The sequence below is a fragment of the Sinohyriopsis cumingii genome, chromosome 14 (genome assembly GCF_028554795.1).
Source record: "Sinohyriopsis cumingii isolate HCF-2022 chromosome 14, ASM2855479v2, whole genome shotgun sequence".
Taxonomy (NCBI): Eukaryota; Metazoa; Mollusca; class Bivalvia; order Unionida; family Unionidae; genus Sinohyriopsis; species Sinohyriopsis cumingii.
This window is the reverse complement of record NC_142974.1, coordinates 124,762,150-124,904,001: the sequence shown is the minus strand read 5'-3', so window position 1 is coordinate 124,904,001 and position 141,852 is coordinate 124,762,150. Positions and strand designations below refer to the sequence as shown.

The window sequence follows — 141,852 nt, the reverse complement described above, 5'->3', positions numbered from 1 at the left end:
TCAGCACAACGAGTGGTCGTCACCACTTTAATAGGTTTTAGACAAACCATTATCTCATCTGCCAGGCAAATGTCATCATCTGACAATGTGTTCAAATGTTTCTCTTTTAATTTAGCAAGACTTTTATGACACTCTCTATGCCATAAATTTTCAAAGATTACAGGTATCTTCAGAAAGGAAACACATTATTGAAAATAAGCACATATCAAGATTCAATATACCTATAGCATCAATATTAACAGAATATCAATAGTCCAGGGAAGTCTATGCACTTTTTAAAACCTGACTTTCTATTTCATAAGGTATAATCACTTAATCAATATTTATTAAAAAAAATATCACCTACGCCAAATGTAACTCATCGAATTAACAGAACTTTGGTTATCTGAAATGTTAATGTTTCTTTGACAAGGATTGTTTTACTCAACTACTAAAACACTCTAACATTTAAAAAAGTATGTTAAACTTGTAGAACAAAATAAGGTATTATCACTCGGTAAGACAATATTGCTTGCGCGAAACAACTCACCAATTTAACAGAACTTTGGCTACATACAATGCTAATGGTCCTTTGACTAGAATTGATTTTCTCAATACACGAATGCCTTTGACCCAGCTGATCACAGATATCCCTGTCAAAACTGTTACACCATTATTTTTTTTTAATCTAGTTTGGATCATGCTAACATAACAATCTGAACAAAAACCCATTTTCAATATTAGCTAACAAACCCATACTATTAACTCAAATATCCCTCAAGGCTATGTTTTTGGTCCACTCTCTTTTATATTTATGTAACTGATCTTCCATTAAGTTATAAAGTCAGCAATACATATATGTTATTTATGTAACTGATCAGCCATTAAGCATTAAACTGACATAGTTTAGATTTGTTAGCAAGTGACACAGTTTTACATAATGATTAGTTTTGACATTGACCTAGATCAGTTTAAGCTTGTTACAACAGAATATGATGATACTATTCTAAGACAAAATGTATAAAATAGTACAAATGTTGGCCCTAGAAGGATGGATAGCCATCATCCTGGAAGAAACTGATTTTGAGCAAAGATAAAAGGAAGAATTGAGCTTTTGTGAGGTTATGTATCAAGTGATGGTATCCAGACACACAGGTAGTCTTGGACAGTTATCAAGTGCAAGCAAACTCTGTGATGGAATGGATTGACATATAAACATAATATGGCCAAGATACAAAAATTAAAAACAAGAACAAACTTACAATCCTCCAATCACGTGAATCTAGGTAATCTTCTGAGGAATCCTCTTCATCTAGGGAATCCTCTGCATCTAGGGAACCCTCATCTGCATCTAGGGAGAGCTCTGCATCTAGGGAATCCTCTGCATCTAGGGAATGTTCTGCATAATACTGCGTAGGATTTTCAAGACCAGGGATGTTTCTACCAGGAAAACTTGGCACAGCAATGTGGTCTCCATAATTACCAGACATACTCATCAAGTTCTAAAAATAAAGATGACTTAGTGGAATAGTGACCATTTTGTTCACATAAATTAAAGGATCCTGCATCAGCATCCCAACCCAGCCCAAATGATTGAGACGCTCCTATAATCCAAACAGTACATAACTCATTATACAATATCCTTTGTATATGCACTGGTTAATGTATATATCTTCCATTGCTTTCCGAGATTTTCCGCACTGGTTAAATTGGCTATTTGAAAACGACCTGTATATTTTAAGTATTGTCAAAATACTTTTTAATTCCCTTTTATTGCAGTGTATGATTGATGGCTGTGTTTTGGGTTATAGATTATACAGCTTGGCCTTACCTCAGATGTTAACCTATGAAACAGCTGCTAGCTATGGTTTGTTATTTTCACTTCCTGGACTTCAGAGGTAAACAAGAGATATGATAACTTCTTTTACATTTGGTATATTTTGTCATTCATTCATTGCACTTTTAAAACGTGGCATTGCCTAGTCTGGCAAAATTAATTTTCTCTACTTTAATAACTGCAAAGACTGTGTATGTTAGACTTATTCAGGCTGATTTTAGCACATGTGCAGCAGTCATTTTGCTTACTTGTGTGCTTAGATCTTTTAGAGTTTCCAAAAAGTTCAATATCCAAAGAAATTCCAGCCACAGTGCATGAAAGTAACATTGAGGAATGTCAACATTCTCTCCACTGTGCATGTTGCAAATGCAAACAACTTCACCTCACACTCGTCAGTCTCTAAGAAGTTCATATTATCTGCAGAGTGCCACCCCTCCAAAAGTTAATACTTCCTAAAAAAATGAACATAGAAGAAAAATATTCATGAATATGAGCATCTTTCTACCATGATCATCATATGCATCAAGTTTCATGGCGAGTCAAACAACACTGCAAAATATAAGTTGCAAACAAAGGTACCTTTTACACTGAATTCATAGGCAAGTCAAAATAAAAGTAATTATTCTGAATGCATTATTATTCATTGCTCTGGATGGCAATCATAAGCATATCAGTATCATTTAGAATGAAGAAAATTGATATTACAAAACCATGAGCTGCATGATTAATTGACACAATGAGTCAGTTTCAATAAACAAAATATCTCCTGTTATGTGCTATAGTATGGTATTTCTCGGGAATATTGCTGATTTAGATCATAACAATGTAATTAAATCAATAGCACAAGTAAAGTATGCGACAAACTAAAAGTGATATTTTGTACAAGGACAAAAGGCGTAAAGTCAAATTGGTTGGACAGAAATAATTAACTTATCCGAAATGTACCAATTCTGTGATGTACAATGATGGATGAATGTAGATACATAAGTATGGATGGACCAAGACATGGGTAACACCTCAGGAACTATCAAAAGAACATATCCAAGATACAAAAATAAAAGTGAGAACAAACTTACCATTTGTGCTTGAACATCATACTGGATAGGACTTATTAGACTAGGTCTGTTATCCACAGGAACACTAGGCATAACAGTGTGATCTCCATTATTACCATATAAAGCCATCTGATTCTAAAAACAAAAAGTAGTTGAATGGTGAGCAATGCATTCATATAATTATATCCGTCCTCACCGCACCCCTATACTAACCCTAAGACGATACAAGTCACTGTATAGTTAAAAGATTTACATGGGGTATCTAAACATCATGAGACCTCTACTGTAGGTAGTATAATGGATGTAATTTTACTTACATGAGAAAATGACATTTCGCAAATGAAGGAAGGCAAGTTGTTGGTAAAATGGAAAATCATGAATATAAGAATGGTCAGAGAAGAGGAGAAATGGCACATCTGACAGAATGAATGTCACAGTACAGCACCAGCTAAAAATAACTTTTAGAAAATACATCTTTATGATGAACATGACAGATGTATGCGCTCATGTGTCTAAACATTGGCAAAACCACAGAACCAATTCATAAAGCATAGCCAAGATGCAAAAATAAAAGTGAGAACAAACTTACCATCTGAGACTGCTGATCATACTGGATGGGATTTATCAGCCCAGAGATGTTATCAACCGTATCACCAGGCATCCAAATGTGGCCTCCATAATCACCAACCATATTCATCTGTAGAAATGACATAGTGGAATGATGAGCAAATTCCTTTATATAAATATATCTTACCTGTCCAGCATCTCGTCACATATTGTAACATGGAGATATGTGTGTGTGATTTGGATTTTTAACGTAGCTTTAACAATTTTTCAGTCATATCGCTAGGATGTCTGCAGTGTGGCAGTTTATAGTGATGTCTAGCACTGGGACATCATGCCACAGACATGTAGCATGATGTCACACCCAGTCACATTATCGTGACACCAGGCCAACCAGTCCTAACAGTAACCTCTTAATGCTGAGCGTCAAGCAAAGCAGCTGTTAGTACCATTTTTGCAAGTCTTTGGTATGACTTGGCTATGGATCGAACCCTCGACATCCTGCATCCGAGGTGGATGCTCTAACCACTAGGCCACCGTTGTGGTGTAAACATGGAGATAAGTTTACAGACAAAACATTCAATCACTGTACTGTACCATCAACTTAGTACAATGATTGGTAGACATGTATATCCTCTGATGAACATAACATTCACTATTTTTCACATCCATCCACTAAACATATATGACATGGGTACCTTATCTGATAATAATAATAATAATAATGACACTTATTGTGAATTGTTCTTGCTCTTATGTTGTTGCTGCAACTATTATTATTATTACCGTTCTATCAAGTTCTTGTTGATTTTGTTGTACAATCTGGAAACCTGAAGATGAATTGACTGACTTGAAAACTACTATGTATCTTTACACCAAGCCCCACAAGTCATCTACGTTTATGTAAAGAAAGAATTTTAAGATTTTCAAGGATGTGCCAATTTAGTGATACACTCTCACATCATAGTGAAGACATCAACAAATATTGATACAAGTACTGGACAAAAAAATGTTGCTAACTTCAACATTACGCCTTTTAAGTGTCATTGCTGATTCACACATTCTATGACACAATACATGCCATTCTAATTTGTAATAAAACACAATGTCAAGAACAACAGCTGATTAATAATTATTTAATTGGGTTGATACCAATTATTTTGGTCAGTGAGAAATGACCCATTGGAAAAGCACATATTGGCATCACTTAGAACAAGTCAACCAAAATCCCTGGTAGTCATCTTCAATTTCCATGAAATTCATTCAAGGTGTAAATCTATATAAATGATGGCTTTTTGCATGCAAAATAATAGTACAAATATTCAAATTATTTGAGAAGTTATGTCTGATTGAAGTGAATAGGAGTAGCACAGATTTTTCATTTGAAAATCTATCAGACTACAATGGAGAGATTTAAATGCTTGCAACCTTTTGATTAATATATTGTTATGAGACTGAAATTTACTATACTACATATTTGTGACAAGGAAAACCTGAACGTGAGCTCAGATTTGCAATATCTCAGACATTGGTTTGAATATACACCCCTACAGTTAGCCTTTTGTTCATTATGGGCTTTTACATATGACATTATGGTATCATTCCTATCTATTAATCAATCAGAAACACCAAATATGATTTTGTTTGAAAACTATACCTTCAAGTAGGAAGCACAATCACATTATCACATCTGTGAGAAAGAATGTGACTGACGCTGGCAATGACAACATGATGGAAGTGACTGACCTTGTCATTATATTAGAAAATAAAGGATTAAAGGATGAATGAAACTGGTATCATGCCTTATTAATTTCTCTCATAGATTACTGAATGTAACTGAAAGGGTACCAGCCAAAATGCAGCCAATCCTGTGACAATCTAAACACCCCTGCAAGCATCATAAATACAAACTGCCAGCATTGCATTAAGTCATTCCAAAAGGTGCAAATTGTTAGATTTTCTCAGTTTAGAAGAAATAGTAAACACAATTTGACTAAACAAAATAAAGTAATTCCTTTTGAATAGCTGTTTAAAAACATGATGTCAGAACGATTTAAAGTAACATTGTTACCTATACATTCTAAAACAGTGAGAAAATGATATGAGTGAACAAAGGTAGCTCCAACCAGATGTTTAGACCCAGATTTTACTGTCAAGGTGGTTTTGTATCAAGTCTCATGACAACTGTCATCATTATTTTCAATAAAATTGATCTAACTTTTATCACACTGATTGTATAAGATGTCTGTGATTTCTAAGTAAAAATATTAGTTTATTTGTTAGTGATTACTAAAATGTGATCCTTTTTCTGGAAAGACTACATCTCTCATGAGGCCACAGTCTTACTGCAGAAAGGGCATTATATGACTGGTCCACTGAGGATGACAAAACAAAAAACAAGAAACTTGTGTGCAACTCTATGTTAAACTTTGTATACAGTTGTATGTGAATCTTTGTACACAGGCACTCATCAAATCTTTGTACACAGGCACTCATCAAATCTTTGTACACAGGCACTCATCAAATATGGTTGCAAATGAGGTAGTCTTCAACAGTTATCCAGCAGAAGCAAACTTAAAGATGTACTGAACAGATGGAGTGATCTAACATATTTACACATCTATGGACTTCAGGATCTATTCATAAACTAGGATAGAAAATACAAGTGAAAAGACATAGTTTTGACCTGTGGATGATACTGGAATATATGTCAAAGGACACTTACCATTTGGATCTGTGGATTATACTGGAACAGCAAATACAAGTGAAAAGATACTTACAATTCTGACCTGTTGATCAAAATGAAATAGAAAGTACAAATGAAAGGACACTTACCGTTTGGACCAGTGGATCATACTGGAATGGGTTTCTTACAACAGCATTGTCATCTCCAGAAACACCAGGTATAGCTTTGGTAGCTCCATAATTACCAAACATACCCATCTGGTTCTAAAAATAAAAATAAGTGGTTAAATGATGAGCACTTTATTCACAAAACAATACCAGCCTTACATACAGTCCACCCCATTCCCTATGAAGGAGATGAGTCAATAGTCAAACTGTGGATAACTCTTCCAAACATGTTGCTAGCATGTTACCTGGTCAACAGGTATGCATAACTTCTTGTGATGAACAAAATATGAATGAACAGTAGTCAACTAGAAACAGTCAAGAACAGTTATTACATTTTAAAAAATATTGATATACATCAGAAATTCTGTTACACAATTAGATGATTGTCCCTGTACCCAAAAAAAGTAAATACATTGGTATTTGTTATCGACAATCTGTAAGATGGGCTTAAGACTTTAAAATTAACTATCTCAACATCAAAGTCTGTCAGAAGCTGATATATCCTTTTCATGTCGCTATGTTGTGCCTTTTCTCTCTGTGATGCACCTTACTTTGGTTTGCCCCAGGACTTGCCCTTTTTAGTATAATTCTGGTCAGTTGTGGCCAAACTGCACAATACCTAAAGATTAGTCTTAAGTAAACAAGCAGGAAAGCTAGTGTGACTAATTAACAATTAATCCATATTTTTGCAATTATCTTGTGAAAAGGACTGTCCCTCTGACATAATTCAAGGTAACCATGTTATACTGTGCATGCTATGTAAGCACCAGCAACTGATTGGCAAATAAACTATGCCCTGTTTTGTTGTAACTAGCGGTACCTAAATAAGCAGTCTGAAGTTACCGTACATGTGGCAGCTAGTTTTCCTACGTTTTATATCGCACTTTATTTCCTTATTCAATTGAAAGGCATTTAACATTGTTTACTAAATAATATATTTATTGTAAATTATTTGTTGTGGGCAAAATAAGCTGCATAGTATGTTTCTTCATTCCTTCTTTTATGTTCATGGTGGTAACAAACATTTGTATATATGTTACAGTAATGCCAGGTGTTTACTCATGTAAGTTTCTTTGGTGGGAATGTAGATGCTACAGCAACACAGTGGCCATTCTTGGGACTGAAACTAATTACTGACAATTCTTTTGTTGTGGTTTATTTTCTGATTTTACTAGGATAAAACATGAATAAATTGTCATGAAAAAAATAATCAACCAAAAAATAATTTGTGTGATAGTAAATAATTATTTCATCATAACAATAATCACAGGTGATAAAATTGAACATGGCTTTTGTGGATTGCAAAAGGTATATCTACTGATCTAGGATTTTATTTAGGGGAAATGAAAATCGAGAGACAAAATGTAATAATCAGGAGTTCTCTACAAAAATTGGGCAACATTATGAAATCACGAGGTAGACGTCGAATGACCCCAAAAATCAGGAGTTTTTTTCTCTCAGTGGGAGAATTAACAGGCATGCATTTATGTTGGCTTGTGGGGTCATAGCCAATTGGCTACTGAAAGGTTGGAATTAACCAGCATCTGAATAAAGCCATACTCACAAATCATATAGAATGTGTCAGTGACGTTTTTGTTTGTATAACGTAACTACTGCATTGGCATGTACTCTCTGTTGGAGATCATATGAAGGTACCATTTTCATGCATGGATAACATGTCTATTACATCAACCTGCCACATACTGAACATAAGATATGTATACAGCTGTATGTGAAACTTTGTATACAGCTGTATGCGAAACTTTGTATACAGCTGTATGTGAAAATTTTATACACATGCACTCATCAAATTTGGTTTCAACAGATTTAGACTTCAACAGTTATCAATTGAGAGCAAGCTTAAAGATGTACTGAAAAGAGGAGAGGTCTATGGACATGGGTAGTACTTCAGGATCTATTCATAAACTATGATAGAAAAAGCAAGTGAAAAGACTCTTACAGTTTAGAGCTGTAGATGAAACTGACATTGAAAATACAAAATGACACCATTTAGACCTGTGGATGATACTGGAGTAGAAAATACAAGAGAAAGGACACTTACCATTTGGACATGTGGATCATACTGGAATGGGCTTCTTACATCAGGGATGTCATCTCCAGAAACAACAGGTATAGCATTGTTACCTCCATAATAACTGAACATTCCCATCTGGTTCTAAAAATAAAAATAAGTGGTGAAATTATGAGCTCTTTATTCCAAAAACAATACCCACCTCAAACATAGTCCATCCCTTACCCTATGAAGGAGACGATTCAATAGTCAAAATAGTGCATAACTCTTCTGAAGGTGTTGTTAGTACAATGTTTGGTCAACATTTATGCATAACTTATTGTGATGAACCAATACGGATGGAAATTAACAGTAGTCAACTAGAAACAGCCAAGAACAGTTATCACACTTTAAAAGGTCTGTTATATATGAGAAGTTCTGTTACACCGACAGATGATAGTTTTTGCCAAAAACTTTGTCCCTGCACTGGCAAAAAATATGTATGTCCATATTTGTGTATCGACAATCTGTAAGTTATGTTTAAGACTTGAAAGTTACATGTCTCAACATCAAAGTCTGTCAGAAGCTTATGTATTATTTACATGCAACTGCAGTCCTATATATAGGTCGACTGTGATCAGTGACTGACAATAACGTCATAGCACCTGAATAAGACTTTGCCACCTTTGTGTGTATGGAAAACAGCAAGTCATGTGATCAACAGACCATGCTGAAACTGAAGACTTTCACACGAACAACACAATTAAACTTTGTATGTGGTGCAAATAAACACCTTACCTATTTAATTTATTACTTAACTCTGAACCAACTGCGCTGATTAAGTAGAACAGAATTATAAAGTATAGGATTCATCTGACTATTCCCACCCCATTTTAGATATTTTGACATTTATGTTGGCTTGTGGGATCAAAGCCAATTGGCTATTGAAAGGTTAGAATTAGACTGCACCTGAAGAAAGCCATATTCCTGAAGCATAGAGCATGTATTAGTGACGTTTTTGTTTGTACAATGTGACTACCGCACATACACATGCTCTCTTCTGGAGGTCACGTATGAAGGTACCACTTTCAGGCATGACTAATGTTTATTACTTCAAGCTGCCACAAACTGAACCTCAGATCAGCACCATTTTAACTTTGGATCAACCAAACATTAGAGGAACTATTTTAATGAAAATCTTTGCTGAAATGACAATTTATTCCCCGTGGCAGCCATATTAGCCATCAGATTAGCACCCTTTTCATTTAGGACTACCAAGACATTATATGAAGTCTATGGGTCAAATCCCCTAGTCAATAAACATTATATGAAGTCTATGGGTCAAATCCCCTTGTCAATATACATTATATTTAGTCTATGGGTCAAATCCCTTTGTCAATATACATTATATGAAGTCTATGGGTAAAATCCCCTTGTCAGTAGACATTATATGAAGTCTATGGGTCAAATCCCCTTTTCAGTAGACATTATATGAAGTCTATGTGTCAAATCCCCTTGTCAATATACATTATATGAAGTCTATGGGTCAAATCCCCATGTCAATATACATTATATGAAGTCTATGGGTAAAATCCCCTTGAATGGCTGTCAGAATAAAAAAGGAATTGCTTGCTTGTCCTTTTCAAGGGAATTTTAAACCCTGTACACACAATATCAAGTTTAATAATAAGAAGCACAAGAAGTTGTAAAGTGAATCATGTTGTACTAGTTAATGTACTAGTAACGATACTACATGGTTAATTCCCAAACATATGCATTAACAATGCCCTATTTCCCACCACTGATTTTGTGATCTCTAAAACCTGATGTAGCAACAATACTACATAGATCTCCACCAAACCCATGTAGTAACAATAACCTATGTCTAGGCATTGATTTTTCTTCAAAATCTTATGTAGTAACAATACTACATAGCCTTCCCTCAAACACATGTAGTAACAATACCCCATTTCTAGGGCACTGGTTTTGTGATTTCCAAGCCTGATGTAGTAACAATGCTACTTAGCTCTCCACCAAACCCATGTAGTAACAATACCCTATTTCTAGGCACTGATTTGTTTTCTTCAAAATTTGATGTAGTAACAATACTACATAGCCTTCCCCCAAACCCATGTAGTAACAATACCCTATTTCTAGGGCACTGATTTTGTGATTTCCAAGCCTGATGTAGTAACAATACTACTTAGCTCTCCACCAAACCCATGTAGTAACAATACCCTATTTCTAGGCACTGATTTGTTTTCTTCAAAATCTGATGTAGTAACAATACTACATAGCCTTCCCCCAAACACGTGTAGTAACAATACCCTATTTCTAGGCACTGATTTGTTTTCTTCAAAATCTGATATAGTAACAATACTACATAGCCTTCCCCCAAACCCATGTAGTAACAATACCCTATTTCTAGGGCACTGGTTTTGTGATTTCCAAGCCAGATGTAGTAACAATACTATATAGCTCCCCCCCCCCCCCCCGAAACACATAGGGCACTGATTTTGTGATTTCCAAACCTGATGTAGTAACAATACTACATAGCTCTTCAGCAAACCCATGTAGTAACAATACCCTATTTTTAGGGCACTGGTTTTGTGATTTCCAAACCTGATGTAGTAACAATACTACATTGCTCTCTGATGACATAATATTACTTGCAAATGTAGCATTTCTACATTGTTATACTTGAAATCCTTTTGTAAAAATGTTGTTTTCTAGGAGACTGTATTGTTCTAAAGCTGTCATCAACAAGCCTGGTTTAATAGTATGGCCAGTAATAATACCGTCTAGTTTAGATTGTTGAAGGTGCTATTTATAGAACTTAGAAGATATTCAGTATATTGAAGTACTTGTACACAACATTTTAATCATCATGAAATATAGATATTTTCAACAGTAATGTAATGCACAATTTCTTTTTCATGTAATATAATTAAAATGTCACTAGCATCTCATGCTGTTATTTCTGGTAGTTCTTCCATATAAGGCAGATATTTAGGTAATTCTTTCCTTAGGAGGCTGTTAGTTTCATATAAATTCTGTTCTGCTCTTCCATCGATCTCTTTTCAACATATAGCCTATGCATAGAGTCATTGTCTCCACTAATACAGAATTTTGCCCTCATCAATTTTCTGAAAAGATAAAATAGTTTATTTGAAAACAATGCAGACACTAGCATGGAAATTTTGTTAATGCTATTTTGATCCACCATGCACATAGCATACAATATGACCTTTAAAACAATATATGGTTATAGGGTGCTCTCAACAGCTTCCAGGAGCTTACCCAAGGGCATCACTGGAGAATGGGAAGACCCAAGTGTGTAGTTATGAAGCCTATTACGTATGCCATCTTTCAGATCTCCACCTGCATTTCTTAAGAACCTACATTATGTATGTATGTATCAGCATACATATAGATGGATGGACAGGCTGGATCGTAAATGTCTGTGTTTGATTTGGATTTTTAAAGTAGCTTTAACCATTTTTCAGTCATATGGCTACAATGCCCACAGTGTGGCAGTTTATATAGATGTTGGGGCATGATGTCCCACCCAGTCACATTATCCTGAAACCAGATCAAGCAGTCTTAACACTAACCTCTTAATGTCTTGGCAGGATCATATAACATCTGCCTTTACAAAAAGCAGAATAATACATTGATTATGAAAACTGAATATAAACTTCTAAAATATTTTGTAATATTTAGTAGTGAGAATATTTTCAAGATGACCTTGATCAATTTAATATTAAATTATTTGATTTTACCCAGTTTACATTCAGTATCTGTTAGACCAGAAGTTGAAAGATTGTGTCAAGTTCCTGATTAAACTGCATGCAATTGCAAAACAACACTTGATATTAAGGCCAATATGCTTCAGATTTCACATGGACAGTAATGTCCATACTCTCATGATGAACATTATATGTGAGAGTTAGAGTCATTGCAGTGATGATTTATCACATAATCTGCATATGAACTATGGCAATTATACAACAAGTCAAGTTAATTAAATCATGGTCTAAGAAAATTTCCTAACCTGTTTTAACTTCAGGTGATGAAAACTTTGATTCCACATGTCCAAAAATGGTGACCGACTAACTGCATGGATCATTTGTTTTTCATGCAGATTCTGCTCGTATATTGTTAATTTGTTAGATTTGCAAGGCAGCATCATATCACCATTAACTATCATTCTGTCAGCATGGTGGTATGCATAATCCTGAAGCCAAGATGTTGCATGTTCTCTTCCTTGTCCTTTACCACTCTCTTTTCTGTATCCAGCTGAAATTGTGCCACCCTTAGATTTCTTTATGTATTTGTAATAGAAATGTTTGTCAATCCTATACAAACATCTGGTGGTCTAGTGGTTAGAGCATCTGCCTCGTATACGGGAGGTCGTGGGTTCGATCCCCGGTCGAGTCATACAAAAGACTTACAAATATGGTACAGTACTAACATCTGCCTTGCTTGGCGATCAGCATAAAGATGTCAGTGTTGCGACTGGTCGGCCTGCATGCCAGGTTACTGTGACTGGGTGGGGACATTATGCAACATGTCTGCGGCATGATGCCCCAGTGCTAAACATCACTATAAACTGTCACTCTCCAGACATCATAGCGATATGACTGAAAAAGTATTAAAGCTATCTTAAAAATCCAAATCACACATACATACACACACACACGTTTTCCACCATCAGTAAAATAAGAAACATTCCTTTTTGTCCTTCCCATCAGCTATTTTGTCAAACAAAGCACTCAACTCTGCTTCCAAAACAATTGTTCGGTATCAATATCTTGCTTGTTTGATATCAGTTTCTGTTATCATTTTTAGACAGTAATTCACACATTGTTTTGCTTTCTGTAAGCATGTTACATTTTGCATAGCTTTTCCCAGCAGCTTGGAGTTACTGTAAGTTCTTAATTGTTTGCTCTTATTCGATTTGCATGTATCATCAAAGGTGTAATTGTATATGCTTAAATCATAGATTTATATGCTTAAATCATAGGCTTTATAGTTAAATTGTTTTATAAAATGTATAAGTTTAAATTTGTTTTTTATTCTTTTATTTTACTTCATATTTTGGTACAAGAACATAAACATCAGTAAAAACACACTTTATAGCTATAATGATTCAACAATGAACATTTTATCTTCAAAATACAAGAAAATCAGAATTGTTTCGGCTTTTTTAAATGACACTAAAACCCTGAGCATCACCACATGCCCTATCTTCCAGCTGCAAATAATGTCATAACTAATTAACAAACATATTTCTTGCTAAAATGCAATTCTGGATAAAGTGCATACATTTGTTGTTGGGTTTAATGCCATTTTTTCAGCACATGAAAGGCTATACATGGTGGCCAGTATTAATGGTGGAGGAAGAACCCGGAAAAACCCCGGTAAGAACCACCGACCCACAAGAAGCTACTGGCAAGCTTTCACACATACCCACATTAGCCGAATCCAAGACTTGAACCCACACAGACAGGGGTGAGATGGCAGTGATCCATAACGGAGAGCTCTTACAACCACTCGGCAACTTGCATACATTTGATGTCACATGAAAACTAAGGATAACTAAGATCACGAACATCTTTATATGACGAAGTGAACATTTAAGTGGGATAAGTGCATTCATTTGTGTCACTCTCCCCGTTTTGAGGCTTAAATTGCATGCTAGAATTGGAAGCTACATCAACAAACTAACATTTATTTCTGTATTGCTGTGATGTGCTTATATTAATGGCACAAAAAGAACTGTAAAAATTCTACACATACCTACATCTACAAAACGTATTGTTCCACACCACCTGGTTAAATAATAAATTATACTAAATTTTAATCAGAAGTAGGATATTGAAGAATCATATAAAATAATGTAACTGCTAACTGCTACATCTGAAGTAAAAAAATGGTAGATATTACAATTAATTACAAGCAGAACAGATAAAATCCTCAAATACATTGCATTTATTTTAAGGTTTATAAATATTTTGTGGTATAACATTTAAGATGCTACATACCTTGATACCTTCAGTAATGATGGGTTTTCCATCTGGATATCTATGAAGCAACTTCTTGAATATGCTGGTTTTGTAGAAGTTATTGATGATCCAAATCCATCAACATGATCTTTCTTAGTCATGTTGTCATCTTGAAAAGTGTTGTGTTCCTCTGCAACTGATGTATCTGAAGCATCATGACTTTTTGACAGATCTTCTTGCAAAGAACTTCCCAATTTGTCAATAAGTGCTGTACCCAGAACTTCAATACTTCTGGATATAGCATTATCCTGCCTCACATAATTTTCCATTAATGAGGTTCCTAAAGCATTATTACTTTCAGTTTCATAACTGTTTTCCATGGAATTGCCTACTTCATCAAAGTCCAAGTCTGTTTCACTGACCGTTTCAGTGTTATATGGCAATACATTCAAGGATTTACTTCAGGCAGCTTATAATACTAACCCATTTAATAAGCCATATGTTTACATTTACTGCTAGATATTAGCAGTTAAAATACAAAGCATTGGGCATTGCATGAATCACATATAGCATAGCTAATGTGAGTAATTGGATTTTATCCAGTCCTTACCCTTCTGAATTGTTTTACAACTAGTGAGCCAATTGGGATCCCATTCATTACCCAACAGGTGCTGACATTTAGTTTGATACTCCCATCATCAGTTCTCAGACGCTAGTTAATTGTACAAATATAGTCCAACATAACCCACATGTGTCTTGCTATGTCAGGGAAAAGAACTGCTCTGCCATTCTCTGTAACTGCTATCTCAACAGCTGTAAACTTTGATCTTTTCACACAAGGGATTTGTCTCTCCATTTGAAGTATTTATAAAATAACTTTACCAAACCTGAGTTTTCTCCATAATACAAGTGGGAGGGGGATATGCTTTCCTTTATTCTTGAAACACCTCAATTTCCTTGCATGCACTCTGATTAGAAGTATATTTAAGATGGAATAATTTTTACAACAGATGTAGACAGAAATGGGGTTGCATTTCTGTCCTACAGAATAATGATTACATCATATGGACAAGAACTTTGAGTATGTATGTATGTTTGTATGTATGTATGTATGCATGGCACATCTGCCAGTAGCTTCTCGTGGGTCGAATAATTAATTAATTAAATGATTAATACCGGCCGCCATGTATAGCTTATCATGTGCTGAAAAATGGCGTTAAACCCTAAACAACAAAAATAGCAACAATGGCACATCTGCACTATCATAGCCACCACACAGAGCCAGGTTAATTAGGTAGTAATATTTGTTAAGTTTAATTTGCTGATAATTGTAACTGATGAGATAACCCACTCTCAGATTTGAACAAATTCATGTGGGTGATCTTAGGACTGATTGAATGTATATTTAAATTGTATTTGAAACAACTTCCAAACTCAGTATCAAGCCCTAATAGTCAGGGTTGGTTCATCATGCTAAAACTATTATACACAAAGGTAGACCATCTCCAATCATATCCTAAACTTCAAAGCCTAGAGACAAGAAAAGTTTGGAGGACATGTGCAATATTATTAATAAATCAACTCATCCATATACCCAGGATTGCATAATCCCTAAACTTTCATCAAAATACTCAAGGTAACTAGTAGATTTACTTTGTGTTTTTGTTTTGGAAAACAGTAACTTTTCCAAGTCTGGACATACACTTGTTCATTCAGAAAGTGCTCTTGTTCTTACATCTTAACGAATCTCTCTCTCTCTCTCTGTCATTAAGAATATATTTCAACTCTAGTGGTTTTTCACACACTTCTGCTGGAACTAAGGCCAGCAAAGCAACAAATTTATTAAAAAATATATGATTTGTTTAAAATAAATTTTAATCTTTTTCAAATAATCTAGCTAAAATATTTTTCTTATAAAATATATATTGAAAAGGTAAATGTGGAAAATAAAACATCGAACAAATATTCTCATGAAGGCAGTCACAGTCTCTAGGCTGAAATTTTGTTTTGAAATCAATTTCATTACTTCTTTTTAACTGCTGAATGTGGTAACCATCTCTGATATTCTTCAACAATAACACCATCTTCAATTTAACTGCTATGGTGGACATATTGGAATCCATATTGGCATTATTATTATTTAGGACCAACAAGACATCATAAGAAGTCTTTTGGTGGAAATCCCATGTTATATTACTTTCTGTTTTGGAGGAGAACACTCTGATGTATGCTCTTCATGTTAATCTTTAAATAATCCCAGCCCTTTTTTCTAAACATATGGATAACAAATTGGTTCACTATATGAATTTGTGGAAAGCATTATCATATTAATGTCTACCATTTTTTCTTTAAATCAGAAAATAATTTATTCTCATCATACTAAAAATATTTACAACTCACTCTCTCTCTCTGTCTAAATTATCTGATTGGTCAGATATTTAATATAAAGGCCTCATTGGCTGTTAACACCTGCTGTGCATCCAACTGTGTTTTGCTAACATCATCAGCATGCTAAACAATTATGAGCTCACAGTTAGCAAATTCCTCAGTAAGGAGAGTGCATGGATCAGATGTTTACAGTGATAGCATGTTTGAGCCCAAAAATCTTCTTTATACCCATAAAAGAACTAAGTTTTATATGGAGACTTCATTTATAATGCTATGGAAAGTAGAAGAAAGCTGTTCCAGCATTTGCTGGTAAAGAGTTGGAGGTGTCACACTGTTGTTCGTTTCTAAAGGTCATGGTTTGTAATTTATGTATTCCCCGTTCTCCCAATTTTGAATTTCATGTATGCATTTTTTTCCTTCATGTCAGGTTGTTCTTTGTTTTATTTTGTCATATTTTTTGAGTTGTCCCTGCATGCTGCATGTGAGATCTACTCCATTACCACCCGGTACGTAGGTCAGTTTCCATTATCAGGTCAAGACTTGCAAACACTAGTGCTTGTGAGTGTTTTCTTGCCTTGAACCTTACATGCATAAAGGGGCCGTGAGTGGCCGAGTGGTCTAAAGCGCTCTCTGTTACATATCAATGCCATCTGACCTCTGTTAGCATGGGTTCAAGTCTCAGATTCGGCCAATGTGGGTATGTGAGAAAGCTTGCCAGTAGCTTCTTGTGAGCTGGTGGTTCTTTCCGGGTTTTGTCTCGGGTTCTTCCTCCACCATTAATACTGGCCGCCATGTAAAGCCTATCGTGTGCTTAAAAATGACATAAAACACTACAACAACAACAACAACATGCATGAAACTTAGGATCGAACTCCTTTTTCCTTTGCAGAAGTCCAGGGTTAAAGTTTCTGCTCCCATCCCCATTTTGTTATCGTTATTATTTTGAAGTGAACTGTCATAGTCATTAAAGTCCAGTGTGGTGCTGTTTGTGTGTGTGTTGTGATGTAACAGTATACTTAAAAAAAGATCATTAGAAACTAATTTAGACACATAGTGCCTCTAACACAATGTGCAGGAGAAAGTGGGCCGAAATCCCGCCAGCTGATGACAGATGGAAGACAGCAGGCGGTGAAGTCAAAATCAAATTACCAAACAAGACTGATAAGTGCACCCACATAAACACGCAACCTAATGATGAATGATAAGCACAGAAGGATCTAACATTAGGACATATACGAGTGAGTCATGCAAAATACCACAAGGGAGAATTAACAGAAAATAACCAAGAAATAGAGCACTAATTACAAACTAATTCTTAAACACAGGGCGAAATAAGAACAAATGAAACTTTTGAAACCAAAATTTTCTTTACCTTGCCTACAATAAAATAATGTATACCCACGACAACAAAAACAACATAGTATATCTCCCTGGAAAAGCCATCTCAGGATGTGCTGGTTGAGAGGACATCAGACCGCCTTCAAGCAAAAAATTGCATAAGAAAAATCATCTTGTCTATGGAAAGCCTTCAAAAGTGGTTAGTAAAATTACACCAGAAACTCTTCTGATTAGCATATTTTCCATCACGCCAGCATGTTGGAAAATTTCAAATGTATATAATTTTAATCATTCTTAGTTGAACAAATTTTTGCCATCACACTAAAGTGGATTTGGAATGGGCATACTGATATGCAGATATAAGGACAGAAATTTCCTGAAGGACACAAGCAAAATAAAAAGGCACAACGAAGACTTTTAAGGGCTCGAACTATGTGATTAAGGAAGATATAATGAAGGCAACATATGATTTCACGGTAAAAGTAAAACATGAATCTTTGTAAACTGTCATTTGTTTAATGGAAGAATAATGGGAACATGAATAATGATAAAAACTCAGATTCTAGATGAGAGAAAACCTGTCAAAACTAAAGGACCACATTCCCATGTAAAATCTTACAGCATAGTGCAATCTGACCAAGTATGTAAGTAAACTTATAAATTAGTATCATATAACTTTTTAAAATTTAATATATGGAAGTGTTCCTTTCCTACAATATTCGTCTTATGTTTGATACTAAATTAAATTGTTTGTAAAATAGCTTTTTTACCTATTTAACCACTAGTTGTTAGAGCATCTGCCTCGAATGAGGGAGGTCGCAGGTTTGAACCCTGGACGAGTCATACCAAACACTTCTAAAAATGGTACTGACAGCTGCCTTGCTAGGCACTCAGCATTAACAGGTTAGTGTTAGGACTGGTTGGCCTTAAGTGTCCGGATAATGTGACTGGGTGAGACATCAAGCTTCATGTCTACTGTATGATGCTCCAGTGATATACATCCCTATTAAATGCCACACTGCAGACATCATAGTGATATTACTGATTTTTTTAAAAAGCTATGTTAAAAATCCAAATCACACACACTCACACATTTAGCCTTCTTTCTATCTTGACAAGGAAGATACCTGTTGTTAACCATGCAAAACTGTAATGGATGTCCCCAAATTACTTATTTTTTGCAATCATTATTTAGTATAATTGGAGTTCTAGCTTGTGTACTTACAAGCAGAGTTAGAAAACCAGTCTGCTTTTGTTTCTACAAATCGTCTAAAGGCTTACTGTCAGACTGGAGAGCAATTAAAATCCACTTCTTTGATGCTGATCATGTATTACGAAAACTGGTCATGGGTGCAAAGGACAGTTTTTATGATAAAATTTAATGTTGCATAAACCTGCCAAATAAATTTTTTAAATTAAAAAATACATCAGTGAGGTCAAAGAGGGCCATAATTTTGGATAGGCATAATAAAGCAAAACATAAGAATATCACTCACTTGGCCCGATAAGTCAATGGAAATTCACAGAATAAAATGTTTTTGCACTGTATCCCCAAATTTTTACATGCATATTTCATGTTCGAAGGCCTGCCATTTTTGAGAGCAATGTTTTGTAATGCTCACAGTGCAAACACCAGCCCTTTCCCTGGTTAATAATTCTGAAGAACATTGCCTACTTAACAGCTAGATGCAAGTCAAAATATTTTGTCATCCAAGCAGTTTTTGAGATATTCTACTTGCCTTGAACCAACATGTCTACTGCTATAACTGGCTAGCTCTGCTTCCTAGATGACTATGGGTATTTCATTGGCTACTTACTGTGCAGTGATTATATGAGGTGTACATGCCTCACATCAGTTTTTTTTAAAAAAAACACAAATCTAAAAGACATAATTAACAAATATATCCATATCTTTAATTATTAAACAATAATATTTTTTTTAAAAAGTCACACCACAGCCTTAGTTAAGAAATTTGCCATGTCCACTGCATCTTTAATACCTTGAGGGTGGGATTGGGGGGGGGGGCAACCATTGGTAAGCCAAAAGCAAGATTTGTCTCTAATACTAAATCAACAGCAATGAAGCAGACTACACAGGTTGCATCATTTGGATTGCTGAGATATTTTAGATAAAAAGATATTAAAAAAAGCAAAGTTAAAAAATAAGTGACAAACAAGTCATAAATACTCTTATCAAATTACTGGGCATTGGTTTTATCATTTTAAAAACATTTAGATAGTTCACTTAACAGCATGGACAATTTGTGTTTTAGGTATCACCTGTAACTTTGTTTACTTCTTGTCTTTCCTCTTTTCTCAGTATCTTACTGACAGTATGAAACTTTGTTTTATATGTAACCAAAGAAGAACAAATAAAATGTTCACTATTGCAGTTTTGGAGAAGACTGTCTATGCAAATACAGAAATAAAGTACTCAGCAATGTCAAATATCATTAATTTTAAGAGAGGGACAATGGATGAGTTATTGAGAATTGCCTCCATGGGTTTGGGAAGCCCAGTCAAAAAAGGATGTTTTAAAAACCTGAAAAAGAATGCAATACTTAATATATCTATTGCAAGATTTACATATTATAAAATGATGGGAGACATATTAGATCATGTTTGGTTTATGAATGTATCTTCAATTCCTTTGCATCCAACTCAAGGGGAATACATTTTTTTTTTACTAAACAATAACTTTCAGTTTTCCATACACAGAGTAAAAGCAGATGTAAATGGCAACAAGATAGTTTTAGATATTTCAGCTAACAATCACAGGTATACACTTATAAACAAAGAATATATAGTTTCACAGTATGCAGATGACACCACTCTCACCCTGGATGACTTTTCAAAGTCCCTTAAGTCAACTCTGTATGTTATCTACTAATATTGTAAATTTTCTGGATTCTGTATAAATAGTGGGAAAAATAAATAAATGTGTATTTATATTAAAGTACAATAAGGTATTGTGAAGAATATCATTTAGATTGGAATACATCTTATTTTAGGTATGTAGGTACATGTATTACATTCTCTATAGAGTTAGATGATATGGTCAAGCTTAATTATCAAAGCAAATTCAGAGAAGTTAAATATTTACTTTTACAGTTGTCGGTATGGCCTTGTTTATTTGATGCTTTTGTTGTTGTTGTTGTTGTTTTTGTAGGGTTTAAAGAAATTTTTCAACACATGGTAGGCTATAGATGGTGGCCAGGATTAATGGTGGAGGAAGAACCAGGAAAAACCCTGGAAAGAACCACCGACCCATGAGAAGCTATTGGCAAGCTTTCTCACATACCCACATTAGCTGAATCCGAGACTCGAACCCATGCAAAAAGAGGTGAGATGGCAGTGATCCATAAGGGAGAGCACTTTAGACCGGGGCCCCGAGTGGCCGAGTGGTCTAAATCGCTCACCGTTACGGATCACTGCCATCTCACCTCTGTCTGCGTGAGTTCTCGTCTCAGGCTTGGGTACGTGAGAAAGCCTGCCAGTAGCTTCTCGTGGGTTGGTGGTTCTTCCCGGGGTTTTCCAGGGTTCTTCCTCCACCAATTATACTGGCCGCCATGTATAGCCTATCTTGTGCTGAAAAATGGCGTTAAACCATACAACAACAACAACAACAACAACTTTAGACCATTCAGCCACTCACGGCCCCTAATGCTTTTGTTGAAAGGAAAAAAAACATTTAGCAGTTGTATATACACATCAGTAAAGTAGAGTAATTTCAAAGGTAATAATGCAGTAAATTGTTAAAGTGCTCTTTGTCTCATATGAGATTAGTAATAAGGGAAAATAATTATTTAAAATAGTAACAGAATGCAAATATTGTCAACTTTATAAAGCTTGTAATAACAAGCAAATGTTTAGTCTAGTGATAACATGCATGACCATGTAAGTATATATGTGTATATTGTCTAAGTGTTTGTGTTGATATATGTTTGTATGCTAAATATGTGTACATGTAGAAAATGCTTATAATAAACATTTGCTCTTTTTGTCACTCTCACTCTATTCTTTTTGTTTTGCACTCTCTGTCCTTAAGACACTGACATATTTGTCTCCCTCTTTCTTTTTCCTTCTGTACATTAGCCAATATTAAGTTCTGTATTGGGCTTAGAATATAATGCTATATAGTAGTGTTAACCAATACTCCCTGTAAAGTAATGCGCCACAATGAATTATGATGTAGTCCGTCAGATGGTTCCCTGAACAACTGTAGTCTATGTTCAGGGAAATATAAAAACAAATGACCCTTTCTTTTATGGCAGTGGTGTTTTCCCAAATTGTTCTGTTAGAATTGTTGGCATAAGATTGTATGACATTTGTGCAAATCAACTTTCACAGATGCATACAACAGTTTTCAAATTTTGTAATGCAAGATTTTAGCTTGGATACTACATGTATTCGGATCCCTATCTTAGGACAATATTTACAATCCTGTTATTATTATTCTTATTAATTATTTAATATATTTTAAAATTATATAATGTGATCAGCACATTGTAATGCCAAATGTTACCTATCATGTGTTTGGTTATTTGATCTGATGCACATAAACTTATTTTTACATAGGTCATTCTTTACCAGTAATGTTTCTTTTTATTGTCGTAGTAATGTAATTCTTACTAGGATCTTACTTTTGTTGAAATTGATATAACCTAAGCCCAGTTTGCAAACATGTTGAAATTATTGTAATATTATGTACTGTAATGTACACCATCAATGATGTAACATAGATTTGATTCAGAGAGAGAGCTTAGTTTGCAGGTTGGATACCGGCCTATGCCACTTTGGGTAAGCATGATATAGACAATAATGTCTGAGGCCCAAAAAGTATATTTAATATTGCACTATTACATATATATATATATATATATATATATATATATATATATATATATATATATATATATATATATATTTGGGATTTTAAAAAAATACTCCAGGGGGTAAAAGTGATAGGGGTCAGCAACAAAAAACAGAGATGGTCAGCCAGCCAGAAACACACATATTTACTTTTTCTTGCCTAATGTAGTGATTTTTGCTGAGATGTGGCTTAAGCATATTATTTAAATGATGAAATACAGAAGGAAAGGTTACACTTGAGTGTGATGCAAGCATTAAAACAAACAACATTCAGACTGTTCTACAGTGTGACTTGGACATTTCTGACCTTGAATGTACATGGTTAGAACTAAATAATACAGGGAAGAAGGTAGTAGCTGCATGAATATGATGATCACCTAATTATAACATAGCTGCTTGGGAGGAACTTGAATTTAGTATAGAGACAGCCCAATCCACTAAACTTAATCATTTCATTTCAGTAGATTTTAACTGAAAAAGTCTCTCCTTCCTGAATAAAAGAAATCACTGTTTTGAAACTTAAACTCAGTTAATGTGTAAGGATATAGGAATGGTCCCAAATTTGGTTGGCTACATTTAATTCAAAGAAGACTGAATTAAATCTAATACAGTATCACAAAAGGTACTCAAACTATCCAAATATGTATACATGGCTGAAACAAACATGCAAGAAATTACTTAATGTATACATATGGGTTTTATCTTTGTTAGTGATTCCTCATTGTACACACATACTCAGTATATTCCTGATAAAACCTGCAAGGAAGTTTAAAACTTGAGAAAGTTTCAAATACAAACCAGATTGATTCTCCTTGGAAAAATGTACACAATGGTTATATTTTATCAAGTTTTGGATGAACTGTAGTCTCATTTTGTTGAACCTAGGACTAATAATGACTTAATGGACACAATGATTTTTGTGTTAACATACATATATACAGATCTAGTTAAAGCATAATAAAGATGGTATTCCTTAGTAGATATGAATGTAATAGTGCCACTGATGTTCTTGTTTCAGTTTTTGTTTTTGTTTTTATTGACCTTAAAGAATGCAACACAGAGCATACATGCTATGAATTCTGTAATTTTCATAAGTAAATGATAGCTATTTTAAGTAAATGTATGACCAGGTATGTGTATCTGCCAAAAGAGACAGTCTCATTGCACCAAGAGTGACAGTCACATTGCAGTAAAGAGTGACAGTCACATTGCAGTAAAGAGTGACAGTCACATTTCAACAAGAATGACAGTCACACTATAGTAAAGAGTGACACTCACATTTCACCAAGAGTGAGTCACACTGCAGTAAAGAGTGATATATTTCACCAAAAGTGACAGTCACATTGCAGTAAAGATTGACAGTCACACTAAAGTAAAGAGTGACAGTCACATTACAGCTTAGGGGTGACAGTTACATTGCACCAAGGGTGTATGTCACATTGCTGTAAAGAGTGATAGTCACATTGCACCAAGAGTGGGTCACACTGCAGTAAAAAGTGACAGTCACATTGCACCAGAAGTGACAGTCACACTTATTAAAAAGTGATGGTCAAACTGCAGTAAAGAGCAAGTCTCCTTGAAGTAAAGAGTGACAGTCACATTGGAGTAAAGAGTGAAAGTCACATTGCACTAAAGTGTGTGTGTGTGTGTGTCATTTGGATTTTTAATGTAGCTTTAACAATTTTCCAGTCATGCCGCTATGATGTCTGTATTGTAGCAGTTTATAGTGATGTCTAGCACTGGGGCATCATGTCACATTATCCTGACACCAGGCCAACTAGTCCTATCACTAACCTCTTAATGCTGAGAGCCAAGTGAGGCAGCTGTTAGAACCATTTTTGTAAGTCTTTGGTTTGACTCGGCTGGAGATTGAACCCACGACCTCCCGCATCCAAGACGGATGCTCTTACCACTAGGCCATCAGAGCAGTGTGCAGTAAAGAGTGAGTCACATTGTACTAAGAGTAACAGTCAGCTTGCAGTAAATTACTTAAGTGGAAGTCCATAATTCATTAGAAAACAATAAATGGTTAATTGCAATCTACAAAACATGTACAGACTGTGAAATGGTGAGAATTACAGCAAATTCAATTTCTAAAATCAAGTGAAACATATATGTTACTCCTGCTGACACAAATGTAGTATACTCTTGTGTTTGCATGAAGTTCAGGCATGTATAATACCTTTAATTAGTTCACCATTGTATCCACCATTGCATTCAATAATCAGTAACAATGATACCATGATTTTCAGAATCACTGCAAAGTTATAACACTTGTGCATGTCTAGTTTTAAAATCACTAGTAGACACACAAACCTTAAGATATCATATTACTACATACTACTGCATACAGTATGAGCAAATATATTATTAATATTATTAATATTACTCTGTATCATACCTAAGAATTAGTTTGCTGTCTTATCCACCATTGCATGCAATAATAAGTAACAATGATACTGTGATTTTCAGAATCACTGCAAAGTTTTAAAAGTTGTGCCTGTCTAGTTTTAAAATGACTAGTAGACACACAAACCATAAGATATCATGTTACCACTTCATACAGTATGAGCAAAGATAGTATTAATATTAATCTGTATTATATCTAAGAATAGCAGACAATGGGACATGTAATGCATTTGGCTTTATCCATGGCAGATATATTAGTTAGACTGCTTCAGTTCATATATAAAGCTTGCTTTTGAAGAAATCCAGACTGTGAGTGAGACATTTTATGTAAAATTTTCAATCTGTATGTACAGTTTGTACAGCTAGCTAAATATGCTTAGTGTTATGAAGTAAGGTTGATGGGTAACTCACTGTTACCAATTTTTTATATGATTAGCAATAATACCTGAATGATCAGCAGTCATTCCAGGTAATCAATACAGTACTAATACATATGACATAAAATAGCCATCAAAAAACCCAAAACATTTAGAATTGAATGTTATTTGGGTTCAAGATAGAGAGATTAGAGGAAATTGAGATTAGATTTCGGTTCAAACCTTTAAATGCATCAGAAAAAACACTTTTTTAAAACATAGTTATAAGCTATCTTGAGACTGACCTTCTTGGATATATTTTCATATAATTTTTACATTTGGATAGAGAAGTGATCTATGATTTGTTTGCAAAACTGACAAGACACAACCTTAAACCTATTTGTTAGGATAGTTTATGACATCAGCACTGTTTAGAGGAAAAGATACTGTTTGCTACATGTAATTGCATTAAATAAACTGAACCAATCAAAATGACTATATTGTTACTATACATAATCATTTATTGTAGCAAGATGTTGTCTGCAAGCATGTTTGCTAGAAGCACACTGATGCAGAAAATGTCATACAGTTTGAAAAAATAACAGCTACAGCATTATAAATTTGAGTATAATGCTTATTTTGTTTATACTGGAGCATAAATCAATGAGAGAGAGAGAGAGAGGAATGGGTACACAAAACTTGTGAGGGCTGAGTGTTTTTTGGCTTAAAATTCATTTTGGTATGACAATCATATTAGACTAGACATGGTTCTGTATGTAAGTGGTTATGCCTGACATACTTGCTTGAAAATAATTCAATATGGTTCTGATAGCTTTTACTTGAATGCCTTTACTAAACAGCAAGTTCCAATCTGTTATTTATTGTACACTTTTACACAGGTGTAGGGGAGTCATGCACATGAAATTGTTGATTATGTTTAGATCTTTATCGTCATCTTCTCTAAACAAAGGCTGACTGGGAACTACAAGCACTGATACTTTGAAAACCATTCAACTAAGGCAGGTGCTCTGATAATTAACAGAGATTGATGTATGATTGGACAATCAGGACCAGCAAATATATTTAGTAACACAGATTAGAGATAACTGTGGTTGATACTTGTACTAACAGCTGAAATAATTTTCAGCCTAACACCCTGTGTGTCAAGGATATCTTCATTAACTAATTCCCATGGGTCAATGTTGAACAGAGTCAGTGTTTGAACCATTCTGCCTCTAATGTTAACCCTCTCCATTTGAAAAGAGCATCACTCTGAATATAGAATGAAGATGATCAGTTTTCTATGCAGTTTATTAATTACAATGAATTGAATAAAGGTATGGTATATCACTCAGCTGACAACTTATGCTGGTGTGACAAATTATGTGTGTGTGTGTGATTTGAATTTTTAACGTAGCTTTAACAATTTTTCAGTCATATCGCTATGATGTATGATGTTTGCAGTGTGGCAGTTTATAGTGATGTCTAGCACTGCAGCACCATGATGCAGACATGTAGCATGATGTCCCACCCAGTCACATTATCCTGACACCAGGTCAACCAGCCCTAACCCTAGCCTCTTAATGCTGAGTGCCAAGCGAGGCAGCTGTTAGTACCAATTTTGTAAGTCTTTGGTATGACTTGGCCAGGGATCAAACCCATGACCTCCCGCATCCAAGGCAGATGCTCTAACCACTAGGCCATGAGAGCGGTCTTGGACAATGTAACCATTTGTAACTTTACATGAGCCAGAGAATAATCAATATAACTACCATTGCAAATCTTTTAGAAAAGTAATCTCTAGATGCAATTGGGAACAAGAATTATGAAGTAGAAAAATTCATATACAAGTTATCTTGACAATGAAATGATGTTCACAGTGATAAGACAGGGCATGGCATACAATAACTTTCTTTTATATGATATCAAGGTAGGTACTATAATGAGTTGATAAAAACCCAGAGGTTAGGTTAATTTTGTTTTCCTTGTTAATGTAAGTATTTGTTCTTGGAGTCTGCTTCATTAGTTATTATATTGTTGACCCACAGAGCCAGATTTTTTTTGTTTTGCTTTTGCTGGTTTTGTCAGCACCATTATAACCAAATACTTTTCCCAAGGACACACTAAAGCAGTTAGCCCAATGCTGGCTTGAGTAGAATGTCAAAGCTTGAATGCTAGGATTATGAGTCTGATTCCCTATGAAATGAGCCATCACAGGTTGTTTTACTAGGTGCAATTACACACACACACACACACACACACATACATACATACACACACAAATACATACATATATACATCCATTCTTCCGTCCATCCATCCATCCATACATACACAAATACATACATCCATCCATTCTTCCATTCATCTATCCATCCATACATACATACACACACATCCATCCATCCATACACACACACACACACACACACACACACACACACACACACACATGCATACATACATACATACATACACACACGCATACATACATACATACATACACAAATACATATATACATCCATTCTTCCATCCATCCATCCATCCATCCATCCATCCATACATACACAAATACATACATCCATCCATTCTTCCATTCATCTATCCATCTATACATACATACACACACATCCATCCATCCATCCACACACACACACACACACACACATGCATACATACATACATACATACACACACGCATACATACATACATACATACATACATACACACACAAATACATATATACATCCATTCTTCCATCCATCCATCCATCCATCCATCCATACATACATACACAAATACATCCATCCATCCATCCATCCATCCATCCATTCTTCCATTCATCTATCCATCCATACATACATACACACACATCCATCCATCCACACACACACACACACATGCATACATACATACATACATACATACATACATACATACATAACATACATACATACATATAGTCTTTCCCATGCACAGTTACAACACATTTACATAAATACATACATAGCCAATAATGATATAGGCAGAATATGTGAATTTCTTGTACTTGGAATTGTTGTAAGACAGCATGTTCAAGAACAAAGTGTTACAAAGTGTGGAAAGTATAAAATACAATGAAGTTATAATGTCCTGAACATCTAATTGGGTCAATTATATATATATATATATATATATATATATATATATATATATATATATATATATATATATATATATATATATATATATATATATATATATATATATATATATATATATATATATATATATATATATATATATATATATATATCTGTCTTCCCCAATCGTTTTTGCTTAATTGTGCTAAAATGTTTTTATTTTCAAAATCTAATTCTGAAAACTCCCTATTCAGTGACCCTGCACAGCTACAGGGGAACAGCTGCAGAATCACATATCAACAGGTTTCTCATTGTAGCAATTACAGTCAATTGCATTCCAACAAACTGACCTTGATAGTCTGAAATATGATAGCCTTCATGTCCTCCAGTCCAGTAACTGGGTTTCTCATAAAAGGCAAACTGATATCATTTTCCCTGGTCATTTCTGAAACTCCATCCTTAGTGAAGTGACATAGGGGGCCCCTTCTTTGATACAAGTCTGAGAGGGATCACACCAATAAACAGCAGAGCCAAATGTCACAGAAAGATAAGTGGGGGATAAAAGACAATATTTTTGTTTTGAAAGATGTATTGATGACAGAAAAGAAGATACTTCAAATATATGCAACAGCAGTCAGACAACATGCAAAGGTATGTTTTCAATGTCATGATATTTGACAACTGATTTAATATTTTCTTTTAATTTGATAGTTGTATTTTCAGTTGACTTTTTTAATCTTATATAATGTAATTTCCGTAAACAAAATGACATCAAACTAGTTAATTCTAAGCTAGTAAATTACTTTCTTTTAAAGATGGATGAATATTTTATATGAGATTTTCCAAGTCATACTTTTTGTTTTCAATTTATACAGTAGATGTAATTAGCTATATCAGTTATGTATGTAAAATGTGTTGGCTTTAACTGAGTTGCAGATTGAGTTTAAGCTTAAGAATGGCCTTATAGATATCAGTAAATATTCTTTCAAGGTATTTTATATAAGAATTTGATGTATTGTGACTACTACCACAATAATAACCCAAGCAGACCTTTAGTCTAAAAGACAATAACATCATTAGGCTGGGTGATAAGAGTTGGAAGATATTCTCCATTTGGTCATTATGAAAGATACACAGTTGCAAGTCTGGTAATGTTAAATACTTCGACCATATATTTATTCATATTTGAAGCATTTGAAGCATTAAGTAAAAAAGAACCTCTTCAGTATATGCTATGAATATTGGACACTGGTAGGAAGAATACAAAAGACACAATTTATATATATTGGATAACTGATTATAAAAGTACTTCATAGCGAGGTCCACAAACATAGACCACACTTTAAGCAGGATGTGAGTTACCAAGAAAACTCCAAAAATTGAGGAAAAAAATCCCTTTGATAGCAAGAAAACTGGGGGGGGGGGAGCAGTGTTATGGAATTGTGCTGTTTATTGACCAATTCCTCATTTTACAATCATGCCAATATTAATTTTTAATAACATGCTTTTTCTAATGAAGTTGTTCGTTATTCTGTTTAAATAACATTTATTTTCAAAATGTCCAACATATGAAAGATTGTTCCAACTGGTTTCAACAACCTATCACGTGTTACGAATTAATTAATTGGAATTAATAATATGCAGGTTTGCAAGTTATAAGGGCATGAGTTATTGAGGGAGCGGTGTACTTTGTTAGCTTAATTCCAAATGCACACATTATTAGGCTTAGATTTTTGCAAATAAATGTTAGTGATTTTTTGGCATGATTCTGACTAACTTTATTAAATTCCATTGTACAATTCAATACAAATCAATAAGGCCTAACATTTATCCCAATGATATGTATCTTTATGCCGATGTAAAGTTTACAGAGGTTTACTCATTCATGTAGTGGGTCTATGAGCCTTTTGTCTTTAGGACATTTGTGACCAAAAATTCAACATTTATATGCTTTAAAGTGTATGTTTCTCAAGATTATATCCTTAATTATTTCATCTTCACAGATTTTATGCAGTTGTTTTTTAGATTAGAAGTAACAAATCATTTTTTTTCTATCTTTAATTGCAGGAAGGAAAAGGATCAGAAAGCGCAGACCAAGAGTTAGCTCTTGTTGAATACACCCACAAATTTTTGTATCTGGCCATTTTTTTCAGATGAAAACACTTTATATTTTGTAAAGAACCAATAGCAAAAGTGCAAAAAGAGAAATTGGCATACAGCAAAATGTCAATGAAGCTTGATAAAAAAAGGCAAACATATTATATATACAGCTTATCTAGCATGTAAATTGTTTGGACATGTCATCAAAGATATAATTTCAATGAAAAATATTAACAAGAAATGGCTGGAAACTAGAACAAAAAATTATTTAAAATAAGTTTAACAATCTTGTCACTGTGGCACAAAACTGCAAAATTGATATTAATCATATGACAAAAGTAAATTGCTGTACGATCTGTGTGATTTATTTTCCTTTTGAGACCAATTTGATTCTTTCAAGACATCACTGTTTTGAGCAAAACTTACAAACTTTTTCAATCTTTATTGCTAAAATATTAAACTTATGACAATCTCTATAGGAAGTATTTTGCACTATTTTGTGAAGACAGTATATGCACACTTGTTACTGTTTGCTTCTTTACCAAGATATGATTGCGCTATTATAACCATTAGGGCTGTTCCATTTAAACATACATGGTACCCAGGGAAGGCAGTTTTTAAAAAATATATGCCATGGTACTTTGATTTCAACGAGTTCATATTAAAATTATAAGAAATTTCTAAATAGCATCTATGGGTGAGTACCCCACTTTAAAAGTGCCTTCCTTTTCTCCCATGTATGTTTTAATGGAACAGTCCTTATTATTGAGTTTAAAGTGACACACTTGTCAGGTATATATCTGTGCACCAATCATAGAAGGAAGGCTTAGCATGATCTTCAGGATGACAAACTTGATGTAGGGGTGACATCTTTCTTTGTATCCAGATATTATTCTACAATAAAATCTATAACTAGTCACATTTAACATTAGCACCTCTTGGTATAAGCAAATATCAAATGATATGTAAATGTATTCAGGAATCACCTTAAGTTTAATTAGGTATATGGTATGTTTGGCAATATAGTGATATTATCACATTCATATACACATTTACTGGGAGCACACAAAATATCAAATATGTCTTCATTTGCATCATCACCTGAACATATTTTCCCAGTAGTAAAAACAAGCATTTTAAGCTGAAAAAGCTGCTGTTGTAATCGTTGTTTTGTTTATAAAATATACATTCTTATTGTATCTTTTCTGAAGGGTAAATCAATTATATCTCAAAGCTGAATGAGAACTATATCATTATTTTTGTCCATCTTGATTAATCTTATCAATAAAAGTGGACTTACTTTTGTGACCTCTTCATATGTGTATCATTTAACTACTGTGTTTGTGTTCTTTGAAAGCTAAAAGGAACATCACTGAAAGGTTCCACTGAATAGTTCAGTGTAAACCTAACTTTTTAAGCTCTATCATTAGGTAATGAAAGTTTCAAAGTTGCTGCAATATTAACAGTATGCCTTTTTGACATGGACTCCCATTTTGATTAAAATGTGTCAGAATATAATAATCATTGTGCTTTGATCTGGGATAGAAATTTTCCCCTTGGGATTACAGATCTGCATCAAACACTCAGTACAACCTTGTGTACCACTTTAAATTCTGAGCCAAGGATGGAATTTTCATAATTTACACATAGACACATGATGGATTCTATTATTACTACCATGGGCAGTCTCCATTTGGGAGGGTAGTACATTTGATAATCAGTAGAGTAGTATAATAATATAATAAGAATTTACAACTAATATTAAACATAAAGTTCAAGTCATATAGGAATAACAACACATCCATTTTTTTATATTCTGGAGGCAGTGTGAGGCATAGATCTAGTAATCTTACATCAGATATTTTAAACAACCAAATGAATGGTATACTGTTACCATGCAAATAGGGTAATGTTGCTATTTGTGCTTTGGAATTAACGATGTAGTATTTTTACTACACCAGGTTTTGCAAATCAAATAAGTTAGTGTTACACTGTTAAATGGAAATAGGGTAATACAACTAAATGAACAATGTAGTATTATCTCTACATCATGTTTTGGAAATAAAGACAATCAGTTTTACAATGTGACCTAGAAATAAAGTAATCTTACTATACAAATTTGGTGATTGACAATGTAGCATGTTACTACATCATATTTTGGAGATCACAGACTCTGCTTTACAATGTCACATGGAAACAGGGTAATATTACTAGATGGGTTTGGTGGAGAGCTATGCAGTATTGTTACTACATCAGGCTTTGGGATCACAAAATCAGTGCCTAGAAATAGGGTATTGTTACTACATGTGTTTGGGGGATAGCCATGTAGTATTGTTACTACATCAGGCTTTGGAGATCACAAAATCAGTGCCTAGAAGTAGGGTATTGTTACTACATGGGTTTGGGGGATAGCCATGTAGTATTGTTACTACATCAGGCTTTGGAGATCACAAAATCAGTGCCTAGAAGTAGGGTATTGTTACTACATGGGTTTGGGGGATAGCCATGTAGTATTGTTACTACATCAGGCTTTGGAGATCACAAAATCAGTGCCTAGAAAGAGGGTATTGTTACTACATGGGTTTGGTGGAGAGCCATGTAGTATTGTCACTACATCAGAATTTGAAGAAAACAAATCAATGCCTAGAAATAGGGTATTGTTACTACATGGGTTTGGTGGAAGGCTATGTAGTATTGTTACTACATCAGATTTTGAAGAAAACAAATCAATGCCTAGAAATAGGGTATTGTTACTACATGGGTTTGGTGGAGAGCTATGTAGTATTGTTGCTACATCAGGTTTTAGAGATCACAAAATCAGTGGTGGGAAATAGGGTATTGTTAATGCATATCTTTGGGAATTAACCATGTAGTATTGTTACTAGTACGTTTACTAGTACAACATGATTCACTTTACAACTTCTTGTGCTTCTTCTTATTAAACTTGATATTGTGTGTACAGGGTTTAAAATTCCTTTAAAAAGGACAAGCAAGCAATTCCTTTTTTATTCTGACAGCCATTCTTGTCAGTAGACATTATATGAAGTCTATGGGTCAAATCCCCTTTTCAGTAGACATTATATGAAGTCTATGGGTCAAATCCCCTTGTCAATATATATTATATGAAGTCTATGGGTCAAATCCCCATGTCAATATACATTATATGAAGTTTATGGGTCAAATCCCTTTGTCAACAGACATTATATGAAGTCTATGGGTCAAATCCCTTTGTCAATAATACGTTCAATTCAAAAGAATAGTGATCACAAGGTATTTAAGGTGGCAGCCGTGGTGCCCATATGGGACATCAGATAGGCAACATTTCATTTAAGACCAATTAGACATGACAACAAGTCTTTCTGTGAATACCCCAGGCTAATAGGACCTTCCATTCAGAAGGAATAGTGATAATAAGATTTTCAAAATCCACAATGGATGTCAGATAGACAATATCTTCATCCAAGGCCAACTAGACATCAAACAAGGTATTTCTGTAAAAATCTCATGATACAACTTTGTGTTCAGGAGGAGTTCTGATACCAAGATTCTCAACATGACCACTGTATTGCAGCCATATTAGACATCAGATCAGATCCATTTTCATTTAAAGACAACATTATATCATAATAAGTCTTTTAGCGAAAACCCCACATCAGTGCAACTTTCTGTGTAGTAGTAGTTGCAATAACAATATTCTAAATACAGCTTCAGTGACAGCAATACTGGACTTCATATAAATAGCACTTTCATTTACAAACAACTATACATCATAGGAAGTATTTCAGTGTAAACCCCTGCTGATATGACCATCCAATCAGGAGAAGCAGACACCAAACATTTTCAAGATGACCACTGTGGGGACCATAATGGATGTCTAGGTAGCATTATGTGTAGAAAGTTACCTGGCAATCCTCCATGTAGTTTAGGAGGAGTAATGACAACAAACTTGTGCTAATGGACAGATGAGTTATATATAGGAATGACAATACCTAGTAATCAGCTGTAAAGGCAATTCACATCTGGGATGTCAATACCAACTCATCAGCTACAAAGACAATTCACATCTGGGATGACAATACCAAGTCTTCAGCTGTAAAGACAAATCAAATCTGGGATTTCAATACCTAGTCATCAGCAGTAAAGATAATTCACATCTGGGATGACAATACCTAGTCATCAGCTGTAAAGACAATTCACATCTGGGATGACAATACCAAGTCTTCAGCTGTAAAGACAAATCAAATCTGGGATGACAATATCTAGTCATAAGCAGTAAAGATAATTCACATCTGGGATGACAATACATAGGCATCAGCTACAAAGACAATTCACATCTGGGATGACAATACCCAGTCATCAGCTACAAAGACAATTCACATCTGGGATGTCAATACCTAGTCATCAAAGTAAAGACAATTCACATCTGGGATGACAATACGAAGTTATCAGCTGTAAAGATAATTCACATCTGGGATGTAATTACCTAGTCATCAGCTATAAAGACAATTTACATCTGGGATGTCAATACCAAGTTATCAACAGCAAAGACAATTCACATCTGGCATATCAATACCAAGTTATCAGCTATAAAGACAATTCAAATATGGGATGACAATACACAGTCATCAGCTGCAAAGACAATTCACATCTCGGATGTCAATATATATTCATCAGCATTAAAGACAATTCACATCTGGGATGACAATATCCAGTCATTAGCTACAAAGGCAATTCATATTGGGGATGTCAATACCTAGACATCAGAAGTAAAGACAATTCACATCTGGGATGACAATACCAAGTCATCAGCCACAAAGACAACTCACATCTTGGATGAAAATACTGAGTCATCAGCTACAAAGACAACTCACATCTTGGATGACAATACCTAGTCATCAGTTATAAAGACAATTCACATCTGGGATGACAATACCAAGTCATCAGCTACAAACAAAAATCACAAATGAGATGTCAATACCTAGTCATCAGCAGTAAAGACAATTCATATCTGGGATGTCAATACCTAGTCATCAGCTAAAAGGACAATTTACATCTGGGATGAAAATGCCTACTCATCAGCTGTAAAAACAATTCTCATCTGGGATGTCAATACCTAGTCATCAGCAGTAAAGACAATTCACATCTGGGATGAAAATACCCAGTCATCAGCTACAAAGGCAATTCACATTTCGTGTGACAATACACAGTTATCAGCTACACAAAGATAATTCACATCTGGGATGACAATACCTAGTCATCAGGTGTAAAAACAATTTACATCTGGGATGAAAATACGAAGTCATCAGCAGTACAGAAAATTCAAAACTTAAATGATAATCCCTTGAATCATATCTATTGTGTCAAAATGTTGGAATGTCATCTGGTGTAAGGACAATTTACATATGGGATGATAATACCAAGTCATCAGCTACAAAGACAATTCAAATCTGGGATGACAATACCTAGACATCAGAAGTAAAGAAAATTTACATCTGGGATGACAATACCAAGTCATCAGCTACAAAGACAACACATCTTGGATGACAATAACCAGTCATCAGCTAAAAGGACAATTGACATCTGGGATGACAATACCTAGTCATCAGCTGTAAAGACCTTTCACATCTGGGATGTCAATACCTAGTCATCAGTTACAAAGACAATTCACATCTTGGATGACAATACCCAGTCATCAGTTACAAAGACAATTCACATCTGGGATGACAATACCTTGTCATCAGATATAAAGACAATTTACATCTGGGATGACAATACATAGCCGTCAGGTGTAAAGACAATTTACATCTGGGATGACAATACCAAGTCATCAGCTGTAAAGACAATTTACATCTGGGATGATAATACCTAGTCATCAGCTACAAAGACAATTCACATATGGGATGTCAATACCTAGTCATGAGCTTCAAAGACAATTTACATCTGGGATGACAATACCTAGTCATCAGCTGTAAAGACAATTTACATCTGGGGTGTCAATACCTAGTCATCAGCAGTAAGGACCATTCAGATCTGGGATGTCAAAACCTAGACATCAGAAGTAAAGACAATTCACATCTGGGATGTAAATACCTACTCGTCAGCTGTAAAGACAATTCACATCTGTGATGACAATACCTAGTCATCAGCTAAAAGACAATTTACATCTGGGATGACAATACCAAGTCATCAGCAGTACAGACAATTCAAATCTGAAATGATAATCCCTTGAATCATATCTACTTGTGTCAAAATGTTGGAATGGAAGTACATATACTTTGTTCATATATAATTAGGTTACTTCACAATGATCCCATTACAAAAACTCTAAGATGAACAATAATATGCATTAGCTTTCACATCTATAAATGAATTCACTAAATTCTGCAAAATCCAGCTTTAAGATAGTAAATGCAGTAAATTGAAAAATCATGAAAAAATGTTTTTCAGACAATGACCATGATACAGTATATACCATTTTTCCCAGTGACCAATAAAAACTGCAAGATAAGTATAAACAACAGTTACAGTTCTGTGATTTAAATCCTATATAATCCTAAATGTCTGGTCACAAGAAAAACAGTATTGAATGCTCCAAATGAATTGCAATAGTCCTGAATCTTTTGGTGTGCCACAATAATGTAATCCTGAAGTCTCAGTATGTCACAATGATGTAATCCTGAAGTCTTGGTGTACCAGTGACATAATCCTGAATGTCTTTGAATGAGTTCTCAATAATTCCAAAGGAGTAAATTAGTCCAAAAGGTCAACAACACTCTCTAATTCCAATAAACAATTTAAATAAATGATTCCTCTCAAATTGTATCTAAACATGCAAATGATTCCAAAGAATTATCTTATAACTGGACTGACGACTTTGTTTACAAAGCTTCTGCTCATGTAAAAACTGTCACCTGACCTACGGCACAAATGAATGGCCCTGGAATTCCCTATTTCAAATAGAAAACTCCATTAAAGTTTCAACAAGTTTGCTTCCAGAACTGTCATAACATGATGAAGGCATACCTGATACAACGTATGTCATGTTAGATCAAATTTGCTTAATCCCACTTCACAACATGGACATATTCATAGAACAATGCTATATTGCAAGTTTTAGTATGCACAAAGTGTAATATCTCCATCTCCAGCTAAAAGCTCATGTAACACTAACCTTGGGAATTCATACAGGCAATTGTCAAAGAGACAATTAAAAGATTAGGTAGTCAGATATAAACAAACCAACATTCACATATTAAGTAACAGAATGATCATAACTATGGTAATGTCTTAAGTCCTTTGAAGACTGCTGTACAAGAGTCAATTTGGATAATTTACATAGGTAAATTTCACAAAATGGACCAACCCAATCAAAAAATGGACCAACAGTACTTGCTCAATGAAACTGTGTTGAATAATAAAAGTTATTACACATCACAGCCTTAATTGAGAATGCTTTTTAGCCATGAAATGGACTGACTGAAAGACATTATGCATATACTCATGTTTACACAGTTAATTTGTGTTGATGAAGTGACTGTGTTAACACCTGTATTGGAAAAAGGAACTTGATACTGCTGTATTATCCATGTGACCCTAGTTTGAAAATACTGTTCTTCTCCCCACTCCCCCAATAAAATTGCCAGTAGGGAAGTTTGACAGTACTAACCATCCTCTAATGAGTGCAAAGATGCACTCAAATAACATTTGCATCACCATAAAACCCGGCTACTGAACTACTACTGAGAACAGTAAAGACTGCATCTAATTATTCCTATAGTTTTCTTTCCAATGGATTTTAAGGACAGACACTTGGTGTATATTTTTATTTAATGTCAGTGTTGTTGTGATTATGTGAATGTTTGCATGTTTATGTATGTCTGTAGTAATGATACCTGATGATGCTAAATCTATGTTTTCTTTGTAAGTGTATTACATGCTTTAAAGAAAACATACATTATCTGCTTGTATTCATATTTGAATTTCTCCAACCATCTTCTATAGGCTTACATGAAAGACAAATTATTCTTAACTGAACATTGTCATTTATTTTTACATAACATGCACTAACCCATGTGTCCCCAGAGAACACATTTTGAGTCTCAAATAATCCCAACAAGGTCTGGGAAAATGGCTGGTACCTGAAGGGTGTATCCAGTCCCTGTTGTCATTCACTAAAATCTGCTACATGCTAAACTTATTATTTAAAAACAAAATCCATATAAATATCTACATGGAAATGCACCAGAGTATCTTCAGGACTTATTCAGGAATTTTTCAACACAATACCAATTGAGATCAATATCACATGGAAACCTAGCACCAAAACCAAGAACAGAGAAACTTAAAAAGAGTTTCGAATACTCTGGTACATTTCTGTGGAACAAACTTCCACTACATGTAAAATCTGCTGAAAATATTAGAGTCTTTAAGAAGATATATCACTAGCATGTATGTGTTCTAATAGATAATGGAATTTAGTATTTTAATACAAAACATGTTAAAATAAACAGTAATTATTGCTATCTTCATATAATGTGCATTGTTATACTCTCCTTCAGAGGGCCTCAAGGGAGAACAGTCTTTGACTAATGAGTCACACTCAATAAATAAAGCATTATTGTTATTATTATTATTATTATCAAAATGAATACTGCAATACTCCTGACAAAATTGCATACCATGATTCACAACTGTACACAAATATGACACAGAAACTATGCTAAAGGCAAACCCAAAGTGCTTACACAAGATTGATGGTTATGCATCATAAATCCAAAGGCCGTAATTGCTTTGCTATCCAAAAAAACAAGGAAAAAACTACACTAATATGAGTTCATATATACTTTTTTTCCTCATATGCACACCAAATTTGGATTCAGTTGAGTTGGTCTTTAATGTCTATGATGAGGCAACAGAGTTTTCTAGTCATTACGGTAATTGATGAAAGTTTGTGAAAAACTATAATCAATGACATGTATGATCACCACAAATAATACAATACACAACTGATTGTTGTTTTTCAGCATGTATACTTTTCAAATAGTAAAAAAAATAGTTACAGTTAAAAATATAACGGTTGCTGGAACTATCCGCTAATTATGGTACATTCAATTTATACATGCATGTCTGACATACTAAAACATTTCGAAGGAGGCATTTGCGAATTTGATGTGATAAGGAGAAGTTCTTTAGATTGGAGGCAATTGCGGAGATCATATTTGATTACCAGAGATGATATTTAATAGATTTCATCGATCCTTATAGAAAATACTGGGCTTCGTTTGATCCATCACTGAGTGTAGCCTTTATAGGTCATTGCCATCGCTGTTTATAGCTCAATGAGCATGTGCAAGATAGGTCTAGTACAGTATACCCGTATGAAGGGCAATATGAGTTACCAAACTGCAGTTCAGCAATGGATTTTGGATCAATTCTCAATAAAGTATCTTCCCTTGATGATAATTTCAAGAAATATGCCTTTTACAAGGCCTCCCTCAGAAATATTTTCTTCTTCGCGCCATGAAATTCGCCAAATGTAAAAATTTGGAGTCACTTTTCAGCCATTTTATGCAATGATACAGGGACTTAAAGATAAGCATAATATTATATTGGCCCTATTTTTAATCATAATAAATGTGACAATAAAACAGCTTTTACAGGTTTTAATTACATTTCAAAACACAAGAATAATTATCAATAAAAGTAACAATACCATTATATACACATGAAGTTCAAGCATATGAAAAGCAAGAATGAATAAGAATGTTTCTTTATAACTGATAAAACAAAACACTGCTTAGTCTTTACGAACAATGTTGAAGACACTTCATCAATATCCACCTCATTTTTTCCCCAGACCATTTCTTAAATGCCTTCCTGAAATGAACACTGGACCCGTCAATGGTAATTCTCATTAAATTTTTCAGAGTAGATATACCCATAGAATTTTGTAAGTTTGTTTTGATCCGATTCTGGCAACTGATCCCTTCTCAGTCTGCAGTAGAAATAGGGGCAACAAGTAACCTGGCAGCTGCCTCAGATGCAGCTGGATATAAATCATTGTTTTTTAGAGCTAGATCAGCCATATACTTTGTGTCTGATACAGGCTTTTTGTATCAAATATATTTTTAATTTTTCATTGATATAAGAAACTCGGACCCTTTACAGTCAACAAATGGCATCCTTTAAGTGGCATCCTGTTTTACTCAGTTAGGTTCAGGCCACAAAAACGTGTTATCTAAGTAAATAATCCCTAAAACACTATGCAGTCACAAGTATGTCTCACACTCACAGTTTGCAATAAACATAAATTAACAACAAGTGCAAATGACACTGAACCTTTAAGTTGACATGTTCAACAATGGATTATATCCCCCGGTCATTCCTTATTTCCTACTAATCACATTTAAATTCTTCTCAAAACCGACTGACAGCTTACAATTAGCTGCAATCATGTTCAAATAACATTTTATTCATCCACTGACTGCCGCAGACATTGAAAACAGATATTAAGTGGCCTGAGTCAAGTATATGAATGAAAAATTTAAAATTTATAAAAATTTGTCGCCAGAAAATTTTGCCAATCAGTAAAAAATAGTGACACTTTCAAACTTCTTTGCATTTTGCAACAAATGCGAAGCCTAGTGGAGGCCCTGCTCTCTTTATTGGAAATAATAATCTTTGCATAGAGTTATAGTCTCAAGACAAGTTATGATTTTCCAAAACTTTTTCAACTTCTCCAACATCTAACACTTTTCCTACAGTCTTCTAACTTTCAACAGTTTTCCGGCAAATTTCCAAATATATGGTATTTAAGTCCCGTGAAAGTTCGAATCGGTAGCCAGAAAGCCAGTGCATGAGCAAGGAGGCAACAGAGCATCTGAAGCCTAAATTCGATTTCTTGTGTACACCAGCACATAGCAGCCAGGTTTAAGAGTCAATATAGACAGACAAGGATGTCTACTCGCTTTTGAGATTTTAGTTACTTCTTTAATTTATTTAATATTTATTTTTGCAATCATTTTTATCACATTAACAATTTCGTTACTTAAATAATTTTAAGATACAGATAGCTAATGCTGTAATTTCAGTATTTCAAGTAGAACTTCAATTTCTCATTATTTTCAAATAACCATTTATTCATTTCAAATGTTTCATCCAGTATCCATTTTCATGCATTTGATATATTTATAAATATGACATTTGGTTTCTGTTCTTTGAGAAAAATTGTTAGCAAATCCCAGCTGTATAAATGTAAAAGAGTTTGCCTTGATGTCGGTGTATAGTGCGGTGATAAAACTTCATTTGGGTAATCATTGCTGACTTCTTATCACATATCGTCCTTTTCTTATTAATCATGTGTAGTCACTGAATGAGTCCAATTTCTCTTTACAAACCACACTTTTGCTATTATGAATTGTGTGTGGTCATTGAATGAGCCAATTTTCTCTTCACATATTATGCTTTTACTTATACAGATTGTGTGATCATTGGATGAAAATAATTATCTCCTCAAATCACACCTATTCAACTTGATAAATATATATGTTATCATTGAATGGATATAGTTATCTTCAAATATCATACTTTATTGGGCTGAAACTCTCAATCTGATGAACTAATTTGCATTTGTTGGGTGAACATAATCTTCCTCCCAATACCACATCCTACTTCATGTACTTATCGGCTAGGATGCCGTCCAAGGGACACAGCTCTTTTCTATGCCTAAAATAATCACAGGACAAGTAGTCTCCCTTGATCTACTGCAGTCCTATTAACTACAGGCAACATTATCTACAAGAATTCTAAGTGAGAAAGTCTTGTTCTGCCCAAGATTGTATATTATATAAATAGTCTTCTTAATAGTACCCACCCCCACTTTCCATACTCAGTAAGCAATAATAAACTCAGTAGAAGTCAAGTCATACAGATGCAGAACGTTCGCGATATTTTCCCCTGCACATCAGTGACTGCAAGCAGGGATATAAATCAACCATACAAGAAAAATAACCAAACGTCAGACTTGATGTCAAGTTAGCATCTCCACCACCACCGTGACATATTTCCGTGAATCTAAGTGATTGCTGAATATTCAATTTATTGCTGTTTGTTTGAATCTTGCACCTTGAAAATATGTGTATAGTATGCATACAAAAGTCTGACTCTGTCATTCTTTTAATCCAGTTTATTGCATAAAGTGCCTGTAACAAATAAATCTCATTATGGGTTTATTGTGTCAAAAAGTGAAAAAGAAATAAAGCACCTAACAGTCAAAAAATGTTACAAAACTTATTTTTTCCCATGGTTCCAAATAAGTTGCTACTGTTGTTGTTGTTGTTATTATTATTATTATTATTATTATCATCATCATTGTATAATTCAGATGTCTACTAGACGATAGTTGACTTGTACAGTTTGGTCCTTTATTCCAACTACTTGGGAAAACTAAATAAAACGTTGTGCTATAAAACAACAAAGTAACTCAAGCCAGAGATAGAGTGTCACCCCTTTATAACACCATACATGGTAGTTGGGAGCCATAGAACCTGACCGCATTACACACCGAACCATGTTATAAGCAACCAGGTAAATTAGCTGAAGAAAATGATGCATGTACCCAAAACAATTGCGGGGAGGGGGTGTATGTAATAAATGCAGGCAGTAAAATACATGCTTCATCGGCACAGTTACCGTCTTAAATTGATACGTATTAAATGAGAAATACACCTGTAGTGAAAACACAGAAGACATATATAATAGTTTACTTTATTTAGAGAACCACGAATTGGTACATATACGTGAATACTGTTTATATATAGATGTCTAATGTATAGCATGAATAGTATCCACACCGTGTACTTACCCGAGAACCTGATCATATACATTGAATCCATGATACAAGTGATTCCACTGAAAATATGCACACACACAAAGCTTTAAAATATTCAATAATTTTGTCACAGGTCATATTGCTCTGAATTCAGTGGAAAAATATAGCACAATCATGTAACGAATGGCGAAGAACATTTACTTTTCAGTACGTCTCAAGTCGGTAAAAGTTAGTTTGCATTTTAAGCTGCTGTGTGTAGCATTCGTAAGCATAAACTTTTTACCTACAAAAATAAAACTTTCACGGCACATCTAACGTGTTCCAGTCACATTGGAAAATACAAAAATCCATCAGATTCCATCACTTTTTTAAGTTTGGTACTGACTTCCTTTGATGAAAAGTTCTTTGTTTTTATTGAAAGATTGTAGTTGGCTTTCTTTGATGAAGGGTGCATGCGTTACTGAAGTCACCGCTAAAGGACAGCCTTGGAGAACCAAAGAAATGCCCATTTCTTATTGCGGCGGCAACATCAAATAATTGTACTGCATGACTGAGACTGATTTTTTTTCCATTTGCTGAGTACTTTTTCATAGCAATCGGTGCTTCAAAGGTAAACTGTTTCCTTTGAAATTTCAGCAAACTATTTCATCTGGGTACATTTTTAAAAGGAATTGGCCTTCATTTGGACTATTCTAGTTACTGTCCCTCCATGCCTATTGAATAAATCAATATGTAAGATGTATTTTTTTTACATTTGTGGTGACACTGTGATGCTGCCTTCCACGCATGTATCTGAAAATTAACAAAGGGTCAACGGACGATAGGGACGCAGGTGTTCTGGTTTGATGACAGGGATTTTTACAGAAAATGTGAGTGTTCTGAATGATTTAATTCTGAGTGAAAAGAAGAGGAATTTTCCTTTCCATCCACATATAAATGTCAGTCTTTGGAAATATATTAATTACTAGCAAGTGGCTGAAAATCCGATGAAAGATAGATGAAGAGAAAATACCTCGTCCGGTTGATCTCCATTACCAGAAATGTCAACAACAAAAAGCGGATATTTCACAACGTACAGTACTCATGCTAGATGTCATGATAAGCGGATTATAATATAACAATGCACTGTTTAGATGGTTTGACAATATGGACAAAGAATTTGTTTATGTAACAATATATAAATTTCAGTGCATTTTATATCCAGTTTGTGGCTTCCTTTCATGGGGCCTCTGAATTTCTGCACTCCAAACCAATGGTTGTATATAAAAGTTTAAACAGCCAACAACATCGCCAATAAGAAAAAAATCACCATATGGTATGTTTTGCCACCAATAAGGAAAGTTCATCCAAGTTTGCAACATTAGCGAAGACCTACGTGATCCCAGAATAAACTTTTTATGCGTTATTTCTCATACTTTTAAGAAGAAAAAACTACTTTTCCATGTACAAGAAAAATACATACAAAATTTAAGGAGCCACGCCAGGATCATCTTGTATTATTCATACATGATCTCTTCTCCAAAATGATAATAATGTTTTTACGTTTTTTCATACTTTTAAGAAAGAATTTTTTTTGTGTACAAGGAAAATACAGGCATATGACATTTTGGGAGCCACACCATGACCGTGTTATATCCGAATTTGTGTTATAACGGAGCACGCTATAGCGGGTTCACACGGTACATTGCAAGTGTCAAATCCTTGATGGGGTGATTCTCCGTACTAATTTTCTTCCTTTTCCTTCTGCATCTCCTTAGTAAAAGACACAAGCTGCAGTGTTACTTGGAAAGGAATACTGCAGACTATGATCATGTAAAATACATAAATAACTTCTTTTGTGCAATGACATTTTGCAAATGAAAAAGTCAATCTGTTAGCACGGAAAGGACTGGCACAAAAATTAAAAATGATCAGGCAAGCATAAATTAGCATGGCACAAGGAAAGTGTGTTACAGCAATTTCCCAGCCTGAATGACTTGTAGAAAACACAAGTTTGTGATATACAATACAAATGTCTGTGCTTATATATGTGTGGACAAAGATATTCACTTAGGTCACACTCATAGAATATGGCCAAGGTACAAAGATAAAAGCGACAACAAACATACCATTTGCACACCATACTGCATGAGATTTCTTACATCAGGATTGTTAGCAACAAGAGCACCGGGCATCACAGTGTGGCCTCCATAATTACCCAACACATTCATCTGGTTGTAAAAATATAAAGACCAAATGGAGTGGTGAGCAATTTGATCATATAAATATACATCTCCAGCATTCTACCACATACCCTATGCTGACAATATGTCTATAATCAATACATTATTACTCATCTGAAATAGTGTTAATACATTGGCTTGTCAACATGTATATCTGATGATGATGACCATAATATTCACAAAGTTTTGCATCTGTCCATTAACCAGCATTTATCAGGAATTCAGACCATTCTGTCAGATACTACATCCAGCTTAAGTCAGAAAATGCATTAAGTCCTCTAAAGTCATGGACCAAAAAGATTAAACACTTTTCTGCAATTTTAAATCATGACCATGATACATAACAATTTTCACATTTACTGATAAAAACTGTAAAATAATGGTAATCTTCAAAATACTCCCTCGCATGCTACAGACAGAAAAGAGCAATAACTAGATAACTCTAATAAAAATCACTGGAGCAAGGTGATGTGTTGAAAAATGCACATTCAGCTAATGACCATGTAACCCATTTCATAGTGATCCATGACAAATTATGAGACTAGCTATACTAGTGAGAATGATAAGACATTACATTTTTAGCTGCAATATGAATGGTACAACAACTGTAACAAGAGACCCAAGAAGGTCTTATATTGCTCACTTAGCTTACATAACACGACAGCTGATCACGTCAATATGCAGACTTATCAGCTATTGTCAGGACGCAATAATAGTATAGGCTTCTTTACCAAGGTGGAGTAAAATCAAACTAGAATTTGGTTTCCAAAATGGTAACCAGCTCAGCCAAAGTGTTTACATGATTACCACTTTAATGTGTTCATAACTTGGATCAACATATAACGCTTCCAAGATCTTGATAATGAACGATACAACAACTGTAACAAGAGACCCAAGAAGGTCTTAAATTGCTAACCTGACTTACTTAACATGACAGCTGATGATGTCAATATGCAGACTTATTTGCTATTGTCAGGACACAAAATATAAACTATCTCTCAAACTTTGCATCAGTTTGATTTTACACAATGTACTAATATATCTACACCTTCACTACAAAAAACTCATTTACCACCTTTGGGTAAGCAGGATCGGGAATTTCCATAGACAGAGAATGGTAACTAGCCCAGCCATTCAGATGCCATGTATCTCACTAATATGCACATACTTCACTTGTTATAGGATCTATCATGAACAATACTAATATAGGCTTCTTAATCAAACTCAAACTCCATGACCTTGATAATAAGAGTTTACATGATTACTGCTTTAATATGTTCATATCTTGGATCAACATAAAACAGTTACAAGAGCTTCATAATACAGAATTATTCACAATCATACTCAATCAAGATCTTGGTCACATAAGCCTATTTTCTAAGTTTGGTCAAAATCATATAAAAAAATACAAAGTCTTGCATGGTATAAATCTCAACTGATCTGGTTCTGGATTGGGTTAAAGTTGGTTTAAAATAAGCTAAATAGTGTCTTAACTGGTAACAAGCCAATAAAAAGCAAAATTATCTTTATTAACATGTGCAGATCTTACCCATTATTAATTTTATTCATTATCCAGAATTGATAAATTTTATCAAAGTTCATCCTGCATTATGACTGTCAGTGTGGTAACAAGGTGAGGCAATCAAATGAAATATAAACTCATTAAAACTTGTTATTTTCACTATTTATTTAAATTAAGCTCTTGATGATATAAGCACATATTCCAGAACTGATTATAACTGACTTAATGGCAATAAGCTCAGCCAATCAGATGTAAGAATACCTCATTACTAAGGATGTCTTATTCATTAGTGAACTCATCCAAGCTCTTGTTGATACAAACCTAATTATCAAAGCAGATCAAAAGTGATCATAAATACGGTTTCCTTGGTGTTAACATAATCAGGAAATTATTCAAAATGTCTTCATTAATATGCCTGCTTCCGGCTTATTATCAAACATGAGTAAGATATAAGCATGTATTTAAAGAAGCCTGAAACCAAATTCAAAGCAAACATATGTTTTCCAGCAGTTATAAAGTCAGCCATTTCAATGCAAAGTAACTCTATTATCATGGAACTGAATTTCACTGGTTTCCAAAACCCATTTAAAACTTGATCACACAAGTCAAACTTAAAGTCTAGTCAAGATTATGTCATTTAAGAAAGAGCATTCCAGAGGTTAGTCAATGAGACACAATATTACAACATTATTAAGTGTGAATCTCATTACTGAACTCTTTCTCAGATTTCAATATATTGTAAGTTTCATTAAAATCAGATTAGACTATTGTATGGTTCCCAGAACAGTAACAAGCTCAGCCAATCAGTTACTAATCTTGCAACTACCTTAATAGTATGGATACCGTTTGGTCATTATTAAACACGTCCAAATTTTTAATGTATAAGCATATATTCCAAGTCTGATAAAATCCAATCATACATTTGGTCTCCGGCGCAGTGACACTGTTAGCCAATGAGATAACCTTATTAATATATGAGGTTCATGTTCATTATCAAATTGACTGCTCCAGTGGCCTAGATGGTTACAGTGTCAGCCTTGGATGCGGGATATCATCATATTAAAAGCCATATAATTTCTCTCTCAAACTGAGAACCCCTGCCATTTTTCATCTTGATCAGCAACATCCACAGGCCAAATGATCTCAGTTGATTACAAGATTTCATTATGTCACCATTTTAAGCATAGGAAGCCCACACCATGCTATACACTAGCTTGGTAGCTGATTCTTATGTGATAAGCTATCCTCATTTTGCATCTGCTATGATGCTGTACTTGGCCTAACATTGATGACTATTTTTCTTAAAAGGCATAACTAATATACATTAATTTTTAAATGTCCATGCCCTATTCTTACCAATTAATATAGGAATCTGCGACAGATGTGTCTGTCTTCAACCCAAAGCTCACTCTTCAAAGTATTCCAGCGATCCAACTGATCACCAATATTCAACGAGTCCTATTTTTATCTAACATATACTTTATTCTCAAACCTGCTTAAAAAAGCCTGCCTGCCTCTCTTCATTCACACTCAGATCAATTTGCATACCAACTGTGTGAATGCTGTTATTAGACTAATCACTAACAAAATTTGTTGAATTTATAACATCACTACTTTGGAAGTACAGTCCGAAAAAGAATGGAATTATGAACAACTTAATTGACTGAGCTAAGGGGTGGCAACTCTTAATCCTAAATATTTTAACGTCATTTAAACCTAACATCATGATTATTTCAAACAACTCTTTGTTAGATAACAACATTCTAATAACAGGTACGTCAAAGTTAAACATACCTCCACCCCTCTACTACCCAATATCACCTGTCCTAACCAAACCGCTAGGAACTGTCTTAAACATTCTAGTAACATGCACACCTGCATTAGTCATACCCACTACCCCTCAACCACCCAGTGTCAACTGTCAATCCAACAGAAAGCATATCAACATTCAAAAAACAAGCACATCCAAGTTATTCATAACCACTCCCCTTCCACTAATAAATATAAACCGGTCTTTCCATCAGAAGGTGTATTAAGATTCAAATGACAAACACGTCTAAGTTATTCATGCAACTCCTTCCCCATTACTCTATGTCAACTGTCCTTCCCTAGGAAGTGTATCAACATTTTAATAACATGTACATCCAAGTTTTTTATAACCACTCCCCATCCACCACCCACCATCAACTATTTCTTCAGGGGCCCAGGGTGGCCGAGTGCACTAAAGCACTTGCCTTTATATAGCACTGACATCTCAACACTGTTGGTTTGGGTTTGGAGTCTCAGGTGCAGCATGTATGGTCATGTGAAACAGCTTGCCAGAAGCTTCCAGTAGGATAGTAGTTCTGCCCTAACAATGAACCTGAATTCAAAACAACACCAGCTAGTTCTTCTCCTTGGAAGTGTATCAACATTCCAATAACATGCACATCCAATTTATTCATATCCACAACCCCTCCACATAATAATTCCAAGACAAACACTGGATCTCTAGAATGTAAAAAAAACAGTGGATTGTCAGAGGCTATTGCACTATGTGTGCTCTGCAGAGCAATAAAGTTAAAAACTGGTGACACCTGGTGGGGTCAAGTGGAGGTAAAGGGCAAGAGTTACTGCCCTTTTTCTCTTTCAAAATAGACAAGACGTTTTTCATCTTTTAGTAGGGCTGGATCCACGACGTAACTGGCTAATATTCGTAATTTAATGTGATTGGGGAATTTATTTGAAGGGGAAACTATATTCAAGATTATATTTGGAAGCAAATCCAAAATCATTCCATATAATATCACAATGAGTCCATTATTAATAAGAATGATAAATTATGCAATGTCCATAATGCCGTAATACCAGCAAGTAGCTAATGATACCTTGATTCTCACAATATAAACATTTTTCTCTCAACAACATTCTAATAACAGAACTCTAACTTATTCTTACCAACTCCCCCATACTGTCTTTTCCTTGTAAGTGTATCAACATTCTACCAGTAGTACATCCAAGTTATTCATAGTCACTCCCCTTCCACTAATCAAAATCAACTATTACTACCCCTTGGTAAAATATCAACACTTTAATAACTTGCACATCCAAGTTATTCATACACAATCCATATCACATTAATAAGAAAGATAAGTCAATTAATGTCCATAGTGCCAGCAAGTAGCTAATAATACCTTGATCCTCACAACATAAACATCTTACATTCAACAACAGGGAAACACTGCAGAGTCAAAGAAGACAATGTTCCTAATTCTAAATGTCTATATCTTGTTCCATAAAGTTACATATTTAAGTTAAAATATATACATCTGTATAACATGGGGAATAGCAACATTACAATGTTTTCTAAAACAAACCTTGGTGTCATTTTCATCAAACTCCATCTTTTCCACAGTTTGCCTCTGACCTTTCACTTTGAGGCCTGACAAGTCTGAAAAATACAATATAATTAGGCATTAACAAAGCGTTTGTTAGAATAATACTAATAATAACTTTAAAACTTTCTTTAAAGAGATTTACTCACATAGTCAAAGTACATTCTTCCTAAAAGCTTGAGAATGTGAAACATATTACATCATACAAAGTAAAAATAATTATATTTTAGTTTGTATTATTTCATTATCATGGATACTAAATTCTATTATATGTATGATCACTTAAGAATGCCTTTTCCTTAAATACATAGTTTTCTTTATTGAGGTGGGGAATGGTGGCTGCTGTGTAAGACTGATTTTAATAATGTAATACTCACCTGTCACTGCTGAATTGCTTACCTGTTTTAGGACACATGTCCCAAAGTCAAGTCCATATTTCATACCTTCTGTTACATGCAACATACTAAAACATATTACAGTTTGATCTCCACATTGTAGGTTCATGAAGGATACTCCTCATGAATCTGAATTGTACCCACTATAAGGTCAGACCATTAAAGTGAGCTGTTAGCGGGGAATTTTATAATAATGGCTGGCAAATGCTATATAATTAAAATTACTTTTACCATCCACCCCCAGAAAACTAAATTTTATTAACAGCATTAAAATTCATGCAAGGATCCTTATAATAATGAAGATGGATGCCATACGTGCACACTTCAGAACTTGAGGAGTGAAAGGTTCCAAACCTTCGTGTGACTATGGGGGACATTCTTAAGTTTCACTGATCTCAAAGTGCAACTGTACCATCTGAAGAAGAGCCAATACATGGCATTAAGGTTTATATGGGAGAAGAAGGGTGTTTCATCATCTGTTTATAAGTCTGCTGACTCATGGCCACATCTCAAACAGAGTTTGTCTATAACTTCAAAATAGACTCTTCATATCCACTTGGTACAAGACAAACATGTGGGATGAGTATTTTGTGCAACATTTCGAGCCCAATGTTCCCCCAGTCCTATATAATTATTAGAATCCAACAATTATAATCAAACTGGCAAAGCACCTGTTTATTACTTATTCAGTTTCCACAACTGATACACCAGAAGGGTGGTGGGTGGTGGAAATTATGACTGAACAATGGGACTTAATGTTCAAAAAGATGCAAGCAAGGCAAACGAGGCTGATCATGAATTGCTATTAAAATAAATTTCCTGCAGATTGTATATGCAATGGAACCACTCTGGTGGCTTAAGTCATTGAAGTGTCTGCCTTGGATGTGGGAGGCCGTGGGTTCAAACCCCAGCCGAGTCACACCAAAGACTTCTATAAATGGTACTAACAGGTGCCTCGCTTGGCACTCAGGATTAAGAGGTTAGTGTTAGGACTGTGGTCAGGATAATGTGACTGGGTGAAACATGATCCTACATGTCTGTGGCATGATGTTCCAGTGTTTTCCAGTGCTAGGCATAACTGTAAACTGCCACACTGCAGATAGCATAGCGATATGACTGAAGAATTGATAAAGCTATGTTAAAAATCCCAATCATACACACAAGCATGCAATGGAAGAATATTTCATAGAACTGTATCAGAGAAACTGCAATGTATTAAGCTACACTGTTCTTTGTTTTTAATAGTGTAAGTCCTAAGAAACATTTCTACCATGGATGATCAGAAGAAACAGTTAAAAATGTTTACCTAATGGTTGCTATAGAAGCTATGCCACTAATGATAGTGCCACAGCATACACTATTGCACCAAAGCATCTACTGTGATACATTCCCTGCAAGTTTTAATCAAACTTAGCTTAGTTATTAAGGGAAGTTTAAAATAGCATTTCTAAGTGATTCACGTGGAAATGACACCACAGACACTAGAGATGCTACACATACAATCTTGACAGAGAATGTCCAAAGAATAATCTGGACTATTATCACAAATGTCTCAACCATTCTTGAGAAGAAGTTGAGAAGATATATTTTTTATATAACTACCTGGACCAGTGAGATTAATAGTCAGAAAAGCTACCTGGACCAGTGAGACTTGTACAAAAAGTTGCATATGAAATTCTTCTTTGATGGGACCATCCACTGAGGAGTAGTGATAACAAGATTTGTGAGAAGGCCACTGAGGTAGCCATACTGGATCTTCCGGCAAAGATGAATTTTTTTTAAGACCAACTAGACTTGTTATTTTAAGCTGAAATTTGCATATATAGAGGATCTCAAATGGGTAACAATTTAATATTGAATTTATTAAACGAGTTGAATAATGTCTAGCTTTTGCAAGCCTTGGCGAGCAAAAGCTAGACATTATTCAATGAGTTCATAAATTTAATATTAAATCATTACCCATTTGAGATTCTTTTTATCACATAGTTTTTATTTCAGTGGAAATTATTTAGATAGAAAGAAGAATGAATAATTTCATTCATTCTGACAGACAGTGCACCTTTCATGTTGTTGTGCATCAAATATAGTCCCAAACAAAGTTGAACTAGTAAAAGTAGATTGTACATTTTTTACAAACTATAAATCAAAGAAAAAGCTTCAGGTCATTTTATAACTACAAGACCATTATCTAAACAGAATGATTAATGTGATGTGATGCCACATTGATATGGTAAACAGTAGGCCTAGAGTACATGTTTACCCTAAAATGTCACTTGCAGAACTAAACCTTACATTGTTGCAATTTTTGTGTGAAATAGGATTACTGGATGCAGAAATTCCCACATTTACTGCAATACACTTGTGACTGGATATTTATTTGACTGGAACAATAGACTGTACAGAAAATGTAAGCAAATTTCTTTTTGAATGCATCCCATATATACTGCGTAAATATGCTGTGGTTGGATAAAGTTATGTCAGTTAGGAGACCCATATATGTACTAATTCTTCTGTGAAAAGAGGTGAGTTTATTTACTTCTGTAAGTTAACATTTAAACCACGCTTGTATATACAGTTTATTCAACATCTATGTTACAGATATACCGATCCCTCTCCCCACCCCGCCATCAAATAAGCAACACCATTAGTGTTATTTCTTATTGTTGTTCTTGTCTTGTAGTTTTATGCCATGTTTCTCATTATGATATTGTTATACATGACATAACAAACCCCTGTTGGGGTAACATATCCATACTCTGACAGCGGAGGTAATTTTTCCTCAATTTCCTTTCGCGAGTTGAGTTCAAAAATGGCTGCCAAAAATGTTCATTCAAAACCAGACATTCAAGAAGGTGGGATTAAAAACGTTTTCCCACAATCCCAACCAATCAGTAAAGAGGATACTGCACAATAATTTCATGGCCTTATTTCGACCAATCAGAATCACATAAAGTGATATTTTAACATTTGAGAAAACTATAATTACTATGCGACAAGAATCAGCAAGGCCAACCAGGCCTTTGCAATGCTGAAGCCCATCTGGAGGACAACAAACCTCAGCACCCACATGAAGACCCATATCTTCAAGAGCAACGTGCTGAGCGTCCTTTCGTATGGGTCAGAGTGTTGGAAGACCACTGCTAACATAGAACGCAGGCTCAAAGTCTTCCAGACCAAGTGCCTACGATGGATCATGAGGATCTTCTGGCCAAACATGATCTCGAACGAGGAACTCCGGCACAGAGCGGGTGCAAGCACCATCACTGAGACCATTGCAACTCGCCAATGGAGATGGCTCGGCCATGTCTGTAGAATGCCCCCTGACTCACTGCCAAGGGTGCCACTGAGATGGACTCCACAGTGAAAAAGGAACCGTGGCAGACCCAAAGAGACCTGGCGCCAAACCGTGGAGCGAGAACTCAAGACCAGAGGCCTCACCCTGCAGACCGCCCCCATAACAGCAGCTGACAGACCAAAATGGTGCTCCCTTGCTGTCGCCTCAAGCACCCGACGGTGCAGAGAAGACTGATTGATTTTCTGATTGAATTCTTGCATTTGGTAATATAGAAATGTTGTTAACATTCAGCTTTAATAAGCCTTTCTGCACCTTGTTTAAGTGACCTCTCACAATCATTGCTTTCATAAAATAACATAATGACAAGTCACACACAAGTTGAAATTATATCTTACTCTTAAAACAGAGCATAATCATTACAATATTCTTGTACATATATGTGTTGATCTGAAATCACAATTTAGTAAACAGAAATTGATACTCTTGGTTTTATATCTTTAAAATTAATGACAAAAAATAAGCAAACAGAAAAATTATTTACACTGAATACTCCCACAATTCTACAAAGCATGTCAGTCAAATGGACAATATTCTAGAAAAATTCCTCATTCACTCTTTTATACTGTTCAGGTTTTCCACTAATGTATTATTACAGTAAATCTGCATTTACATGGTTTAAATTGCGAATGTTACAACATAAAACTTTGGATGTCAATATTTTTTTCTTTCTTAATAATTATGATCAATTTTGAGCAATACCATACAGTTCATGAAGTAGTATTAAATTGTGAAATCAGAGAGTGCAAGAGAAGGAACTGGCACTGTATTCTTATGAAATATTTATTATTATTTTGTTTATAAAATAAGTGATATGTACAGATCGAGTGTTTGTTCTTTATAATATTAATATTCAGAATAGATCGATATTCACAATAAATGCCATGAATTGGTTTTATTTCTTCAAAATAATTAAAATTGTATCTTTTTCTGCCTATGCTAAACATGAAAATTTTAAATTAAATAAGCCCACCAATGCCTCTAGATATCATCCTTCATTTGTAAACAAGTCCTATTCAAACCTCGAAAATACATTACACACAAAAAACTGTACCAAATTCTTTTAATACATTTAGTATATAAAATAAAAACACATGTGTATCATATGATTCCTTGGTATAAATGTTCACTTTGTCATAAAATGGGTTTTTGTGTGTTTCTGAACTCAGTTTATGCCGTATTGTTGCGATTATTTACATTTTTACGGACACACATGCCAGAGTTACTGTTCAGTCTATTGTGCTGATGTGCCCATATTTGCTGAATCACAGTGTCTTTAGATGAAATCACAGTATTTCCAAAACAGCTACTAAATCCTAAAGTCTGAGCATGTTGTAATGCAAAGAATAATAGAAATAAATAAACTAGGTCCTGTCATCTGAATTGAACACAATTATTTGTCACCACAACGACCAATGTTTATTCTAGGAACAAATAATTTTCAGTTAAACATCCCTTTAATGAAAAACTAAGATGCAATTTCAGAACCAGAACGAGGGTCAAATAGTCATTCTGAAATCACTCTTTGTCAACAAGGTCAAGTACTTTAGCAGCTAGCCAGTCAGAAGTAAGGTTAGTTTTCTGTAAAAAAATCAAAACTGCTAATTGTATCTCATCAACATGTTAACTTCTATGCATAAACTAAGCAATGTGTTTGCCTATAATGACCACTTCGTAAAGTAAGAACTCACAAACATAAAGAAAGTTAGTATTTAATGTTATTTACTAAATGAACCTACACTCTATAATCATGAAAATTAACTAATGTAATGTGTGTGTGTGTGTGTGTGTGTGTGTGTACACACACACACACACACTGGCATATCAATATATTTTCTTATTAATAAACTTACCTATTGGTTCTAGTGACTGATAATGGTGTTCCCAGACATGTCCAAGGAGAATTGGATCTCCCTGAAAATTATCCTGGCCAACAACCCATGCAATAATGTCATCACTGCCTGAGGAAGGCGAGCTTGTCACGATCATAATATCTCTCTGTAATGTTCTAGCCATTGCAACCACCACCACGTGGTCTGCCCATTCACCATTCTTGGCCATTCTTGCACAGTACTCCTCAAAACTCTCATTGTACATGAATTCAGCAAAGTTTATGTTGCCAGCAGACACCTGTGTAGTTAAAAAAAGATTTCTTAGTCTGATCAGTTAGTTCAATGATATTGATATCCACATTCTTAATAACTCTAGAAGTTATACCATCCAACAATGATTTGTGTCTGGTATTTTCCTTTAATCTTATCAGTTCATTCCAAGCTACTGATGTCCATATTCATAATAAACATATAGAAGTTAAAACATACAACATTGACTTGTATCTGGTATTTTCATTAGTCAGATGAAAACTTGATACCCTGTCAGTTGGAAACAAATACCAGGTCAGTGTAATGTCAGGATTAATGTGATATTGTTATTAGTCATTAGTCAGACGTAAACCTGATACCTGGTCAGTTGCAAACAAATACCAGGTCAGTGTAATGTCAGAATTAATGTGATATTGTCATTAGTCAGATGAAAACCTGATACCTGGGGTCAGTTGCAAACAAATACCAGGTCAGTGTGATGTCAGGATTAATGTAATATTGTTATTAGTCAGAAGAAAACCTGATACCTGGTCAGTTGCAAACAAATACCAGGTCAGTGTGATGTCAGGATTAATGTAATATTGTTATTAATCAGATGAAAACCTGATACCTGGTCAGTTGCAAACAAATACCAGGTCAGTGCGATGTCAGGATTAATGTGATATTGTCATTAGTCAGAAGAAAACCTGATACCTGGTCAGTTGCAAACAAATACCAGGTCAGTGCAATTTCAGGATTAATGTAATATTGTCATGAAGCTGCTCAGTATGTCCTGAATTTGACTCCACATGAAAATTGTACAAAACTAATATTAAAAGAGAATGCTCAGAACTTGATGTGACATATTTATTGCATGGTATTTTTTGTGCTTGATGCAAACATCTGAGTCAGCAAGTTTCTTATCAACACATTATAATTCCATCGTGGGGTCACAAACAAAATATGTAATTCAAAATACCCCAACTCAGACTAGAGATTAATACCAGGTTTTTGTTATGTGATGCATAAATGAAATTACTTTGGGATTAAGTCGTTGAATATTTATTTCCCATGCTTTCTATGTGAATTTTATATGAAAAAGGAATACTGTGGTATGTTTTATTTTTGTAAGTCTCAGTTTTGATGGTTTTGTAAAGTAACACATTTTGATGGAACTTAAATTCATGGTTTTGCCTCCAAGAACTTAAATTTTGTGATTTTGCCTATTAAAGTTTGCATATTTATAGGCAATAAATTTTTTGGATTAACCTCTAAAAGTTCCAAAAAAAATAGTACAAAGAATAAAACTATGTTGACAAGAAACAGTGGTTGTTTAATGATTAAAACAAAGCTACCACAATATGAACACCTGTCAAGATCAATTCCTTACATTCAAAATCAAAGGGAGACAATGCAGCAACATGCTAATCAGTTGGTAACACACCTGTGCATGGTCGCTTTTTTTAAAACACCATATATAAAGGTGCACCATCAATTAATTTCTGATGACCATGGCATTATCATACTAGTTCAAGAATGGTAAAACTCAACTCAAATTCCAGTTTGCATGGATGTCATCATTCCATATCTGAACCAAATGCAAGACCGTCTGTCCCTTGCACCATAGAGTTAGAACATCTGATATACTCTGAGCTCATGATAAGACCTGACTGTATGTGGCTCTAAGAATGTTGAACTTGTTTTTCTTGTTCAGGGACTTTAGAATTATTTACATAACAAACATGTGTGAATTAGGAGATTTTGAATCACATGTTCAGTCTTAAACAAACAGCATTTATTATTCTTATACTAATAACATTATTCTTTTTTCTTTCATTTTTAGTAATACTATTGTTAGAATACCTTGCGGTTTTCTTGTTTCCCTATATTTTTACTTATGCCATCACATCCTGATTTAAGGCTCTCTAGGAATCAAACGCAGCCAGAAATTGGTGGGCAGGTGCTTCTTTATCATGTGTGGCTAATTTTTATCAGTGTCTTTAATTTCATAGCACAGGAAATCTGCTTATTCTAGAGAGATTTTCCCTTGAAGAAAACAAGAAGACAATTTGGTTTTTGGAGTTTTAGTACAACAAATATATACAGCATATGAAGCTCATAGTGTAATGATAAAGATTTGCGTAATGATAAAGATTTGTGAATTTCATTCTTTGGTACAAAAAAATCAAAACTCCAATCAAGCTTTTATGCTTTTCAAGTTAAGAAAAATTCAACATTGACTGCACCCATCTGGTCAAGTATCCTACTAGTTCAGTATCAAAAGGAAACAGCAGACATAGGGAATGAAGTCCGAACACACACACATGTATATGTGTGTGTGTGTGTGTGTGTGTGTGTTTTGTCTGACCTGCCAACCCTGACAAGATCGTCTTAGTAAGGCAGCTGGGGTTTTTTGTCTACAAGTTTTATCAGTTTTCAGTAAGGTGCAGCAAAATATCATAAACTTCTAAAAGCTTAAAAGTATGGTATTCGAAACCTGTAGTGACAGTAAACATTATGTTAAACTGAAAAGTATGTATATCACACGCAAACCTTATTTTTACCACTAGCACAGCTGCACAAACTTCAGTTCCATACCCTATACAGCTCAATGGCTTATTGCTATCTCTCAACTTCACGTAATTCTTAGAATGTTCTTTTTTTCCATTTCACAAGACGACCGCAATCATATCTCCCTTCAAGAGACATACTCAAATTGACACATGATGTCCAATAAACAAAACTATGTCCCTTGCTGCTTTCTTCATAAGAATCTCAATATTCCTTTTTATACTTCTGTGCTTATTAACACTTTTTAAGAGGCTTATTTTCCCCTCGTCTTCAGGACACATGGTAATAATTATATGGAAAATGGGAATCAGCCTGGAAATGGGTGAACATAAAATAGAGTATATATGGTTTTGGCTGTCCAGGATTGGTAAATAATGTAAGTTATGTTGTAGGAAAAAGAATCTTTTGAAAGCTTAACCTAGTTGTAAGTGAAAAAAAAAACTAGAGACAGTTTTATTGATGGAAATTCAGTCCTTTAACAGTCTTGAGTTTGGAACACTCATTACAGTACTAAAATTAGCACCTGACTCTTTGGTGTGGAATTGAAAGCACATGTTTCAAACACATGCAGGTCCAGAAAATGCTGAGGCTCATATCCTTGCCTCTACACAGAAACTGACATCCAGGTTTCATCAACACTGATAAATATAGGTTTGATCATGAGCACTCAGAAATATTAAGTTATTGAATTTTTAATATGGTGTTTGAATAGGTTTACTAAGGGAACTGAACTAGTACCACGAGTCCTTCAACATTCGTCACTTGCTGGACACCATTTTTAAAATAGTCTATTATCAACAGTTTGATCATGTAGATGCTTTGTATGAAAAGTATATGCAGTTTATAGCATCCGAGGTACGGTTGTATAGTTAGTCTGGTTCCCTGACTAATTCCACTAATTCCACTAATCTGGATCCATATCAAACACAGATGAACCAATTATGCTTATTTTTCAGCAACAACCAGTTTTCCATCGTTTCTGCTTTTCTTACACAAGTCCGTATTTAAGGGCCATTTTAGTAACACTTATGGCAAAATCGTTAGGGTATATATATATATCCTTACACCTAGTTATATTTTCTAATTTAATTTAGATACTAATTTACATACGGAAATGATTTTTAGAAAATAATGACTTTCATATTCCAGCTTCATGGTATGGGCAGTATAGAATCGTTCTTACCTGCAGTACTCGATTAGCTTTCAAGAAGGCAACAGCGTTCTGGCGTAATTGTTGTGGAGATATTTGTACTGGACAGTTTAGTCGCTGAAGCTGACTGGACACAGCCTCAAAGAAGCAGTTCCCATTACCAGGAGTTTCTCTATGAAATTGCAGACCCACAGTTTGACAGTTTCTTTCCAAAATAGATCGGCTAGAAAGGGCACCTTGTGTCGATTTGTGTAGAACCTGGTACAACAATTTAGGATCTGCACAAGTCACTCCTGCAAACAGAAAATGCTTGCATTCTTACTGCTGACTATAAATAAATCCATACACAGACTCAAACATCTTTGCACGTTTTCTAAACTTTACTAATTGATTGGGTAACTATGTCCATGCAGTAATTAACATCTAGCCAAATTATGTTAGTCTAAAACTGGATATATGTCTTACTGTACTAATTAACAGCATATCAAAATCAGTGAAGCACACTACCAACCCCAGTCAGCAGTTAACATTTAATGTATAAAGCAACTAACTCAGGTGTAGTAGTGAGAACAAGATTTTCAAAATGTCCATAAATTCAGCCCTTCTGAATGTCAGATTGGCACCGTTTTCATTTAGGGCCAACTAGACATCATAAAAAGTGTATAAGTAAAATTCCTACATTAAGACCATTGTCCTTTATGCAGGTGACTTAACATTTTAAATATGGGTGCTATTGTAACCATATTTTTAAAATGGCCACCATACTGTCTGAGAACTCCACCACTTTCATTTACAACCAACTAGACATCCTAAGACCTTTTCTAAGTGAAACCCCAATATTGGTATGACTGTTATTTTAGGGGCATGAACAATAAGAAAGTTAACAAAAAATAACTACTGTGGTAGCCATGATGGATGTCCAAGTAGCTCAATCATTTTCACAGGGCCCCAAGTGGCCAATTGGTCAAAAGCGCTCACCATTACAGATCGCTGCCATCTCACCTCTGTCTGCGTGGATTCGAGTCTCGGATTCAGCCAATATGGGTATGTGAGAAAGTTTTCCAGTAACTTCTCATGGCTCGGTGGTTATTTCCAGGGTATTCCCGGGTTCTTCCTCCACCATTTATACTGGCTGCCATGTATAGCCTATCTTGTGCTGAAAAATGGCATTAAACCCTATAACAACATAACAACCATCATTTTCACTGAAAACTCACTAGACCGTGCATGCACAGGGTACAGGCAATATAAGCGATGTTTTTAAAGCCACACCATATGATGTAAATTAAAAGGTAACATCAGTTCATGCCCACAGGCCACATTTTGCCCACCCTGAACCAGACAATGGCATGAATGTATCTGTACAACTTGGATACAATCCATTCAGTAGTTTAAGAGTAGTAATAACAAACTTGTTCTAATACAAAATGGAGTCTGGATTAAAAACCAATGCATAATCTTTTCTGGTTGATGACAAATGGAGCTAAAAATGAAGGCTCTCCAATGACAACAAAATTTCTATAGAGGAATGGTTAATATGACGCTCAACATGAATTTAAAACCCAATACAACTGGCAAGGCTTACAACAACATCTGTGTGATCTGTGAATTGTGAGCTCCTTGTTTCTTTGGTTTATTCTGTACAAGAGAAATTAGAAAATAGAAACACATAGAAATGCATAGAAAATAACTAAAAAAAAATTTTAAAAAATCAGACTTATTAGTTTGTAACAATTTATTGGCATGGTAAATGAACAAGAATAGGTAAAGCAATAATGTGACCTGATTTTTAAGTGTTACCAATTACAATTCATAATCCCGATACAAGCATTACTTAAGACAATTCTGCATAATCCATATACAGGTCAATTCAGTAAAATTTATTGTCTTATAGGTTGTAAAATAGGGTATCTTGAATCAATCACTAGTGAGCCTTTTGCACACTTTGCTAGTTTCCTCATCAACCTAAATAGGTATGTCCTGAGTAGATATCTTTATTATAGACAGGAAACTTATATCTTTTTATAAATGCTACTGCCTGACTATACAATGACTGAGTCAAAGTCTGATATTTCATGTAATGGGATTTTACGTAATGTATGGTCACAAATTATGATTAAAACACAAAAATTGTTCTCCAATTTCTAATTTATAAACAAAGACTAAAAAAGTAGTGATCTACTGGTTATACTGCAGGGTTTGCAACTCAACTGGTTATAAGGTAGGGTTTGAAACTCAAGTGGTTATACTGCAGGGTTTGAAACTCAACTGGTTATACTGCAGGGTTTGAAACTCAACTGGTTATAGTGTAAGGCTCTCTATATCACTTTCCCCGTGTCTTTCAATCAAACCATGTCACTCAATTACTCTACCTAAAAATAAAGTTCACCATCATTGCCTTCACATCTATCAGTGACACACACACACACTCTTGTTCTCTCCCTATATTACCACATTTATGAAACCGAAGTTTTCTGCCACTGTCTCTAACATCCATCAGCCTGGGACACACAACAACACATCTTGATTACCCGTTTCATACAAGTATGCAATTCTTTACCACTCCCTCCATCAGTCTATGACTCTCTCTCTCTCTCTCTCTCTCTCTCTCGTATTACTTGATTTTTGTGCCAGATAAATATGTGATAGCTTTTTGACTGTCAAAATAGTTCTGGTGGATTTGCAGCAAGATTAACTCTGCACAATCAACTGCCTAGTAATTCTCAAAGTAACTAACTGTTTACAGGAAGCTCCTCTAATGGTCCACTACACAATAGAATTTTTACTTTTCTGTTGTTTTTTTTTTTTTTTGTTGATAGGACGAGGTTTGTTTGATTAGCCGTTACAACTGTTTGTATGATTTTGTTTGAGATTGATTTATAATGGGGCTTAAGATATATACTATTCCCGACTAACTACTGGAGGGTAGACGGAAGTAAATGTGCGAGATAACCACTGAAAATGTTTGTCATGGAAGTATTTTACATGGTTTGTCAGTCCTTCAGTCCTCTCATGATCATAAACATGTATACATGTAGCTGATTGCAGGTATCAGGATTTTACCTGACATGATGCACACAGCACATGGAATGTGCCCGATATTATTTAGCATGAACTGAATGCTGAGGGAAGGGGGTGGCTAGGAGCTGTAAATGTAATGTACATGACTTGTAATGTCCACTTAAGAGAATGGGATGTTTTATTCATATGCACTGATCTGTAATGGGGATGAAAATATGCAGTTGTACTGATTATCGGTTACTGTTGGAGAGTGGGTGGGTATGAAAATAAATGGGAGAAATAATCGCAGGAAATAGTTATGATTTGTACTGTCTACCCAGACATTTCATCTTCATACGAACATAACATATATATGTGTTGTTGGCTCCATTATGACATATTGCAATGAATGGATTTTTGTCGTAATGCATGCAGCCAATAGAACTTGCCCAATTCTATTTTAGTGCTACTATAATCCTCTAGAGTACGTGCTTTGAAAATTGGATGGTGCAGATGGTGTTGTTTTAGAATCCGAGTTTAAAACCAGCAAAAAATTCAAGAAAACCGTGGCTGCAAAGCACTAACGCTTTTGCACAGAGTTTGGAGGTGAAATATTTTAAGAAAACCGTGGCTGCAAAGCACTAACGCTTTTGCACAGAGTTTGGAGGTGAAATATTTTTTAAATTACTGTTTCTTATAAACTGTTATTTCTAGTATAGGACATGGTACAATAACAATTCACTGAGCATGGTTCCAGTTTCGAAGTGGCAGTTGCATAAGTTACTTGTAACTTTGATATCGGACAATTCCTTGTAAAAGAATCATTAAATGATTCTTTTTAATTTTCTGAGAATTTCTTGTAGAAAGGGTTTGTGACCATAATGGTTAAATAAAGGTTAATTTGCAAGACTGGATTCATGTGATATCTTTCCGAGAGTTATGCATTAGTACGTTACTGTCTTTTGAATGGAGATGTGAAGTTTTTCAGTCTTTTTGTGATTCTGAAGTGATAAAAGACGCGTGAGAAAAGATGAAATGAGCGGATAGTTGGGGTCATGCTTGCCTCCTTGTGTTCATATATAGTACCAATAATGTGATTTTGTGTTCTCTGAGATTTCATCTTACTTTATTGATAAAATGTCAGACACCTGTGCTTTAAGCTTGCTTTCACATGTTTCTTGCTCAGTCTTGAGACTGGTGCATATTAAATATAAATTTCAACCACCTTCCTCTCTGCTGTGCTGTTCTTACTGTCTTTGCCAATACAGTTGAACCAGTTTAATATATAGTAGATTCATCATCTTAAAGTGATATAATCAAATAATCCTTACAGTTTGTATCCCATCATAAATGTGAATGCCAAATATGAGAGGGTTTTCTTTTCAAGGTGTGGGTAGCCTCTCTATTGTGCTACTCACTGATATCTCCCACATATTCAAACTTTTAAACAAAATTCTGGAACAGAAATATTTCATATTATTACCTAACCTTCCTTCCAAAGTAATCTATTTACTGTACATTAAAGACCTCCTTTAACATGTTACATGAACTGGATTAGCAATCACAGCTGTTATTACATGTTACAGTGCAAGTGGGATTTGCAGTACAAGTTTTCATTTGCATCAGACACATTATGAAGGCATGATTGTGATGTACAACAATTTATATTGAACATGGCATCATGGAAAAGGGAAGCATTAGAAGATTATACTATCACTGACTTCTCTGTGCAGGTAAATCCTTGGCCACCCAAACTCTGTGACACGTTACCAAACTCAGTTAATGCATTGATCATTGACCCAGCTGGACCCTTGAAAACTCAACTGTTGCTAAATCTGATTAAGAGACGGTTAATCAAGGATCAGTGAATTTGATAGTACCATCCACTGAAGAACAACCAAGTTATGATGTACTCAAGGACTTCACTTAAGCTGTTGCAATGTCAAAGACATCTATGTCATTCACAATTTGATTCTTTTCTTTAATCAATGAAGCCCCCTCCAGTGATGGCCTTGATCTAGGTGCAAGTAATCTTGTTGCGTATAATGATGTGATTCTTACACACCAAGACATCCCTATATGAATATTTTTTTTTCTGCAGTCGACGCAAAAATTAATATGGGATCTATTTGTCACAATGATAACTACAGGCATGTAAAGTGATCAGACACAACTGCAACATATCGATGACATTTCATGGTGTTCACATGCATGATATTGCAAACAGCCATGGGACTCGGTCTGTGGCTGACTTCTAAATGACCAATGAGTTTTAGAATATGTCTTCATGGGAAGCTTAGGACTCATAGAGTTTCCTCACAGCTGACTTAACCAGAACTTCCAGTTTCATCAGGAAAACATATTATGTTGCCTTTGGATGGAGCAATTTAACCATTATAATTAATATATATAGATATATACTAATAAAATCCACAAGTGATGCTATAACAGAGGCTGCTGATTGATGCCACAATGCTGCTTGTGATCCACTGGAACTTCTTCACACATGTAAACGTATCAAATACATGTTACAGTCGCAGAATACCACATAGGTAGACCTCACCATGGACATCAAAATGAATGCCTGCAAAACTGACCAAACCAACAAAAGAGACTGTAGCCAAAACTGTGTAAACCACAGATAAAGTGAAGCAACCTGCAAAAGCTATCAAAGCAATAATGATTGCAACAGAAAGAGAAAGTTTTGTCCAAATCACATGCAAGTGGAATGGTTTTCATGATTGTTGAGCTATATAGATGTTTTACAAAGAATCATTGCTGTCATGCGCATTGCCTCAATGACTGATTAATGTTGAAATTTTATGGTTTAACACCATTTGTCTGTGCCAGATAGGCTATTTACGGTGATCAGTAAACAAAAAAAACAAAAAAACAAAACAAAGAGAAACCCTGGTAAGAACTCCAACCCATGAGAAGCTACATGCAGCTTCCTAACATACCCACTTTGGCCTAATCTGGGGATTTGAATCCACTGAGACAGAGGTAAGATGGCATTGGTCAGCAAAGGCAAGAAAATTAGACCACTTGGCTACTAGGGGCCCCTGCTGAATGACTGAATCCTCACCACAATTTTTGATGTGACTTTCTCTATAATAATCACCATGCAGGAATCCCACACACTTAAGATCTCTCAAACAATTCATCTGTGTTTTTGGTGACTGAGGGTGTAAAATTTGACTGTCGTAAATGACATGGAATGAGGAGATTTAATGAACAATTTTATTAATGATTGGTATAAACTCTAGAACAAATGCCCACTTCAAGTTGTGTCATTTCAGTTAAATCTGCACTATATATGACTGACATCACATGGCCAAGATTTAGAAAAATTCCCACTGACCTGATTATATTAATACAAGTCCTGTGAACTAGCAAGTCTTACACACAGAACCTTGAGGGTCTTGATAATATATTGTGCCTGACATTGTCAGGGCCACCTCAATGATTCATATTAATCTGTCTTGTGATGACATCAGTCACCATCACAAAGTGGAAATTCTGCAAGCATAACCTCTCGGGGTCTTATATTGTTCAGGTTTTTCACAAATGTGGAGCCAGATGATCTGCTGGCAATTACACCCATGGCGCCTCTGCATTTTCCATTAAAATGCTGGACCAGGAATGGTATGTGTTGGTATATGCAGGCCGACCCAGATGACAGAAATGTATATTACAGACTGACCTGATATTTAAATACAGAACGGCTCACACTATTTTTAGGAACCACAAGCATTGTGGTGGGTTGGATTGAGAGTGAAAAGGGTGAAGAAAAACAAACCTCCACCATCAATCTACACATTCTGAAGGAGTTGCTGAAGTGGCTTGCAGAGAATTGCTCTGCACACCACACTTTCTTGTTGAGTCATCGCAGATGACTACCATGGAGTGAACGTGGTCTCTATCACGTCGGAGTGGTTTACTGTGTATGCCTCCTGCAAGAATGCTCTTTAGAGGTCCACAGGGAGACAGACATAGAGAGATAGTGACAGTGACAGAAAGAGACAGAGAGAGAGAGAGGGAGGGAAGGGGAAAGAGAAATAGCAATAGTCACCAATTTATCTACACCATTATACCGGGTATGACGATTATGCACATTTCCTAGTTTAATTAAGATAATGTAATAGATATCATGCCAAATCAAATTTTAGTTAATATTAACACAGCCACAATGCACAGAAAACTGGACTAATACTATTGTGTGGTTTTTCATTCAGAAAAGGCAGTTCAATGCTTTTACTTTGTTCAAAGAAATCTGAACAAACTTGTGCATTGTGTTGATGAGGCCTTGTTGAGGTGAACATTTATCCTAATTTAAACATGAAAAGTAATCCCCTGAGGTACAGACTATTAAATTCCAGATAACTGCCACTTCAATTTATAAAAAAGAAAGCAACAAAACAGATAACACTGAAATTACACACAAATGTGAACCACATATTTAGTCCTTAAACAGTAATGATCCAGTCATGAGGCTGAATATACGTGACACAAAGCTATGAACAGTTCATGGACTTGTCATGGTTCCAACGCTTTTTTCAAAAATAATTCCAGGTCTTTTCCATGTTTATTCCAGGAAAGAAATTCATTTTTCAAGGTTCATGTATGACCATTGATGGAATCAAAGAACCTTTTAGCTTAGATAATGTGCATTTTTCAAATAAAAAATTTCATGTCTCCCACAACATCTGATACAGACATATGAAATAAACCGACTGTTTTAATACAAAATTGTATTTCTATAAGCTGAAAATACCCGGTCACATTATCCATACACCAGGCCGACCAATGGATAAAAACGTACTGGCTTTTATTGTTCATTATTCAATAATAATAAGATTAACCGCTCCAGTGGCGTAGTGGTTAGAGCATCCACCTCAGATGCAGGAAGTCGTGGATTCGATCCCTGGCAAAGACATACCAAAGACATAAAAATGGTACTAACAGCTGCCTCACTTGGCGCTCAGCATTAAGAGGGTAGTGTTAGGACTAGTCGGCCTGGTGTGAGGATAATGTGACTAAGTGGAACATCATGCTACATGTCTGCGACATGATGCCCCAGTGCTAGACATCACTATAAACTGCTACACTGCAGACATCATAGTGATAAGACTGAAAAATTGTCAAAGCTACCTTAAAAATCCAAATCACACACACACATACAAATCAGATTTTTAATGAGCTGACTGCATTCAAAACTAAGCTTAGATGAAAGGTTTGTGATCAACTACTAACACATTTGAAATGAATATTAACAAAATGTACAAACTCTGAACATTTGTTCATATCATGAAAGATGAAATCATAAGACAGTTTTTGTTTTCCAAGAATGCGTCACATCTTACAAAATTATTAAATAAAGCTCATGTTTATTTTGGCACAAAACTTGCTTCTTCAAGAAAATGCTTGATTGTTTAATCTCAAGAACCATGCTATGATCATGTTATATCTGATTTCAAACACTGTCTCTTCCAAAGATGATAATTCACTTTTACACATTGGTGTTCATACCTGGGAAAAAGAACATTTATTTTTTGATGAATGAACAATATACAATTTTTGGCAACCATGCCTCAATCATGTTATATCTGAATTTGTTCTATAGCAAATTATGCTAAATTGGGGTTACGTTATAAAACACAAAGGACTACACATCTTCCATTTCCCCAGTGACCTGTGTAGAAACTGACACTGGCATTTCAAGCTACATGTTACACAACATAATAATTTAGCACCAATGTTCTGCTCCAGGATTCGACATTTAACGTGCATACAATTTCACTTATTACTCTATCTGTAAGAAATGGTAACACTTGTCTAGTCATAGTTTACTCTGACCCGTCCCATCCCATTTTTAATATTTGGACATTAATGTTGTGGTGAGGGGTCCGATTCAAAGCCATCCCCGTGTTGTGGTGACCTAGGGTAGTGAGAATCATGTGACTAGCAATGGAAATGGTGAGTACATGGTTAATTAGTATCATTGCTGTAGTTTAGTCACATCTGACAGCAGTTATAATATTCACAATTTCTCATAAAACGGACCTTTTTCCTTTTGATTTCAAGCAGGTATGACTCAATGTGACCTCATTTAAGTTTGCTAGGCCCACTGGTAAACTGGTACCATATGCCACCATGCATGGCGGCAGCAAATTCCAACTTTGCAATAGGCAATTGACAATGACTACACACCCCAACATAAATGTCCATATACCAAAAGTGGCTGGGAAGTGTCATAGGAAACTCAGATTTCCCATCTTCCAATCCTACTGCCAAAGGTTGCCATGATCAGACTACCGTAACATAAATCTGATCAACTGAGTGTTTTCAAAAATGACACCGCTTCTGGCAGGTGGAAATATCTGCACCTGCGGTTGCATTGCTTTTATTGTCAATATTACCTTTGTCACAGCACAAAAAACTTTTTTAATTCATTTATGCTAGAGTCAGAATATATTTATTGCCCAAATTTTAGTCACACCACACACAAAAATAATACTCACATGAGGGTAAAGCTTCATAAAATCATGGGATATAGCAGGCTTTAACCAAAATAAACAATTAAAATCTAAAACACTTAATGTCATACTACTGTTTGCAAACAGATTTTACTGACAAGCTGTTTTTTTGTACCAAGATTGATGGCTATATAGGAATGTTAGTTTTATCACATTTGATTCCACAATATTTGCATCTTTAGTAAACTAACATATGAAATATTTAATCACGCATGCCTTTCATGCCTCAAATGTAATTATTACACCACTTTATAAGGCTACTTTCCTGTTGTTGATGGGGTGACCCTACAAAAGGGGAACAACTGTACTTCTCTTGCAGATACATGGGGGTATATAGGGTGTTCATGGAGGGGTAGTACCTCTGGTTGGGGTGAAGCAGTCATCTTTCTTCGGGGCCCTAATAGGAAAGGAACTCGCCAGACACAACGTGGACATTGCTGCCTTGAGCAAGACCCAGCTTGCAAGAGAAGGCTAACTCTGTAAAAGGGGCCCCTGATACACTTTCTTTTCGAGCAGCCGAGGAGTGTAAACAGCACCATAAGGCTGGTGTCTGCTTTGCAGAGAAGACAGCACTAATTGGCAAATTGGTGGACCTCCCAAAGGAGTAAACGACAGCCTCATGACCATGAAACTCCCCCTCTTGTCTGGAAGAAAAACCTTACCATCATCAGTTGCTACACTCCAACCATGACCAACCTGGATGGAGTGGAAGTCAAGTTCTATGAGGATCTTCACTCAATCATTGCTGACATTCCAATGGCATATAAGCTTGTAATTCTTGGCAACTTCAATGCAAAAGTAGGCTGTGATCACCTTGCCTGGGATGGAGTGCTAGGAAAGCATGGAGTGGGTCATTGTAACAGCAATGGTCTCCTTTTGCTCCAGACTTGCACCGAGTATGAACTACTGATCACCAATACAGTCTTCCACCTCCCTACCTGTAACCGGACATCATGGTTGCACCCTCACTCTAAGCACTGGCATCTCACCAACTACATCACTGTCATCAAAAGGGACAGGCAGGATTGTGTGTGTCCAAGTCCTTGTGTGGTGCCAACTGCTGGATATACCACCGCTACATCATCACCAAGCTCAACATCCGTATTCAGCCCAAAAGACACCCACAGGGAAAGAAGGCTCCTAAATGACAAAACATCACGAAGCTGAAATGCATCAGTACCAAACAGTCTCTCGTGAATGCCCTGGGAAAAAAACAGAAAGACCAAGACTGGTTTGATGAGAACTGCGACGAGATCAAGCAGTTGCTGGATGAGAAATGTTGCCTCCATCAAACCTACCTCAAAAACCCAATGTACACCTCCAGGAGAGATGTGTACAACAATATACACAGAACTGAACAGCAGAAACTCCATAAGATGTGAGTCACATGGCTGAGAAACAAAGCTGATGAGATCAAGTACTATGGAGACAAGCATGACATGAAGAACTTCTACAATGCCCTGAAAGAGGTGCATGGATCATCTGGATCATTCCCCCCTTCTCAGCGCAGACGGGAACACACTAGTTACTGACAAAGAGAAGATTCTTCAATGATGGGGTGAACACTTTGACAGCATCCTGAATCGCCTTTCATCCATCAATTGTCTCCCCCAATTACCCATTTTTGAAGACTGGATGACCCTGCAACCTTGCTCAAGACAGATAAAGTGATATGTCTGCTCTCAAGTGGCAAAGACCCTGGATCAGGCTCCATCCCAGCTGAAGTCTACAAGGAAGGGGGGCACAGCTCTGATAGAAAGGCTCCACCAACTGTTTCTGCTGATGTGTCTATAAGAGACGATCCCCCAGGAATTCAAAGATGCTTCCATAAACCAGCTGTATAAGAGGAAAGGAAACCGCCAGTGCTGCGACAACCACCGGGGTATATCCTTGCTCTCAACTGCAGGAAAGATACTCGCCAGAATCCTACTGAAATGCCTCACTATACACTTTGACCATGGACTCCTGCCAGAAAGCCAGTGTGGATTCCGGAAAGAAAATGGGACCATCAGCATGGTGTTTGCTGCGAGGAAGACACAAGAAAAATGTCAAGAGCAAAATGCTGACCTTTTCTCCATCTATGTCATTTTGACAAAGGCCTTTGATGCTATCAGCAGAGAAGGCTTGTGGAAGGTAATGGCCAAGTATGGATGACCGAGAAAATTTATATCCATGGTGCAACATTTCCACGATGGCATGCAGGCACGAGTCCAGGACAATGGAGAGACATATGAGCCAATCCCAGTAACCAATGGCATCAAGCAGGGTTGTGTTCTGGCACCGACACTGTTCAATCTATTGTTCTCCACCATGCTAATGCTTTCAGAGACGGAGATGTTGGAGTCAGCATCAGGTACTGTAAAGATGGAAAAGTGTTCAACCACAGGAGGCTTCAAGTGAAAACCAAGGTTATGACAGACACCATCAGGGAATTCTTATTTGCTGATGACTGCACCTTCAACGCTGGCTCAGAAGACGACCTGCAATGTAGCACTGACAAGTTTTCCAGCTCCTGCACAAGCTTCGGTCTCACCATCAGCACCAAGAAGAATTAATTTCAGCATCAGCCAGCCCCTGGAAAGCCCTATGTTGAGCCCAACATAACCGTCAATGGCCAAAAACTCAATGTAGTGAACCACTTCACCTACCTTGGTAGCACACTGTCAAAGAGTGTGACTAATGACAATGAGGTGAACCTCCGCATTGCCAAAGCCAGTGCAACTTTTGGCAGACTCTATGCCAATGTCTGGAATAAAAGAGGCATCAGCATCCAGACCAAACTAAAGGTCTATAGGGCAGTTGTGCTCCCCATACTTCTTTACACATGCAAAACGTGGATGGTGTACCAATGCCAGGCCAGGAAACTGACCCACTTTCACACCACAAGTCTCAGGAAAATCCTCAACATTAAGTGGCAGGACAAGGTTCCAGACACTGAAGTACTCGCCCAAGCAGGTCTCCCCAGCATCCACTCCATCCTGATGCAGTCCCAGCTATGCAAGACGGGACATGCTGTATGCGTGCCAGCAATCCCAAGGAGGTCAAAAGAAATGCTTTAAAGACAATCTGAAAGCTACATTGAAAACGTTCAATATAAACCCTGATTCTTGGTAGCAAACAGCAAGTGATCGAGTCACTTGGTATTCCTTCTTGCACAAAGGCTCCAAGTTGTGCGAATCTAGCAGGCCAGCAGCAGCAGAGCTGAATAGGCAAGCAAGAAAAGCATGTGCCATCAACCTTCCTGGAGAGGTCCCACTCATCCCTTGTCCCTTATGCAATCGAATATTCCATGCAAGGATTGAGACCTTCACATACCTCGGGTCCACCATCTCCAGCTCACTCTCCATTGATTCTGGGGTGAATGGCATGATTGCCAAGGCAGCTGCAGTGATGACCAGACTGAACCAGAGGGTCTGGAACAATCCCAACCTCATGGAGAAGACCAAACTGCATGTTTACCAGGCCTGCATGCTCAGCACACACCTCTATAGCAGCGAAACATGGTCCACTTATGCAAAACACAAGAGAAAACTCAACAGCTTCCACCTGAGATGCCTGCAGTGCATTCTGCACATCAAGTGGCAGGACACCCAATAAAGAGGTTCTGGGATGCACCAACATGAACAGCATGTTCTCCATTCTCAGAGAGAGGTGCCTTCGCTGGCTCGGCCATGTTAAGGGAATGGACCCAGGCCACATTAAGAAGGACCTGTTATACAGGGAGTTAGCAGAAGGCGCATGACCGACTGGATGGCCATGTCTGCGCTACAAAGATGTTTGCAAGAAGGACATGAAGACAGCCAACATCAATGTCAATGACTGGAATAGCTGTGCTAATGACCGTTCCACCTGGCACCTAGCTGTCAGACAGGGCATTTAAAAAGCCAAGGAAGACAGAAACATAAAGCATGCTAAAAAGAGAGCCAGAAAGAAGGCGAAACATCAACTTACTCTGGAGCTACACCATCGTCTCCACAGATGAACACATGCCAAGAAGAATTTAGGATGAGATGGAGTTATAGCCAAATGGATAGCGAAAATATATTTCGCTGATTAGTCTATCCATGTTCACAATGTTATCACCAGTGTACCTGACGTAATATGCAAAGTAGTCTACCCATGGTGCAAGTTCACAATAATGATATCACCAGTATACCTGTCTAAATATGCAAACTAGTCTATCCATGGTGTATGCTCACAATGTTGTTACCACTGTACCTGTCCTACACTAATTAGTCGACTCATGACACATTCTGACCAGCATATTATCACAAGTATACCAGTGTTATGTCAAGTTGTCTACCGGTAACACATGTTCAAAATGATGTCAAAATCCTATGCCAGTTAGTCCAGTCATTGCACAAGTATGTTATCACCAGTGCATCCATCTTATTCTAAGTAATCTACCCACATATACCAATCTGTCCATCCACTATACATGACAATAATATTATCAGTAGTGTACTCACCTTATCCCAATTATAGCACCTATGGCACATACTGACAATGACGTTATCACCAGTGTACCTGTCTGATGATACATTTAAAACTATTATGCATACCTTTCTGAATGGAACTGGAGAAAACCTGGTCTGTTGCTCTTCTTTTTCTTTGTAACCTTTCAGTAGATGTTTGAAAAGACTCTTGGCTGATGGACAATGTTGGCTGTTGTCCAGAATGGGCAGGTTTTGATGCAGTGGTTGCAGTGACCATTCCTGCTTGCATTATAAGGGGGTGTTTATATTCCTCACTGCACCTAATGGCTGATTGTCTCTGATACAAAATATTACCATATTTAGTAACTGATATTCCATGACAAGAAATTCAATAATCATAATTTAGATAATTGCTGAATGAAACACAAACAATGGGATGGTCCAAATATCAATTGTCACATCTTTGTTAAATGATGATACAGACTAAACACTGCAAACTCTAATTCATCAACATCACATTGCATAGTTGCTTATCAAGCGAGTTAAAACACAGAAAGGCTGCTACAAGGCCTACAAAGGAATTAAGGCACAGAAAGAAATGTTGGCGGGACAATAAAAGCTATGCAATTTATTTGAAATTCATCATAATTAAGGGAATGCAAAGAAGCTGGTCTGTCACTCAAAGGCTGTAAGACTGCTGAAAACTGTGGAACATTGTTTTCATTTTCTGCCAAGGTCACAGAGAAGTCAAGCTGCATACCAGATTTTGTACTGTACAGAAAAGGGCCTAAAGAAAATTGAACAGTGACCTTAACTTTGATAACAAGAGTCCCTCAAATGGAATGACAGTGTACTGGACAAAAGGAATGACTATGTACAAATTCAAGACAAGACTATTTCCTATATTTCACCACTTAGTGTTGAAATCATCTCTGAAAATCTTCATCGATGACAAGATTTTGTGTTAGCTGATATGGTACACAAATTAGATGTCAGCTTGGCACCAGTTTTATTTGCTACAAAGTAGTCTTTATTAACAATCTTTTGGTGCAAATGTCATGTCATAATAAACATCCATTAACTGGGAGCAGTGACATAACGATTTTTAAGGTAGTCAAAGTGGAAGCCATATTCTATGTACAACAGTCACCTTTTCATGTAGGACCCTCAAGGAAACATAAAAAGTATATTACTGAAAACCCTGTGTTGATATAGCAAACTATTTTGAGGGGAGTAGACACATAAAATGCTTGCCAGTAGCTTTCCATGATTTGGTGGTTCTTCCTCCACAAATTATACTGGCCACCGTGTATATACCATTATACTAGCCACCATATATAACCAATCATGCACTAGAAAATGGCACTAAACCTTAAACAACAACAAGAGCCACAATTAAAGCAGCACTAACAAGATTTACAAGAACACAGCTGTGGTAGCCATACTGGACATCAGATAAGCACCATTTTACTTTGAGACTAACTAGATCAACCAAGAAGTCTTGCAACGAACACCACATGCTAGCATCAGTTTCTAGTAAAGCAGAGTTGTGATAACAAGATTTTTATGATGGCTACCATGGCAGCCATATTGGATATTAGATCAGCACTATTTGTTTAGGATCATCTATCTATCATAATAAGTCTTTTAATAAAACCATATGGTGATAAGACCATCCATTCAGTATGAGCAGTGTATCCCCCAGGGGTGTAAAATTGAGGGTACAAGAAACCCCTTGGTGTCAAAACTGGGGGTCAAATAAAAAATGTGTGGGTCAAAAAAATACTGACAAATTTTCATATGACTCGTACTTTTTCAGCTTGAAATAGGATATTGCAACTTGCACAACATACTCTCTCTCTCTCTCTCTAAACATACAAATATACCAACATGCACAATTAACAAACAAATGCATTGTCCATTTAATGAATAATTGTATTAGTTCATTTTTCTTTTAAAGTCGTACTTTTAACAGTCTCCTCAAGCAATATTATAGCCCAACACATTACATATAAGCCAATACAGAAAGCCAAATAAATCTTTTAATGAAATGGGAGTTAATTTACTGCCTTTCATAAAATGTATACTATCTTAGGTTTCATTGTACTTCTTCCTACAACACATTTATTCAAATATCCAGGAGGATAATGATTCATCTTCTTTAAAGTTACACTTGAACTTTAAGATCTTTCTTTTATGGCAGCAAAAGTTAAAAACAAACAAAATCTGCAATGACCCACTGACTTCGTAATCCAAAAAACGCATTTGTCTCTGCAAGTTTACTGATTTCATTGTTGTGAAATAATGTCTTAGGTTATAATGTGTTCTCCAGATATCTTATGGCGAACGAGGGCAGATTTTTGAAAATTCTAAAATCCTGTCACTAAAAGATTATTCACTTTTGCAGTCTTTGCAATCACGCAATCAGAAGTCGCACCGGTAATCATAATGAATGTGCCGTATTCCAGTCAAGGGAATTATTTTCTCCATGTTTCATTAAAGTTAGTTCCACAGTTACTCTTTTGTGTTCTGCTTCTTTCACTTTCTTTCTTCGCTAATGCATTTTAGTGCATGACGTTTTAATCTGGTGATCACTTTCTAGTGCAACAAGCCTTGAGATTAAACATCTAGATGACAGCTTGCTCGATGGAAATCGCGAGAAGCTTGCGAGATTAGGGGAAGCTACTCCATCATAACATTGCCTATGCTATACTGGTTCATTGTTTTATATGTTCCCTGCGTTGCACTTTGCTATACGAATAGAGGAGCGCAAGGCAGGGAGCAAACAAAGCAGGGAACAAGTCAATGCCTATACTCACAGTATATACAATGCCATACATCATCCAATGGGTATTAAATAAATCCTGATAATATTATGAAAATCCTTTGCGTCAAAAAAACGCATGGCAACAAAATGTTTGTGTCAATTTTCTCCAGCGTGCATCCCTGACGCACAACTGTGCGTAAAGGGAAACACTGCAGTATGAGTAACGATACTAAGATTTTCACAATGGCTGCTATTGAGGCCAAATTGGACATCAGACTAGCACCATTTTCATGTGGTGCCAACTAGACATCCTAAGAAATCTTCTAGTAAAACCCACATTGATCTTACCATCCCATTTAAAAATAGTGAAAAAAGTCCTTAGGTTGGCATAGTTTCGCCATGGACCAACCAGAAATCATAAATAGTCTTTAAGTGAAAACCCAATGCTGACATGACCATCCCATCCATTACAAAATAGCAATAACAACATATTTATGACAGGTGATGTCATGGCTGTATTGGAAACTGATTGGTGCCAATTTTATTCAGGGCCAACAAGACTTTATGTAATGTCCTTATGTAAACACCCCATGCTATGACCATCCACTCAGATATAATAGTAATAGCAACACTTTCAGGATGGTTATTATGGTAGCCATATTGGATATCTGAGTGGCATCTTTTTGATCTAGCTCCATCTAGAGCATAAGATGAGCATGTATGTGAAGTTTCAAGGCAATTCTCCCAAGTAGTTCAGAGGGAAAATGTATGTGGGTTTGCATTGAGAAGCCAATGATATTACTCTAGTTACATAGGAGCTCTGTCAAAGTGTGCAGTCATGGGTCTTATTAGTGCATGTGTAGATATCCATATTTGTTCATCTACTATTCAACTTTGAAACCTTGCATGGATTTAGCCTATGGCTTTAATAAAGAAACATCAATATTTATTCTTCTACTTGATTACTTCAAAAACTTGCATGGATTCAAATTAAACAAACAGAACAATTTTGCAAGCTTCCTCTAATTATAGCTGCAGGTTTTAAGGACTTGTGAGAATCACTATCCATGGGAATGAAATGATTGTCACATTCCTGACTCTCATAAAATTACAGTTTCTAACAATCAGTAGTGATGTGTTATTGACCAAATTAAATACCTGTGAAATTTGATCAACATGTGTCCCCACTAAAATCACTGGTGGTGGGATGACTGTATAAGATGTTGTAGGGAACTGTGCAGAATTCATGTTTTCTGTATCAGGTGGTGCACAGGAATGTACGGAATTCATCCAGATCTCAACTAGCTCTAAAAAAGTCAAGAAACAAAATATATCATAAACATTCTAAGCACTGACAGAATAATGTACATGTACTTGCTGACAAAATATTTACTAAAACAATACTTAGTTTTTGACAGATTTAATTGAATGTGTATCAGAAAGAAATGACTTAAAAACCAAAGAACCTGAAGTTTCTGCTTTTGCCAGACATTTCCAGTAGATCAAAGAATGTGACCTACAAACTCTGCTCAATCGGATATCAACCATGAGAGTTTTGAAATATCTCATATATCAATTAGTCTTTGATTTGTCCAATTAACTGCCAAATAAACATCTTAATGAAGTAAAATGCAAAAGTCACTAAGTCAAGTTTACAAATTATTTCTTTCGCAGGCAATCAATATAGGTGTTGCCAACTAAGCTTACCTAAGATTCAAATGTATGCATTGTTTTCTGTTTGTCAGGCAATCAATGGAGGTGTCGCTGTCTAAGCTTGTCTGGTCATTATGTTTTCCCAGTTTATTTAAAGGCTCTATAGCCACAAAATGCAAGACAAATAAAGGTCTTACTGCTTATCTCCCGACCATATCAAAATCCATATAGTTCAGTGACTGCTCTAGGTCCTGTACTATAGACGTTATATCAGTCCCTCACACCATGTTGTTTGTGTTCCTGCATGTCAGCTCAGTTTAAAATAAATTATGAGAAGCCTAAACTCAGATTAAGGAAAGACAGGTACTTGCATGAATAACTGACTTTACAGGAAATGACTGTTAATTAGGTGTTACATATTTTTAAGTAGTAAGTCAGCTGATTGTTAGCAGTTACAACTGAAAAACAGTAGAGTGACATAAAAATACTATTGCTGGGAAAAATCCTGAAGTCCTTATTTCTGAATGAAAATAATATGAAGAAATAATTAATTCATGAGAAAATTGGTTAATCGTAATAGGATATTACTGTCATTAAAGCAGCATCAAATCTGGAACCAAAAATGACACATTTTGTGGTGCAATTAATAATTCATTCTATCAATCATGTCTTTCTTGGCATGTCATGTTTTATCTCCTTTAAATGCTTTTATGCTGCAACTGACAAATATCTGGTTATTATATTAATTTTTCAAGACCAGCCGTATGGAATCAATCCTTTAGTCGTCTCAATATTCTCTTCTGAATACAACCGAGTTCTTACAATCTTAACCAAGAAATGTTTACAGTTGTACAAACAAATGTGATTATTTTTTGTATATTGAAAACTATCTTTTATCTGTGTCAAATCCAAGATAAGTGAATTTACAAATGAGATGAAGCCCAGCACGTACCATGAACTTTGCATTTCACTTTCCCCTCAGTGTCAAAGTAACACTCATCTTCTACAAAATCAGTAATTTGTCCACTGACATCTGAAACTAACAGGTAAATGGCACGTCTTGTCAGGAACATCTGGTGTGTTGTGTAAAAGGCGTACTGCCCTGCAAAGTCCCACATTGTTAAACGTGCATACTTTCTTACATCCTGCTTTGTTTTGTCTGGATTTTCTTTCAACAATTTTAACATTTCCCTCAATGGATCTGTCTTATGACTTTCAGTGGCATTACTTTCTTGAGGCTCTCTTCTGGACATCATGTTATTTTCAGACTGGGTGAGATTACTCTGACCTACAGTGGAAGGTGATTCTTCTTGAAGACTAGCCGTAGATGAAAGATTCTGACCAATATTCTGTTGAAGCGCCCGGTGATATATCACCTCTGTATCAGTGTCATCATCAGCAACAATGGGAGTTGGACTGTGGTCAGCTCCCTCCTGTTGAGGAGAGCTTGCAACCTGTTCCTGATCTGCAGTGCTCTCACTTGTTTTGTAATTCTCATTCAGAACTTTAACAAGGCGCTGTAGTTTATAACCCTGTTCTGAATCTGAAATCAGAATGAAAAGATAGTACAGTTGAATACTGCCTGGCAACAAAAAAATCAATCTTGAAATGAAAAATGAAAATAAAACTTCAATGATCTTTTGTTTCTCCACTACATGTGGTGGGCCAGATAAGCCACCCCATGCTACTCCAAGTTTAAATACTGTGGTGGTGGTGGTGGTGGGGTAGATACCAAGCAACTCAACACCAACACTCTTTTGGTGCATGTGGACCACCACCACACAGGGGTTGAGAGGGAGTGACTGACAGTAAAACAATCAATGCAAGAAGGCTACCATTGCTATGTATGTATGTATGTATGTGTGTGTTTGTGTGTGTGTGCATGCATGCATGCATGTATGTGTGTGCATGCATGCATGTGTGTGCATGTATGTATGTATGTATGTATGTATGTATGTGTGTGTGTCTGTGTATGTGTGTGTGTGTATGCATGTGTGTATGCATGTATGTATGTATGTATGTATGTAATGTAATGTAATGTAATGTAAACAGCATCTTAGCACAATACCAGCTACATGGCACCAATACAAAGCAAAATTAAAAAATGTAAAAATGAGGATTGTACAAGAACTTGGAAAAAATAAATCTTTTCAAACAAATGTAAACACTGCTAGAAAATAGAATCTAAAAATGATGCTCTAATTTTATAAAATGCATACACAGAAACTTGTAAACAATAACTGCTCTTGAAAAGACTATGAAGTCAGCGATTAGTAATCATATAGCAAACGACACTTCATCATTAAGCTGATTACAAGTTTACCAAAGCAAATATAATTTCAACATGAATTAAGCATTAAATGCATGTTTGTTTTGAAAACATTGCCTAATTAATGCCTTTTCCTATTCACCCCATCTTTAGATTGTGCATCACTTCTGCTGTATGATACACACTTCCTTATACTTTGCAATTTATATGCTGTAGTAGCCTTCAAATAAAAAAATGGACATGACAAGGCAAAACGTTGAAAAGGCACAGCCAAAAAATGCAAGAATGCCACTTGTTTCTTTCTTCTACAGTACACACATCCATAGCACATATTTGTGTTGGTCTATTAATTTCATATGCAGCTAAAGCAGTGGATCTTGGCTAATAAAGCCTTATTTCCCATACAGCAGAGCTATTGATCTTGACTGGTTTAATGCAACATGATAATGGCATTGCTGTACCAAGCAGCATTAATCTATATAAAAGGCTTATATTAGAAAAATATGACTACATTCATTTGGAAAAGGGACTCAGCTGTTAGGATTATTATTTTTGGTTAAGAATGCAATGTATATGTACCAATATGAAACAAAATCACCATAATCCATGGGATGTTTTACTGAAAGCATCTGTTCATGTTTGGGATATCAAATAGACAGTCATGTTGATTTCTACTCATCAACTTGTAACTAGGTATTTTTACTTGATGTTTATTTGTCAATCTGTTTCCTGCTTTCATGATGATTAAATCGTTTCCAAAATAATCTGATAAATACTGTAGTGATTTTGCAATGTCACATTTAATAATCAGCTCTAGCCTCAGTTTTGGTACCTGTAAAAATGTTCAATAATCACAAAGCTTTCAGTGGTAAATCAGAGTGGATGGTAGTACTAATATTAGCACCCCTACTTCACGGATGTACCACATGGCGCACCAGAGGTGGGTGGGTGTTGTCAACATTTTTGGTCATATTAATTTATTTGTTAATAGATATATTTATCCAATACCAAGAATTGGTTGATATGATTCTTGAGTATATTCCATACTTGAATATAAAATGAACATAAATTATCATTTAAACTCTTTAAATCAATGATGTTATGAGGTGAAATAGATGAATGCTTATCATAGGTACAATCACCCTAATTTCCAGGTTTGGCACATTTGGAACACCACTGTCATTACCTTGTTTCAAAGGTCCCTTATGATATCACTCATTTATAGAGCTAATTTTTTATCGTATTACACATTTTGACCATTTAGACACATGTTCATTTTCCGAACTCTTTGCTGATATAGTAAGTCATGTAGATTTTCAATCACAATTATTAATTACTGTTAAGGTGTAGTTTTGTTGTTATTAATAGCATTTTTTATGTTTGCCATGCAATCTTTGCTTGAAGATTATTTTATAGGTAGCTGTTACCCAGAAAACAATAGAATTTTCCCCGCCAGGTGCAGACTTCAACAGAATTCCTTGGGGAGTATAAATAGGCTTGTCAGCATTTGTGCTAGGACCAGGTCATATTTCTGATGTCCTGTTAAGAGTTCTGGTTATTTAGACCCTGCGTGAGAAAGTTGTTTTACTATTTTACTGCATAGCTGGTTTCCCTAAACACAGTAATTTTCAGGAATGTACTGTAATATACAGTAATGGAGATGAAAATATGGCAATGTAAAAGAAATTTTAAAAATGTAGTAAATTAACAATGCATATCTTGGTATGGTTTGTTGTTATCCATTGACATTAATATTAACATGGATGGTGCTTATGTTGTTGTCATTGTTGAAGGGTTTAATGCCATTTTTCAGCACATGATAGGCTATACATGGCGGCCAGTATTAATGGTGGAGGAAGAATCTGGGCAAACCCCGGAAAGAACCACCGACCCACGAGAAGCTGCTGGCAAGCTTTCTCACATATCCACATTAACTGAATCCAAGACTCGAACCCACGCAGACAGGTGAGACGGCAGTGACCTGTAACGGAGAGCGCTTTAGACCACTCGGCCACTCAGGGCCCTGGTGTTTATATAAAGTAACAGATTTCAAACTTGTATATATAGTAAGGTTTACTATACTATGATAAATACATAATACAACTAGATTTTGAACTAAGCATAATAATATTTATTTGTTTATTTGTCCAGTTTGGTGAGAACTTATTCTTTTTATGTTCTATGTTTTGTTATCGAATATTTAGTTACTGTAATGCAGAGGAAATGCAGTAATAGACACACAATTCACATTAATTGCAAAGATAATCCAATTAGTAGAACAGGCAGTGTCATGTATGACCAAACATAATTATCCTTTAATGGCATACTTCTAGATGCAACTTTCATTCTTCATGTAAATAACTGGACTCGAGGTGAAAAGAACGAGTTAGCTCATATATATACATACAGGGTTAAAATGGTGTAGGGGTCAATGATTACAGGCACAACAATGGGTGCAGTTTACCAGCAAACTTGGGTTCAAATCTTATGTAGAGAGCGAAATAAAATTCTGTAACCTGTATGGTGAAGTTATTTATTCATATTTATAGAAATTTGCTAGCATTATGAAGCATTCTGCTGTAGAAACCTGGGATAGAACTTTCCATTCTGTATGGTACATTGATGAATTTTATATTCAGTGTCCATTACTTAATTTCTTTCGAATTACAGTGTTTTATCAAATTACTGAAAATAACTAAGTTTAATCATAGGAAATCATGGATAATAATAATAATAATAATAAGTACAAGCTTGATTAGGACGCCATTGAATGTTTCTCAAGATTCTACTCATACATTTTTTATATTGTAATGATATTGTAATGGGCAGGATATCTAGCCTCTAAAAATTTTATACGTTTCAAATTAAGTTCATTAATCGTAAAACTCTCGGTGCTACAGTATGGTGAATGGTAGTACCAAAACTACTAGACCTAGTACCTCTACTTCGCTGACCGGGTTCGCCATCGTACCTAGGTGGGTGGGTGGGTGTTGTCAACATTGACAGTCATCATTAATTTATCAGTTAATACCTACCGCTTTTCAATACTAAAATGATGATCGGCATGATTCTGGGGTGTATTTCCTATTCGCATATACACTGATCATAAATCATTCCTTGAATTCTTTCATTCCATTGTGTTGTTATGTGTCACTAGCCGAAATATTGGTCTCGTTTCCAGATTTGGCACATTTGGAACACTTCTGTTGTTTATATAGCTTTGGTGGCGCTCTACAATTTCGTATTTTCCATAGGTTAGGATTTTAAAGAAAAAGAATTTCCCTGGCTTTGCTCACTGGTTATACTGGCTATTTAAAAAAGACCTTGTATATCTTAAGTATAATGCAAAGAACCTTTAATTCCCTTTATTTTGGTGTATGATTGATGGGTGTACTATGGGTTATAGAGTATACAGCTTGGCCTTACTTCAGATGTGCATCTTTCAAAAAAGTGCTAGCTTTACTTGGTCATTTTCACTTCCTGAACTTCAGAGGTAAATTCTATAAAAAAAAAGAGCTGATAACATTTTTTGCATTTTATATATTTGGTAATTCATTCAATGCACTTTCAGAAGCTGGTATTGTCTAGTCTGACAAAATTCATTTTCCCTATTTTAATAGCCGCTATGTATAGTGTACTTTAGAGTAATTCAGGCTGATTTTTTAACACAAGGGAGCAGCCATTTTAGTTAGCAGTGTGCTTAAATCATGCAAAATTTCCAAGTACAATATCCAAAAGAAATATCATCCACATTACATTAATGTAGCATAGAGGTATGCCAACATTCTCTCCAGTGTGCATGTTTTAAATGCGAACTACTTCGCCTTACATACGTCACTTTCTCGAAAGTACATATTATCTGGTGAGCGCCCCCTTAATGGTTAGTTGTCGCTTACGGCATCAACTATTTTAAATTAAACGTTTTTGTATCGAAAATTTGACCATTCAAAAGTATATTTGTTGTGTGCACACATAGCTAATACTCTGTGTTATATAGGATTCTAATTACATTTATTAATTGGTGTGTAGTTCTTCTGCTATCAGTAACAAAGTTTGGTTGCCCCTGAAAGCAAGCGCTCGCAGATTTTTTACCTGCAGTTGCTACCCAGCGAACGTTAAAAGTTTATGTGCCAAATGCAGAATCCTGCAGAATTCCACAGGAGGTATAAAAGGTTTGTAACCATCTGTGTTGGACTTCATTGGTTTTTCGAGGGTCGTGTTATCAGCTCAAAACTTTTAGAACGTGCGTAGGAAAATATTTTACAATTTTTTTGTACTATAAAGGTCATATAAGGCAGTTCGCAAAGAAAAGATAACTCTTTTGTTGATTATTTTCCGCGAATGAGAATTCATAGTTATTTCACAACTTCTACATAAATAAATGCAAAAATAAAGTTTTTATAGTACATTTGGAACAGGACTAAGACTAAATTTTGAGATCTGCTTCTATATGACTAAAATCCTTTCATAATATTTATTTGTTCAATTTTTTATTTTTTTTTAAATAACCAGCTTTAGCTTACATATCTGCTTAATCTGTTAAATTGAAATCAGACAGTAATTGTCATGATCCTGTCAGGCCAAATCAAGTGTTTCTTGCCGACCTTGTTCAAATAATGTTTATTACAATTTAATAGAAATGCAACATCAAATAATAATAATAATGATAATAATAATAAGTGCAAGTTTGAGTATAGAGCAGATGAGTGTTTCCCAATGTTCTTCCAATAGTTATTTGTTAATATTGTAAAGCTGTTGAGTGTTTCTCAAGGTTTTGTATAGATGCTGTTAGTTGTTATTGTTATAGCCATTGGGTGTTTATCTAGGCACTATTTGAAGTTAACCCATATGAATGTAATGAAATGTTAGCCAATCTTTCTAGTCCATCAAAAAAAACAATAATTTTAATATAAACTCTGAACATTATACTTTGATATTTGTAATTGTTTATATCAACTTTTGTCATAAAAACTGTTGCTTATACATTAAAGGTTATGGACTCCCAACTTGTTTGGGATGGCAGTCTATATTTTATGTCGGTGTTAATATCTATTAAAGAAAAAAAAAATGTCTTTGTCTTCATGCTTGCCATAGCCTTAGAATTTAACACTTCGGAAAATGAAAAGTTGGAGAAATGTATTTGTCTTGCTGAATCTTCACAAGTTCTTTCCACAAACAATGTTGGATGCATATCAATATTAACTAGGAATTCAACCATTGAAATTTTGAAATGCAATAGCACAAGAAATTTCACTGGCCTTGGGTAAGTGGACTACTGTTATATATGAGCCATCATTAAGATGATAAATCAAATGCACACATGTACACATGCAAATAAAACTGTGCAAGCCTTCTAACCTAAACCCCCAGGTGGCCTGGTTAATGGCTTATTTGGTGTTATTATATATACCACTCACCATGTAGCTATGTTACAAAGCAGGTTAGCATGCAACAGAGGGTGACTAAAAGCCAAAGGGTGCATAAAGGGTGCAAGCAGCATATACACTTGTGTAAATACATAGAGAAGGAAAAAGAACTTTAAAAATATGATACACATAACGATATATACTGTGTTAACATATTACATACTTGTAGTCAAAGGTTAACATGATGGCTTAAAAATTCATCCTTGTCTGCACATATTTAGAACATGTGGTTAAAGAATAACATGTCACTTCTAGTTGCTCTTTCAACCTGGTGAGCAGCATTTTAAGCAAATTCAGTATTACCGGTATGTCCTTTCTAAAATGCGTAAAATTGATTCATGACAAGGAAAATTTCCAAACTACTTGCATACAATAGCTGACTGAAAGCATTAGGTCAAAGTTCAATAAGAACATTACTGTTCTTATCACCAATTTGTTCTGATGTACAATTTAAAGGTCTGAAAGGATTATATTCTTTGTGCATGGACATAAATCTGTTCACTGTTCATCCAGCACCTGTCCAATGGTCATCCAGAATCTAAACTTTCTATCCGTTCTTGTACCCGAAAATGTTTATGCCTGTATTATATTTGCCTGCCACATTTGTTTTAAAAGTGACAGGTGGGAAATAACAAATCTCTCTACAATTTAGTTAAAATAATTTTGTAATCAACCTCAACATCATTGAAAATATAGAAAACCTTATTGTCATGTGTATTACATATCAGCCAATGTGGGTATGAAAACACTTGCTATTATCTTCACTGGGTCAGTAGCTACTCATGATATTTTACAGTTTCTTCCTCAACCAGATAAGCAGACTGTTATGCACTCTTATGTTACCTGTTTAGGCTCGAATAAAAAGTAACAAAAGAAAGAGTGAAAACAACAACCTTTGAAAAATGTAACAAATAATTTATTTCCCTGGAAAAAAACACTGTAACAATTGAAGAAAATAACATATGGTTTTAAGAATCAAATCCAAAAATAATCCAAGAATAATCCACGAATTAAATTTTAGAAGTCCTAATAATGAAATGTTTTACTGAATTCAAGTTTGAGTCCCAACGAAGAATCCAAAATGGAAGGTGATGACGTATACTGTAGTCAGTATGGTGCTGTATCGTCTACAGTTCTTTTTTATCCCACATTCAATAATATTCTGGTGTTTGAATTTCAGAATAAAATTTAAATAAATGTCTTTGTCCAAGAATTCTGCATGAGCACTCAAATATTTCCAGGAAAAGAATTAATCTTTAAGAATCCAAATAATTTGAATAAAAATAATAACTCCAAACTGACACAACAGACACTTTCCAGTGTAAAGAAAAAGCCCCAACTGAGAAATATCTCTATAAACAAAGATTATAATAGGATTAAATGATCATGGTTGGGTATTTATCGATGTGTAAATTTTACCTAATCACTCACAAAGTAAATAAAATCCTTATAATTCCAGTTTCATCCTTTCTACTATCAAATCAACTTATTCCATCAATAATGCATTCCAATTTAAGTAGCGCATACTTTCCTTTCATTCGCTGCTTCACATCGACCCATAATATATAGCCTGTACAGAATCACAGGAACATATTGACTACTGTCAAAGTTACATTTATTCAGAAAATCCATACTTTACATTGTAAGCAATGGCTACCAGTGGTTTCCACACATTTCGTTTATTTACAACATTCTTGTTCAATTTTAGTCAGTCCCATCTGGTACGTCAGATGACCATGACCTTACACAATAACAGCTGATACGGACTGAACAAGTGTGCTAAATTAAATTTCCAATCTAACATGAAAATTGAAATTATTATGGAATTAGTCAATGAACAATGTGAATGCTATCCCTTACTAAAATAAAGGTAAAAATGTAATAAATTTTATACAGGAATAACATTTTATGTCATTCTAAACAGTGTTAATACTTAACAAGATCCATGTCGTGATCTAATGTGAAATGAAATGTGACTACTGTCTTAGTTATGTTTATTCAGAAACTCCATGCTTTACATATGAAGCAATGGCTACCAGTGGTTTCAACACATTTCGTTTATTTACAACATTCTTGTTTAATTTTAGCCAGTCCTATCTGCTATGTCAGATGACAACGACCTTTCATGATAACAACTGATAGGGATAGAACAAGTGTGCTAAATGAAATTTCCAAACAAGCCATAAATCATTATTAATTTTATCAATGAACAACATAGAAATATGAACAAGATGATATTATTCCTTACCAAAATAAAGGTAATAATTAAATAAATTTTACACAGGAGTAACATTTTATATCATTTTCAAGAGCGTTAATACTTGACAAGACCCTTTCATTTATTTAATGTGAAATTAAATGTGCAGTTGTTAAATGTAGAGTTGCTCGCAAAACCAGCCTATATTTTGTTTGGTTGCATAGTTGAGTGTTGGAGTGCTGGAAGGACTGAGCGCTTAGAGTGTTCAAAATTCTAACTGGAGACTTTATTGATGGTTGCTGACTTTGATCTGAAGTGAATGTTGGGTTCATGTTTGGGTCTGATACAGACAGAGCTTGATCACCATTAGGTATATTTTCCAAAACTGAACTAATTAATGTTTTTGTTCAGTGCTAGGTCTTCGACTGTAAGTTTTTAGAGACTCTTCATGTTTGTGGTCTGTCATAAACAAAATATTTCTGGTTGCAAACCCAGCATCACTCATAGCCTGAATTGCTGTTGCACGGAGTGAGTGACCAGTATAGAGTTGCACTCCTGCATTCTTGCAGATGTCTGGCATGAATGAGGAGAATTGCTTTGGTTTGACCGGTTCACAAGTATACCATTTGTCAGTGAATTCAGGAGATCTTAGTGATTCTTTACTGCATTGTGTAAATAATGCCTTTGCTGCTTTGTCACATTTCTGAAGGAAAATTTTTACAGATTTCACTGGACAAGTGTTTGTGCCAGTTGCATACATTCTTTTGTCTGATATTTCTTCAAGCTTTGCATCAACACCACCTTGGTGGGTTTTTTTTAAGTGTTTCATGATTTAGAGTCATGTACTCCATTCCAGATTCATCCTTTTCAAATTTTAAGGAAGTTGGGGTCAGTTGATGGTGAAATTCTATACCTCTAGTCAGAAAATGAATAGCCAGCAGATACCAACTTTTGAATCAAAGGGCAACAGGGTCAAATTTTTGAATATACGCATTGATTTTTCCTATTTCTTCCAGTGAAATTACTTGGTAATGCTGGGTTGGCCTTGAAATACCTGATTTTAAATTCAATTTCAGTTTTGCATTTAACATTGAATTAGCATTTTTGAATTCTTTGTCTTTGACAATGTCAATATCTTTTCCACTGTCCTTCAAGTATCTGTTTATGGCTGCATGAACATTTTTCAAGGAATTCTTGTGATATTCTTGCGCCTTATTGGCTGGCATTTTTGTGACCCTGGATGATAAAAAGTTTGGTTGGGCCTCAGCACAGAACCTTCTTAAGTGGCCACTCAGTTCGTCTGGTCTGATTGTGTTGAAGTCAAGTTTGTATCCATTAATTTCAATACACCAAGCTGTAAGTAAATAGAAAAATATTCGTAGCAATACAATTCTTACACTTGGCAAATACACATAAAAACAACATGTCCTGCAATTTGTGCATAATTTGTCAACTTTTGGTTGGGATTTATGTATGTAATATGGTGACATTATTAATTTTATCCTTCAACATTAAAGTCTTTCAAATTTATACAGAAGATTTATTTCTTGAGAAAAAGAATAGCAACGCAAAAAGTTATGTAATTTCTTTTTCATCGAAATTAATGACTACACATCCAAAATTATTTAACTTAGCAAAACAATCACTTTATGAATTATAATACACATTTTTCAATGGTAGTTAGTCACATTGTTGGAGATATCATGCAAACATTTTCATCTCAACAAACTATGCGATATGTTATTATATATGTTCAAAATCTATCCATCAAAGATATTTCATGTAAATAATCTGATTATTTTATTCTTGTAATATTAACATTTATAAACTTTATCCAGTCTTTTGAATAATGGTCTCATAAATATTTGTTTTTATTTTTGTATAAGTGGTCATATTCACACCATGCCACCAACACCCACACACGTTTGAAAATAAGCAAACAAAAATATACAGAAAGTTAAAAAATGTACCATTAAAAATGCCAATGCCCCATTTTATGTTTCGTTTAGTAGCCTCTGAGTATTGATTTATTTCAATAGCTTTTAAGTCCTCCTCAGATAATTTCTTGAATCTTGGTGTATCTCAATCAGCAGCCTCAAAATCGACTGTCCCAGTTCCCACACTATTAGTGTTGTTGTTATGTATGGCTAGGGTGACGGCGGTCATGGGGTGCTCTGTGAGGGAATTTGTCAATCTCTGTTCGATTTTATCTTCAGCACTTGTACCATCCATCACAATATCATCAAATCCATCTTCATCTGCTTCAATCGCTGCTATTATTTCTTTTAATTCCTTGTCATCTAATTGTTCAAAAAACTCCGTAGAAAATTGCAGTGAAAAATCACCTTAGTCGGCCATTTTGCTCGGCTATGTAGCAGACAAATGCTAAATTGTATAGTCAACTATGAATATCAAAGAATATTGGAAAATGTATAAAAAAGGGTAGAAGTTATATTTATTTGCCGAATTAAAAATTTAAAAGACGAAACAATTGTTTCACAGTGACGTGTCTGCAATGTTTATTTATATTGCAAACTGAAAGTAGTCCCAGAATTTATCGAAGTGTAAAAAATTCCAGATCAGTATCACGTGACCATTTACATCCAATCATATTGCAGAAAATCCGTTACATTCATAACAATTGGAATTATAGTAACTTGAAACTCAAAACATTCCCGGATAATTTTTTTTAGAAGTATTTATGTCTAAAAGCACGTAGTCCCATTATGACCTTGACAAAAACCAATCATTTTACTCAAAGAATAAGATAAAAATAAAAAGTTGTTTACTTGTCACAGTGATTTCTGAATCAAGGTCGGGAACTAGGTCAGCATAAGATACATAGTTCAATGTTTACGATTAACTCTAAGGTGAAACTAATTTCTGGAAAATATAAAATTCCTAGTAAAAAAATATTACATTATTTTGACATATAATGAAATTTAAAATAATTTTTTTTTAAAAATTACAATTAAATCAGATATAAATTAAATAAAATATACATAACAGCATAGTATATCATACACTGAAACATGACGCTAAACCACAAACAACAACCAGTTAATATTAATTACTTTCATACTCATTAAACTAGAACAGAGAAATAAATTGTCTTTACAAATTACATAAATTGCAGCAGTTGATTCAATAAAAATTGTTACACTGACCAGCAAGGTCTTCTCACAAATATATCCATCAGCCCTGCAGAAAATCTCTTTTGGGAGAAGTAATATATGTTTAAGAGGACTGTTTCAACTGTCATAAAGCTGCAGTTTTTACTTCACGATATCCCTTGTAGCAAGTTTAAGCTGATGTTCTGAACAGCCTTCTCCAAAATGTCATGGGCAACATAACCTTCCAAGTTATATTTTGACAACTCATGATTTGTGCCCTAGCATGACACAGCTTACCATCATCTATTGTTTTTTTTTCTTTTTTTTGTATACCTGAACGAAATTATCTACACCATTTAAATAGAGAAATGCAGATCATTCCTTCAAGAGTGGTAGTGACTTACATAAGACAATAAGAAATATGTTTCAGGTTGGCCGACCATCCCTATCTTTCATTCCTGACCCTAGTACCACCACCACCACCCAGTAAAAAAAAATTATGTATTATTTTAGTTTTGGAAATTGAAAATTCATAGCAAATAAGAAAATAACAGCCGGGGAGGGGGAGGCTCTGAAACAATATCAAATAATTTGGCCAAAGGTAACCATTTCATGGAAAGCTGTCAAAAACACAGATGAACAATTAGGATGAAATCAAAGGATGTTTCATGAAAAGTTAGATTACCATGTCAGAGATGAAAAGTTATCTGATAGTTTCTATAACAATTCATAGTCCCAAATGGAATAGTCTCATTAATGATATTTGCATTTTTATGTGAAAAATTATGTAACCCCCTCCCCCTGCAGCCTCTGGCAATGGAAATTTGAAGATCTGCCTTTACATATGCAAAAACAGTTACACCTGCAAACAAAAATGTTAATTCCAAGGTGGTATGTAACTGCTCTTTATAGACATGAACAAAATGAGACTAGGATTATTGTGCCCATTTTCACAAAGAGAACCAAGTTAACATCACAGAAGGAGAAATCAGAGAACCTGAAATAACAGAAGGATCATAAATTGTATATTATTTGCTTGCCAGGTTGTAAATACTATTAAAATCTCTAGATATAAGCCTTTTACATTAGTCTCATATATTATATGTCTGCCAGGTGGTAAAAATTATCATAATCTTCAGATGTAAAGCACTCATACACAAGATGGATACAGCTTAAACATATTCAATTTGAAATCAATATACGTCTTCCTCTTCTTATAAAAGAAAAATTGTCTTCTATATCACAAGACATACATTCCCTATGGTCAACATCTTTGATATAAAAAGTCAAAATACTATTTTTGGTTCTATTGGACCTATATCAGATGTCTTAATAGGATGGCATGTTGTCCTTTATTCATCCATCCATTAACACAAGCTTCTCATCACAATTTGCTTGAACTACTTGGAAAATGGACATGAAACTTTAAGCATGCCTTCACCCTATGACTGACTTGGTTCTGAATAAAAATCTTGTGCTGCTACCTTGAAATTCATATCGCTGTTCCTGAATGGTTGGCCATATCACCATAGGTTTTTCACTAAGGTGCTTGATAATGACTAGTTGGTCCTAAATGAAAATGATACTGATCAGATCTCTAGTATGCATAGCTGCCAACCCTCCTGGCAATTACTGAAAATAGGGATACAAATTAGTGAATTTTGACATGAATTCATGAAGCGATCTTCGAGAACGGGAATGTTTGTCGGAACAAATGTTTAGCATGGTCTCCAGCTGATAAAGGTAGATTGTGTTCAACAAGAAAACTCAACAATGCTTCAGCGTTGGTAGCTTGTAGGTCTTCCATCGAGAGCTGAAATCTTCTGCGTGTTTTTTGTGCTTTTTGCTACCAATGTGCTTCCTCGCATCGTCTCTGCCACCATGCCCAATGCTAAACTTTGTGGCACACTGCGTGCAAAAATGCATGATGTATATCAGTCTTTGATGTCTGAATGCACAGCCAATTTTTGGTATATTTCAAACTAAACTTCACTTTTTGTATAATACCTTTCTTTTTCCTTGTTGGTGGATATATTTTCAAGATGTGTTTTCAAGATGTGGTGACAAATGGTAATTCAAATCAGTGTTTGCAGCACATGTGCAGAGCAAAATTCTGGTTAGGCCCCAGTTTCTCTCAAAAGAATTTGTAAAACTACACTTATAAATCCAGATTAAAATCCGCTAAAATGCTTGCTACCGGGCCAACTGTATCAATTAGCCATAGTTCCACTAATACCGCAGTACCAGACCGTTTCGGCAACTGCTGATATCATGACTAGCGCTTAACGGGAAATTGGTTATTTTATTAAAGATTTAAAATAATTGAGAATTGGGGAATTCATGATTTTTTTGCATGTGGCGTGAATTCGTGAATCACTGGAAAAGTCATGAAATTCACGCCAAAATCCTGAGGGTTGGCAGCTATGAGTATGGGACTTTTGATAACACTTAGTTAGTCCTAAATGAAAATGGTACAGATCAGATCTCTAGTATAGTCATCGTGGTGACCATCTTGAAAATCTGTCATTGCTAATTGTGTAGGAAATTCCCTTCTTTTAGTCGCTGTAACCTTCAACTCTAGACTCTGATGCTACATCTTTTTCATCCTGAAATTAAAACATGTAGGTTACTGTGCCAAAACAAAACAGAGATGAATGGACAGATGTCAGCACAGCACAATACATTTCACCTCCTGGTATGTGAATAAATAGAGAAATGTATATATTTTATATTTGTATGCCCACATACCTTTTTCTCGCCTCATCCATTCACAGGTCGATAAAGAAACATCACAGCAGTTGACATAGACATCTATGCCCTCTGTACTACATCTCTCAGAAATGTTCACTTCCTCTCCAAGAAGACGTTTGACCAGGGTTGTCTTCCCTACACCCATGTGTCCGACAACCATAAGTCTTATGCTGTATATAGTTTCCTTTCCATCTTTTAGAGCATCTTCAAAAAGTTGGATGGATCTCTCATCCATGTTCTGAATTTCTACTGGAACACCTGTGCATGTAATGGATTATTTTTACTGTTAACATTGAGGCAAATTGAAAAATAATGACTACCCAAAACATCAGACAGTCTATCCTCTAGAGGTGCAAGACTGAGTCAAAAATCATCTTGGTGTCAAAACTGGGGGTCAGACTGAGTAAAAAACAAACTTTGGTACCAAAAATGGGGGTGAAATAAAAAATTTGGGGGTCTCTAAAGCACAAATGAGTGTAAAGGGAAACACTGATCAGAGTGTAATTTCAATGTACGCCATCAAAGTTATTCATGTTAATACACTGGAGACTTGTGCAACATTCACAAATCTATTGTCATAAAAGCTCACCACAGTTTATTGGTGTTCAATTTAGTAAACATATAAAAAAAAATTAATCCAAACATTTAAATCTACAATCTGATTAAAACTGTGATATATTTATAAAACATAAACCTGGCAGCACTAGTAAGAGTCTGCTCTACAATTAAGTGCTTCTAAAAAAAGTAACTGGTACGTGTGAACATGTTTGCATTTGCAACATGTATAATGTAGAGCATGCTGGCATGCATTCGTGTACTGTAACTCTGTTTACATGCTATAATTATGGAAATCAAGCATCATATAAAGCAACAGCTGAACAAAATGACTGATTCATTTCCTGCAAAAAAAGGCTTAAATTAATTCAAAGTGACCTAACTTAAGCACTTTTAAAATTGATCGGTGAATATTGCCAGAGTAGGGAATACCAGGATATAAACATGTATTTAAAAAATTATAAAATATAAAACAATTATATAAAGAATACAAGTTGTCAGCATGTTTTTGTGTTTGTTTTTTGTGTTTTGTTTGGTCTTGTTTTAACTTTTAAAATCATGGAATTTCCAAGCGGAAGTGAAAATAACCAAGAGTGATCAGTTTTCCAAACCAAATTACACTCATCAATCGGACATTAAATTGAAGGAGTTCGTTTAATTATTCCTACATCATCCGGAATATGAATGCGCCATTCATATTCGGCTTCGGCATGACAAGATGGAGATTTCTATAAATAATCGTTTGAGGAACAGTAGATATCTGATACGTCTTCTATTGGTCAATAAGTTTCTTATTTATTTTCACAAAAAGAAAACATTATTAAAAGAATTTGTTAGAAACGAAAAGCAGATTGTGCAAGTGTCTATGTAAAACGGAAATATCCAACACCGCGAGATTATGCAACCTGCGAGAACATGAGAAACGCGGAATTTTAGACGCTGTAACCCAAGAGTGCTTTCCGGTGTAACCCGGATTGACCGTCGCGTGCAAATGGCTTCTCAACGAAAGCGCCCCCTACTGGACAAAAAAAAAACCGTGTATTGCCCCGCACTGGTAATGCTGAACGCTAGCTAGCCAGCCGCCATTGCGACAGTCCATAGAGAATTAAATTTTTTATATGAAATTGGATAGTAAGAACTAAAGTGCAGATAGCTTAGCAATCATGAATGAATTGAATTTGGTACAACTATATTGGTATTAAATTTTAAAACAACAACTATTATTATATTTTCAGTCAAAATCAATAAAAATGATGATGTTTGACGAACGTCACTTCGAGTTTACACACTGGAGAATAAAAAAAATATATATATTACACTTTAATTTCATTTTACATATTTTAAACTGTTTGTCTTTACAATTAGGTTCTAATTGTAATATGTATAACTTAAGATTTACTATCCAAATGTGAATTAGGAATTGTAAATAAATAAAATATTTAGTTTTCGTTGTCGTGTGATATAAAATAAAATGGAATTACCTGTCTGATGTGAATATTCCAGTCTGTAGAGAGTAATCACATTACTGTAATAGCTTGTGGTGTAAAGTACTCCATGCTGGTCATCATAGAATATTTCATTGGGATCTAATGTCACTGTGTGTATGGTCACTAGTTGACCGCTGTCTGTCAGCTGATGAATTCTGTTAGAGTCCCTGTCACACACGTACACATAATCCCTGTCAGCCATTATCGACCACGGTATTTCTATTTCCTGGTGTTGATACAGAAACTTGTGTGTGTGTGGATTAAAAATATCATATGCATACACACCTCTAGTAGTGTCGTCATTAGTGTCACACGAGATGTAGACTGTGTTGTGTTTAATGGACAAGTGAGTATCACCATCCCCTTTACAGACCTTGTGAGTTGAGTCTACACTTCCATCTGTAAGGTTTACAACACACCAGTACAACATGTCGTCCCATTTCCTACCGCTGACAACGAGTTTGTCTGAATTCAATTTTGCCACTGAATGACATTCATAAATTCCTGTCCTTACATTTAATGTTTTGACCCGTTTTACGTCATCTACAGATTTCAATGACAGGATTACAATCTCACTGTTCCACAGACACACAGCAACTTCAGTCTTGCTAATAAGACAGACACCCATGGGATAGGACTCCAGTTTGTGTGATGTACACAGTTTACCGTCATGTCGATTGTAAATCTGGAGATTCCACGCATTCTTGTCTATGACCAGCAACGTGTCTTCTGTCACCACAACGCCATTGTAGTAGGGTTCACGGCCGCCTGTGGATAAAAGAGAGACACATATCAGCATACGAAATAAACAAAATACAGACATATATACTTTTAGTAAACAATGCAAAAATAAACATGTACACATTGGTATATCTATTTCTGACCTAAAAGAATGGCCCAGTGTCGTAAATTTAGTCACCACCACCATTATCGTAATAGTCGTATTATTTCTATTATTACTATATTATACTAATTGCACAATCCCGTTTGTTTTTATCACCTGGCAATATTTTGAAAAGGAGCATGAAAGATAAATCATGCTCAGAAAAGTAATTGTTTTCGTATTTTAGCCACCACCATCATTGTTGCAACAGTTGTATTATTTGTATTATTATTATCACTATTAGTTTAGTTGCTAAATTGTAATGTTCTGCAACTACAACTAATGCTATTGAAGCCATGATATGCGTTAACATAAATGCCGAGATATCAAATATATAGAGGGAAGGGTCACAAGAAACTCGGATTACTGTAGCCATTACGTTTTAGCATAAAAATAAAAATACCCTGCCCCGAGTATGGTAGGGCTAAAGGGGTAGAGGTGATTTTACATAAATTTCAAGTAACTCCTGAAAATTGCCGTATGTGATCAATCAGTAGAAACCACTTGAGAAGATAACACGGAGTCAGTCTATCCCCACCCTCAAGAAAACGTATCCCCTTGGTCAATATAATAGAAACTATTGCGATTTCTTTGGCGACGCCCATAATGCACACTTACTCGGCATTAAATATAAATTTACACATCAGTTTGCACGGAAGATCAATACCTACCTTTGTATCACAATTTTAAAACTGTTGAGGCTAGCACCATACAACCATGTGTACAAGAGTTGGGGATGAAAATTATGATTAATGCATGCAACTTATTTTGACCACAGAAGCCAGCCTACTCTTATGAAATGTTTGACCCTGCACCATAACTTGAAAACTAATGAGATCCCCACCATATAACCATATATACGCCTACAGTACATGAAAAGACAAATTAATATATGAAACCGAAATAAGCCCTGGTGTTCATTTTTAGCTTGATTTAGCCCATGGGCTATATATTGCAAATGATCGAAGTCCCCATCTTATAACAACGCATACCTGATATACTTGCTGGATGGATATGAAAAGACAAATTTACGGACACATGATATTTGCCTCAAAGCCAAACCTTATCAAAAGACCTGCCCTAATTATGATTCAAGCACTCAGTCAAAATCGGAAGACACGGAGATACGTGTTTCACATACACAGAATTCAAGCTGTAGTTGTTGTCAGGTAAAATAATTAAACCAAATCATGTGCAGGTAAAACAGTAAATTTAAATTCGACTTTATTTTTTAAGGACGAACCTATTTTGTGTAAAAAGAGAAGAAAAACAATAACCCTCTTGTCAGCATTTTCTTTTAAAAATATAAAGTATTTAAAAAGATATATTAACGTTCCGACTGAAACGACACAAACGGGGAGGGGGGGGGAAGAAAAAAGCATATATGATCTGAATTCGGTACAGGCACTCGTTTCTCTCAGCAAAATTGGAAGTTAATGATAACACCAACTCCTCTTCTACAAATTAGTGGGAGTGGGTGTTTTCAATAGTTTTAAAGTTTACGACGGAAACAAGCATTCCTACAGTACCTATGGCATTTAAAGCAATATTTTTAGAAAATAAGATTAAATGATAATGAAATATCTTATTTTCAGAAATTTGCACCTGCTACTTAACATTACATGTATATACTACCCTGACTATTTCAATAAAAGTTCCTGCCTCCATGAAAACTTCTGCACTCTCCAATTCTTGTCGTCTGCTCCTGAGCCAACAAAATTCGGCTCACATTCCTCATTCGGAATACAGTACAGCAGCTTCGCGCATTAATACATATCCACGTTCTTTGCATGCAACATCCGATACCCCTGTTCTATAAGATATATATCCAAGAACCAGACTATTTGGCGGCTTAGCATGGTTCCCGGTTCTTTTCAATATAATTAAATTTCAATGGCAGAGAACCAGTATAATATGGCTGTCTTCAGTACTGTGAAAAGTGTTTTGAGCACAAGTTTGTGCATTTTATTAAGAATAAAATGTAAACTGCCTAATTTCAAATTAAGAATTATGAAATGTACGCATAAATTTCATACACAGAATGCATATAATGGACTAACAGTGTAAAGTGGACAGAAACTTACGTGACAAGATTGCATCATTTACCATCGATTTCAGGTTTTCTTACTGTGTAGAAAGGGTTAGATTTATATAACCTTTGAATTTGTTTTGCATGTATTAAATGCCTTTAGCAGTTTAGTGACTAGGTTGAGCGCACCTACTGCAATGTCTTTAAAAGCCACGTTTTTTAGACAATTACAGCAGCCACTGCCGCGAAATGGTATCTACACCCTTACTACAAATACTGTACTGTGAATTCGTTAGGTTTAGTTCCAGGAAGCTATCCACTCTTGCCTGAATGAAAGCATTTAAAGTGGGTTTTTTTTTTAAATGCTTAAGTGCAGAGTTTTAAGTTGTAATCATTGCCAACTTATGGACAGCACTTGATTGCCACTTTTCCCCACCCACTTGAACTGATTTGTGAAATCGTTTAACATTCAACCTTATTTTTCCAGTTGCCCGTATTCAACACATTTATGCCCAATTCATTTTTTTAAATCACACCAATCAACTACTTATTTCATACCTATGACATTAACCTTTACTTAATGACATGTTGGATGGCATCACATTATATTCAAAATAAACCTCTATATGACCTCTCAGTACTTTGAGATCGCAATGTATTCTATTCAATACAGTCATGCCAGGTGATACTTAGTAAAACTTCTGTTATGTTTCATCCGATATATGCATGCTGTGATCAGCTTGCGCAAGTGGGCAGCACCATCATTAGGCATTGCAAATTTGTGCCTTTGATTTTCAGATATAGATTCAAACCAATTAAAGTGATATTTCCATAAGAAAGTTCCTTGCATTTTGCTGATTCTCATGTACAGATTGATAATGTATGATAGAAAAGTATGTGTCAGTAACACTTGAAATGATAGAAGAGTAGGTGTTGGTAACACCTTAAAAGATGGAAAAGTAGGTGCTGGTAACACTTTAAAAGATGGAAAAGTAGGTGTCAGTAACACTTGAAATGATAGAAGAGTAAGTGTTGGTAACACTTTAAAAGATGGAAAAGTAGGTGCCTGTAACACATTAAATGATAGAAAAGTATGTGTCTGTAACACTTTAAATGATATTAATACTTCTACTGTTGCATGTTATAATTTTGAATTACTTGTATGTGTTGTGATGACAAGGCCTACATTAACTAAACATGATTATCTCAGATTGATCTTAAGAAAAATCATTTCTCATTATTTCTTTCATTACCAGTATGATGAATTATGTTCAGATTTTGCACATGAGCCATACATTGTATCATTTTAAAACATCGTAATCATTTTGTACCCTAATTTCCATCTAGCCTTGTAGTGGACCAGTCAATGCAATGCTGTCTCACAGAGGGAGGGGCCAATGTGGCTGAAGTGGTCTAAGCACTTGCTATTATCAATCACTGCCATCTCATCTCTCTCCACAAGGGTTCAAGTCTCAGTCTTGACCAATGTGGATCTGTGAGAAAGCATGCTAATAGCTTCCCGTAAGTCAGTGATTCCTAACGGAGCTTTCCTGGGTTCTTTCCTCTCCAGTTATAATGGCCACTATGTAAAGCTTATTATGTATTGAAAAATGACATTAAACTCATGATATCTTAATGGAGGAAATTTAAGGATCTGTCATTTTATTTATGCATTGTACTAAATTTCCACAAATTTTAGCTTTAAAGGAGAACACCTTCTAAGGAACTCCCACCCCACCCCACCCAATCTGCAATCCATACTGTTCTTAAAACACCTAAAAGTTCCAGCTCTTAATACAATCTGATTGACAGCTATGATCTTTTTCACTTTTTTATTCTTGAACAAGAGAATAGAATGTTTTTTCCACTTATGTTAATCCAAACAAAGGTTTTTTCACCATATTATAATTTACCATCACCACCCTCCCATTCCAGGTAATTATAATCAAAGAGAGATAACTATTTGGGGGGCCCCGAGTGGCCGAGTGGTCTAAAGCGCTCTCTGTTACGGATCACTGCCATCTCACCTCTGTCTGCATGGGTTCAAGTCTCGGATTCGGCCAATGTGGGTATGTGAGAAAGCTTGCCAGTAACTTCTCGAGGGTCGGTGGTTCTTTCTGGGGATTTCCCGGGTTCTTCCTCCACCATTAATACTGGCTGCCATGTATATCCTATCGTGTGCTGAAAAATGGTGTTAAACCATACAACAACAACAACAACAACTACAACTATTTCAGATTTGTATATGTTGACATTCTGGAACTGTGTATTTACATTTTGACAATATTGTATTTTCCCTAACATGAATGCATAATTTCATTCTGAATCAGCTCAGTAATATGGTAGCCCTTTTAATAAAAGTTATCTTAACAGTTAACACTTGTGGAGACCATTTGGTCTGTGAAAGAACTTTAATCTTACAAAATCATTAATTACCATATTAGACAATAGCATATCATTCATATGTGAATAAAGAATTTTTTTTTACCATATATGGTATTAATTGTAGTCAGTGCTTAGCAGTAAGAAAAGAAAGATGAGTGGACCATCTTAGGACATTTTATAAGTGGGACATACATTTTTTACTTGAAGTAAAAACAGGAGCCTCACAGTTCTTTGCCCCATGAAAATCAATTTATGTCAAGTAACAGTGTACATTTTTAATATGGCCATCTGCAAGGAAATTGGTTGGGGTATTTGGACCACATCTTTCATTCTGTTCACATACTTCATTCACAGTTACTCAGTCAGATTTTATCTCTCCCATTCTAGCTGAAGCCGTACTCAGTTTCTCATACAGCAAGATCATCAAGAGTAGTTGATTTTAAGGTTGAAATGTTTGTTGCAATATAATATATACCTAACCATTGCATATATTGCACTCATATTTAGGTCTCTACCAAAGGAAAGATAGATCAATTGTCAGCTGTCCATTCATCACTCGTCCCCTCATATATAGGTCTTGACCCAAAGAGATATATTGGTTTTTGGCTGTCCATTCATCTGTCTGTCTGTCTGTCTGTCTGTCTGTCACTCATTTAAATAAGACAACACCAGAGTTGAGTTTAAACACCAGACTGGACATTTGTATGAGTGAGTTTAAACACCAGACTGGACATTTATATGAGTGAGTTTAAACACCAGACTGGATATTTATATGAGTGAGCTTAAACATCAGACTGGATATTTATATGAGTGAGTTTAAACACCAGACTGGATATTTATATTGTGGGTAATTGCAAATACCAGAATTGATACTTATATATCATGAGTCGGTTCAATGACCAGATTGGATACTTTTATATCATGAGTCGGTTCAAACAACAGACTGGATGTGTATATATCAAGGATTCAGACTCCAGACTGGATGTGTATATATCTTGGATTCAAACAACAGACTGGATATTTATATCATGGGTGGTTGCAAAGACCAGAATGAATACTTGTATATCATGAGTGGGTTCAATAACTGGATTGGATATATCTATATTATGAATGGGTTCAAACACCAGACTGGATGTGTATATATCATGGATTCAAACACCTGACTGGATATTTATATCATGGATGGTTGCAAAGACCAGACTGGATATTTATATGAGTGAGTTTAAACACCAGACTGGGTATTTATATCATGGGTGGTAGCAAAGACAAGAATGAATACTTATATATCATGAGTGGGTTCAATGGCCAGATTGGATGTGTATATATCATGGATTCAAACACGTGACTGGATATTTATATCATGGATGGTTGCAAAGACCAGACTGGATATTTATATGAGTGAGTTTAAACACCAGACTGGGTATTTATATCATGGGTGGTAGCAAAGACAAGAATGAATACTTATATATCATGAGTGGGTTCAATGGCCAGATTGGATGTGTATATAGCATGGATTCAAACACCAGATTGGATATTAATATCTCGTGGGTTCAGATACCAGACTAGACACATATACCAGGAGTAGGTTCAAAGACCAGATTGGATATTTATGTTGTGAGTTAGTTAAAACACCAGATTGGATTTTCAGATACCATGAGTGCATTCAAAGACCTAGTTTGGTTCTGGTAGCTGACATTATATCATAATTGTTTGTACACCTTATTTACTTTTTTGTTTAACATTTTTACAAAAGCCTTGTATGCAACTTTAGCAAAAACCACTTCAGCTTGGCAAATAGAATTTGAAAGGCATAGTTAAATTCTATTGAAATAAGCTGATTAGACTTTCATGCCCTTTTGCAATTTATCATCTTTTTGCACATTTGTACACATTTGAGATATGCAATTCTTTTTACTTAAACTTTATAATGATCATCATACTGCAATCACTCGAAGTTGACTGGTGTTATTTATTAGCCATATCTGTAATATAAAGATGATTTAATTTTCAGGCCATTATAGTGGCTTGTTCATGTTTTAGCTTCATTGTGTTAGCTCAGTTGGGAAAATACAAAACAGCCTGGTACAATATTGATATGCATATTCAGATTACTTCATTAGGTTGTAGGTTATTATAGCAGAATTTCATATATGAAGTATCATTATAAGAAAAAGACGTTATCATAGTGGGAAGGGTGGAGATGTTTGTCTTTCAAAATCAGATCCCATCAGTTACCAGAGTGCAAGTACTATGATATCATTATGCCCTGCCACATTAATGTATTCCGAAACATTCCATTCTAAGGTGTGGTTCATTTAAAAATCTTGGATTTACATATATAGATTTTTCTCTATCCAGCTGGCTTGTGCATGCATGTGCTTCCACTCAAAGAAATACATTTATCCAGTAGTTTAAGTAGGTCACAGTAACCCCAGTTTATAAGCTTTCGATTATGTCTAAATATTTTGGTGGGAAACTCTTATACAAGACCATATTTTCAAACCTTGGCTTTGGTTTTGACTTTTCATGCCCATGTGACTATGATTATTTGGAATAGATTGCTTTGACTTTTCATGCCCATGTGACTATGCATATTTGGAATAGATTGCTTTGACTTTTCATGTCCATGTGACAATGCATATTTGGAATAGATTTGTTTGACTTTTCGTGCCCATGTGACTATGATTATTTGGAACAGATTGCTTTGACTTTTCATGCCCATGTGACTATGCATATTTGGAATATATTGCTGATTTACTGTGCTCCACTTTTTTAGGGAATATAACTGTACCATTATTAAGGGATAGATTTTATATGCAACAAGCTTGTCTATAGTTTGGTGTTAGCTGCATGTGATTGATGAATTTCAATGTATGTTTACAGTCGGATACATCTATAAAAACCAATTAATCACTTGGACTGCCTTTTCCCAATTTGTGATTATTCAAAGCTTCTATTTTTTGATAAGTTTAATTTTCAGATGATTTCTCTATTGGGGTATGAAATAAAATGTTAGACGACTTACATTGTTTGACTAGGCCCTTCGTATAAATTGATGCCTATTTGTTTTGCTTACAGATTGGGTAGGAGTGATCATGGATGCATACAACAAATTAAAAATTAATGTCACGTAAAATAAGGTGTGTGCTACAATAAAGAGTAGCAGCAATAAAGCACTTAAATGTGTGAACAAGGTATTGTCAGGCGATGTATAAAAAAAAAAACTATATTTACTTTATCCCGAACGCCACTTTTTCCAAAACTGCCTTTCCCTTTTAGCACATTTCCTGAGTAAAACGACTTAAATATAAAACGACGAGCTAAAGTTTCACTTATCATTTTCTACAACAAATTTATTTGATTTATATCAGGATAAATAAAAATTTTGGAATCATCCGCATATCGGCCTTTACGTTCAAGTGCTGGTGACCATTTTATTCAAGAAAAGGTCAAGGCTGAAGAATGCTAGTAATTTTATGTTCAAGTACGACAAGAAGCCAGTCTACTTCTTGGCTCAGGGTCTCTTCATTGTGACGTCACAATGCATAGTGACGTGTGTAGCGTTCAGCCTTTTCACATCGCCAGAACTGTGTTCCATCGCCGCAAGGAAAGAATCCCTGCCCTATTTCACCCAAGTATTTCGAAAACTCTTCCCGTTCTGCAATAAATCTACGTTAGGCACCAAATGCGATCTAAATAGAGTGTGCTGCATTATTAAAGGGTGTGATTTTTCCATTGGCATTTTACTGTCTGATTTACAGTACTGTGTTGTGCAGGGCCATGGGGTTATCAAGTGTAACGTACATTGTTTAGTCATCGGTTGGATTCTAAACTTTAGCAAGAAAAAAATAATTGGAACTTTAAATTTTAGAGTGGGTATCTAAATAATGGCAGAGGAACCTTTTAAATAAATATTATCATCATCGCTGGTATTATGGTCATGTTCGATGCTCGTATTGCTATTATTTTCGTGTTGTTGTGATGATGATGATAATGATGAAGATTATTCCTATTGTTTTACTTGCTGATGGTTTTACTGTTATTGCTGTTGTTAATCATATCCTTTATGTTGTTTCTGGTTGTTTTTTTTTTTTTGTTTTTTTTTTTTTTTTTTTTTTCGGCTAGGGTTTGTTGCAGGGGTGGGGTGGGTTTTTTCTGTTAACTTAAACTTTATTATGGAGTTGGAAAGTGTTTTCAGTGATGTTTTATGATGAGAGTGTGTGATGTTTATTCTCTCCATTTTTTGAAACATCATACATATGTGTGAAAAACAATGTCTTTTTTTTCTATTTTTCTTCTTTATTATGTTAATCATATTTGTTAGTCACACAAAATATGTTTTGGTTTGATTTGGTGTTGTAAGGTACAGCAAATGCAAGTAGGTCATTTAGTGCTTTAACAATTGCGGTAAAGTGTCATCCCTAAGAACAAACCAGCAGATATTGTGATTGGTCTTCTTTTCCATCTGTCCGTCATTCGTTTGTTCTTGTAACCTGACTTGCTACACAGATTAAGAGAGGATTATCATACCGGGTATCACGTATCAAGAGGAGGAGTAGATGACAGGGAAGGTCATGGATCCTGCATGCCGAGAATGGGGAGACTGTATTGTGGAAGTGCTTGTAGTAAACCTGAATTCCATCTACACCGACTGAGTGAGGTTTTTTAATACGGAGACAGCTGGTGTAAAGTGTCTTGCACACTTTTATCAGATAAATGTGGTTGAAGGTGGTGGGGTAATCTGAATTCTAGAATGAACTGTTCCGTCCATATATTAATCTCCAGAGAAAATAGCAGCATACCAACATTTTATTTCTTAGACGTAAACAATCTTTTAAAGTGATATTTTTGTTCAACGCGAAAGAATTTCGTACGCATAAAACTTTTAAAAGTTTTATGCGTAAAACTGCGTTGCCTTGTGATATGGAGCAAGATGACCGAATTTATGTTGCAACAGAACTCATTAGGTTATACACATAGACCGCTCCGGTGACCTAGTGGTTAGAGCGTCCGCGTCGGATGCGGAAGGTCGCGGGTTCGAACCCCGGTTGAGTCTTTACCAAAGACATACAAATGGTACTATGAGCTGCCTCGCTTGACGTTCATCATTAAGAGGTTACTGTTAGATCTGGTTGGCATGGTGTCAGGATAAAATGACTGGGTGGGACATGATGCCACATGTCTGCGGCATAATGACCAAATCACACACACACGCAAGTTATACACTGGGATATTGCACATATCAAGTTTCCATAACTGACCATTTTGGTCCTGAATGTTTATTATTTTGTCATTTTATATTCTTTCTTAACAGAACGTAAATTTTCATTCCTTATTTCTTTTTACTTCAGAAACCAAAAATTTTTTGCTCCATAATCCTTAAAATATCGTATATAGATAGATCTAGAATGACGTCATCAGCAGCCATATTTGTGGTATGCTGGCAGATTGTATATAGTGTTTGGAAGTTGAAATAAATTAACTGAGTCTCCAGAAACTCTTACAAAACATATTCACATAAACCGAATGCACATCAGGCTTTCGGTTGTATCCATATTTGTAATTTGTAAGTTTATTTTGTCTCAGAGCACCATGTTCAAAATGGCCAATTTTGGAAGTTGCATATAGGAGAAACTATCAGGTTTCCCATCGTCCAGGTAAAATGGGCAGAAAATCGTCTGCTAGTGTGATCTTATCGGGAAACATCTATACTTGATCTGGTTTAATTATGTTTTGAATATTGATCGAGTCATTCCCTTGTGCAAGTTACAGTTTCTCTACCATTTTATTTAAACTTACCATTTATCTCGTATAATTGACTTTTTTTATGGCAACTGCTTTAGCACTCCATGCCTATGTATATAAGAATTATTGATGTATGCATAGTCTGTATAAATCTATAAATAAATAAATAAATATGCTATAGGTTCTCCTTATTTTCGTATCCGGCACGATCGTTAGAAAAATTATTTTATGATAATAATAATTAGGATGACTACTCCTGTTCATTGTCTTGCATATGTTTATATCGTTTTTGTTATTGTTGTTATCATCCTCGTGGTTAATCTTATCCTTCCCAGTTTTGGGGGATGGATGGGTCCTTTGACAGAACTTTGATTTATTATGTATTTGTAAAATGACCCGCAGCGATGTTTTGTAATTGATCTTCATTTCCGCCTGTCCGGCGGTCGTTTGTTCTTGCAACCTGGATTGTTATACAGATTAAGAGAGGATTATCAAACTGCGTATCATTTTTCAAGAGGATACGTCGGTGAATCGTGGATGACAGAGAATGCTGAAGGTGGGGTGTTGGGGTGGGATGTGAACGCCATTTTTAAGCGCGTAATAGTCCATACATGGCGACCAATATAACTAGTGGAGAAAGAAGCCATGAAAATCGCGACTAACAACCACCAACCCACAGGAAGCTCCTGGCAAGCTATCTCAATATACCTAAATTCGAGGCTTAAATAAAATTTACAACAATTTCGTGCGTGAACTTTACTTGATTTGTAAATTAGAAGATGGCCTAAGATGGGGTTTTCAGTGTGGTCATACTTTACATGTATCAGAATTTCTTAATTGGGGGTAGGTGTATTTTTCATCTCATATAATTGACATTTTTATTACAGTTGCTTTGCATTCCATGTCAGTATTTTAGGCCTGTAAATAATAGTTGGTATATGCATAGTACAATAAATAAAGAAATAAATAAATAAAGATAGAATTTAAAAATTGAACAATATCTGCTAATAAGTAAAATAAAATTGGTCCAACTACGCTGAAGCGGTCATTGGGTTTACTTTTCCTTATTTGCTGATATCATATTTTTATATGTACTTATTTTATGACATCAGTAATTCCAATTTATACGTAATTTTTAATATCGAGAATTAATGTATACTATATTTTGGAATTCATAATATCACAAATTAAAAACATTTATAATACCACAAATTTGAATAGATATTTTTTGTAAATAATTTAATGATATCAACATTTGTATATATAATATCTTATTTTGTAAATACTGTATTATAAATTCATCAGCATTATTTTCTATCAACTATTGTATTTAATATTGATAACTACACCTAACTGGGAAATAATAGGTACGCATATTTAATCTCTAAAGTATGTAACTATAGATGTGTCATATATAGAGGACACCAATCACATTAAAGATGGCGAGAGACCTCATTTGCATTCTGATATTCAATGGATGGAACCTTTATACTCTGTAGAGATTGCAGTTCCCAAAATATATTCATCCAACTCCTTTGTCCTCACCCAGCACCCCACAGGATATTAAGCATGGAGTAGGAATGAATAGACATGAAAATGCCTGTCCGTAATCGTTTAAGATTTTGAAATAATACGTATTATTGGATGGGACTTTTAATCCATAGGAAAATTTAAAATGCATCGAGAAATGTCTAGAAATTCTCTACTCAAAGTACACTTGAATCCTGAAGCACTCATTTTTAAAAGTTGTTGTTGTTGTGGGGTTTAACGCCATTTTTCAGCACGATAGGCTATACATGGCGGCCAGTATTAATGGTGGAGGAAGAACCCGGAAAACCCCGGAAAGAACCACCGACCCACGAGAAGCTACTGGCAAGCTTTCTCACATGCCCATATTGGCTGAATCTTAGACTCGAACCGCCGCAGACAGTGGTGAGATGGCAGTGATCCGTAACGAAGATCGCTTTAGACCACTCGGCCACTGGGGGCCTCTCATTTTTAAAAGAAACGACTCGAGTCCTTGTCTTAATATGTTTAAAGCAAATGTAGAACCACTTCCTTCCTTTCAGATCATTTCCGAATCACTCATATATTTATTTTTTATTTTAAAAAATCAGTATCATGCCCTTAACCCTAGCGGTATTCTAGGCATGGATCGCTCTTTTTTCCAAAAGTCCTTAACCCTAGCGGTATTCTAGGTATGGATCGCTCTTTTTTCAAAAGTCCTTAACCCTAGCGGTATTCTAGGTATGGATCGCTCTTTTTTCAAAAGATGCACTTTATTTCCTAGACTCAAATAATATTCTAGGTATGGATCGCTCTTTTTCAAAAGATGCACTTTATTTTCTAGACTCAAATATTAATCTTCATTCTGCATTTAGTAGCGCGAAAATTAATGGGAAAAATCATGCACATTATAATAATAACTTACAACTATACCATGATCAATTCAGATATTTTTTTGAGAGTTGATGTAAATATTGTACAAGTTTAATATGAAAACAACAGTCTATGTATTAAGAGATAATGTGTATTTGTTTATAAGTTTTGATGGGGAAAGGGTGTGGGCATAGATCTGTTACGTTATAACATTCAGAAGAATACAAATATTTATCTGTTAATTCTAAACCAAAACTATATCATGTAATATTTTAGAAAAGATGAAGATTTATATATTACGCTTGGAGATTATAACATTGATAGAAAGACTGATAACCTTGAAATTAGCAGCGTCAACCCTGATAGAAATATTGTTAACCTTGAAATAAGTAGCGTCAATCCTGATAGAAAGACTGTTAACCTTGAAATAAGCAGCGTCAATCCTGATAGAAAAACTGTTAACCTTGAAATAAGTAGCGTCAACCGTGATAGAAAGGATGTTAACCTTGAAATAAGCAGCGTCAACCCTGATAGAAAGATTGTTAGCCTTAAAATAAGCAGCGTCAATTCTGACAACACAATTATTAACATTATGGAAATGAATAAATTATGTTTTTGATGCAGATACATTTGCATTCATCAAAATTTACAGTATGATATCAAATTCTCATAAACTCTATAAATATATAGGTAACAATCAGAAATCTTTTTCAAAGTAATGCTTTTCTAAGCTGTAACAGATGTAAATACCAATTGAAGTCAAAACATGCACGTCAGGCAAATTTGTATTGATCTCAATGTTATACAGAAAAAAGAAAGTAAATAAAAAATCCCGATTATCTCAGTTGAACAGAACATTGGTACACACCAGAATCACATAATTTGGCTAGTAGATCGACTATCAGCTAATGAAAACTTTATAGGTTTAACACTTTTCTTCATAACATCATAGGCTGTACATGACGTCCAGAACATGTGATAGAGGAAGAGTCAGAGAAGACCTCCCGGAAGAAAGACGGACCTGTAAAGGCAAGATCTTAGACAGCTTGGTCTAAATTAGTACTAGTAGCGATCAAATATTTTCAACATGGCTACAAAGGATGCCATTCTGTACTTGCAAGCGGAACCATTTTGATTTAGGACCAACACGGCACAACAATAAATCATTTGGTGAAACCTTATGGGAACATTTCTTCTAATTCACCAGGAGCAGCAATAACAAGACTTTCAAGATGGTCACTTTGGCAGCCATATCGAACATCAGATGGGCACCAGTTTCATACGGTACCGTACTAGAATCAGATAAAACCTCTATTAATATGACCATCCATTTAGGAGTAGTATGTTTAAACAACTAATTGTGCATCTACATTGGACATCAAATCGCCATTATTTTCATATGGGACCAAAGAGACACCAATACCATAATAGGGGCCCCGAGTGGCCGAGTGGTCTAAAGTGCTCTCCGTTACGGATCACTGCCATCTCACTTCCGTCTGCGTGGGTTCGAGTCTCGAATTCAGCCAATGTGGGTATATGAGAAAGCTTGCTAGTAGCTTCTCGTGGGTCGGTGGTTCTTTCCGGGGTTTTCCAGGGTTCTTCCTCCACCATTAATACTGGCCGCCATGTATAGCCTATCGTGTGCTGAAAATGGCGTTAAACCCTACGACAACAACAACAACAAGACACCATAATATGTTTTCTAGTGAAAACTCATTACTCATATGACATCCATTTAGTATGAGTAGCGACAGTAAGACTTTTTTTTTTTTTTACAGATGACCACTGTGGGGTTATGCTGGTGCTAACAAACTAATAATAAAGAACGGCCGGCAGGGAGATGACGTTCAACAGACTAGCTTTTAATTTATCGTTGTCTGTAATAATTAGAGTTAAACAGAAAAATATTTACCACACGCCACACTTTAGTTACCCCTCCTCCAACAAAGAAATGAAAATAAAATAAGAACAGCAAGGAATATATTATTTTAAAGTGTCCGATCAAGTTGGCAATATATATGAGAGGATTGTTTGGTAATGCAACAGGGACCTGGCATATGAATTATTTAATGGCGCTTGTATTTAATTTTGTGTGTGTGTGTAGGTTTACGTCGAAGATATATAACTATTTTAAATTTAACTAGTGGCCTCTTACCCTCACATATTAACATATTCGCAAAGCATAATCTCGAAAATAGGTCCATGTACACAACTGAATACAGAAGTACCTTATATGGACTGAGATACGTGACGAAAAGATAATAATATGGCATAAGTTTAGGGTTACAGATGGGTACTGCGAGATTTAAAACTGAGTTAAAATTGTGAAAACTCGGAAGTCAGCGTGACTGAAAATGGCGATGGTATCATGAAATTGAATTTAGACATAACAATGATATTTACGCAGTATTTTGATCGTCGGTGTAATGCTGATATCGTAATTCTGTAGTGTGTGTGTGTGTGTGTGTGTGTGTGTGATTTGGGTTTAAAATGTAATTTTAACAATTTGTCAGTTATATCGCTATGATGTCTGCAGTGGTGCAGTTTATAGTGTTGTCTAGCACGGGCGCATTATGCCACGGACATGTAGCATCATGTTCCACCTGGTCACATTATCCTGACACCAGGCCGAACAGTCCTAACCTCTTAATTCTGAGCGTCAAGCGAGTACCATTTGTATAAGTCTTAGGTATGACTCTGCCGGGGTTCGAACCCGCGACCTCCCGCATCCAAGGCGGACGCTCTAACCACTTGGGCCATCAAAGTGTTTAACTATGTATAGTACACCAGGGTGTGTGTGTGTGTGTGTGTGAAACATTGTGATACTATCAACTTAAGTTACGTTGAATTTTAAATATTTGTTTATACTTAATAATAATAATAATAATAATAATAATAATGAATCATGTTATATGTGTCTAGCCACCAGAGTGGACCATTTTATCTGTTGGTAGCCATCATGATGTATCTTGTTAACTGTGCCTAACCAATATGGTTGATGATGTTTACTGTGTTGTTTCACTAGAGTGGATCTTGCCATCTGTGTCTAGCCATCTGTGTTACTGACCATTAGGGTGGACCATGTTATTTGTGTCCAACCATTTAGGGTGGATAATGCTATCTGTGTCAAGCAATTGGGGTTGATACTACCATATTTGTCCAACCATTAGGTGGATCGTTCTGTCTGTGACTCACCATTAGGGTGGATCATGCAATCCGTGTCTAATCATTAGAGTGGCTCATGTTATATGTGACTAAACATTAGGGTGGATCATTCTATATGTGTCTAACCATTAGGATGGGTCATGTTCTCTGTGTATATCAATCATGGTGGATCATGTTATCTGTGTTTAGTAATTAGGGTGGATCATGTTATCTGTGACTAACCATTAGGGTGGATCAAGATATATGTGACTAACCATTAGGGTGGATCATGTTATATGTGAACAGTCATTTAGGGGGATCGTGTTATATGTGTCTATTAGGGTTGATTATGTTATATATGTCTAATCATTAGGGTGGATCGTGTTATCTCAAAGAATCCAGACTTACGCAGTGGTACACATGTTGCCCACGAAAACATATTTATGACATCCAATAAACCCGTGGAATATGACGTAATGCCATCAAATCATATTGGCGCGTTGCATGAATTACTTGAATATGGGAATGGAGGGAATAAACCTCGCCACTGTTTTTGGTCGGAACACTAAATAATAACAAATAAACTTCGCGGTTTTTGAGAGCTGAAATAAAGATCTTACTTCTAGGGTTTTCACTTTGTATTTATTTTGATGTTCAACTATTGATAAGCGAAATACCGATACATGTTATTTTTGTGTTCCTGAAAAAATATATTCGTACGAAAGGAACTATACTTTTGGCTTTATAGACAATTAACAAACTGGCATACTTTTAACCTTCTCAAAAATATCCACACTGAAAATTTATTTTATTTTTCATAGATATAGCAAAATATTAACATCTAAACATTATTGTCAGTAGTAAGAAAAAAATAACAAAAAACCTACCATGAAAATCCGACTTATAAGAGGCCAAATACACCATCCTGCGTCCGATAAAGTAGAGTGTTTATTTTTAAATGTTCATTTTTAACGCATTTCATTACTATATATGGGATACCTTTTAATATCAGGCAGCTAAATCAATACTCAATACGTTTACTGTTTAAAATTGCATTACGTATCAATTTATTGAATAATCTCATGAAGTATATTCGACCTGAAATAACAAATAAAAGAGAACTATGTCATCAAGATTCCGACTGATAAAAATGTTGACGATGGTTTATAACTTCCGCCTAACACGTTTAGTACGCTCTGGAACACTATGTATACGTAATTGATGTGTTAGTAAAAAAAAAATAGCAACAAGGTTGTTATATGTATATCACATACCTTCTCCTTTTAGTTCCAGAGCCCTAGTATAGACCAGATTGCAAATAGTTTTCCGTGATGTTGATGTGGCCATCGTATCGTCTAAATGGACTGTGAATAAAAACGTATCGATTTTAGGTGAAATGAGTCGCCAACCTAACATATTGTATGTATTAGTACTGAGTAGCAAAGAACAAAGAACAAACTCCCGGCCAAAATCCATATACATGACTACCATTTAATTCAGAAATTAACGTAGATATCAGCTTCTGTGCAAAAATGTGTACTGTTAAACACAACAAAAAATAGATTTTGACTGTGTGCTTAAAGGCATCATGTAAATACTGACCATTTAGCACTACAGCACTGTCTTGACTGTGCATGTGCAAATATAAATGTCGTGGATTACTGCTTTATCAAACTGGCAAAGTGTATTCACCTAATATTAATAATGTAATAATATCGATAACATCATATATAATCAACTAAGTTTAATATCATCTAATGTAAAGAAAATGTTTGCTGTGTCTGTCGTCCGTTGTCCTTGGTACTGTTTGACAATCAGTCTAGAGGAGTCAATTATGAGTTGGGTGTGATCTTTCTTACATCTGTGAGAAATTGGATGAGCTGGTCCGTTGTCCTTGGTACTGTTTGACAATCAGTCTAGATGAGTCAGTTATGAGTAGGGTGTAATCTTTCTTATATCTGTGAGAGATTGGATAAGATGATGTGCTAGATTCTAAACAACAACTGTTACTGTGGAATCCTTGCATTTTGGATTATGAATATCCATTGTACACATTATTGGGGCTTTCTTGCATGTTGGATTATGAATATCCATTGTACACATTATTGGGGCTTTCTCGCGTGTTGGATTATCAATAGCCATTGCACACATTGTTGGGCCTTTCTTGCATGTTGGATTATGAATAGCCATTGTACACATTATTGGGGCTTTCTTGCATGTTGGATTATCAATAGCCATTGTACACATTATTGGGGTTTTCTCGCATGTTGGATTATAAATAGCCATTGTACACATTATAGGGGCTGTCTTGCATATTGGATTATAAATAGCCATTGTACACATTATTGAGACTTTCTCGCATGTTGGGTTATGAATAGCCATTGTACACATTATTGGGGCTTTCTTGCATGTGATAACTCTAGAGGCTCTATTTTTTAGACTTGTATTCGACAACTTGTTGTTGTTATTGTTGTAGGGTTTATCGCCATTTTTCAGCACAATATAGGCTATATATGGCGGCCAGTATAAATGATGGAGGAAGAACCCAGGAAAACACCGAAAGAAACAGTGTCCCACGAAAAGCTACTTGCAAACTTCCTCGCATACCCACATTGGCCGAATCCAGACTCGAACCCACGCAGACAGAGGTGAGATGGCAGTAATCCGTAACGGTGAGCGCTTTAGACCACTCAGCCATTCGTGGCCTCACACCTTATTGTTGTCGTTGTTGTTGTTCTGGGGTTTAACGCCATTTTCAGCACAAGATAGGCCATATATGGCGGCCAGTATAACTGGTGGAGGAAGAACCCTGGAAAACCCAGGAAAGAACCACCGACCCACGAGAAGCTACTGGCAGGCTCTCCCACGTACCCACGCTAGCCAAGCCTTGGACTCGAACATACGCAGACAGAGGTGAGATGGCAGTGATCCGGAACGGTGAGCGCTTTAGACCACTCGGCCACTCGGGGCCCCCACACCTTATTGTAATAACTTTGTACAGACGAAGAACTTTTGGAATAGAAACACGCATTATCTAAAATTGACCTCAATTATAAAAACTCAATTCGTGCGCAATGCATTCCATTTGTATTTCGTAACATATTTTCTCTCTCTCTTTCTCTCTCTCTCTCTCTCTAACACACACATATACGCAAAAGTAGCCACCATAAATTCAAACAACTTCATCGTATCTTAGACTGCCATCACAGTATTTTTGACCTATACAGTTACTGAAGGTGGTTGGCAAGTGTTATGATGATCGTGGTGACATCCACGATAACGAATACAATAATACCGGAGCAACAGGGAGGACGCACGGCCTTGCCGGGGATGAAAGCCAGGATATCCCTAACTCAAGACGGACGTTCTACCATTTGAGTTATCAGAGCTGACACACGTATTCCTACCCGTTACATAGGCATTACTACTCCAATATTTCTACCTCTTTCTATGCATGGAGCACACAATCTACTCTACACCAATATTTTGATAACAAGATGAAAAGTGTACCACGACTATCAATATTTTTCCGTTAATACTTCATTCACAGGTAAACATCGCTCATTCCCATGTATGATGGGTTTACCTATTGAAACGTAGGCATTGTTACTCGTGTATCTGCCTCATAGGGTCTGTATTAATCATTTCGTGCACATGCTGTATTCAAAACAGATGATTATCCTAGCAATATATTTAAATTCTTGAATTTATATTTTTTCCGGATAATTTATTTGAGTAAGAGACCTTTTAAGCTGTTTTTATTTCTTAGGCATTCCATTGCTTTATTAGTTCATTCATCTGAGATGACTTTTGTTTTCTAAAAATCTCTTTTTAAAGTGGCATAACAATTTTAATTTGAAATACTATCTTTTATTACTTCTTAGTCACCTTTTAAGCCACGTGTTTAATGTTTTAATAAGTACAAAATATAAAATAAAACAAAGGTTTCGTTTTAATAAAAAACAAACACTATAAATCATGATTATGTGCATCATTTTTAAATATACAATTTCAGTCACAAGTCTCCATGTCTGACTTTACCTCTCTGGTGGCCAAATGGTTAAAGCGTCCGCCTCGGATGCGGGAGGTCGCGAGTTCGAACCCCGGCTGAGTCATACCAAAGACTATAAAAATGGTACTGACAGCTACCTAGCTATGTGCTCAGCATTAAGAGGATAGTGTTAGGACTGGTCGGACTGGTGTCAGGATAATGCGACTGGGTCGGATATGGTGCAACATGTCTGCGGCATGATGCCCCAGTGCTAGACATCACTTTAAGCTGCCACCATATATCATTGAGATATGACTGAAAAATTGCTGAAGCTACGTTAAAAATCCAAATTACACATACACACACACAAGTCTGACTGGTCTAGGACTTTTTATTTGGTTTATAATCTTTGTTACGACGCAAAATAAACCAATAAGTACCCGGTAAATAACGTTTGAAAGATAGTTCTGGTCCACTATCGACCCAATCTCACTAATTCCGTTTCTGCTACCTCTTTTAAATAAATCACCCTCTGTATCGCGTGCTGAACTGTGATCACCAAGACCGCTATTGTTACCTCTGCAGCTGATAAACTAAATTAAGTGAGTGTTATTGATATACAACCTCTCCTATCGACGACTCTTCTAAAACGTCTTTGATCTTAATCTGTTCTACATCGACCCAAGGCATCTGCTGGCCTAAACTGTGCTTCAGTCACGTGCTATGATCACATACCAGCTTATTGATAAGATAGCTACTACGTAGCAAACAAGATCATGTGACGAATGACAGTTTTCGTTACATGACATGTTCTATATTAAAGTGCCGCCTTCCACAATGTCACTATGACGTCTTTGAATAAGCATACAAGAGACATGCGTCGTTATGTGTGGAGGGTTCTATGATGATACCCAAGCATTTTCTTAGGCGTATTTCAAGAGCTATTACACCCACTTTTTTCCCACATTTCTCTCTCTCTCTCTCTCTCTCTCTCTCTCTCTCTCTCTCTCTCATACCACCACTAATAACTCCCATTTCTTTCCACTATTCTGTCTAGAATATCCCCACTCCTACTCCCATTTATTTCCATTACTCTCTCTCTCTCTCTCATACCACCACCAACATAATTGCTATAAGCAGACATGGCTATTTTTGTACATTTTTTTTTTAAGTGTTGCCAGGTCCACACGAAGCAAACGATTCCAGGTCAGCTTACTGTGTAAGAGTGAAAAAGAAATTATAATAAACAATAATAAGCATATCTATTACGTAATAGTTTGTATGCTAAATACGTTGGGTAAGGCAAATTAAACGCCTAATAACAGCGATATTGATCCATACATATATTAATGCCGGTGGGGTATGCGATGATGATGATGATGATGATGATGATGAACGTGATACTAATACGGTTCTTACTTGTGCTTTTTCTATTCTTTATACATATATAAAACCCCAATCTAGGATCCACTTGTAACTTGTAGGAAAGTTCATCTCTACAATAAAGCATAGATCTATTACCTTAGCATTCTCGTGAAAATAGGTATAGACTTTAATAACCTATCCGTAAATCCTTCCTGAACATACATGCATGTACTGCTATACTTTCTGATTATCCATGCGAAACAATAACGCAGTGCATGCTGTCTATAATTCTGCGCTGTATGCATGAATCTTGCTAGGTTCGTAGGTATGGCAGTTGGGAGATCGTCACCTAGGACAACGGAAATATGATTTAAATCAAACTTGCGAGCGCCTTAGGGGACGTCCATTAATTATGTCAACAACTTTTAGGCAATTTTTTACACCCCCCCCCCTCCCTTGTCAACAACTGTCAAACTTCCAGTGACCCCCCTAATAAAATTTTACCCACCCTACAAACTAACAATATTTTATACGGCTGGCTTTATGCTAAAAATAGAATTATGGAAATTAAAAGGTCTACAAATAAATTTTAATACATTTTTTTTTACTTGTTTAACAGATATCAAATTGACTATAACACTTTGAATTCATGAAAAAATCGAGAGTTTATATTCTAGCTTCTATCATCTTCCCATGGGGAAACCAAATGTTCCTCAATTGTTATAATGGGCATAGTGGCTGATTCATTAATTTCCTATTTTTTGATTTATTAAATTTATTGTAAAAAATAACATTGTTGACGTCAATTTATCTTGAACTCCCCCCTCCCCATGTTAACAATTGTCAAACTTCTTCAACCCCCCCCCCCCATTTTGTTGACATAATTAATGGACGACCCCTTAGACCACCTGGCCATTCAAGGTCTCTTGATCTTCATCTTTACTAACCATTTCATGTTGTAAATACGTCTTGCATTCTTTTGAGATAACCATTTATAAACGAACTTGGACAGAGCAAAAGGTCATGTACATCTTTTATGAAAATTACTATCAAATTAAATCATACATCGGCTTGGTATTTGCCACACACTGTGAACACTTATAATGTAAATATGTATTTATACAGTTTTATAATCATACGAAAGGTACTTACAAAATTTCTATAAATCCCTCAAAATGTTTGCTTTCTGAATTTACACCAAATATTCTTCTACTTTCCCTGTACTAAACCCTGTTTCTATCAACAACCAAACCAAACACTTCGAGAATATCCCAATCGTATACCAGCCAACTAGGTTATATACATGTCGCCTTACCTGGATGACACGCCAGGAAGGTTATGAAAGGTTATCACAGCCGGGTGATTTATGTTATTGCAAACTACTACTCGAGGATCGGATCTCATTAAGAATTATATGTATATTTCGTTCATGTTGTTGTTCAGTCAAATGCAGGCAGTCAACGTAGATAAACCACAATAAAAGGGAAGGATGAATAAGCATCCAATTATCACAGTAAAACTCCTATGTTTGCATACACGTCTTTCGGTTTATTTATTTGCTTTTAGTAACCCGAGTACATGCATCTATCCATTTGTCAGTCAAATAAATACAACGTTTTTCTTTACTTTAAATCGTCCATTTTACTTTTCATCTACATTTTCTTCATCGTACTTGCATCACCAGAAAAACAACAACTAGACCAACTTCTACCACTACTGGCGGTGTTGCTACAAGTAAAATCAAACTACATCTCAGCATACATCAAAGTATTGTCACCACAACTGATGTTAATAGTGCCTTTGTTAAGGTGACACGACAGTGTGTTGGCAACTTTCACCTTTACTAATGGTGATAGTAGTGGTGATGATGATACTAATGGTGACGATGATGATAATGGTGGCGATGATGACACTAATGGTGATGATGATAATGGTGGTAATGACGATAATGGTGATGATGATACTAATGGTGGTGATGATGATAATGGCGGTGATTATACTAATGGTGGTGGTGATGATGATGCTAATGGTAGTGATGATGATAATAGTGACGATGACGACAGATGTGATGACGATACTAATGGTGGTGATGATGATAATGGTTATGATGATACTAATCGTGGTGGTGATGATAATACTAACGGCGGTGATGATGATCATAGTGACGATGGCGATAAATGTAATGATGATACTAATGGTGATGATACTGGTGGTGATGACGATAATGGTCACGATGATACTAACGGTGGTGATGATGATAATGGTGGTAATAGAGTCACTATCGTCATACACTTAAGTTGTTACCAAAACGATTGGTAGCTTATAGTTCCGTATCAATTCTGACCTCAACCATGACAAGTGTCTGTATCAAGTCTGACCTCAAAGATTCTACGCATCTATATATCAAGTCTGAACTCATCCATTCTATATATTTGTGTCAAAACGTGATAATAAACACATTCTAAACTAATGTAATTACAGTAATGTTTCTACGATGGCCGTGAGCAGCCAAATTATTTATATTTCAAAGAAAACTCAATTTTTACTTGTACATATTTTTCTCCGATAACACAAATTTCTGCACACGATAGGCTATGCATGGCGGCCAGTATTAATGGTGGAAGAAGAACCCTGGAAAACCACGGAAAGAACCACCGACCCACAAGAAGCTACAGGCAAACTTTCTCACATACCCACATTGGCTAAATCCGAGAACACGGGTGAAAGAATAATTATATGGTCAGACTGATACGCGCAAAATACATCGATTGAGTAGCTGTCACCCATTGTGACCACATGAAATATGAATATGTATTTGTACGGTTTTATAATCATATGAAAAAGAAATATACTTACAGATTTTCTACAAATTCCTCAAAATCTTAGCTTCCTGTATATACACAAAGTATGTTTCTTCTTTCCATGTACTAAATCCTGTTGCTATAAACAAATTAAAACAAACACTACCACATTTTTATAAGCGTATACCAGCCAGCTAGGTTATAAATAGGTCAACTTGCCTGGATGACCCGCCAGCTGGGTTATACAAATATTACCTTATATGAGTGAATTATGTTGTTACAAACTACTACTTCAAGGACGTCTCGAGGATCATATCACTGTATAACTATATGACTACGTTGTTCATGTGGATTGTGCAAGCTTAATGCAGGCAGTCAAACGTAGAGAAAACACAGTAACAGGGAAGAATGAATTCGTATCTAATTATCACAGTAGAACTGCAATGTTTGCATACGAGCCTTTCTGCATGTTTATATTCTTTTATCTAATAATTATTCTTAACCCACATTCTCTATTATTATTATTATCATTATTTAAAGTAGCTTTGACAATTTTTCAGTCATATCGCTACGATGTCTTTGGTATGATCGAACTCACGACATCCCGCATCCGAGGCGGACGCTCTAACCACTAGGCCACCGGAGTTGTATTTAGTAACCCTAGTACTTGCATCTATCCATTTGTCAGTCAAATAAAAAAAACTTTTTTCTTTACTTTAAATCGTCCATTTTACTTTTCATCTACATTCTCTTCATAGTACTTGCATAACCAGAAAAACAACAACACCAACTTCTACCACTAATGGCGGTGTTGCTGTTGCTGTTGTTGTTGTTGTTGGGTTTAACCCCGGGAAGATGTTAATAGTACCTTTGTTAAAGTGACATAACAGTGCTGGCAACTTTCACCTTTACTAACGGTAATAGTAGTGGTGGTGATAATGATGGTGATGATGATGATACTAATGGTGACGATGATGACAATGGTGGCGATGATATTAATGGTGGTGATGATGATAATGGTGGTCATGACTATAATGGTGATGATGGCATTAATGGTGGTGATGATAATAATGGTGGTGATGACGATAATGGTGTTGATGATACTAATGGTAATGATAATAATGGTGGTGATGATGATACTAATGGTGATGCTGATAATAATGGTGACGATGGCGATAATTGTGATGATGATACTAATGGTGATAATGATAATGGTGGTAATGAGGATAATGGTCATGATGATACTAACAGTGTTGGTGATGATAATGGTGGTGATAGAATCACTATCGTCCTACACTTAAGTTGTTACCAAAACGATTGGTAGTTTATAGTTCCGTATTAATTCTGACCTCAACCATGATATGTGTCTGTATCAAGTCTGACCTCATCCATTCTATATATTTGTGTCAATACGTGATAATAAACACATTCTAAACTAATGTAATTCCAGTAATGTTTCTACGATGGTCGAGAGTAGCCCAATTGTTTATATATCAAAGAAAATATTTTTTTTTTACTTGTACATATTTTTCTCAGATGACACAAATTTCTGTATATTCACACACTTGGGTTACTTCGTAGTTGTAGACGGCAACGAACAGCGTTTAGAAAACTGTGCATATGTACACTGTTCAGTTTCTTGGAATGGTAAATATGTTGTCCTCAATTGGCTATCATATATTCCATACACTGAATAGAGAAGAACACGGGTGATATGAAAGAATAAGTATGTAGTCAGACTGATACGCGCAAAATACATCGATTGAGTAGCTGTCACCCGTTGTGACCACATGAAATATGAATATGTATTTGTACGGTTTTAAAATTATTTGAAAAAGAAAGATACTTACAGATTTTCTATAAATTCCTCAATATCTTAGCTTCCTGAATATACACAAAGTATGTTTCTTCTTTCCATATACTAAATCCTGTTGCTATAAACAAATTAAAACAAACACTGCCACATTTTCATAAGCGTATACCAGCCAGCTAGGTTATAAATAGGTCAACTTGCCTGGATGACCCGCCAGCTGGGTTATACAAATATTACCTTGTATGAGTGAATTATGTTGTTGCAAACTACTACTTCAAGGACGTCTCGAGGATCATATCACTGTCTAACTATATGCCTACTTCGTTCATGTGGATTGTGCAAGCTTAATGCAGGCAGTCAAACGTAGACAAAACACAATAACAGGGAAGAATGAATTCGTATCTAATAATCACAGTAGAACTGCAATGTTTGCATACGAGCCTTTCTGCATGTTTATATTCTTTTATCTAATAGCCCGAATACTTGCATCGATCCATTTGTCACTTCAACAATTACAACTACTTTGACTAGAAATCCTCCAGTTCCCCTTTCATCTACATTCTCTTCTTCCTCGTACTTGCATCACCAGAACAACAACTACAACAATAACAACAACCACACCTACCTCTACCACTATTATCTCTGTTGCTACAACTAAATCAAGCCAAATCTTAGCATTACATCAAACCATCACAACTGATGTTAATAGTGTCTTTGTTGAAATGCCATAACAGCAATGGCGACTTATACCGTACTAACGATGATAGTAGTGGCTGTGATAATGGTAGTGATGATATTGTTGTTGTTGTTGTATGGTTTAACGCCATTTCTCAGCACAAGATAGGCTATACATGGCAGCCAGTATTAATGGTGGAGGAAGAACTCAGGAAAAATCCAGAAAGAAACACCGACCCACCAGAAGCTACTGGCAAGCTTTCTCACATACCCACATTGGCCGAATCCGAGACTCGAACCCATGCAGACAGAGGTGAGATGGCTGACTGGAAAATTGAACTTGCCCTTGGGAAAATTCAGCTTGCCCCAACAATGGTCACGTAGAAAATGGTTTCGAAATAGATTTTTGAGAGAGAGAGAGAGTTAAAGTAACGATGGATACTCATTAATCCCTGACGATTGAAACTTTCTTGCACTTTTAACATCATCATACTGCTTATTTTTCTGTAAACCGGATACATTAGAGCTAAAAACTTCGACAAGTTTCCTTTTCTTGCCTAAGGCAGCGGGCTCATTTAATTAACTCATTTCGTCAAGAATGGGAAAAGATTAACTCTTTGTAATGATTCATTTATACTCGCAACTGAAAGATTTCTAAACACTGATTTGATCAATATATTTCATAATTATCATCTAGTCACCTTGAAGTTACCAGTATGCATCAACATATTTGACAAGCCGACTTTTGAGAAAACTTATTTTTATCCTTTTAATATTTGCCAAGCAGTATTTACTTATCGGCAGCAGCAGAGAGGGCGAACAGACCATAGAATTCCGACAAACAAATAAAACAAACAAAATAAAATCATCTCCCAGAAAGGTCCAGATTTTTACAAATAAACGTTTCCTTGAGATGATTTTATTTTTTGTTGAAACCAACCCCATCAATAAAACCTTAGTTCGAAAAGGTAGCTGAAAAATAAAGTACTCTACGTGTTTATTTATTTTTTGTTTATTTACTGGACGACCAACATTGGTAGACGCCCTCTCTGCTGCTATTTATTAAAAATTTGTTATATTAAAAATAACGGTACATCCAGAATCTCATACTGCAAGAATAGCACGAGAGAGACTAGAAGCAATTAAAAAATTTCTTCCCGTGCAAGATTCCTTTAGAAAAAATCTACAAGCGCAGCAAGAAGCACGAGTTGAATACGAAGAGGACACTAAAAAACTGTTTAAGAACGTCACTGCAGCTACTGAGAAAGTTACAACAGTCATCAAAGAGGATCTTCTTCCGGTATCAAAACAAACAGCAGAACAAACCGAAAAAATAGCAAGAAGAACTAAACAGACAAAGAAGATTTTACGAGATCTTCCACCTGGCATAGCCAGGGAAATAGCTGCGGCTCAACCTCCACCTGTTGGTGAGGAAATACTTGAAGAAATTGGAAAACTTCGTGCTGAAGTCGCCGACGTGCAAAAAGAACATACACCTGAACCCGAACTAGTAGAAAAAAACGTAGAATTGATTGCAAAATTTAGGAAAGGGGTTGTTGAAGAAATTAGAAATACTAAAAACGAACAATTACCCGAAAAAATATTAAATAGTATATTTAATAAATCTGATATTTTTAAACCTCGTCATGAAAAAGTAAGTGATGATAATACTATTAGATATATATATCGCGTATATCACAACGAAAAACAGGCTAAAGGTCGAGAATATAAAATTATTGAAGAAGAAGTAAAAAGACTTTATAAAGAGAGGCTGAAACAACTAGAACAAGAACAACTTTCCCAGTATCAACTTCCTCCACCTCTGCGGCAAATAGAACAAGAACAGTCTTCTCCACTTCTGCGACAAATAGAACAACAACAATATTCTCCACCTCCGCGACAACAACAGTCTTCTTTGTCGAAAATTAAAAAGTATGTTAAAAAAAACAAGAAGATCCTTGTCTAAGAAAGACACAGAAACAACAGACGAAGGAGCTACTGGCAGTGGTCTGGGAGATAATTTTATTTGTCCTGATAATATTATTAATGATGTGTCACGGTTAGAAGTTCTCATAGGAGGAAAACGTGCCGGAAATAATTCACCAGAAATAATTAATGAAGCATCTGATATTTGTCGGCGATTATTTCAAGGTGGTATCATGTATATCGGCGTTTACCGAGAACTTATTTATGAACTTGTTGATAACTAGTTGTTAGATAAATAGCAAATTAAATAAGATGATCATACATGATAATCATCGTAAACCCGTGCAGGTCAGAGCGGTAAACTCACGATTACCAATCTACAGAGCTACTTACGGAGATGGACTTGTTGATGTTATTCAGGGATTATTTACAAGGATAGCTCCAAAAGCAGTACCTGTTGCAAAACAATTATCGATGAAAGCTATCGATATTGTGCGTGATAAAGCTCCTGGAGCAATTGTCAATGTTGCTGGTAAGGCGTTCTCGACGATCAAAGAAAGACTAGCACGATTATTGCGACGAAAACAATAACCGGTAAAATTACCAAGTACTGAGGCGATGCCCGCAGACGTAAGTAAAATAATAAATCAGGCTGCAATTCAAAAACTAGCGGCGATATCTGAAAAAGCAGAAAAAATATAACAGCAAATTTAATAGCAGGAAGTGGTCTTCGTTGACGATGATTTAAATCATCATTTGAAAAATGGTAATTATAATAAAAATGTTCAAGCGCGAATCAGACCCAGCATTTGATATGGAGGCACCTGTCCTTAAGTATGAATCTGTACGTGATTATCAGTTTTATTCTTATGACGCAAGACAACCAAATCAGCGGGGGAGGATCGAATTACAGGTTCATGATACAAGTAGATATTTCTTGCCCGCTGAGGCGTTTATTGAAGTAGAAGGTAGACTTGTAACGAATGTTGTCGCTAACACGCCATATGCTGCTAATTTGATTGTTGGTTTTGTCAACAACGGGATTATGGCGTTGTTTGATAGCTCCACATACATGATCGATAGAAAAAATATTGAATCAGTTCAGAAAGATGTTGATGTTGCTACAACAATAATTGGTCTAGCGAGATATTCTGACGACTTTACAAGATCGGCTGGTCCAACAATGATGTTTGCCAAGGATATTACCAACAACGCTGATCATGTTCAGTATACTAAAATACGAACAAACCTCGAGATACTGCATCTGATCCACAACTAGTTGATTTTGAACACGCAGACAGACCAGGTGCTGCTTTTGATATTATAGGAAGTTTTAATGCAACTTACAACTTAGGATTGCAACACGCCGAGCAGCGTTGTTGGGAGATAATAGAAATTTTTCGTGTGCAATTCCATTATCTCACATCTTTGGATTTTGCAGAAATGTTAGAAAGGTAATCTTTGGAGCTAAACACACAATTGTGCTCGTAAGAAAAGGTGATGATAATGATGCAATCTGGCGAGGTGCTGGTGTTGCTGATGGTAAAGTTAATATATCAAAACTTTCATTGTGGATGCCAGTAATGACTCCATCTATTACTGAAGAACAAAAATTAATTTCTTTTATGGATCAAGGCGGTAAATCATTGATATCATGGTTAACAGTAACCACAGATGCTATTCAAAGTTCTGTTAATGGTTTATTTACGTGGCATATAGCGTCACAACAAGGTGTTTCTGCACCACGACATATTTTTATTGCGCTGCAAGATAATGCTCAGACGAATGATCAAGAACGTTCACATATGATATTTGACAACCTTGGAGTTAATGCAGTTTCCTTACGGATAAATGGACATCAAGAACCAGCTGAAGATATCTGGTTAAATTTTGATCAAAATCACGTAGCGCGTGCTTATCATCGTTTAATGACATTCATGGGACGTGATCAAAATATAGATACTGGTTTGCACATATCACAATTAGATTTTACAGGTCTATATCCTATTTATTATTTTTCACTAGAACATCTTGATTTATCCAAACAATCTGTCGTTGATATACACTTTCGAGCTCGTGTTACTAACCCTCCTCCTGATATAGCTGGTCCACCTCTTATTCGCGGCACCTACAGAGCAATCGCGGTCATACTTAGCGATAAAGCCCTGTTACTTGAAGGCGGTAGTGGTCGAATGAGAGTCGTTGATGCACCAGTGGAAAATATTTAATCATGTTATTTAGAAAAATGTTATTTATATAAAAATGTCGTATGGTCATATTAATGTTACTCTGACTCCTGGTCAGGTAAAAAAGCTTCAATCAAAAGCCGCCAACAAATGCGGAACTAAAATATCACTAAAACGAGATCAGATTAGTGGTGATCCAAACAAATTATCGTTGACAAATAATCAGATTAAACATTTCAATAAAGCCCTAGAATCAAAAACTGGAGTTCAATTTAATCTTTCTCCGAGCGCCATCAAAGACATGATTAAAACGGGCGGTATATTTCCACTTCTTGCGGCTATTCCAGCGTTAATAGCTGCTGCTCTCCAGCCGTAGCAAAAGCAGCCGCATTAGGTGCTATTGGAACAGCTACTGGAATGGCTCTAAAGAAAGCAACTGGAAATGGATACAAAAAAAAGGGACGCGGCCTAAGATTACCCGGATCTCGCTGGAAAAGTGGTCTAAGGCTTCCACGTTAGACGTTCCAGCATCAAATTTTGATTTACTTGATGTTGCTAAAAAATTGAAAATAAAAAACTTTAGAGGTGTTGTTATGCGAGATCAATTACCAAAACAACCGAATAAACTTGAAACAGGTATTATTAATCTCGACTCGAATTCAGGACCCGGTACTCATTGGGTATCATACGCGGTTGATCCACGTGGAATCGTTTATTTTGATTCGTACGGGTTAGCTCCACCCGTTGAATTTATCAAGTATGTCGCACCACTTCACGCGCAAGTTTGGTATTCAAAGCTACCCACACAAACAATGACAGATCCGCCAATATGTGGCCGTGAAGTAATTAATGTACTTAACGCTATATCAGAATCATCCAAACCGCCACATAAAGTTGTGCATGATTATACAAGTAACCGATTCGTTGCGCGTAAAGCGCTTTAAACAGATCTTGAATCTTAAAATATAATGGTTGATATTTACTGAAAATCTTCTTCTACCAGTTAGAAAATAAAATCCGACGTTGATCTGTCAAAGTACGCAACTAAAGATGAACTCGCCGATATCATGAGCGTGGCTGGAGTTGACCCAGATGAGGTTGTTATTTTTCAAGATCGATATGGTAAACTAAAAACGAGCAATATCAGATGGAATGATATAGTTCGACGAGTACTTGGTGCAGTTACGGATAATATTCCCGTGTTTACTGACGGCGGCAGAATCAGGGATTCAAGTATATCGTTTAAAACTATCAGAGATGAAATTGCAATAAGCGTTGCTAATAGCGTGAAAAACACCGGCGACACAATGACGGGTGAACTCAGCATGAATGGAAATAAAATAGTAGTTTTAAGAGATTCAAGATCTGACGAAGACGCAGCAACAAAAAATACGTCGACATCGTAGATGGTAAACTATCCACGCTGCGGGCTGAGTATGATGTTCACGTAAACGCTTTTACAAGACTTCGAAGAAACTTTCAAAAAACGGATGATGCCACGGATAAGTTCTTTGGAACTCCCCCCGTCATCGGCATGAAACTTTCTGATATCAAAAGTAACCTAGACACGATCGAACAAACACAGCAAAACATCGTAGCGGGGATTCTTGATATCGTCAATAAAACCAATTTGATCAAAATTCCAGCCGGAATAACTCCCGGACATATCACAAACATTGTATATACTGTATCATCTGGATTTGCAACGTGGTCGCAGCAAAATAAAACTATCAAATATACTGCAACAGTCACTGGCGTGTACAGGCTATCTGTGTTCAGTGCTGCAAAATTTGAAATATTTACAACGTATCCATGGCGTCATTCAACCGATAGGTTTTCTGGGATTGTATCTGTTATATTAAATAGCGGAACAGAAGAAATATTTATTTTGGAAGCAGCTGATAAGAAATTAACCGCAACATCTTACTGGTGGTGTTTGGAATTTGTAGCTGAAACACCTCAATTGGTTACTGCATAAAAATATATGGATGGTGCACAATACAGATACAATCAAGCGCGTGAATGGCAGGCGGCGCTAAAAGATCAAGTCGAACAATATACAGTAAAAGTAAAAAAATATCGACGACGATTAGTTATCGTTGATGTGATTGTTTATTCAGTATCCGCTGTTGTTGCTGGAACTGGTGTTATATTATCAGCGGTGACAATAATGGCACCAGTAGCCGTAACTATTTGTATTTCAGCAGCAACAACTATTGCAGGTGTGCTTAATATCATCGCAAAAAAAATATGTACTTGCACGAACGGAAAATTATCCGATTACATAATAAAATTACACACAGCGACGGTAGCATACTCAAAATTATCCTCGTTGTTATCAGCGAGTCTCAGTGATGGAATTATATCTGATTTCGAGTTTTCAATGATGACTAAAATATATCATGAAGGTATCGGTATTAAAGATACAAGTATTAATAATGACAGAATTACTCCAGCAGATCGTGACTGACACAACTCCGCCAAAGATAACGATGATCTCGGCAAGTTCAACTAATCCTGAATTTAGTATTAACTTTCCTACTGCAAATCCAGTAAAAGAAATAGCATTAGCTCAATTACGGGTATATTACAGCTGGCCAAATATCAGATCAAAATCATTTAATGGTACACCAGCAGATAATTCGCTTGTATTTGCTAACAAGAACAAACCAGATGGTACTCCTGACTGGATAGATGTTGGAATACCAACTGGTAGTTATGAGATTGAAGATATCAATGAGGAATTTCAACGTAGAATAAAATCAATAACCGGAAAAGAAGCAAAAATATCAATTAACGTTCATGAACCGACGCTATCTTCGACGGTTGAGATACATTCTCCCGATTATGCCGTTGATATTTATCAATCATCGATAAGATCCGTACTAGGTTGGCCTGAAATATCACCACCACAGATAACACCGATACCACCTGAACCAACTTGGGCTGATTTTATTACACATGAAAGGAAATTTATGACAGTTCCTGAATATCGAGGTAAATATCCGTGGAAACAGACCGTTCTTTCCCTTTTTATGACAGCAGATGATGGTGAAAACCTTCCTAAATTAATAGATAAAGGTCAACTTACTGTTGGTGGAAAAATTGTAACACTTCCACTCGTCAATGAGGAATTTATTCAGTCATTTTCTGATCCTGTTAATTTTGAAATTAAACAGTCAATCAACAAACTACGAAATTTATTTTCTGATAGCTACAGCGATGATGTGAAACAGCAAATCATTGAGACGATAAAACATCTAAATCGGGTCATATCAGATCTTGTATACGTTAATAAAACCATCATTGTGAATATGGTTAAATACGGTAATATAATTATTAATAATTATAACGCTAGAGAATGGTTTCTCAATCATTACAAAATAACTGAACAACAATTACCAACATTTGCAATACCAGGGATTAATGCTGGAGAACTAGTAAAATCACTCAATGATGTCATTGATGAATATTTTCTTAAAATACTCGATGCGTGGAAAAAACTAATACCACCTCCAGCTGTTTTAAGATATAATAATGATCCACATGGCGGCGGCAGGCACTTATCTCCGGGAATCGTTAATATAACCAGCACTATCGTGGTCAATCTAGTTTGTGACGTAGTCGATGGCAGCTATCAAATAGATCTCGGAAAATCAAATCAGGTTCAACAAGGATATATTTTATATACATTTACACCACAAGTTTCCCCTGGAAGTTTAATCGTGCAAGAACCAACTAATCCAGTGTATTTGCGGTGTCACAATGATATGTTAACACGAATAAATTTTAAGTTCACAGACCACCTTAATCGCTTAATTGACATACGTGGAGAAGAGCTTGTGATAAATCTATATGTGAAATCTTAATTAATCAAGTAAATATTATATAATGTACCAGCATGTGAGGGTTTTTATGCATGACAAAGAAGTACTTGAAAACGCCATCAGAACAGTGTTTTCACAAAATACAGAACAATTTAACTTTAATTTAGTGATTGATGAATACGGAAGTGAGGATTTCTTATTAACACAAGAACAGTTAGATGAGCTCCGTCAAAAACATATTATAGAGATCATTTCCAACAGAGATCAGATTCTAAATTATGCACACTCCTGTATTAAAGTCGATCAACTTAAAAAAATAATATTCCAGAATAAATAAAATAAGGAGTGGATCAGAAACATTTTATTTTATTTTATTTTATTTTATTTTATCAGAAATGTTTTATTTGATTTTATTTTATCAGAAATATTTTATTTTATTTTATCTTATTTTATTTTATCAGAAATATTTTATTTTTTCTGAATTTCAGTGAAAAATCAACAAATTTCGTGTTTTTGAGGGGTATTTTACCCATTTTGGGTGATTTTGTCCATTAGATCGTCGGGTAAAGTTGCCTGATTCTCTAATTGATTTTAATTGAATAAAATACCAAAACCAGTAAATCAGTAAAAAATTACATATTTTTTGAGCTAATTTTACTTATATTTGAGCTAATTTTACTGATTTTTTGTAATTTTTACTGGTTTTGGTATTTTATTCAATTAAAATCAATTAGAGAATCAGGCAACTTTACCCGACGATCTAATGGATAATTCAGAAAATAAAATAAATAATAAATCTGAGTACCAACGAACCCATCAGAGTTATAAATTTGATCATTTTACATAAATCTGAGTACCAACTAACCCATCAGAGTTATAAATTTGATCGGCTTGTATGATTCTAACCCATCAAATTCAGAAAAAATAATAATAATTCAGAAAAAATAAATAATAATTCAGAAAAAATAATAATAATTCAGAAAAAATAAATAATTCAGAATAAATCTGAGTACCAACTAACCCATCAGAATTATAAATTTGATCATTTTATGTAAATCTGAGTACCAACTAACCCATCAAAATTATAAATTTGATCATTTCACATAATTCTGAGTACCAACTAACCCATCAAATTCAGAATAAATAAATAATATTTCAGAATAAATAAAATAATTCAGAAAAAATCTGACTACCAACTAACCCATCAATTTCAGAAATAAATAATAATTCAGAATAAATATGATAATTCAGAAATAATTCTGACTACCAACTAACCCATCAAAATTATGAATTTGATCATTTCACATAATTCTGAGTACCAACTAACCCATCAATTTCAGAATAAATAAAATAATTCAGAAAAAATAAATAATAATTCAGAATAAATAAAATATTTCAGAATAAATATAATATTTCAGAATAAATAAATAATAATTCAGAAAAAATAAATAATAATTCAGAATAAATAAAATATTTCAGAATAAATATAATCCCAGAATAAATAAATAATAATTCAGAATAAATAAATATAATCTCAGAATCAATAAATAATAATTCAGACAGGGTTGCTTTGGTTACCTGCTGACATAATTTTTCTTAAGTATCTTATGCGGGTACTGATTGTTTGTTTTTCGTTTGATACTCGCTGGATAATCCCGATCTGACCTTTTCTACTGCGACAGAAAGAGGAACAAATTCATTTACTTGATCATCGCTCACCATAGCTAGTAATTGAAACATAGCTGCCTGAATCCGCTTTATGAACTTATATTGAGATGATAGAACGTACTTATTTTCATTCTTAAGCTCTTCTAACGTTTAAAAATCAGATATTATTTTTTCAGGATTTAGTTCATCAGATATATTAATTTTGTTTTCTTCTAGTTTTTTAATAGCAGAAATAACGTCTTTGATATTTTCATGGTTCATTATATAATATATAAATCTTTAAAATAAGAAAAATTATCCCATAGCGAGTTCGTCGGGAGGGCACAACACGTATTTACAGCCTCATTAAACTCGCAGGTTGCCACCGCATTCTACTAAGTTTAGAGGATACACAGAACACAACATATATTTACAACCCAGAACTCGTAGCTTGCCACCGCATTCTACCAAGTTCAACGGGTATACATAACACTACCGCCTGTGAGAGCCCCTAACCCGTCAAACAACGGTCTAGAGGCCCAAGAGGGTAAAGATAATCCTCATTAAACTCGTAGATTGCCACCGCATTCTACTAAGTTTAGAGGACACACAGAACATATATTTACAACCCAGAACTCGTAGCTTGCCACCGCATTCTACCAAAGTTCAACGGGCACAAGAAATCCCATAACTCCTAGTCTGCCACCGCAGCCTAGCAAGTTCAAGGATACATACAAAGACAGTACAACCTCATAACTCCTAGTCTGCCACCGCACACTAGCAAGTTTAGAGGAGGCCCCATAACTCCTAGTCTGCCACCGCACACTAGCAAGTTTAGAGGCAAAAAACAGCGTATGAGGCCAGTATATATAGTGGAGAAACCTGGAAAAACCCATGATTGGGAGATTTTTCTTGGGTTTTCCCCTGCAACGGATCTACTATTACACAATGAGCACGGTCAAGGGGAAGTAACTCAGTTACATGAATATGCTCAACGGAGTTATCCCCTTCAGGTAAGTAGCAATTTCTGACCAAAAAAATAATTCAATGTGGTGATGATAATTATTGATGTCGGAAGGTGATTCTCTGTTTACATTGTTTTGAGAAAGTGGTTTTATATATATTTTCTGCTGATTTTTGTACTGAATACGGGTGAATATCAAAATATTTCGCAGCAGAACATATCGAACGAAATATAATTTCTTCACCAGTTTCTGTGTTTGTGGCCTTGATCACCCTTCTAGAAACTGTCTTACATCTTCCAGTATTACCACATGCAGAGTTCACGCTTTGTGTGACAACTCGAAGGTTGGATAAACTATTATTTTGAGGATCTCCTTCAACATGATCAATAACAAGACCGTCTTTGATCACTCCGAAGAAACACTCGTACGTAAATCGATGGCAAAGATACCTTTTCTTCCCAACAGTAAATCTGAGATACCCAGCATTATCAACAACACCAACCGGTCTTTTTAATCTGCAGTGTCTGATGACACCATTACGATCTGATTCATAGTTTGTTATTGTGGGATGTGGGACAAATATATTTTGCTCCATTTATACAATAATATTATTTGTTTAAATCATTGTTTGTCTGAAATCTTGATATATAATCCTCCACGGATTTTATAGCGTTTTCACCATTATTATTTTTTTTCTTAATATCTTTTAAGTTCTCTGAACCGTTTTCACCGCACTTTCCACATAATTCTGTTTTGCCTCGCACCCCAACACCACATCGCAGACACGGTATTGGTCCTAGACTCCCCTGCCGTATGCCCTGTAAGTGCATCCAACAAAATTCACCTCTACAGGATTTATTGCATCGATTTACTGAACCGATCATCAACGATCTGCATTGAGACATTGTATATATAATATTTTTTATTTAAATATTTGTTTTAATTATATGAACGAGTTTGAGAAATTATCCCAAACTAGGCCTGTTAAATATAAATTCACCCTCGACAGATTATCTACTAACTTACCAGTACGAGATCTGGTTGATCCGAAAAATAAAAGTTTGATCTCGAAAATTCACGACGCCAAAAAAGAATTTTACACGGATGGTGCATCTCATGTATGGTCAACGTTTAAGATTATTCGCAATACTGTTAAGAACGCCACAATGAATGACAAGCGAGCGGAAACTATCATTAACTACATCACTGAATACGAGGGTAATCAAAAATATTTCTTCAGAGTAAAATTTATTGTACTAACAGAAACAGGTAGTTGGATTATCCGTGGCAAATATGATCCTGTCCTTGGTGATAATAAAATTGCCATATTAAGTAAAAATTCCAGACCGGGTCTATTGACGGGTATTGACAAACCGTATTATGAGCGAGCGTATCCTGTAACAGCAGTTATTGATGGAATCTATGAGATAAATAAAAAACCCAACGTTGATAAACTGGCACCCATGAAATTTTCAAGGTTAAATTGTGTAGCCGAACGAGTAATAGAACACCTTACAAACGCGATGCGTGGAAATTGATTAACTGATTTAAGACGTAAAAAAATAAACTCATGGGCTGATTCAGTTAAGGATACCGGTGCTATAATAAAAGATGTTGCTGAATTAGGTAAAATATTAAAATTTCCAATAACCGTATCAACAATAACGGGAGAAGTACTGTACGAATCGAAATATAAATCGAAAGCAGCTTCAATAAATATTATTGATCATAACGCGCACGCATGGACTAGCGCAGTAACAATATTTCCACGTGATCGAACTGTTAGATTTTAACCCCCAGATATGGGGGCAGATATGTTTGATTTTATTAACGAAATAAGTAAAAACGATCCTGTATCAGTATGGTTATTTAAAAGTAATGAAGAAGGTGGATTTGATCAGTTTGTTAGACCAAACGGTGAAATATATCGAACAGAATCCCTTCATGACGAGATGAAAAATCTCGCGGAAAAGGTTTTAGAGTGCAAGCACTCCACGGAAAATACTGACAAATTACTAACTAATTGTTTTACCGTTCCATCTGTTGCGGCTCATTTCGCCAGAGAAAGAAATTCATGGAAACCAACACGATTTGATTTACTCGAGGATGTACGCGCAAGTTGCGTCGAATACGGACACGGCGGATTGTGGAATACTAAATATAATTACAACGATGTTATTTCGATTGATATGGTTGCATGTTATCCGGGACGTTTTCTAGGATACGGAGATTGTTCTGTGTACTTTAAAAGATTTGGTCACCCTACAAACGAGATGACGCGAGTGGCAATTAATGGACCATTACCTGATTTTGATCTGACTGGATTTGCTTGTGTTGAATCATTCGAGCTTAACGAAAATCTTCACAAGATTTGTTAGGTTTGGTTTGGCAGACATTTTTGTGAAAAACGTTGGGTGCCTATAATTTTATTACGATATATGCTAGATTGTGCGATACTGACATCGTTGGTGGTCAGTGAGGCGATTATATCATATCATGCACAGACCGAAGTTTGGTTGCCCATGTCAGATTCTATCAGTATTGATAAAGTTATTAGCGAGTTTAAGGAAAAATGTCCTAATGTTTCCGAAGATGATATTATCAAAGAAGCTCCTAAAATTCTCGAGATTAAACTTAAAACCGCAAAACATCTCGGTAGAAAAATTATAGGTAAATTTACTCAAGGTGGTGCATATGATCATAAAAGACATCACGCACGATTAATTTTAGATGATGCCGAGTACGATTTTATAATCGCTGATACAACAGCGAGAAATATATTTGTAGATCGAGAAAGTGTTTATTTATCCGACGGAACAAAATTGGGTACGATCGTTAGTTACATAAATGACGTTTCCCCACAGTATACTCATCTAAGATCTTCCATGCTGGCTTATGTTTCTATAAATTTATTATCGATGATTAATAGATTTCCTGAGACCGCAGTCAGAGTCGCAACAGATTCGTTTTATATTTCGAGTAAATATTTAGAATCTTATGAAATTTACAAGTAATGATGAACGATGGGGTTCGTGGAGAATAAAAAAAGAAATATTACACCATTACACAGAATCAGCAGATGTTCCAATGAAAGATTTTTATCGTAAGGGTAATAAAATATCAGAAATGTCGAAAGCACCATCGTTGAGTGATCCAATAACTAGATATAAGACAGCATATCTCAATGGACCTGGTGGATGCGGCAAAACGACTCAAGCAATTAATGTTTTTAGAAATTCAGATATGATCGTGCTGACACCCACACATAGACTTGCACGCGAGATGAAACAACGGCAAGTACAATCGTGCACGTATCATAGTTTCTTTCGGTGGTGCGGGGTTACATGGACTCCTGAACGAATGGGAAAAAAATATATACCTAAAATAATTATTTGGGACGAGATATGCACGGTGTCATTAGATACATTAAAAATGTTACTTGATTGGTTGTTGACGAAAAATACCGCTATAATAATGTGTGGCGATCATGGTCAACTGCCGCCTTTTGTTGGACCATCTCCACATGATTGGTTAAAAAATTTCGTTGATTATTACGAAGAAATAGATGATGATCATAGAGCTCTCGATGCAAATTTAAAGGAGTTTAAAAATTAATCAGATTACAAGCAAACAAAATTCAGTGTGAAATAATACGCGGAGTAATCTCAGAGACCTCAATGAACGATTTTTTAAATTTATGGAGACCCAACGATTTGATAGTAGCAAGCAGAAAAATAATCAGAGACGCTTTACAGCAACAGTTATTTCAACTACATAAAGAAAAATATTCAGAATTACCTGTACCGTTATGTTATAGACCATCAGATACACGAAAACAGAATATTAATGTTGATATTCCAGGACAGACTGAAAAACAGAATCTCGTATTAAATGATATTGTCGCCGTTGATATCAGTGTGGTCGAAGATGCATTACGCGCTGACAAATCTCCATGGGTGTTGGGATACGCTATGACGATCCACTCGTCTCAGGGATTAACTATTTCTGACACACGAGTCTGGATTGTAGACGATCACATCGAGTGGTCACATTTAATTTATTTAGTGGTATCGAGGGTGAGAAATATATCTCAATTACGCAGAATTATAATTCCTGAAATCGTTAATAAATTTAACGTCATCGATGATGATATAATAAGAAAAAAATTAATCGGATACAAACAATCTGATAAAAAAATAAACACGACTTTGATCTTGATGCTGAATTTATTATTGAGTTAAAACAGCAGCAGAATAATCATTGCGCAAGTTGCAATTGTATAATGTTGTGCAGGTATTCGAGTAATGATTCAAGACAATTTACCGTAGATAGAAAAGATAATGGTCGCGGTCATACACGAGAAAATACCATGTTGACCTGTCTTGAGTGTAATCGACGTCGGGGTGCTGGCACCCTTGGCGCTAGTTAAGTGATCGCGGTGGTAATTGTGTATTCTCGGGAATTATTTGTAGTTGAGGAGCAGTCGAATCTAATCTGTAAATTGCAGGTCTACCTGAGGATCTTGTCACGGGGGATATTTTGTGTGTGGTAACACTCCAAATAGGATCACTCGCTCTTTTTAACCACCTTCAAGTTCACCCGGTTCATATAAATATCTGACTGTTACATCACCCAATAATTTTTGCTTTTCAACATCTTTTCGTTGTGTTGGTATATTTTTTTGTAATTGCATTAATGGGTTTCATGTTGGTTGTTCATGTAATCTCATTATTTAATGCAGCTATCACGCTTGGTAATCTTGCAACCCATTCGCGAGATCTTTTATCTTGAATAAATTCCCTCGCGTATTGATATCCAAATAACCGCTCAGCAAGTGTTCGATTAAATCGCTCAACAATTGCCTGATCACGATGAATTGCAGTATGACCTCGTCGTATTTTGGTATTATGTCGTTTCATCAACGATGATACTGGACCAAGAAATTCCTTACCAGGATCAACCTGTAATAGATTTGGCCATCGCAGACCACCTCGTTGATAAATTCGTTCAAACGCATCGGCTACTTCAGATGATGTTTTCGTTGATAGAGGTTCTGCTTCTTTATACCTACTTGCAACATCAACTACGGTTAACGCGTACTTGTATGTTTTTCTAAGTACAGTATCATGTGGTAAAAACAGAATATCAGCTTGATGAACTTCATTAGGAACACTGACATCGAAATACGTGTACTGAATTCGTTTCGGTGGTGGTAGGTAAATTTGCCATATTGCTTGTTTAGATAACCACGTTTTAGCAGTAGAATGTTTAACCGCTGCTGCATCAGCAAGTTTACTAATTGCTGCTTTGCCTCTCCAGTATCCTCTTGGTGAATAATAAATTAATTCTATTATATATTACCAGACCTAATACGAGTCTACTTTTCATCGCAGATCTTACTAACCAATTAGCTAATTTTTCTTTGATATTTTTATTTTTTATAGAATCTAGCGCGTGATTTAATTTCACATCTGCAATATGTCTATCTTGTAGATTTTTACTTTTATAAGCTACATCATGAGCGTGACAAGCTCGATCAATAGCGTTTATTGGCTCCTCGCCTGGTTTTGGTAGATCTTGATTATCGAGCCTGATATCAAGTCTGGTACCAGGACCGCAATAATTATATCCTGGTAGATGTTATTCTCCGCTGTATTTAGCCCATGGAGTACCTGGAAACTTTGACATCAAATTAGCAATATCACCACCGCGCTTATTAGGTAAAAACAAAAATTTCTTCCTACCGCACACAGAACATTTTCCACCATACGCTATTTATTTATTTTTTGTTGTAACCGTAGCTAAATCAGTAGTTGGAGTTTTAGATCTACAGCGTAAGCAATATAAATTCATGTTATAATATATATGGATATAATTGATTTCTCAGCGACAAGAAAACGAGAACCTGTTAAGCATCATCCTGCGCTACCGAATTCCATCAGAATGATTATCATAGGACCATCTGGATCGGGTAAGACGCAATTATTACTTAATCTGATAATGAGATGGTTAAAATGGGATAAATTATATTTAGTAGCACCATCCGCTGATAATCAACGATGTTATGATGTACTTAAAGATTTCAATGAAAACGCAAGATTACTGGACGAAGGTAATGATGTTATAGAGTTTATAACCGATATTGATGAAGCACCATCCGTAGATGTTTTAGACGGATTTATTAATAATTTAGTTGTATACGACGATGTGATGCTAGATAAACAAACAAATCCAGCTAGAATATTTTCTCGTGGCAGACATAAAAATACAGATGTGATCTATGTTACTCAACGATATACACAAATACCAAAAGTAATCAGAGACAATTGTAATATTTGAGTTGTGTTTAATGGCGTAGACACACACACGCTGCGAAATATTCATCAAACTTGGTGTGGTGGTGACATGGATATAATTAAATTCAGAAATTTCTTCTCACGAGCGCAAGCTACTCCGCATGGATTTATAACAATAAATTTACATGATCCAAGAACAAGATATCGTGTGGGTCTTGATAAAATCTTTTAACGTTTCTGATGAGCAGCAGAGAGGGCGCCTACCAATGTTGGTCGTCCGTGGAAATTAAACAAAAAAATAAATAAACACTTAGAGTACTTTATTTTTCAGCTACCTTTTCGAACTAAGGTTTTATTGATGGGGTTGGTTTGAACAAAAAATAAAATCATCTCAAGGAAACGTTTATTTGTAAAAATCTGGACCTTTCTACGAGATTTTATTTTGTTTGTTTTATTTGTTTGTCGGAATTCTATGGTCTGTTCGCCCTCTCTGCTGCTTCGGCCTCCTCCTGTTAATTACCACATAAACAACAGATCATAAACAACGCGTGCGGGTGTTATATTTTCGGTTCATTACTAATGCGTTGAATGATATCCTGGTGATTCATTGTTAGTGACGAGTGACTTTTATTTCCAAACGCACGTCAATGAAATGTCACAAGTAATTTTAATAACGATTAACGCCTTACTCGCCTCTCTGTGTGTGTGTGTGTGTGTGTGTGTGTGTGTGTGTGTGTCCTTTATGCAACGGTCACCTGCCTTTGTGGTCCGTAAAGGAATATCACATGAATCTGTGTACAATCATTGCTTTACACGCCTGTTCTTGTAACTCCAGTCATGTTCACAAGGTGTCAGTAATGTCTAATTCGAATGTGAGCCTTTTTTTTTCATTAGGGCAGAAACTATATGGCAGCCAGCGGGTCGGAACAACAGTGGTTGTATTAGTCGCAACAAATATAAATTACCTTGTATGCTATTATGATGGTTACATTTAGTTATATTCATCTATTCGCCTCATAGATACTTGATTCAGTGGGAAACTAGTGTCTACACTGCCTGTTATTTTACTGCGAATTAAAGATATCTCTGAGGAATTCATTAGACACACGAGTTACATCCCTTTTCATAAGGTCAGAGGTGATTCAATTTATGTCTATAAAAACCGTTGACGTGTCACAATGAATAACCGTATAAAGCGTATTTTAATTTCCTTTT

The 141,852-nt window shown here is 35.5% G+C and overlaps 2 protein-coding genes across 2 annotated transcripts; both read right to left on the bottom strand.

The window, feature by feature from the left end:
* Window positions 1-40,883: 40,883 nt before the first annotated feature.
* On the bottom strand, window positions 40,884-84,117 carry LOC149784774 (uncharacterized). The gene is made up of 9 exons (XM_089933049.1): window positions 84,087-84,117; window positions 79,735-80,325; window positions 78,288-78,436; window positions 74,489-74,699; window positions 60,424-60,683; window positions 56,442-56,718; window positions 50,824-50,897; window positions 45,832-45,939; window positions 40,884-41,000 (listed from the first exon to the last, which is right to left on the bottom strand). Exons 1-9 carry the CDS (start codon window positions 84,115-84,117, stop codon window positions 40,884-40,886), a joined length of 1,818 nt encoding a protein of 605 aa, XP_089789175.1.
* A 4,798-nt stretch (window positions 84,118-88,915) lies between these two features.
* On the bottom strand, window positions 88,916-94,793 carry LOC149784773 (uncharacterized). The gene is made up of 2 exons (XM_089932791.1): window positions 94,536-94,793; window positions 88,916-90,028 (listed from the first exon to the last, which is right to left on the bottom strand). Exons 1-2 carry the CDS (start codon window positions 94,771-94,773, stop codon window positions 89,631-89,633), a joined length of 636 nt encoding a protein of 211 aa, XP_089788917.1. The 5' UTR covers window positions 94,774-94,793; the 3' UTR covers window positions 88,916-89,630.
* Window positions 94,794-141,852: the final 47,059 nt, after the last annotated feature.

Excerpts from the sequence above, each read along its gene's own strand:
- LOC149784774 (XM_089933049.1), bottom strand. The coding sequence starts at position 84,117 with ATGCCGATCATCATTTTAGTATTGAAAAGCG. Across the intron at positions 60,684-74,488 it reads CTCCAGTTCCATTCAGAAAG|GAGTGACTTGTGCAGATCCT; the intron begins GTATGCATAATA and ends TTCTGTTTGCAG. Across the intron at positions 50,898-56,441 it reads TCAGTCACTAGAACCAATAG|ACTTGTCAGGCCTCAAAGTG; the intron begins GTAAGTTTATTA and ends TGTATTTTTCAG.
- LOC149784773 (XM_089932791.1), bottom strand. The coding sequence starts at position 94,773 with ATGGATGAGAGATCCATCCAACTTTTTGAAGATGCTCTAAAAGATGGA. Across the intron at positions 90,029-94,535 it reads ATGGATGAGGCGAGAAAAAG|CTTGGTGTATTGAAATTAAT; the intron begins GTATGTGGGCAT and ends ATTTACTTACAG.